Source organism: Mustela putorius, unplaced genomic scaffold, assembly GCF_011764305.1.
Source record: "Mustela putorius furo isolate JIRA1106 unplaced genomic scaffold, ASM1176430v1.1 tig00000508_pilon_pilon_pilon, whole genome shotgun sequence".
NCBI classification, from domain to species: Eukaryota; Metazoa; Chordata; class Mammalia; order Carnivora; family Mustelidae; genus Mustela; species Mustela putorius.
Window position 1 is genome coordinate 3,724,737 of NW_025421402.1, and position 141,685 is coordinate 3,866,421.

General features: G+C 50.7%; 3 protein-coding genes and 1 long non-coding RNA gene across 6 annotated transcripts in view; 2 read left to right on the forward strand and 2 right to left on the reverse strand.

Annotated features, from left to right (window-relative positions):
• Window positions 1-19,973: 19,973 nt before the first annotated feature.
• FMOD (fibromodulin) lies at window positions 19,974-30,217 on the reverse strand. The gene is made up of 3 exons (XM_004756352.3): window positions 30,056-30,217; window positions 26,336-27,323; window positions 19,974-21,779 (listed from the first exon to the last, which is right to left on the reverse strand). Exons 2-3 carry the CDS (start codon window positions 27,312-27,314, stop codon window positions 21,628-21,630), a joined length of 1,131 nt encoding a protein of 376 aa, XP_004756409.1. The 5' UTR covers window positions 27,315-27,323; window positions 30,056-30,217; the 3' UTR covers window positions 19,974-21,627.
• A 16,455-nt stretch (window positions 30,218-46,672) lies between these two features.
• LOC101686753 lies at window positions 46,673-96,404 on the reverse strand. Its single transcript, XR_006607050.1, has 4 exons — window positions 96,134-96,404; window positions 55,003-55,176; window positions 50,973-52,567; window positions 46,673-48,902 (listed from the first exon to the last, which is right to left on the reverse strand). It is a non-coding gene; the product is annotated as an uncharacterized LOC101686753 (long non-coding RNA).
• A 27,696-nt stretch (window positions 96,405-124,100) lies between these two features.
• LOC101686945 (proline and arginine rich end leucine rich repeat protein) lies at window positions 124,101-137,478 on the forward strand. 2 transcript variants are annotated; one of them, XM_004756353.2, is made up of 3 exons: window positions 124,101-124,279; window positions 131,639-132,618; window positions 134,853-137,478. In XM_004756353.2, the coding sequence occupies exons 2-3, from the start codon at window positions 131,655-131,657 to the stop codon at window positions 135,026-135,028; spliced, it is 1,140 nt and encodes a 379-aa protein (XP_004756410.1). In that variant the 5' UTR covers window positions 124,101-124,279; window positions 131,639-131,654; the 3' UTR covers window positions 135,029-137,478. The 2 variants fall into 2 exon arrangements, with proteins under 2 accessions (XP_004756410.1, XP_004756411.1); XM_004756354.2 differs by having other exon boundaries at window positions 124,101-124,269.
• A 3,029-nt stretch (window positions 137,479-140,507) lies between these two features.
• OPTC (opticin) overlaps window positions 140,508-141,685 on the forward strand; it is an 8,775-nt gene continuing 7,597 nt past the window's right edge. For both annotated transcript variants that reach the window (XM_004756355.3, XM_045081030.1), the window contains exon 1: window positions 140,508-141,685. This exon is cut by the window's right edge and continues 370 nt beyond it. The gene's annotated coding sequence lies outside the window, so the exon portion shown is untranslated.

A 141,685-nucleotide genomic window follows, 5' to 3' on the forward strand; every position in this document is an offset into this window, starting at 1 on the left:
TGCACCGGGAGGGAGAATAGATGGGTTGTCGCTCAGGTTCTTCCTAATCAGCTGTGTGAACTTGGACAAGCCCCTCAATTTTCCTCTCAGAAATTAGGGAGTTGGATTAGATGACCTCTGTTTCTCTCTTTGGCTTTTGATTCTAAGTCATCTCCATTATCCTAGCAATCATGGAGGGCAAATGAGCCCAATTATGATCATTATTTTCAATTAGATGAACTGGAAGGTCACTTGGGTTGGGATGTGGAGAAATATACCTCCCCTTGCTTGACTCTGACTCTGGCCCATGATAAGCTTTTGATGTCACGCACAGTGAGACAGTGCTGCGGAGGTCAGCAGCTCAGGCAGTGGGGTAAGGTTGTCGGGGGTCTGATCTTACCTCTACTGCCCAGCTCCTGGCTCTGTCACCTGGAGCAAGTTACTTCACCCGGCCTCCATTTCCCCATTTGTAAAATGGGAGTAAGGATAGAACCATCTCAAAATGTTGAGAAGGATTAAATGAGGTCTAAACCACTTAGAATAGCTCTTGGCATGTTTAAGTACTCTACAGGAGAACTGTAGTTTTAAGTAGAAATTAATCTGAATTGGGAGATGACTAAGGACACTCTGACATTCTGGTAACCAGGAGGAAACCATGTATTTAAGGAGTATTTCTATTAGAGTCTCCCTGGAGGGCGGCAGTTAACAACATCGGAGCAACCTTTGGCCTCCCCCACTGAAAGATGATTTTCAGTCCTTTGCTGAAAAGTCTTCACAGCCCAGGGGCATCTGTCTGGCTCAGTCAGTAGAGCATGTGGCTTTTCATCTCCAAGTTGTGAGTTCAAGTTCCACCCTGGGTGTGGAGCCTACTTAAAAAACAAAAAAAACAAAAAACAAAAAACAAAAAAAACAGCAAGTCTTCAGAGTCCAAGAGCCCTTCCTGATGTCATGGAACCCAGAGGACGTACTCCCAAAGTCTATGCAGAACGAATGAATGCACTCATGCCTGATCTCTGCCATTTTTGCCCAAATGTACCATGTCCTCCCCGCCAGACATTTGCCCTTCTTAGGAGGAGGGGAGTTCTGACCTCTTGGCTCCGTGAGCTGCTTGTGGATTAATACCAAACTGGACTCTGTGCTCATTCACACACACAGTGGGTGGGGAGATAGATTTTCCAATAACAACTTTGCTTATCTCCATCCTGCCCACGGGTGGAATCACACCCACGCGTTCCTTCCGGGAAGAGAGAGAAATGGGGAAGCTGAGAAGGGCAAGCCTGGTGAGTTCTGGAGAGTTCTGTACCCTCTGTACCACTTTTTTGCAGAGCTGGCATGAAAAACATCTGAACTCAGTCTAAGCGGCTCTCAGGGCCCCGGATAATGATCTTACACAAACAAGCATGCTGAGATGGGTGGTCTATCCTTTTTTGCAGCTTTGACAGGGGTCTGCTGTTCTGGGCCCCCACAGCTCCAAGTCATTTTGCTCCCAGTTGAAGTGGCTCTCCCACTCTCCACCCCTGTTCCCATAAACGAGGGCAGGCCTTTATTCAATCCTTGTCCAGCAAACCTGTTGGGCTGCCAGAGCACATCAGATAAGGTGATGTTATAGCTGGGCAGGTCAGAGCGAGGGCTACTTTCTATACCCACACCGGCAGGAAGGGGCTGTTTAAACTTCGGTGGGCACCAGAGGAGCGAAGGTACGGCCAGGTCAGCAGTGAAGAAGGGCAGCCGGACAGAGACTGCCATGAACACAGAGAGTGAGCTCAGGCTTTGTCTGAAAAGGACCCTGCCCTTTAGCTGTAGTCTGCTGTGCTCCTGGGAGACCAATGATACCGGACGCTGTGATTTTTCAAGAGAAATCTGAAATAGAGACTTCTATTTCACATCTACCTAAGTTCTAACGATGACAACTGATTTTTTTTTTTTAAGTGGTAAACTGCTTTTAAGTACTTATTTGCCTAGGTTTCTCGTTGGTGACTTGTGATGTGTTAGACCACCGGGGTGGGGGGCGGGGGGAGGTAGGGCTTTCTGACCCCAGCCCCCATACTAGGATGAGGCTGTGCATCGAGGACATCAATGGCACGCCATCACCATGCCTGTGATCTCTTGAAGGAACTTCCTAGAATGTTCCGGATAGGACCGAGGGCATACATGGGGCCTCTGCTTCCCCTCCAAGGATTACATTAGAAGCAGTTCAGCCCACTCTCAACTGGTGCCCATTAACTCAGGCCTCTCAGTCTTTGCTCAAGGAATATTCTGACTCCTCCTATCTACCTACTTTGGTTAACTCTCATCTCTCAAGCTTTAGATCTTCTCTTCCAGCTTTTCAAAGACATTGTTCCTTCCCATGCTACCCAGTTTTTTCCTCTGTCCTAGTCCTTCTAACCCTGAATTTACTGCTAGAATGCAGGCCAGAGACCTTCCCTGAGCATTGTCTGGTGCTTAGTAAGTATTAGTGAATTTTGGTTGAACAGGTGAATGTTAAAGTTGCCAAGAGTGGAGGCTAATTGATGAAAGGAATTTGGGGAAGGAGTGGAAGAAAAAAAATCAAGTCTGTTTAAGGTGTGCCAGCCAAGGGTCCCAGCTCAGAATGGCTAACCTGTGATCTCACCTTCTTAAGAAAACAATCCTTTGAATCTTGCAGGCTCTTAGGTCTCTAAGCACCTGCTATTGAAATGTAAATGTTACTTAGAGAGGGGTGGACACACTTTAAATCATAATGTAGGGGAACCTCAGTTATCAATTAACTCCCTAAAGTGGGTTTACCCAGAAGGTAAGGTCATCTGGACAGAAGGCTGGGCTATGACGTGTGGGGAAGGAATTCTGACCACGGTAGCAGGATAGGGAGAACTCACTTCAGAGAACTCACTTTGGAGGCCAGCTGCTGGGTGGTAGAAACACCCCCAGTCTTAAGAGTTGGGAAATAGGGGCCCTAGCTTTAGGTCTGACAAAAACTAGTACTGGATTAGTCTTTGACATTTTAGACTAATCTCTTCCCTCTTCTGAGCCTCCGTTTTCTCATCTGTAAAATGAGTCACTGGTGCTGAATCACCTCTCACCATCCCATTTCCATTTTCAAACAGAGCAGGAAAATCTCGGACTCCTCTGTGCTGTGTACTCCCAGGTCCTACCATGTCACACTTAAGGTAACACAACAGCCTTCCACACACCTCCCTATGGGGCCCAGCCAGCAGCCCAGGGCCACCGAAAACTTCATTTTCCTCAAGCCATTCCCTTTCTGCTGCCTTCCTTTGCCGTTTTGAGTTCCAAAATGGGGATACAAGGCTCTCCCAATCTTTCCAACCCCAGACACCCTGGGAAGTGGCCTCACAATGCCAGGACCCCCTACCTTCTCAATTCTCTGCTTCTCACCTTTCCTCAAGCCATGGCCACATCTCCAAGTCTCTCTACCCTGCCAGTTACAGCGGCCGCAAACCACTTGTGTAAGTACTCTGACATACTTTCCTCTAGGACAGGAGCCGGTGCTGGGCACTGAACACTGGCTGTTCCCACACACTCTGCCGGGGGCCGTATACACAAAGCCTCTCCCTTGTGGCCCCCACAAGGACCCTGGGAGATGCTTCAGGCTCAGGCTCACAGACAAAGGAGGCAAAGCACCAGTAAGGACAGGGGGCAGTGGTGGAAACAGATTTATCTGGATGTGTCTGTCTCCAGAGTCCATGCTTTTTCCCCCTTCACCTGCCACCTCTCTGAGATATTTTCCCTGAATAACTCCACTGAGCTCTTGAAAAACAGTCTCACCTGGAGGCTTTTCAACACTGATACCTATGGTTTTAAAGTGCTTACACTTTCACAATAAATTCCTTATTCCAGGACCTCTTAATGATGTACACACATCGCTTATTACTGTTTACATCCGGATAACAAACACGGTCAGCACATCTCCACAAACAGCTTGGGGTTGATGTCTGGAGGCTTTGCAAGCTCACGTCCCCTCTCCGACTGTCAGCACACACGCCCCCCCTGGGAAGGACACTTGCCTTCTATTTCTCTTCACACCCCTGTGTGGGGCCCAGGCCTCAGTGTGCGCAGTCTGAGGGCGCTGGCCCTTGAGTGAAAGGCTGTGGTTGAGTAAACTGTGTCTGACCCTCAGGTGGCTGTGGGTCCCGCGCCTTCTCACCGCCCCCTTCCACTCTTCCCACTGCGGAGGCAGGAAGGAAGGTGCCCACTCTGGGAGTTTCCTAAGAGGGGGTGAGGGAGCCCCCCGTGGGCTGGGGCCCCTGCGGACCCACGTGGCTCCCAGCTCATGGTCTGCCAGCGTGTTCTTGGGCCCATGCTGGTGGTAGGGCTTGCCTGGCTCTCCGGAATCCAGTCTGTTCCACCCAGAGCCACAACCACTTGAAGTCGAGAGCAGTGAGCTGGCAGAGACCGAGGCAGATCTAGATAAGACTGGAAATACATGGAGACTTTTCTTTGGAATAGGCTTTCACAGGACGTGGGCGGCTATCTTCCCACCGGGATGGACTCCGTTTGAAAGGGAGGAGACCGCGGGAGATGGGGGTGGGGTGGGGTGGAGAGGGGCGGAGGCAAAGCCTTCTGAGCCTTCTCTTCTTTATGGGTGTTCTTGCCCTGGTTCTAGGAAAGCTGGCTCTGGAGGGGACGATCCCTTTACAGGGATTGGTGGGGGAGGGGAGGGCGGACGGCGCGGCAGTGACCTTGCATTTGAGCAACTCAGCGGCTCTTTCTCAGCAGCCAGTGGGGGCCAGAAGTGCAACTAAGCACCTGAGCACCCCCCCACCCCCAGCTCCTCACAGGCCCAACTCCTCTGGCAAACTCTTTCTTCTTTCGGGTGGAGGTCCCCCTGCCAGCTGCCCTCTCCTCCAGGTGTTTCCTGTGGGCCCTTTGTTTGCCGGCGGGGTGGCTGAGGGCGGGGGCGGGGGGGGGGAGGGGGCCTCTCTTTGGGCCTCCTGTTAGCCAATGGCCGCCTGCGGAGGGGAAGCCGGGGCTCCTGTATCTGGGGAGAACCGACCACAGGCAGCAGCTGCCTCCCAACACCTGCCCTACTGCGAGTCTGTAAACAGTGCGGGGCCCAGGAGGCTTCCTCCGCAGAGGAGGGCGGAGGGGGCGGGGCGGGGCGCGGCGGGGTGTGTGTGTATGTGTGTGTGTGTGTGTGTGTGTGTGCAGACCAAAGGGGGTCATTTCCCAAATGGATTGTACAGAAGCTTCCCACCCCAGTTCTCCTTTCCCCAGAGGAGGAGTCAAGGCCTAAAGTGTGGGTCATCCCAGGAACCTTAGGGCAAAGGACTCTAATCCCTACTGGATAAGCCCAGGCAGTACTGGGTCACCCTCCGTTGTCCACCTGCCACGAAGTGGATGGCATTGCTTCTCGAGGGGAAAGCCAAGAGCAGCCAGGTAAAGCTGAAATGACTGCACACCCCATCTTCACCAAGCCCTCCCCCCAGCACCCCCCCCCCCGCACCCCCCAAGCACCCACACCCCCAGCCGGTTGGTGCAAAGCCACATGCTGTCTTGGGTTTCTCGGGGGCCTTATTTGTGGTTCAGGTTTCTCAATTTCGGCTTAAATAATCCAGTCATCTGGATGATTATTTTATTTATGTCTCCCTGTCAGATTATTGGTCCCTGGGGAGCTAGGCTGTTTGGCTGCTACATTTTATCTCCAGCACTTGCACGGGGGCCCTGGCACATGGTGGGCTCACTACAATACTGCAAATGAATGAAGGGATGTTCCCTTTCTCATCCCTTTCTGTCTTTGTTTGTGGTGGGCCAACAGAATAACAATAATAGCACCTGCGAACATTCACCGTGTTCATAATCTTGTTAAATCCTCAGAAACCCAGGCACTGATACTATTACTGTTTAACTAGAGAAGAGGAGACCCAGGCTCTGGAAGGTGAAGCCCAGGATCTACAGGTGTACCGCTACTGAGTGGTGGAGCCAAGTTCAAATCCAAAATGAGAAATGAGAAACTAGAAGAAAAATGAAGCCACAACTGGACCCATGGCTTCTTCTAATTCTTCCTGCCCTTCCTCAGTGCTCTGAGGGCCAGGAACTTCTACACAAGGCCACAGTTCACATTACAGAAAGTCAAAAAAGATCAGAAAAATCTGAGATCTCAATCTTCCACATCTTTAAGTGCAAGCTCGGGTTGTCTCTCCTCTATGAAATCCTTGCCATTTGTCCTGAAGGAACTTTACAAAAACCTTCTGAACTCTCAAAGGAAGGATTTGCTGCTCCCTCCCTCCCCAACTCCCAGATGGGGTTTTGTGTCCATATGTCTTCCATGAATTTTCTTTTTTGTTTATGTATCATATTTCCAATCGACTACAAGCCCCTAGAGATCACCTCTGAATAACATCTGAGTCTAATACAGTACCTGGGTCTGAATCTGACAGCAAGAGGGCTGGGGGACAAGGTCTTCTGTTCTAGGTCCTCGCGTGACCAGCCCCTCCTCTGCCCTTTGTGCCTTTCCAGTTGGAGACATCTCAATCCTGTAGGAACGAACCAACCAGATGGATTGCTTCATCCCTCGCCACTGATTTCCCAGCCCTGGTGCAAAACACAGGAACTCCCTGTGTTCATTGTGACCCACTTCCTTTCTTCCCTGGACCTGCCAGGGTGGAGGCTTAGGTCCCAGTGGCTTCTCTTGTTTTTCCAAAAGGCAAACAACCTCCCTGTCATCGTTGCTGCTTGACCAAGAGACTTTCCCCGTGTCACCTCCCAGGCGGGGAAAACAAAAAATGGAACGCTGAGGGTGTCGTGGCATGAGATTCAAAGACAAGGTGGAACAGGACATACATGCACTTGTTAAAATTATAGTATTATTGGAAGGTGAGGGATTGGAGTGGATCGACGCTGAGTTTGGAGTCCAGGGTCTGTATCTGGAGTTTCGTACGGGGCCAGCTGTGTGCGATGACTTGGAAGACCTTTTCTCTTGGTTGAGTGGCAGCTTTTGGTCTGCCCTTTGGTGTCCTAAGATGGGTCCTTGGGAAATGCCCAGGGTTCGGGGAGGGCAGAGATGAGGAAATAAAGTTTTTGTCCTTAGGGTATCGCCAGTGCAAAGGAGGTAATGGGATAATTACATACGAGATTAAATAGAAATGACACAGAACGATGCATGACACAGAAGTACGTGCCCAGATGGTTGTTAGACACATGGAAATGGTCAGGGATGGGTGAGGTTAGCTTGAGTGAGGATTGGGAAAGAGAGATGTTTTGAGAAATGCCTTTACTATCTTCTGCTGGAGAGAAGAAGCCCAAACCAGCTGAGCACAGTCACCTTTGCCAACACAAACAACAGGAGGTCAGGTGGGTGGATGGATGGGCAGGGGCATGAAGGCAGGTAGGGGGAGAGTGGAGAGCTCTGTCCTCTGTGTCCCTGGGCAGCAACTCTGCTCCATCCCCTCTCCTCATCCCCCAACCCAGGACCCCCCTCCCCCAGCACCACCAGACCACACCTTCTGCAGAAAATACAATGGTGGGTACAGTTTAGCCCAGAGGCAGCCCTGTGGCCTCAGAATCATAATTTTGCGTTTGCTACACTTTTATTGTTTTAAGAGCCAAGGAATGGTTGCCCTTTGCTTTGATTTTTTTGAGATCTCTTAGCCCCTTAACCTAAAGTTCCCCCTAAGCCTCCCTAATGGGGCTGGGCTGATGCTGGAAGACAGAGAGAGAAGGGAGACAAAAATTGGAGACTCAAGAGCCTGGCGCGTGGGTGGGGTAAGCGGGGAGAGCCTCCATCATTGCTGGATAAAAAAAGGATCTTTGTATCGCCCTAGACCTTTCTGCTTTCAACTGCCTCACAAAAGAACAGGTATGAAGTACTTTAAAAATGTTGAAAGTGCCATGCCCAGTCTACCTCCTGGGAGGTATGGGAGCGGGGAAATTGCACAGCTTCCCCTGTGTAGAGAACATCGGATTGCACATCAGCTTACTATCCAGGGCGCTGGGAGGCAGAGGCCGCAGGTGATTTTCACCCCCCGCCGACAGAGAGAAAACTGGGACTCCAACCACGGGGATGACCTGTCCAAGTTAAACAACAACCAGATGGTGAGCTGAGAGCAGAGTCGGGTCCTCTGATTCCTGGTCCACTCTTCTCCGTGAGCTTCTGACGTTGGAGAGCGTGTGCGGATTATTTTGACGGGATCCCATTCTAGAACAACTCGAACTTGATTATTTAATGGCAGAAGACCCTGATCCCACTGTGTTCCACCTGTCCCAAGGCCCTGGATTGTCCATTTAACTCTATTTCTGAAGAGGCAAAACAATGCCTAGTCAAGGGATTTTGTGACACGAAAGCCTCAAAGCACAAAGCCCTGAACTCCCGTGGCCCAGCCCGGCTGCCCCACATTGAGGTGTCCCTTCCCCGGCGGGGCCGGGGCCTGGCTCTGCAGGGAGTTGGCCAGAAGCCACGGTGGCAGAGCCTCCCCAGAAGAGGACAGATGGGCAGGCTGGCCCCAGCGCCAGTGCTTTGAACAACCTTTTTGTTTTCCAGCCAAACATCCAGTCTCAGTTCCCTGCCATCCCCCCAACTCCCTGGCAGCCCCCCCCCCCCCCCCCCCCCCGCAAGCCCCGCCAACGTGTGCGTGTCTTTGGGCTGGCTCTGGAGGGATGGCGGCTGTTCTTTATGACCCGGAGCCGATGAAAGAAGGCTGGCAACTGTTGCCATCTGTGGGATGTCCTCAGGGACATTCTGGCCCATTCACTCCTTCACGCACCGCTGGGCTCCGGCCTTTGTTTGGTTGGCTGGCCCTGGGGCAGGGGTGGGGTGGGGGGGGCCTTCTGTTAGGGCAGTTGAGGGAGGCAGCGAGCTTCTTTGTGTCTGGACCAAACTTTCAGTGACTCACTAAGATAATTTGCATGAGGACGCTGCCCAAGGCCCGAACCCCTCAAGTGATTGACAGCCACCTCCCCTCTTCTGCCTGTAGCTCCCTGGGGTTGGAGAACATGACCCCCGAGCTCCTCTGCAGGGCTAGGGAGTTGGAAAAGCCACTCTGGTTCTCTCTCTCTGTCCCCATCCCTTTCCCAGCTCCATATGGGGCTGGTGTCTTCCTCTCTCCCCACCCCCATCCATCTCTTAGAGTTCCTCGCTTTTTGTTTGGTTTCTGTGGCCTGGCAGAGGGGCCTGAGCAGGAGAAAAGGCCCATTAGCTGCCCGACAGCTGAGTAGGAAAAGAAAGGAGCTGAATAGAGCCAGTGGGGTTGGCAGCCGTCCAAGCCAGCTCCTGGTCTTTGAATAACACCCCAGGCCAGAGGCTGGGATCAGAGTGGGGGAGGCTTTGGGGCATTTAATTATTTAAAGGTCTCAATAAAAGGAGTTAAGTCCCTGGGGAAGGGGGAGGCTAGGCAGATGGTGTAGCCAAGGATCTGGGAATCTGGGTGCTGGTGAGCCAAGATAGGGGTGGAGGAGGTAGGGAGTGCTGAGCCAGAGGTCGGAGCTCAGGCTGTAAGAGGGCTGGAGGAAGTGAGTCGGGGATTGCTCTTCAGACCACAGCAGTGGCCCACAAGTAGCTTTTCCCTACACCGGGTGGGAGTAGGGGCTTAGCCTTTCTTTCCTGAACTCCTGCCCGCCCCCACCCCAGCCAACCTCAAAGTTCACATCTGCCCTAAGTGAGGTCCAAAGCTGGAAAGTGTGGGGCTCACCCCTTTACCTCTCTACTGGCACTTAGGGATGGTTCAGATGGATTCAACAGCAGTGATCGGGGCTGGGCAGATGGATGGCAGGATTTTCCCTTCAGCCAGCCCTCCCTTCCTCCCTCTTTCCCTCCCTTTCTCCTTTCCTTCTCTTTCTTCCCTTCCCTTCCCTTCTTTCTTCTTCATAGTAAAATTCATATATCATAAAATTCGCCATTTTATCTGGTTTCATTCTATATGGTGAGACCATACAGTGAGTCCGTGAAAGTACTGATGAGGCAAATACTTGGAGTTCCTGCTCTTGTGGGCAAACCCATCGCAGACATTTTCTCTGACAACATCGCAGTAAGGGCTCCATCATGAAGATCAAGGTCAGATGGGCCCCCTAGGTGGAAACATACTACCTAGGCTCCAGTCTGGCGTTGCCATTTACTAGCTCTGTGACCACAGGCAAGGTACTTCTCAATGCCTCAGTTTTCTCATCTTTAAAATGAACATAAAATATAGTGTCCATTCTGTGTTGTAGAGGGAATTAATACGTGAGAAGAGCTTAGAAGAGTGTTTGGATCTTAGTAAGCACAAAGTTTTATTAAATTTTAATATTACCCTTTCCAGCCCAGGAGAACTTTATGTAGGTTACACAATGGAAACTGAGAGAAACAGGGCATTTGGGAATTGGAACAGGGCATCTGGGAATTGGGAATGAGGCCAAAGGAGAATTTGGCGAGGACAACATTTTACTTCCCCTTTCTCCCATTTGTAAGGAGCTGTGGTTAGAAATACCGTCACAGTGCGGCTCCGCAACCCCCTTCCCACCTGCACCCCTCTTCCACCTTCCCCAGACTGAGCCAACAGCTGTAGGTCCTCAGGCTCCGAGACCTTCCGGTCCAGACCCTTGCTGTGTGGCATTTGGGGCAATACCGTTAGCCCCATTTTACCGGTGGAATAACCAATCCAAAAGGTCAGGGCGCTTGAGATTTGATTCTTTTGCTTCCTGGGGCTCTTGTCACTCTCCTTAGCCCCTCGCAGACTGCAAGATTACCCGGCATGAGGCGGTCACTGTGGGACACACACCGAAAGACAGCCTCTTTGTTAGCACGGCTTCATGTCTTCCCTTGCCCTGCCTGGTGGGGTGTGTTTTCCGCACCTGCCAGCGGAGGCAGTTCTCTCGTCCTCAACCTGTCTGGGGGGCAGTGGCGATGTCTTTAAGCCCGGGACAGCGGAGGATCCCACCCGGGGCCGTCTGGAATCAGAGCTGCCTGGCAAGGGTGGAGAGAGGGCAGGCTGCGGGGGCGAGGGCAAGCAGGTGTCTGGCTCCCTCCTTCCCGGATATGGGCCGAGGGAGGAGCCCTGGGCCGGCCACCCAAGTCCCTCAATCCTGCATCGAGCAGCTGGCTGGACCTTGAAACTTGACCAAACGCGCTCGCTTCTGTTCTCAGAGCTTGGCTACAGCGCCGGCGCCCGGGCGTCCTCTCGCTCTGGGAAGCCCCACCTTGGTAACAGGCTGCTGATTGGCTGGCGGGGCAGCAGAGCGGGCCAATCAAAGTCTTCCCCGACGCGAGAGGTCGGGCCAAGAAGTTTTTAAAGAGGGGACTAGGGGCGGGGGCACTAGGTGGTTGCGGAGCTCAGTTGCTCAGCCATTGACTGCGGAGGTTGAGGCCTTTCAGAAGGAAGCGGAAAGGCGGAATGCGGCCTTTCGGCGTGGTGGTCGTGGTGCCAGGAGTCCCTCCCGTCCGCCACCGGCTGCCTGAGTGCCTTGGGTCCCTAAAACGACCGTCGTGTCCCCGCTTCTTTTACACCCTCGCAGCCATTCTTGAGCAAGCAGCAAGAGATTCTGGATTTCTGTCCTCTTTCCTAAGTCCCTGTAGATAGGGGCGTTTATCTCCCCAAGTTCCTTCCCTGGGCCCTCTTCGCTCACCCACCTCTAAAACCAAATTGACCATTGCTTCATTATACTGTACGCATTGCCACCAGCCTCATGCGCTCTGATACAGTATATATTTGTGAGGACACCTTGTGAGTGTTGTAAGAGAAAGTATCTTGAATAGCTTTGTTCCCCCAGCCCAACCTACACAAACATACACACACAGACACGGACTCCAAAGACTGAGCATGGGAGCAACAAGATGAGGGCTAGAGACAGGTGACCAGGGGTTGACTTCAGCCTCTTCCACTTAATTACTGTGTGATCTTGATCTGAACCTATTTCTTTTCATGAAAAATGTTAAAGATAATAGTGCCTGCTTTCTAGCATTACTATGACAAAATACCTAAAACGTGAATGCTTACATGATGCTGTCATTTCAGTTATTCAGGCAGTATTCCCTGCCACATTTAATTTTAGTCCTCCATTCTTGATTTGGCTGGGATGGAGAACTCTCGATTTTAGGGACATTTAAGATTTCTTTCTATAAGGTTACTATCCAAAATCTATAGTTTATCCAACTCAACACCAAAAAACAAATAGCCAATTAAGAAATGGGCAGAAGACATGAATAGACACTTTTCCCAAGAGGACTTCCAGATGGTTGACAGACACACAAAACTATGCTCAGCATCACTCATCATCAGGGAAATACAAATCAAGGCCATAAGGAGAACCCATCTTACACCTGTCATAATGGCTAAAACTAACAACACAGGAAACAATAGGTATTGATAAGGATGTGGAGAAAGGGCAACCCTCATGCACTGTTGGTGGGAATGCAAAATGGTGCAGCCACTCTGGAGAACAGTTTGGAGGCTCCTCAAACAGTTAAAAATAGAATTACCCTTTGATCTTATTATTTACCCAAATAATTTTACCTTATTATTTACCCCAATATTTACCCTTATTATTTACCCAAACATTATTACATTTGGTCTTATTATTTATCCAAACAATAAAAAAAATACAGATTTGAAGGGACACATGAACCTCAGTGTTTATAGCAGCATTCTCAACAGTAGCCAAACTATGGAGAGAGCCCAAACGTCCCTCAACTGATGAATGACTAAAGAAGATGTGGTAGATATATACAATGGAAAATTACTCAGCTGTCAAAAAACAAAATCTTGCCATTTGCAACGACATGCTTGGAGCTAGAGTGTATTCTGCTAAGCAAAATAAATCAGTAAGAGAAAGACAAATACCATATGACCTCACTCATATGCGGAATTTAAGAAAGAAAAGAGATGAATGTTAGGGAAAGGGGGAGGGACAATGAGAGAGGGGGAAACAACCCATAAGAGACTCTTAATGATAGAGAACAAATTGCAGGTTGCTAGAGGGAGGTGGGGTGGGGATTAGCTAGATGAGGGATGGACATTAAAGAGATCACTTATGTTGAGCACTGGGTATTGTATGTAAGTAATGAATCACTGAATACTACTCCTGAAACCAATATTACACTATATGTTAACGACATAAAATATTTTTAAAAGATTTTATTTATTTATTTGACAGAGAGAGAGAGAGAGAGATCACAAGGAGGCAGAGCAACAGGCTGAGAGAAAGGGGGGAAGCAGGCTCCCTGCTGAGCAGAGAGCCCAATGCAATGTGGGGCTCCATCCCAGGACCCTGAGATCATGACCTGAGCTGAAGGCAGAGACTTAACCCTCTGAGCCACCCAGGTGCTCCCAATGACCTAAAATTGAAGAAAAAAAAGAAAAAAAGGACAGAAAAGATTCCTACCCATAAGGCAATATAAGACATAGACTAAAACTTAGTATAGGGTCCGGCTTTTAGCTCTTGGATTTTTACTAACGGAGAGATGTCTTGGCAGGACAGAATTCCTTTTTTGCTCCAGGACTTTTCTTCAAATTCCTCTCTCAAAAGTTTTACAAAAAGCAGCATCTGAGGATTTATAATCCATGCCATTTGAATAGGATTTGACATTGTCCTTTTTTTATGGACTTGTGGGGTGCCCTATCTCATCTCCCACATATGCCTACATTAACACCAAGATGATTGTTTTTCTCCAACCCCTTCTGCAGGCTTCACCTCCCCACAAATACTACACCCTGGTACACCGATTTTTATCAGGGAACAGAGACTGGAAATTCAGTGCTCAGGGATCCCTCTTGGCCATCCAGTTCTAAGCCCTGCTGGGCCCTGTTGCTGTCTGAAGGGCCTTCATGGATGTTGTGCATTGTTCAAAACAAAGGCAATGATGGAGGGGGGGCTACCTTGGTGGTGCAGGGTGATGGGTGTGGGGAGGGGGGCAAGGAGTGCACAGTACTGAGGTATAGTTCAATGGGAAGTAGTAGACCCGGGTTTCAGTGTCAAGTCTATGCCATTAGAGTTAAATCAATCAAAAGTGGCAGGTCTCAATTACTCTATCTGTAAAATGGAGAGAATCATACTTGCCTCCTACTGGGTAGATATTTTAGGAAAAGAAATGAAGCCATATAGTTGAAAGCACTTTATAGGAAAAAAAAAAAAAGCTGTGTGGGGTGGGTGGGTGGGTAATAGGCTGATAGATCCATTTTATATCACTGTTTTCATTGGGCCCCAGAGAATATGATCCAACAGGCGTTACTAAAAAACTTGGAAACCAGCTCTGTGCTAACTCTTGTGGGTATGTGAAGGAATCATATGACATAACCTCTACTTTTAAAGAACTTACCATCTAACCAGTTCACTCCACTACCCCATGAAACGTTGATATGTGGTGCTGACTGTGGGCTTGCAAGGAAGTTTCCAGACCCAATCCTATGTGACACTACATGGATTGTCTGATGATGTGACAATGAAGCCGGAAGGTAGGGGTGCCCCCCACTGGGGCCAGCACAGCTGCTGACCTCTTACTCTTGCCTTTCTGTCCTTGGCAGGGCACAGGAGCCTTACAGACCATCCTTACCGCTGCCTTACCAGTGTCCATGAGTCATGACCTCATGCCTCGTGACGGGCTTGCGGGGACAACTGTGCATTCACCGGGGTCTCCTCACCTGGGCTGATGCTGCCCTTCACCTGCAGTCATGGAGGTTCCTGTTCCTGACACTTCCTCACCTGTACCCTTCTGCCACCGCTAGTTACAAATTCCATCACAACTACTGTAATGGCAGCAGCTGCTCCAGGGGGGACCTGGGGTGGGACACTGGGGTGCTCTTGTCCCCATCCCTTCTGTGCTGGCCAAGACAGGCCACTTCCCTTCCCCCTTCACTGGAGGAAGAAGGGTGCTAGGGTACACCTTCTGATTTCTACATTTGCCCCAGATAGACTAGAAAAGATGCAAAGTGCTCACCTTTCCCCCCAGCACAGACGGCTGTGCCCCTTCGGGGACTGCCCCCAACCTTCTTGGTTGGGGAAGGCTGGTCTGTAACAGGGTGAAGGACCCGTTCTGTTCCTCACGCTTGGCAGGAAGGTTCCAGCTTCAGCAGATTTTGGGATTGCCCCCCAAAAGTCTCATCCTAACTTCCAAGGAAGAATAGGTCCGTGTAATTGCTATCATCTTTGAAAATAAAAGCTGGGCTATCCTAATTAAAATAAAAATCAGTACCAAGTCTCCCCCAGCAGACTGTCCAAATAACTCAGGTCTGAAGCAGTATTTGGCCTTGGGGGATGTGGGGAAGTGGGTGCTGTCATGGACCATGGGTGAGAATGTACATTTTTGTACGTGCGCTTTGGAGAGCAGGCTGACGGCATCTGGTGGAGGTAATGGGCTCAGACTTCATAGTCGGCCGTTCCCTCCTGGGCGTGCACACCAGTGGTTCTTAACAGCGTGGTGCTTTTGGCCCCCAGGGAATATTTGGCAACCCTGGAGACATTTTAGATTGCTTTGTTTTCTATTTATACCAACCCAGAAATATGTCCCCTTTCTTTTGCTCTGTTCTTTGGTTTGGTGCGTATGTGATGCCTACCTTGGACTGCTTTTGCGGTCATCAGGATTTCATCCCCAGCACCTGGTCTGTGCTGCCTGGGTCTTAGTGTTTGCCTGGTCGTCCATCCCCAAGCCCCTGGAAACATCTGTCTGACATCCTGTAGGAAGCTCTTCTAGTCTGCCTTTGGGGAGTCCCCTTTAGATGAAATAATGGATTGAATAAAGTACCCCCAGATTATTCATGTCTGTCTAGAATCTTAGAAAATGGTCTTATTTGGAAACAAATAGGGATCAGGATGAGATCATTATGAATTAAATCCAATGACTAAGAGACAGAGACAGATACGGAGAAGGACACGTGAGGATGGAGGTAAGCAGAGGTCGGAGTGGTGCTCCGAGGAAAAGGGGAGCCAGAAGCCGGAAGCATGAAAGAAGGATTCTTTCCCCAAAGCCGTCAGAGGAAGCCTGGCCCTCGTGGCACCTTGATCCTGGCCTTCTGGACTCCCGAAATCCAAAAGAATGAACACATTTAAAAAAATTGTTTCATGCTGGGGCACCTGGGTGGCTCCACTGATTAATCATCTGCCTTTGGCTCAAGTCATGATCTCAGGGTCCTGCTCCCTGCTCAGCAGGGAGCCTGCTTTTCCCTCTCCCTCTGCCCCCCTCCCCTGCATTCATGTTCTCACTCACTGTGCTCTCAAATACATACATACATACATACATACATACATAAAAGAAAACATGATCATTGAGGCTAATGAGAAATGCCCAATGAGAAATACTTTTCATATTTCCAAGGTGCTGAAGGGCTGTGAGCCTCCACGTGTGAGGACAGGCCGGGAGACCCCACCGGACACTTGCCCTGGGCTGGTCACCAGGGCTTGCCCATTTGCCATAGACCCCTCCCCGTCTTCCTGGGTCACCTTTATTCCTAGTCTTCAAGCTCCTTATGTCCCTGCCACACTGACCACATAGAACCATATCTAGTTCTATTTTGGGACTCGGGTTTTGTGGCTCCTTCCGTGGAATAGCTTTCCCCACCCTTTCCTATACTAACTGCCCTTTCTGGCCCTAGTATCTGACTCAGATCAGCTTCCGGAGCTGCCCACTAAGCTGGGCACACATCTGTTACCGTCCCGGCCTATCTTCACAGTCTTATGTCGCCAAGGGCCACGGCTCCATATGACAAGGGGTGGAGACGTGGGGCACTACTGGAGTACAATGTTTACTGCTGCTGGGTGGCAAGAGGGTTCAACACTAACCCCACCTGCTTTCGGATGCTTTTGCTTAGGTAGATAGGTCTTCTTACCTCCTCTTGGGACTCTGACCCATTTCCTGTTATGATCTCTAAAACTGGGTCAAGTGTAATTCTGTTCTTTCTCCTCTAATCATAGCTGGCCACCCAGCCACCCAGGTGGAGCTGCTCATTTCACTTCAGCGTTGCAGTTCGTGCTGGAGCCCAGCACGACCAGGCAGCAGGCACTTGGTCCTTTTGTCCATTTCAGCCTTTCCAGGTCCCAGGTGGCAGCCAGTCTTTCGTGGCAGTCCTTCTCAAACCACCTGTGGGCTCTGTCCTCAGCGCGTTGTCTAGTTTCCGGGAAGGATCGCTCTCTGGAAACTCACGCTGCCATGGGATTGATCATTGTTTGCTCTCATTGGACACAACATGGTGGCCTGGGGCACCCCAAGGACTCAGTCAGTGGTGGGAACCGTGTCTGCCAGCTTCCATTCGTCTGTTTGAGGCAGAGAACTTTCTGGGAGAGTCTGAGGTCTCCCCAGGATGCTGACTCCCCTGATGACAGCTTTCAAGAGTAGACCCTCCTCCGGACTGCTGGGAGACTGCTTGTGGAATGGGTGGCTGACTACTGAAGAAAGGAGATCTTCCGTCCCACCCCCCACCCACTTTTCCCGCCCCAGGGGGAGAGGGTGCCTGGGGCTTCTCCTACAGCTTTCCTGGCCACTCAACCCTAACCATTTCTTCCTCTTAAAACAAAACAAAGAGACATTTTGTTCATATACTTCATTTGGCACTTAAAGTCTCAAATAAATAAATAAAATCTTAAAAAAAAAAAGTACTTCAAATGTTCTCAAATTAATCGTCTTTTAAATGGCTAAGCAAAATACATCTAGTTACTACCAGCTTCACCAAATTCCACAGCAAGGACCAGGAGACTTTGTATACTAAATGCACTAACTATTGACCTTTGCTGGCTTGGGGTTTTGCACACGATAAACATTTCTTGAGTGATTGAGCTATGCTCATGGAGAGAAAAGACCATATGTACGTTCTTTTCTTCTATGATTCATCTTTTGCCTCTCTTACCAGGGCTTAACTTAGAGGGGGTCTGGGAATTTGGGTGAGAAAATACTATATTTTGATTTTTCACACAGCTAACTGAAATGTAACATTCCTGCCCATTACAAAGGTAACAAACTACTGTGATATTAGTGGTCCCTGAGGGCTTTTTTTTTTTTAAAAGATTATTTATTTATTTATTTGATAGACACAGATCACAAATAGGCAGAAAGGCAGGCAGAGAGAGGAAGGGAAGCAGGCTCCCCAGGACCTAGGATTATGACCTGAGCTGAAGGCAGAGGCTTTAACCCACTGAGCCACCCAGGCGCCCTGGTCCCTGAGGTTTTATCACCAGCTGAAATCACAGGTATTTTTATGTCATATTACAATTATTGGAAATAGTTCAAAATGTCATTTATGTTCATCAGTACTTCCAAATGAATTAGACCCATTGCTAGATCTTGCCATTTGTTGCATTAATAAACAAGCATATATACCATATAAAAAAACCTGTATATTTTCTATTTTGATAACTGTATTCAATGCAACTGGGTTCCTTCAAAATCTTATGTATTCAATGCCTTTAAAAACATTTTGAGAAGAGCTCCGCAGTTTCACTAGCCTGCCGAAGGGTCCACAGCACACAAAGGTCAAGATTCTTTGGTTACACAGTGCCTTCTGGTGCCTGGATTTTTTGTCGGTGTCCAGTGGGGCCCAAGACCAGCTGATCCGAGCAGTTGGGAGAAAGTGGAGTGGATTGAAGCCTTAAAAAGTTTCAGAAAAGGCTCTGATGGTACAAAGTGAGATGCTGCCCACTAGTGGCTGGACGTCAGAACTGCGAGATTGTAAGGCACACCTTTACCGGGTTTGGGTACTAATTCTAGGTACTTGGATCGGAAATAAGAGAAACAGAGGCAGTGGGTGGTTTTACCCCTGCCCACATATCCCTGCCGCTTGAAACCCTCTCCTTCCACCTCTGCTCCAGCCATCTTCGCCATCATTCAGTGACTCAGAAGCTTTCCCCGTTTAAGGAGTTTATACCTGTCGTTACCTCTCCTGCACCGCCCCTCCCACCTCTCCATCTAGATAACGGTGCTCTCCCTCCTTATCTGCTATCTGCCCCTGGACTGCCAGTCTAGGTCAGCCTCCCTGATCATCCGCACGCAGACCTGTAGCTCATGTCCTTCACAGCCCTCTCTCAGTTTGTAACCACATGGTCTCCCCACAATTCTTTTGTGCCGTGGTTTTTGTGTCTGCCCGAGGATACTCGTGCACTGGTGGAGAGTCCACTTCGGTCGGAAAATTCGTGAAGGGACTGTGAATGCTAGCAGAATGGATTTCGGTACACCAGCAGTTAAGTTAGATGGCCTTGGTCCACCAAGGTCCCTCTGTGTTCCCAGTAGACCTGCTTACACCAGTGAGGTGGATACGTCAGGCCCAGCACAGGGGACACAGGATGACGAAACTGACAGGCCAGAGGTCAGATCCTGGCCTCGATGCTTCCTTCCCTGAACAGCACCTGCAGTTGTGATTTCCTTCCCATCTTTGTACCCCCTCCCGTTCCTGCCTAACTCTTACTCCGAAGGACCAAGGTTGTTCACTCTGGCTGAAGATGGGGTTGTAGCATGAGAAGCCGTCTCAGTACGGAATTTCACAGAATGTATTAGTACATATCCGGTAAGGAATATATTCAGCTCAATAAGAATCAGTTGTGGTGATCTCCCTTTTCGAAAATGGCAGACTGTCTCTAGCACCAGGCTAGTGTGCCCCCCTAACTTCTGTAATATCTGCTAAGCACCTGGCACTTTGGGGCTTTTCCTCTTCCAAGCCTAACTAGGCGGCATCGCCTTGGACAACCCTCAGTTCTGCACAGTGACCAGTAGAGGGCAGGAGCAGTTAAGACAACAATATTCAGGACCCGCCAGCCCCAGAATTCGTGGCTGGAGGAGGGAGCAGGAAAGACAGCCCAGGCAGAAAAATGTTAACAATGAATGAAAAAACAAAACAAAACACAAAAGCCCAGTTGTTCCTTACCTCCTGGGGGACCAAATGGAAGGAAATGTGCAGCTAGCGGGATGGAAGTTAGACTACAGGAAGAACTTTAGGAACACAAAGTTTGCTACTTTAAACGTTTAGACAGGTGACTTTTTTTTTAACCCCCTAGCTACCACTGCACAAGCAGAAAAGTTGAGAAAAGGGGCTCTTCCGTCCGAGACCTATGTGACCCACTAGGTTCCCTTAAAATAACCCTTCTGTGTGTGCCTTAAATGACTCCGCTCTTGCAGATGCAATCATAAAATAACTTTATTGGTCAGGTTAGCCACCACTCATGCTTTTCCTGTAATAAGGATCCTTTATAGAGGCATGATGGCGTTCACATGCAGACGCTTTCTGAAGAGCCTGGGGCGGGGACAGCCTTGCCCCCCACATCAGAGCTCCTTTGTTGAAATGAGCTGGTTTGGCTTTTGTGGATTTTTGAGTCTGGAGCCAAGAACATAGTCCAGGGATCCTCCCCTGCACTTCTCAGGGAAGCTGCTTCGAAGCATACACAGTATCAGGAATCTGATGGCATCTGGGCAAGGGTCCAGCTATGGCTAGCTGTCCTCAGGGAGTCCCTGTCCCTGACTGCCCAGTTGGCTCCATCCCAGTGGTGCCGGAAGAAGCAGGATGCTTACACCCCCGGCAACATTACCTTTCAGACATGGGAAGAAGAAATTGCTTTCCAACCAAGCTATAAAGCAAAAGGCATCTTCAGTAATGAGGGTGTAGCTCAGAAATGTGAAAGCAGAGGGTGTCGTATTCCGCATGGGCTAGATCTGGCTGCCTGGCCCAGGCTTCCCAGACCCATCATCTCCAGCCAGAGCTCTCACTATGAACTGTGGCCTCACGACAAATCAATGAACACAACTGGACCACAGCGCCCTCCTTTGGGCTAGCCGGGCACGTGCAGGGCTGGCTGGAGTGTTTTTCTCCCATCAGGATGTAGACCTTTCAGCCTGGATAAGAGAAGAGGACACACTACCTTTCTCATGCTTCCGGAACCACGTGCCTTGGAGGATAGGGACCCGAGTAAGGAGTGGCTGGGAACAAGCAGAGGGTGTGGGGCAAGGTGGACCTCGGGGGGCTGCTTTCTCAATTCAGCCGAATAGGGATGTTTGGCCCTGTTAGGGATGCTGATGTAAGTAAGGTCTGGCCTTTCCTTTCCCAGCTGCTAAAATATAGCCTCTCCGTGTATCAAAGCCTCAAGCTGGGTGTCTCCTCCCATACCAGTCCCTGAATATTGTGATCAAGCCGGTGCCCTCCGGGCTGGTGGCTTTCAAGGAGTTAGCTTTGGGAGGTGTAGAGGTGACTCCTGATTTCCCTCCCTCCAGACACTAGTGTGACTTCTCTGCAAGGCCACAGGGCTGAGGGCCACGCGCTTTGGGCTCTCGTGCTTCTGCCTAAGGCACAGAAGGGGTGTGTGGGGGGCAAGGCTGAGTGGATGAGGAGGGTGAAAGAGGAGGCAGCTGGGCAAGAGGTATTCCGAGGAGCACTGAGAAGCAGCCCAGAGGAATCGCACCTCCGGCCCCCCCCCCCACCCCCCGGCCTGGCCAGGGATGGAGCGGAAAGCATGCTCCGTGCGGTTGCCCAAGCGACTTGCACAGTTCATGACGCCAGATTGTTGGGAAGAACTGTCTGGGGTTGGGACTTCCAGGGATGACTTCCTCTGCTACCGTGTCTGTCCTGGAAAGAGAGCTGCAGCCATGTCCCTCAGGAAAAGGCTGCCTGTCCCCTGACCCTGCCTGACCCCTGCTACAGGGAAGAAGACTACAGAGGGAGCCCATGGAGTTCTGTCACTTGGTCTGTCCCAGACCTTCCAGCAAAAGCCAAACCAAACCATCAAGCCAAATGCAGTGGGGCGTGGGGGGCCCCCTGGCCCCGTGCCCAGTGCAAGGGCCCCTCAGATCTCGATGAGGCTGGCAAGGCGCAGGCAGAGGGGCGCGTCCACCGGCATCGCGCTGCGCTTGATCTCGTTCCCGTCCAGGCGAAGCACCTGCAGCTTGGAGAAGTTCATGACGTCCACCACGGTGCAGAAGCTGCTGATGGAGAACTCTGTGGGGACAGGAGGAGCGGGGTGGGTGGGAGAAGCGCGGATCAGGGCCCCGGATCCACAGGGAGGCAGCTCAGCCACTGCGAAGCGGCTTGAGCTCTTCTGAGGGCAGGAGTGAGACTTGGCTGGCTGGGGCGGCGGCCTCGGGATCGGAGTCATACCGACTGGCACCGCTAGGGGCAGCACCAGGGCGGGAGTGTGGTCTCTCCATGTGCGCGGCAGCAGGGGGAAGCAGAAGGTAGTCGAAGACCAGCCTTAGCAGCTTCGAAGGACTTTGCTGAATGGCTCTGGGAAGGAAGACTGGGGAAATGGATGGACCTAAATCCGGAATATTTCCTGACACTTCGCAGATAGAAGGGGCAGGAAATTAAAGAGAGAAAGCCTGAGCAGGGAGACAAGTGTCCTTGCGTGCAGGAGATTTGAGGGGACGCATGTCTCCATTGCCAGTACTGCCAAAGGAATGAGCAAGGCCCTGAGGTTCAAGGAGGTGGAAATTCATAGACAAATGAAGCTGTCCTGGACCTCAAAAGTCAAGTAAACAATTCCCTTGCCTCCTGTGTTTAATATGATATGGCTTACCCTCTTTTTTTTTTTTTTTTTTTTAATCTCAAAAGAAATCCCCTTTTTAAAAGATACCCCCCCCCAACCCACACAATCTTAATAGATGTAATAGTTCTGTTTGGGCTTAACATAAACCCTTCCCTTTTCCCTCTAGTTGGCCTCTTGGGCATATTGGCCAAATCTGTCTCAAGTCTCCTTGGTTAGGAACTTGAAGGGAAAGCACCAAGAGCTCAGCTACAGCACCAGCAGGAACGGCACACATCACCAGGAAAAGCTAGCTTCCACGCCATGACTGAGGGCTTCTGGAAGCCCGCTCCTGCCAGAGGGGCTCCTGGTGAAGCCTAGTGTCTGAGTGGGTGAGCTACATCTCAAGTGCAGTTTCTAACATGGGGCAGCCCCAGAGCTTGCTTTTGCTTCTACCAGAGGCATTCCTCTGCATCTTGCCAGGGTGGCCAGGGGGCATGGGAGGAGCGGGAGGGGGATGGTCTCCTGGGGGGTGCGGTCATGGGCCATGGGCGTGAAAGGGAAGGTTGCGAAGAAGACAGTGTGGGGAGCTTAAATAGCTTGTTAGCAAGGAAAGTGCTTTTCAAGGAGCACTAACAATTGTTTTCAGTCTCTCTAAAGAACTGACCAAGAGGGGGCACCTGGGTGGCTCAGTGGATTAAAGTCTCATGCCTTCAGCTCAGGTTATGAACCCAGGGTCCTGGGATCAAGTCCTGCGTCAGGCTCTCTGCTTAGTGGGGAGCCTGCTTTCTCCTCTCTCTCTGCCTGCCTCTCTGCCTACTTGTGATCTGTCTGTCAAATAAATAAATCTTAAAAAAATAATAATAATAAAGAAGACCTGACCAAGAAGAGATGGGGGGAGACTGCAGCCCATGCATTTGCATTGCAAACGTAAGACAGAAAATCCAGCCCCAAAGAATAATGCGACACTGGACTGGGAAGAGGGGAGGAGATGGGAAATGCCTGTCTGTGGGCAGCATTCAGTGGTGGGGCCGTGAGGAGGCGGCGGGGTGGCGGGGGCGACAAGGAGGGGAATGGGTAGTGATGGGAGGGGTGTGGGGAAGATGGAGATTTTTTGGATACTTTCTGATCTCAGGAAGGAGATTAAATTGCCTCTGAGTGGGGAGGTTGGGCGCATAGCTTAAGCCAGAGGCTGCGCCTGTGGTAGCCACCGAGGAGCGTAGAGCGGGGAGGGCTGAGCAGAAGTCAGCTGGGTCGGCTTATAGCTCATTTCCTACTCCGGGCTGCTCTAGATGGATTCCCTACCCCCGCCTTGGGCCCTCAGGCTGTCTGCTAAATTCTGGATCCTTGTGCATATATACAAATATGGAAGGTACTTAGGGGCTGCTAGACACACCCCGTGTATCGATTCCATCCACACAGCGACGCACTGTGCCCCTGTTTGCCTTCCCCACGCTCATGAAGAGGACAGGGCTTCTGCTTGGAGACTCTGGAGGACATTTTCCAGCCCAGATTAAATACTGACATAAATCTTTCCAAATTCCTCCTGGGGTACCCACCCTGCTCCCTTGGATCCCACAGCTACTGAATAACATTCCGAGCTCTGTTCCCTTGCTATTGCCAAGCTGGAAAATCTGAGGGAGATGCTAATGGAAGAGGCAAGGGGGAGGCAGGGGACTGGCTTGATTCCCCTGCAAACCCTTTAGTTCCTGCCCTCCGTTTAGCTCCTCCCCCAGAGGACTGCTTAAGTCCCCCCCCACTCCGCCGCCCCCACTGGCTGTGGGAGGACATCCCAGGAGAGGGGGCTAGCTTGGGGCACTGTCCTTCCTGCTGGTGGTCTGAATCAGAGAGAGAGTCCTCACTGTCTCAGACAGAGAAGCCTGGTGCCAGGTCCTTGGATATTGAAGGCCAGCCTTCAGGGTTTTCCCTACATAGCCTGGGTGGCCTGGAGAGATGGCCGCTCCTTCTCAGTGTCCCCATCTTCACAATGCAAGAAGTCAAAAAAACAGGACTATGCCTGTCAACTCCCAAGCAGCAAGGAGAGGAGAAGCTAGTCCTGGTTATTGTATCTGGCTCCTCAGTTATGTACCAGGCCCTGGACCAAGCACCTTCTGTGTTTTGATTTGCTAATTTAAGACAAATTAAGTGCAGAAAGTGGTGTTATTTTGCCTCAAAATCAGACTGGCAGAGAGACTAAATGATAACTAGATCAGGGGATCTGGCTTCAATGACACAAGAAGGGATTTGGGGGAGACACTGAACGTTTTTAGGTTGTTTGACTTCATGGAGAACTTTCTTGCAAGACCTTGGGACACTTAACTGAAGTGGTTTTATGTTCCACAGAGCTTTGTGAAGCCCCCCCCCCACCCTGCATCTGAGTGGCAGATGAGCTCTTTGTGGAGGCAGGCGCTGACAGGGTGCCCCGACTGAGCCCTGCCTGCCCCGCCTTTCTCTGACTATGTATCATCGGGCAATAACTAATGGGTTCTCTCCCATGACAGCTGCTCTTTGTTGGCACATTTTGGGGTCAAACACAGCACATAATGTGACCTTTCTGATGTGACAGTCCTCCCGGATTCGGAGTAGGGTGACAGGTGACTGCTGGGTGGGATGATGGACAGCCACGAGTAAATGTCAAGCCCTTTCCAGCATGCGACATCTCAGAGACATCCCAAAGCACTGGCCCACTTGGGAATAAGACCTGCCCCTCCCCACCAAAAAAGAGAGACTTTACATATAAAACTGTCTGGGTGCCCATGAAGGTGTCTCGCACTTCCAACAGAGGACCAGACACCTCCGTACCTCGCCTGCCCCGCTGTCAACCTCTGGGACAGCTGAATGGGCTGTTCAGCCTGTTTCTGTCTTGCTGAATGATTGATCTGTTCCCTGAGCACCAGGAGAGAGAGAGGGGGCGGGAGGGGATGAAGGCTCAGTCCTCATCAGTGTTTTGACAGCGCCCTTTGCTCACAGCAGGCTCCGCTTCAAAGCCCTTTGCCCAGGGGTCCGTAGTGAGTCCTTTCCCAGGGAAAGGGGGACTTGGCTGGCCGAGGAAGGCTCAGTACATTCCAGCTGGGACTCCAACATCAGAGACCCTGGGGTAATGTAAGCACATTCTGAACACAAGATCCTGACACAGAGCTGAAAAGCAACTAGATCATTCTACCCAAAATGAGTATTTCAGTCCTAAGAGGCAGAGGCAGCACTTTTGATTCCTTCAAGCATTCTGGAAGACAGGAGGCCTGTGTCTTTGCCAACTGCCCCAGGGCTTTGTGGTGATAGAACCCCTGGCACCCTAGGGGGACCTCTGCCCCCTACCAGGGGCGCCTTGTACTCCAGGGAGAATGGACCAGAACAAGTGCCTCATTCGGCTCAGAGAGGCTGCACATTCTTATCCAGCAGCTGCTCTGTTTAAAAAACAAATAAATAGCCAAACACACGGCTGGCTGTAGAGGCAGGGATAGAGCGTGTGGAAACAGAGCTCCTCCTCTTCCGGGTCAGTGAATGAAAAGGAAAGCCACAGTTTCTTAACAGCCCACCTTCCTCCCAAGATGGACCTGGAAGTTCAGTTTAAATCCCCCTCTCTAGGAACTGTTTTCATCTCTCCTTGCTACTCAACACCCAAGCCCCTCCTCTCAGACACACGGAGTTCCTGGCTGTTCCCTGCAGGTGACCCATTAAATGATCAGTTCCCCTGTGACATTCCCATTTCCCAGAATGGCCTTGTCCCTTGCCTCCAGCCCGCACTCACTTAGCTCTCAAAACTTAAAACAAAGCTTACCTCTTCTGGGAAATCTTCTTCCAAGCCAACCCCCCCCCCCCCAACTCCCAGAATTTTCCCAGCATTGCTATTTGGTCTAGGGGCGTGCCATGTTGGACCTCTTGGACAGGGGTGGGGCATGGATTGCTGGTGGCTTCCTTTGTGTTCTCTGGCTCCCCTACTTCTGTGTCTTTCGCATTGTTGCTAGCACTCACAATGGGGTTTTTTCCAATGAAACAGATAGACACTCCCCACTCCCCTCTGTGAGGGTCTCACCATTGATTCTATTGCCTTGGAGGTAGAGATTCTCCAGGTTGGTGTTGACCGGGGGGATCTTCTGCAGCTGGTTGTAGGAGAGGTCAAGCTCAAGGAGGCTGCTGGAGTTGAAGGTGTTGGAGGCCAGGCCGTTGTTGGTGAGACTGTTGTGGGACAGCCGCACATACAGCAGCTTGGGGGACCCCCGGAAGTAGCTGTCGGGGACAGAGTAGACGTTGTTGTGCTCCAGGTAGAGCTGCTCGAGGGCTATGGGCAGCCCGTCAGGCACCTTCCGTAGGTGATTGTAACTCAGGTCCAGCAAGATCAGGGACCGGAGGCCCCTCATCGCGCTGCCCACTTCCTGGATCTCGTTGTGCTGGAGATACAAGGCCGTGAGGTTCTCCAGACCCTCCAGAGCATTGTTGGGGACCCTCGAGATCTGGTTGTGGTCGAGGTGGAGCTCCCGCAGCGATCGAGGCAGGGGGCCGGGCATCCGGGTGAGGTTGTTGTGGTCCAGGTAGAGCCTCTCCAGGTGCCTCAGCTTGGAGAAGACCCTCCTGCCCACCTTATCACTGGTGATCTGGTTGCCATGGAGGGCAATCCAGAGCAGCCCAGTGGCGTTGTCGAAGACGCCCTCCTGCATGGACGAGATCTGGTTGTTCTGGAAGTAGACGTACTTCATGCGGGAAGGGACGAAGGGCAGATACTTGAGGTTGCGGTTGTCACAGTACATGGCCGTGGGGAAGTTGGGGGGGCAGTCGCACTCCTGGGGGCAGTCACGGGGCTCTGGAGGGGGCGGAGAGCCGTAGGCATAGGCTGGGCCTTCCTCCACCCCGTAGGGGTAGGGCTCATAGGGCTCGTACGGGTAGGGCTCATAGGGGTCGTAGTAGGTGGATTGCTGGCTGCGGAGGTAGTGGAACCACCAGTGGGGGTCTTCGTCGTACTGGGCCTGGGAGAGGGAACAGAGCCCGGCCAGCAGCAGGAGGGAGGCCCACTGCATTTTGTCTCTCTGCAAGAAGGGGGAGAGAGCAGAGCAGGCAAGCATGAGTGAGACAGCGGGGAGGCAGGGCAGCGGGGAGGAGAGCCTTGGGCTGTGAGCAATCCCATCTAACTTCTGCAGCAGGCTCCTGGGACGGGGAGTCCTGCCCTCACTTCCTGCACGCCTCGCCCTCCCAGTGCCAGCTCTGAACACATGGTCCAGGTGGCCTGTGGCTCCCTGGGGGAGCTGGGTACATCTTGCCCTGCTCACAGAGTCACAGAAGCAGAGCCTTCGAGATGAGAAGGAGCTTGAACGGGGTGCACTGCATTTTTTTTTTTTTTCAAGGGGCAGGTCCTTAGGAGCCTCTAGCAACATGAAGGTTCTGTTGGGGGAGTTGGGAAGCCCCAGCACTCATCTTCAGCGGGGGGCAGTGGTGGTGGTGCGTGCTCTTCAGACTTGAATTCCCATTCAGTTTGGACTCCCTGGGAATCTTAAGATTTTCCAAGAGTCCAAAGAAAAAGCCCTCTAGTCCTTTCCCTATCTCTGGGAAACCTCCAGAAGCATCTTGAGATCTCAGATGGGAAGATCTGAACTACTCCTGGAAGATCTTTTGGTCTCTTGGGCAGGCTGGGGGTTTCTGGTTTCTAGGCTTTGGGGAGGGGTGTGGTCCGCCGGGAGTCACCGCAAGTCTTGGGCTACCTTCCAGAGAGTCAGTGTGGGTAGCCATCTGCTGGGGGAGAGCACTCTCTGGTGGGCAGTCTGCGGCTATACGTGCCACTTGGAGGGCCCATGGTCTTCATGTAACAGCGACAGTACCCCCCACTGGAATGGGGACATTGGTACCAGGTGTGGCATTGTCTTCTAGGGTGAGTACTGAGTTTGGGGAGCCTGAGTCAGTGCACTTGGCTTCCGTGGTATCTAGTAAATTGTTAGCCTCCCTCCTGCTCCCCCATGGACATTACGCTAGAGCCACACAGAACCAAAGAAATGAATGAAGAACACTGAAAAATGGAATAGGAATTGACGACACTTGAGTATACCCAAGAGAACGTGCTTTGGAATGGGAGCCTGGCATCCCCTCTCCCATCCTGGGCTACCTATGATGACATATGGATCACCAGCCTCCATGACCAGCCCTCTTGCCCCCCAGCACCTGGCAATCTGTCACCTCGAGCTGCTGTGCTAGTGAGATAAGAACAGGGCAGGCATGGAGAGAAATGTGGGTTTGGTGCCCACATTTGGGAGGAAAGCCGAAGGTATGGAAGATGAGGAACCCTACTGGTCAACCTACTCTGAATACCTATAGCCAAGGCACTGGATAGCCCTTGGGGGCAATGGGAACCTTCCAGAGGTGTGAGTGTCACCCTTGGACAGAGGAACCTTAGAGCCTTTCCTGGTCGTGGAAGGGTCATATATATCCCTCACCTTGCTGTTGGGCCTCCTGGGGTTGGCCACTGGAGACAGAGGAAAGAAAGGAATCTGAAAGTCAACATCAAGTTCAATGATGGGAAAGACCCTGACTGTGACACTCAAACTAGTCACCTCTACCACCCTGCCTCCCAGGCCGCAGACCTCTCTGTTTCCTGAAAGTAAGTCCCGTCGGCCTCCTTCATTCCATTAGCCTCTGGGCTGCAGGGGAGAGGCACCTGGCTCGTCCTCAAGCAGCCTCAGGCCTCAGACAAAGAGCCCACAGTGTTTCTGAGAAGCCAACCCAACTGCCCACTGCCTGGGCATGCTGGCTGGGCCCTGGCTCCGGCCAGGAGAGAAGACGGATGGAGCGGCCCACTGCCAACAGTGCATTTTTCCATGCACAGCCCTGGACTGCTGCAGGACCAAGGTGGCTGACTGGAGGCTGGCACAGTGAGCCTCTGTCTCCATTTCTCCTTCCAGACCTGGCATCTTGGCAGACGAGAGCCACCTTCCTCTTCAAGACCCAGCTTTCCAGGGGCCGTGCCTCCTGCCCACTTTGGCCTCTCCTCAGGAGCCATGATGGCCGAGAGGGCTGCATGGGAGGCTTGCTTCTCTTTCTGCTCCATCAGCAGTGTTGGCCCACAGTCATCTGCTCTGAAGCCCCCCTGCCCACCCTAATGGCAGAGACCTTTCTGTGCTCAGAGTTTCGTGAGGTGGAAAGTTTCCAGGATTGGTGCTCCCTGAGCTGTGGGGAGCTGCCTCAGGAGCTAATGCTGTCCTCTCCCTTCTCCACTCTGGAGAACGATCCTTCCCTCCTATCAGGGTTGAAGAGGTCAGACCGGAAGTCATCCCCTGTGCTGGATTAGACCCTCCTTCATGCTCCCTGAACATGGTTGAGTCTCAGCATTTCTCTTTATTCTTTTCCTTTATCCCAGCAACACACACACACACACACACACATACACACACACACACTCTCACTCTCACCCCCCACATCCTTCCCTTGTAAGAGCACCCAGGTACCATCATCTGCCCACAGGCCAGATGGTGGGATTATGAGTCCCAGTGGGACAGAGCTGGCTTCTCGAGATACCTGGTCCTCCCCTTTTTCATGCCTGAGAAGGGGAGCCCCTTTCCCCAACAACCAGAAAGGAACCATAGGACAGAGGTAGCACATTCCTTCTACTCCCCTTTGTGCCTCTCCAGCATCCTGGGGTCATGGTCCGGATGGGAGGAAGAAGAATCCAATCCGCTCCTCCCTCTGAGCCTTTCTCCCTAAGCCCCGGCCCTTCCCTTTCCTCCCATTATGGAACTACAAGGGACAAAAACTGAAGTAAAATGACTAAACTTACCGCCAGTTGAACCTTTCAGAGAGTGACCACGTCCCTCTGTCTGGCCTCCTTGGGTTGGAGAACGTGTGAGAGAGAGAGAGACAGAGTGTCTACTGAGAGTGTGCGGGTCTGTGCCAGGCCAGGGTCCCGCCCCCAAATTCCTAATCAAATATTGTGAAGAGAGGGACTGAGGAGGCCGGATCCTGGCTTTTTCGGCTCTGCTGCGGGGGCGGAGCTCACACTCAACCAAGCAAAATCCTTCCGTCTGCCTGACGTTAGAAAAACCACCTTCTTTCCACTCACTTATCTTCCCTAAAGCATTGGCAGCTCCGGGTCTCTTTCTGCTGAGTGAGTTAGTGGCGCCCTGGAAGGTATTTGTACAGTCTCTTACCAAGTGTCTGGCTTTCTCATTAAACCCACAAGGGCAGATGCAGGGCTCGGGAGGGCCAGGATTGGGGAAGAGGACGTCTTAACTGTTTCAGCAACCCATGTGTCACCCCAGAGGGCCAGGACCACTCGGCCTCCTCGCCTCCCCTCTGTGCAGGTGGTTAGACCAGTGCACGAGCAGGCACAGTGCACGACACAGGATAGCTGGCTCGGGCTCCAGTTCTATCCCTTACCCATGTAGATTTGCCTGGGCTGCAGGGTTTCTCTCCTCCTTTGGAATTAATGGAAAAGAAGGGGAGCTCACCTTCATGGGTCACTTACCGTGTGCCTGCATCACACACTTTCATTTAATCCCCTGGCAACCATTCAACTTTCGGTCTCCATGAACTTGGCTGCTCTGGAAAACTCCCATAAACAGAATGGTACAGCGCTCATCTTTCTGTGACTGGCTGATTTCACTTGGCATCATGTTCTTAAAATTCATCCATCACAGTATGCGGCAGAATCCCCTTCCTACAACATTCTCTTGTATGTGTAGACCACGTTTTGTTGATCTGTTCATCCACTGATGGACATGTGGGTTGCCTTAGCCTCTTGGCTTTCGTAAATAACACCCCTATGAACGTGAGTGTACAAAAATACCTTTTGAAGCCCCTGCTTTTAATTAATTTGGATATACGCTTAGAAATGGAATTGTTGGAACATATGGGAATTCTATTTTTAATTTTTTAAGAAAGATTTTATTTATTTATTTATTTGTCAGTGTGTGAGAGAGAGAGAGCGAGAGAGCGAGAGCGCGCAAGGGGGCAGAGTGGTAGGCAGAGGCAGAGAGAGAAACAGGATCCCTGCCGAGCAAGGAGCCCAATGTGGAACTCGATCCCAGGACACTGGGATCATGACATGAGCTGAAGGCAGTGGCTTAACCAATTGAGCTACCCAGGCATCCTTATTTTTAATTTTTTAAACCACCATCCTATTTCCCATAGTAGATGGGAACGCCAGTGGGGCACAAAGGTTCAAGTTTTAAACACTCCTTGTTTTTTAAGAAATACTGATTGAGAAAGCCTCACATTCAAATCAGAAGACATTAGAGGTGTCGAGGAAGGTGCAACTTTTGGTTGCTCCAATGGGTCTAAACTGAGTAGGCTGTCAGAAAGGCCCTTGTCAGGAACCCACTCTCTTCAGGGCTTATGAAGAGTTTTTTAATTTTTTAAAAATTTTTAAAAATTTTATTTTCTTTAAATATTTTTATTTATTTACTTGACAGAGAGAGAGAGAGAGAGACAGTGAGAGGGAACACAAGCAGGGGGAGTGGGAGAAGGAAAAGCAGGCTCCCTACCTACCAAGCTGGGAGCCTGATGCTGGGCTCGATCCCAGGACTCTGGGATCATGACCTGAGCCAGAGACAGATGCTTAAGGACTGAGCCGCCCAGGCACCCCATGAAGAGTTTTTTAAAAAGATTAAATATAATGAATCGGTATCTGCTGACGACCTACTATAAACTAAGCGGTCTACTGATGTTATTTCACTTAATGAACATAGGAGGTATTTTGTGTTGGAGACAGAGGTACAGAGAACTAGTGTGACTAGCTAAAAAGTAGGAAAACAAGGATTTGAACCTTGATCTGCATGATTCCAAAGCCTATAGACTTTCCTACAACCAAAGGCCAGAGGACTGATGGAGTGGGAGGGGCGATGAGCACCTTGCTGCCACAGTTGGACTCAGTTCATATGGAGCCCGACTAAGTAGAGGGGTACAATCTGCTGGAATCTGAGGACAGAGAGGGTAGAGTGAGAGAGGGCTGGAGTACAGGGCTTCTCTTTCCAAGTCCAGACATATTTCATTTCAGTTTAATAAATATGAACCTCTACTATGTGCCTGGTGTGGTCTTAAGTGTTGGGGATGTATAGAAGGTTCTAATATAATGCTTGCTCAAAATAAAGCAGGAGACTTTGCAGTAAACTCTGATTCCATGAATGAGACAGAGTGACATTAATGTGAAGATGGTTATCAATAATGCACAGACAACCTTCTTATCATTCTGAGTCCAGAAAGCAGTCACTTTTCAACAGAAGACACTGGTTTTGGTAACAGGGCCCAAGATATACTTCTTGGATGGGCCTAGATAGCCACGCACATCCGCCCATTGGGTACAGATGTTTATTTATTTTTTAACTGCAGCATGCTGAACAATGCTGCATTTATTAGCAGCGAAAGTCAGGGGAGCCTGGGGACCAACCGTTGCCTGGGATTCTTCCCAACCAGGCTCCGCCAAAAAGGCAGTATCCTCATGTGTTTTGTTGACCATTTCTAAAGTGGTGAGATCTCTACCAGATCTTTTGTTATCGATCCTGGTCCGAGGCAGGCTTGGGAGGAAGAAAGAAGAGAGGGTGACTGGGACCAGGTCAGGAGGCATGTTCCAGGGGGGCCACCCACGGTTCAAAAGTTCCACTGTTGATGGGCTCTGATCTCCATTTTCACCACTCTGTTCGCCTGGATCCTGGATCTAGGCCCTCAGAGCTTGGCTTCAGCATGAGATCCTTCAGGGATCCTGATGTCCTCCAGATTGCCGAGGGAGTCCACATGTGACAGGGGTTCATTCGGGACACTGTGCTTTCTGGGAGGTGTCGAGCCAGCACTCCCCAGTCACCAGGCTGCAAGCAAACTAAAAAGAGAGGCTATGTTATTCATTTATGTAGCCTCAGCCCCAGCTGGGCATACGATGCCTGGTGCTTAGTAGGTGATCAGTAAAGAGTTGTGGAATGAATTGTATTTTTGGCTCCCTACAGAGTCTGCCTGTCTTCAGTACCCAAGGCCGGGTAGAATAACCACCACCACTGAGGCCAGGAAAACCGTTTGGCCTTCAGGCCTATTTGACTTTCCGGGGGTTCAAGCCACTGCTATTTCCTCCCCACCCAGAAAAGTACAGGTTAAGCTGCAACCACTAGGCACAGCTGATTGTCTCTGATGTTGGACCCACCCTGTCTGGAAGGGATGAAATGTGTTCCGATTCAAATTCTTACTGGAATTCAAGACACAGTGACCTTCGGTGGCCACCAGCCCCTTCCTCTTTCTCCCCCATAGGACCCAATATCACTTGTTTTTATAACAGAGCCTCTGATCCCAAACAACTGGGACAGGGGAGCAGTGGGGAGGATAAGAGTGGAAATCCACCCAAATAGAATTGGTGAGTTGACTATAAAGAGGTCAGTAGAAAGACGATCATGGTGATACAATCCAGGCTGCACTCCTGGCTCATCCTAAAGACTCTTGATGCCAGAGAGAGATTGTTTATTAGTTTGATGTTTCGATGGAAAGTCTGGGCTACCCTGGCACCCAACAGTAATGTCCCAAAGTTTCCAAGGGAGTTTTTTTCTCCTTATTCCCTCGTCATGGAGGGGTCATTTGAAGTCCTTACTATGGATAGTCTCCTCTTTCCAGAAGGATGAGACAAAAAGATGTTGGAGCTGGGGAAGAGACTTGTTTTCTTTCAAATGCAGTAGAAGGAAGACTTTGAGTTCTAAGTTCTGGGAAATTCATTGAGGGCTTCAGAATTTTCTTCTAATGAGCTCCTTAAAAATAAGACAGAGAACAACTTTTCTCTTTTAATGGATAGAATCTCTTATTTTGACTGTGTATTTGCATCATGCTTGGTGCTATTAACCTGATGATAACAGGTTCTTTCAAGAAGTTCACCTTCTTGAAAATATGAATGTGCTTGAATAGGGAAATCAGGGTTGTCTCGGGGAGAGATACCTAGATGAGGAAGGAGTCAAAGGAGATAACCTGAGGTCTGAAGTCTGGAGGCCACACAAGGTAGGGCATGCTTCTTTGTTTTGCAAATGAGCTGAGAGCTACTGATATTCCTGAGATGGTGCTGGGGGAGAGAACCTATCCCAGGATTCTGACCCTTCCCAGGATTCTGGCACCAGCTATGGTTACCTGGCTGTAGGTAAGACCAGGACTAGATAATAACTCTCAAACACCAGCTACCATTTTCTGATATTCTTACCACAACCCTGTCGAATAAGTATTATCATACCTTATTTTTACACATGAAGAAATGGAAATTTAGGAAGGCTCATAAATTTGTTTAAGATTGCATAGCAATTAAGTGGCAGAGCTGGGATTTTAAACTTGTCTGTCTGCTTCCAGAGTCTGAGTTCCTGACCACTATGCATATGGACTCTCCTGGGTAAAGGAAAAACTGATGTTCTATGGGTTTGGAACATATATTTGTTCAGATTACAGCTCAACTACTTACTGTCTCTGTGATTTGGGGCTAATTGCTTACACGTCCATGAAACTTCATTTGTAAAATGGGGGCAATGACCCTAACTTCTTGAGATCTTGGGAAGAGTAAATGAGACAAAAAAAAAAAAAAAAAAGAGGCTCCTGGTAGAGAGCCTGTCACATGTTGGCCCGTCAATAAATGGCAGCCGCCTTTGGTTATTTTAGTAGATTACAAGTTCCCTGGGAGTGGGGGTGGGGGGGCAATCTCATTGGTTGACCTAATGCTTGGCCAAGTGCCTGGCATTTATGAGGTCCTTTCTAAATGTTGGTTGAATAAATGGAAGGTGTAGAAGCTGGATTTTACTGAAGGATATCTAATCTACTTCGGTATCTTAAACCAATCAGAGAGAGGCTAGTTAAGGATAGAGGTGGGACTTTCAGGGCCTAGAATTTTCAACACCCCTCCCCTCCCCTGCCAAGGAAGGACGCAAGAGGTGACGGCAAGGTCCATGTGGAACACTCTATGGACATGGAGAAATATCTTGGGGAGGGGGTCATGGAAAAGGTCAGGATCTAAGAGCCAAGTACTGAGCAGCCCAGAAGAAGAGATGCCTGGTTCCTTCTCAGACAGGGGCTTAAGAGACAGGTTTAAGGTGGAGAGAGGGTAGAAGAAGAATGCTACCTAACGAGTAGCACCACTCCGAATCCCTTTGGGCTGAGGAAAGAAATTGGCTCCAAGCCGAGGGTGGACAGGGCTGGTTTTTCAAAACAAGAACTAGTGACCTGGGTCCATGGAAAGGTCTAAGGACTTGGGTCTAGTTCTACTGGAGTTCAGAGAAGAATAGAGAATAATGATCCCTAGTAATGTGTGTGATTCCTGAATTCTGGTTCATTTATTCATCCGCTTACCTGTACATGGTCCCCCTAGTAAAGTAATAGTTCAACAATGAAATTTAAAAAAAAAAAAAGAAAGAAAAACCCTTTAAAAGCAAAAAGGGGGTTTAGGAAAAGCAATGTATTATCATTGTCTTGGAAAGGGCATGGATTTTGAGTCAGACAGAATGGCGTTGGATCCCAGAAATTTAGAGTATGTTCCTTACTGCCCTTGGTCTTCAGGTTCCTTATCTGCAGAATGGAAATGATTAACACCTAGATCATTAGGTGGTTTTATTTTATTTTATTTTGTTTTTTTTTTCATTAGGTGGTTTTAAAGCAATCGGAAGTATCTAGCACAGCACCTGGCACATGGAAAACACTTAGAAAAATGTCACTTCTTTTCCTCACCTTGGGTATTTGTCCAGGAGTGGGCCAGGGCCAGGGTGTGGAAAGGAAGCCCTAATCTACAGAAAGGTCAGAGAGAAGACGTTTTGGTAGGGTTGTGGGTGGCGGCAGCTTGGAAAGGAAATAGACGATGTACTTGACACTTGTAAGGGAAAAACAGAACCAGAGGTTAGTGGGCCCAAAGGGCCTAGGATTCCTGTAGCACAGCCCTCCATGTGGGGGGCCTGTTTCTCAGCCCTGGCTGCACGGGGAGCAGGTGGGGTGACTTTCAAGAACACCCAGGCCCAGGGGCGCCTGGGTGGCTCAGTGGGCTAAGCCTCTGCCTTCGGCTCAGGTCATGATCCCAGGGTGCTGGGATCGAGCCCCTCATGGGGCTCTCTGCTCAGCGGGGAGCCTGCTTCCTCCTCTCTCTCTGCCTGCCTCTCTGCCTACTTGTAATCTCTGTCAAATAAATAAATAAAATCTTTAAAAAAAAAAAAAAAAAAAGAACACCCAGGCCCAGGCGTCACCCCAGATGAATGAAATAGGATCTGTGCAGATGGGACCCGGCATCTCATCATTGATTGGCGGGTGGTTTTCGTGTGTAGCCAGGTTTGAGAATGCTCTCTGGAGGCAGGGAGATCCACGTGATGACCTCAAAACTAGAGGCCATCGCTGAAACCTCTGTCTCTAAAATGAGGGGCTTCTCAAACTTTTCTTCATGAAGTGTCCAGAAGAGGAGAGAAGAATACCAGAAGAATCCAGTAATCAAAGCGCACCATCCAAAGCAGCCCTCTCAAGCCAAAATCTCACATTTGATGTTAAAAAGTCATGTGATGTTTGCATTTTGGTCCATAAAACATTCATGTTTATTTCCATAGCAATCTACCTTCATCCCCATGAAAACTCCTGGGGTAAAAATGGGGGTCTAGATACACCATGCTTCTCCAGAGGCTCTGTGGACCTGGGCAATCACAGACAGAGCAGTCATTCACTTCGGCTGGTGAGCTCCCTGGTCACTGGAGGGACAGCTTGGGGAGTTGTCCCTGTGGATCTCGTATCTCGGGGACGCACCATGGCTGTGGAGTTCACAGACTGTCTCCCCCCCGTCTGTTGCTGGAGCAGGAAGAGGGGGCACTGTTGCTTCCTCACCACCTTTCCTGTTGGAGAAACAGCCAAATGGCTCCCAGCCAGGCCACTTGGTAAGCTTTGCTAAGAGCTGAATTCCTTTTCCAATCCCCAGGCGGCTATATTTCTAAGGGAATTTGCAAGAATAGAAATTGTTTTGATCTTCAATCAAGATACAGAAAGATTCACTCCCCCTACCTTCCACTTCTTCGATCCCCAGCCACGTTAAGTAACACACCCTGTGGGAGAGCTGGCTCCCCACCCACCCCCTCCCTGCCAGGAGGAGCAGCCCCCCCAGGGCAGCCTGTTCTCCAGCTTCTGCGCCTGAGGCCCGTAATGTTTCCTTCTAACCTGCCCCTCTCTGCCTCCAGCTCCCCTTTCCATCCACTTTAACAAAAAAACACAACATCTTCCAGGAGCCAATGTGTTGGACCTTCAGGAGCGAACTGGGGTGCACGGTACAGGGTTAGAAGAGAGTGCCTTCTTTCTGGAGAACCAGAAAAAGGAAGACGAAAGGAATTGCTATTTTTGAAAGCTCTGGGCTGGATCCTCCACCTACAACATTTACTCTTTGTAAAACCCTGAAACGTAGTTCCAATTATTTCCATTTAACATGGACGGTAAACCGAGGGTCGAAGAGGTGAACTGAGATTTTAACACAAGCCCAGCATCGGGAGTGAAGGAAAGGTTGCCTAGGGGAGAGGATGAATGAGTAGATAAGTCACCTGGGAAGCAAAGCCTGCCCCAGGGCCAACAGCAATCACGGTTGTCAGCAGAAACCCTCTCCCCCGCCCCCCCCCCCCATTCCCTGCCACCTCCTCAGAGAAATAGACTGACTGAGATTCTCTGGGCTTCTCCCGGCAAAGACAACTCTCCACCATTCTCCTTTCTCTTGCTGCTCCCATCAGTGGCAGACGAGGGCATCAGTAGAGATGCTTGAAGCCTGTACGACAACCCCCGCTGTCTAAAGCAGCCTTCTGTGCCCGCTGGGGAGCTCTCTCGGAAGACCCCCCGCTCGGGAAGGTCTGCTCCTGGAGTCTGGAGTGGGACATCACCAACTTTCTGCAACAGGCCCTCCTCACCCTGTTTGTTCTTTTCCAGAACCAGCTTCCGTATGAACCAAGCCCGCGAGGTATAGAGGTGAGTGAGACCTTCCTTTATTTTCTTTCTTTCTCTGTGTTCTTGCCTAGTTTGCTCTGACTTGGGCCCTGGTGCGTATGATGTTGCTGGAGGCCCAGCGCCCCCACAACCCCGCACCCATGCCTGACACATTGTGGATATTTGGTCAGATTAGCTACCCTGCCTGGAGTTGCCAGCTGCCGGACATGGCCTCTCGCCTCCTCAGGAGGGAGAATGGGGGGGCAGCGGTGGGGGCAGGAGGGAAGCAGGAGGAGGCCCTTAGCTGGCAGGCCTGGTCTCTCGTCGGTGGGCTGCAGGAGAGGTGTCAGCATCGCCTGCGACTGAGATTTGACGCGAACCAGTGCCGCTCTTCGGCGGAAGAAGATCTGAAAGGTGAGGTGCTGGAAGATGTTCTTGTCTAGTCTTGATGTTGTTCTTAGAGACCCAGGTCAGCGCCCCCAGCCGGGGAGCCCCTCGGAGTCTCGGAGCGGTGTGGGGGTGTCACTGGGAGGCATTTTAAGGGAGTGGGAAAGGCGACTGGGGTTCAAACCCGAAGCTGATCTTTCAATGAGCGCCCTCTCCTCTGCCAAGGGGTGGGGGGGCTCTCCGCTTAGAGACCGGAGCAGGAGGGCAGGGCGGAGAGCACCAGCTGCTTGTGGGTAAAGGGGGTTCAGCTTCTGTCGCTCCGCCTGGTACAGAGGGCCTCCTCTGGAAAGCCCTGTCCCCTTCTGCGTTATTCTCCCACTTTTGGGGAGCACGGGGGTTCACCTCCCCTGGTGCCAGTGTGTGTGTGTGTATCCGGGAGGGCGGTGGGTGCAGACTGCGTGATTGGTGCTGCCGGACCCCTCTCCTTCCCCCCAAAACCTTCTTCAGACTGCCGTCTGCACCCCAGTGGAGGGTCAGACACAGTCTTTTCGACTCCAGAAGCCCCAGTCCCTCCCAGGCCGAGTGGGGCGTGGGTGAGGAATGCAAGGGGACACTGCAGAGCTATTAAGAGACCTCTAGCATCTGGGACTTGAGTGGGCTTGGCTGCCAGGTTTGGGGAATCTTGAGCGCTGCTGAGAGGGCCCTGGGCATTCAAAGGGTAACAGCAGCACCAACCCGGGCCAAGGAGCCCAGCGGCTTGAACTCACTTCCATGTTGTGTTTTGCGGCTCAGAGAGGTCCCTTGGCCCTGGTCCCCTAGGGTCATGGCCTCAAGGGCAGCAGGCAGCTCATCGGAGGTTGGTGACAAGGGGCCTGCTGGACCTCGGCATCCTCTGGGGGTCAGAGCAGGGCGTGGACGGAGGGCGGGCGCTGTCCCTCCTGCTTGGCCGTCTGAGAATGTAGCCTTTTCCTGGTGAGCTCGTAGCACCTGAGACTGTTCTCTTCCCGCCACACACAGACTGCTCCGTCCACCCAGGCCTTCGAGGATCTTCATGCAAAGTAAGAATCCTAGAGCTATCAGCAGAGGAGGCCTGGGTACCCATCCAGAGTGCTGCCCCCTCCTTCCCTACAATCCACATCCAGCCCCATCTCCCCTCCTGGCCTCTGCCTCTCTGGAGACTCTCCCTAAGGAAAGCAGTGCCCCTTAGGGGCTTGGAGATCAGCAGAGGAGGAGGCACAAGGGGTGAGCGGGGCTTTGTTCATTAGCTAAAAGCAAATCCTGCCGGTGAGAAGTGCATTACAGCGGGCTGGGCAGCGACCTCCACAGCACCCACCGGCCTGCCCCTTGCTATTGTCTCTGAAGTGGGAGCTCGTCTCACCTTTCTGTGAGCGACGATGGACACTGCTGTGTGGGCAGAGGCTCGGTGCTAATAGAAGCCTGTTGCTTTTGCTGGTAACTGCCGGCCACCTGAGATGGGTATGTGGGGAGCTCTGGGCACATTTGCTGCTTGCCAAGGGGGATGCTGCTGTGGGACCGTGTGTTCCAAGAAGCAGCAAGCCCGTGAGTGCGTCAGGAACCGCATGGATCACATATGCCTGTGCCCTCTGGCCCGACCACTGGCCCGGGAGGCTGACTTCAACCACGTGCAGAGAAGCATGTCTGCATTGTGCTTCAGAGGACAGCGGAGGCAAGCTGCCTTGATCCCTGTCATTTTAGAGGAGTCAGCTAGCCGGACGTATGTACACCAGTGACTTGACACATGAAGGCTGCTTCCGTATCCATGCATGCATGTGTTTCATCAGGTGACGGTCACGTGGTACACAGCGGCCATCCTCACATGTACATTTCAGGCTCTTTGGTGCATCCCAGGTATTGTGCAGTCACCACACTCTGGTCTCAAAGATTTTTTTTCACCCATTAAGTAATCACTCCCCACTCTCCGCTCCTCCCATTCCCTGGCATCCTCGACTCTGCTTTCTATCTCTGTGGATTTGTCTATTCTGAATATTTCATATAGAAGAAATGATACAATGTGTGATTCTCTGTCTGGTTTTCATGTAGCATCACATCCTGGCGGCTCATCTGTGTTGTAGGGCCGGTTGGGAGTTCGTTTCTTTTTATGGCTGAATAATGTTGCGCTGTATGGCTATACCACATTTTGTCTATCTGTCCATCTGCTGGGAGACCCTGGGGTTGTTTCCACCTTTTAGCCATTGTGAATAGCTGTGAACATTTGTGAATGAGTATTTGTTTGAGTGCCTGTGTTCAATTCTTTGGAGAAAATCCCTAGGGGTGGAATTCCTGGGTCATACGGTAACTGTGTTTCACTTTTTAAGGAAATACATTTTTATCTGACCCTTACAGCCTCCCTGTGTGCTAGACAGGGTTGATATTAGAGAGAATGCTTACCAAGCATCCAACTCATTACCCTGCACATAATATGGACTCAGTACATTTTAAAAAAAAATATTTTATTAATTTACTTGACGCAGAGGAAGAGAACACAAGCAGGAGGAACAGCAGGCAGAGAGAGAGGGAGAAGCAGGCTCCCCATAGAGCAGGGAGCCTGACGTGGGACTCGATCCCAGCACCCCAGGTCCATGACCTGAGCCAAAGGCAGATGCCCTACTGACTGAGCCACCCAGGCGCCCCTGTGCTTGGTAAATTTAAAAATGTTATTATCAGATGTTGATACCGAGGCTCAGAGAGTGGAAGTGATTTGCTCAAGCATACTAAAAGTCGTAGAATCAGAGCAAAACCGAGGGCTTCCGGTTTTAAGTCTAGAGAGCGCATGTCCTGCAGTAGATTTCAGGAATTCATGCTATAGTTTTTGCCCTGAAAACAACCCCAGGAGTCTGAATTTCCCCATGGGCTTAGGGGACCTGCCGCATCCTGACCCAAGAAGAGATAGGACAACTGAGGAGAGAGCACTTCTAGTCGGCTGTCCCAACCCACAGCCCACCGCACTGCTCTGCCCTCTCCCTGGGCCAGAGCCATGCGGTGGCAGCCGTGACAGCAGGTGGAGAGTGGCGCTGATTGTACCCGACAGGCGGCTGAGCTGTCACTTCCCCTGAGCTCCCACTGTCCCTGCCGAGCCCCTCATTGTCCTGCCCTGCGGCCCATCTGCCAAAGCAGCTGCATTGAGCCTCCACCTCGGGCAGCCCCGGGGGAGCTTGCGACCCAGACTTGTCCACAACAGAAAGATCCATCTGCTTGTCTCTTCCCATCTGGGAGTTCAAGTGAACATCTCATGTCCGCATCTGTGTTAACTCACTACCGTCCCGCAGGGACTTGACCGGCCCCCTTGCTTCAGAGGACTTCATTGACTTTCCAGAAGTCAGGCAAGGGAGTAACAGCTCAAGTTCCTGCCCTGCTCTGGGATACCAAGAATAGGAACCCAGGAGAAGAGAGAGGTTACAGACTCAGGCAGGAAGGATCCAAGGAGCCATGTGGTTTACCCCTGCCTCGGGGCAAGATTAGGCCCAAATTCCAGGGATCAGACTGACTCCCACCATGAGAGCAGACACGTCTCTGACAGGAGGTGGGAGGGAGAAGCGCAGACGCCTGTCCTGGGGGACTTGGTAATTGTTTTGTTTCTTTAACCCATCTACAGTCCCAGCCCTGAGATCCTGCCCTTTTGCCCTCCCTCCCCCACTTCTTGCTAAAAAGTCTGTGGTTTGACTGCTTCAAAAACGTGGACACCACTCCCAGATTTTGTGGTTCTGAAAATGTCAAGACCAGTTGGGAGCTTTTTTTTTTTTTTTCCCTCCTCTGGAATGAAGGATGGAGAAGAGCCCCAGAGAGGCATAGTTTTAGGGAAATTGTGAGCCTTAGGGGAAAAGTCTAGAGGACTTCCCTAAGAACAGAGAGGCTTCTGAGTTTTTATGATAGCTCCATTGATTCTGAAGGACCCAAATGTCAGAAGAGAATGAGTGGTCTCGTGTAAGGAACACTGGCTTGGGTGACCCGGGGGAGGAGGGAAGGAAAAGAGGTTGGTAGGGGGCTCCTGGGAGGGGGAGATGTTCTCATCCTTGACCTAGATGGTGGTTATATGGGAGTTGCTTTCCTCAAGGTTTCCATTTGTATTTTGTGCATTTTTATAGATGTGCATTATAACACTTTAAAATAAAGAAGTTTAAAGAGAAAGAATCCGGCCTCAGGGTCAGAATATCTGGCTTCTGTCTTGGCTCTTCTGCTTATTTGTTATGACGTCACAGGGTGATCAATTTCATCTCTCTGGTCCTCAGTCTCCGCATCTATAAAATGGGGTCAACAGATCAAAACGCTCAGGAAGGCTGTGAGGACAGACTTGAGATGTTGGATGTTTTTGGTGCCTTATAAACTGTAATAAACTGTAAAGCATGATTTTGTGTAAAATATTGTTTTGGTTTAGGAAGAGCCAGATCAAGGCAGATATCCCCAGGAAAGCAGGGGCTGCTAATGGAAACGGGGCCAAGGAAAGGTCAGTGACCGTGCTCTGGATTTGGGTGAAGGTTGGGGTGCTAGTTTCCTAAGGCTGCTGGTACATATTACCAAAAGTGCGGTGGCTTAAAACGACAGAGATTTATTCTTCCACAGTTTCTAGAGGCCTGAAATCCAAAATCAAAGTATCAGAGGGACCACGCTTCCTTTGAAGACTCCAGAGAAGGATCCTTCCCCGCCTCTCCCTACTTTCTGGTGGCCCCCAGCATTCCTTGGCACTCCTTGGCTTAGAATTTATCACTCCTATCTCTGCCTCCAACTTTCCGTGGTCTCCTTCTTTGTGTGTCTCTGTCATAGGCTTTAGGACTCACTCGAGTCCAATGACTTCATTCTAACTTAGTTATATGTGCAAAGATCCTATTTCCAAATAAGTTCATGTTCACGGGCCATAGGGGTTAGGACCTCAACATATGTTTTTGAGGAACACAGTTCAACTCACTGCAGAGGTATTCTGGGTGGAGAGAGAGAGAATCTGGACCCAGGCCCCATATCCACCATTTTGTGGCTTTGAGTGTTGGCTTCTCCAGTCTAAAGGAGAAAGGAAGTAGGAAATGAGAATTGATTGAATGCCTTGTAATGTGCTATAAGGGCATGGTGAGGTTGATGGTGTTATCCCTACTTTGCAGAGGAGGTGGAGGCTGGAGAAAGACATGAAGGTTACTTAACCCCACTGTAATAAGAAAGGTTTCCAGGAATATGAGAGGGGATGGAGTGTGTGTTGACCCCTTTGGGGTTCAAATGCAATACAGTCAAAGTCTTATGATTTCATAAAATACCAGAGAGTTGATTCCTGTCCCCTAGTGAATTAAAGGATAGGAGATTAAAAAAATAAACTGCCGTTGAAACCAGAAACCAGGACTCACACTGCCTTGTGGAAAAGATGAAGTGTGCTAGATCCAAGACAGGATGCACAGCGATGTACCTCCCTCTGGGCAGGGGCCCATGGCAGCGGCCAGGGCTCAGAGCCCTGCTTTGGTTATGTCACACGGACACCAGGAACAGGACAGAGTCAAATCTCTACAGAGGTCCCTCGCTCCAGCCCTGAAGTGTTCTGACCCTTGAGAGCTATGACATCGGTTCCCATCTTGGTGTTTAGTGTTGCTATTGGATTATCTGTGGGTGGTCAGCCTGTCCATGTGTCCCCCTCCGACTGAGAGATCCACAGAGACCATCTGGGAAGCCTTCAGCCCAGCCCACTATTTAGGCACCTTCTAAATGCAAGCACTGTGCTCAGGGTGTAGAAGAGAGATGGGTTTTCCCCACTGGAAGGAATCGGCCCTATTTCCGGGAGACATTTCCTCTCTCCAACCCACTGGCCAGCTCCGTCCCTGGGGCCCAGCTCCCCAGCAGGTGAGAATTGATCTCTTGCTCTGACCCTTTCCTGGGGCCACTGTTGGAGCTGCCAACCATTCTGGTCAGAGCCCCAGGTGCAGGGGAAAGGAAAAAAGCAGTGATGTTTACTCATCTAACAACTCTGAATAGAACCTTTCAGAAGGCCTTTGGGCCAGGCAGCCTGCAGAAATTGCCGCTCGGTACACCAACAGCCTCGGAGAAGCTGTCCATGGCAGCAGCTCCCTTCCAACAGATCGTTCTCCAGGGAAGGCTAGCGATGTCCCGGTCTTTGCTCCCCACTGCTCTGGTTGCATTGGACGGGCCCAAAGGAGCCACAGCTGGATTTGGAATTCCAGAGGGCCTCTTGGATCAGTGGCTCCCGAAGTTAGATCTGTCTCAGAATCACCTAGGACAGGGCTTTTCCGACTTCTCTGTGCGTCAGTATCAGCTGGAGGGTTGTTAACACCAGATTGCGGGGGTGGTGGTGGGGGCGCCTGAGTGGCTCAGTCAGTCAGGCATCGGGTTCTTGATTTCGGTTCAGGTCATGATCTCAGGGTTGTGAGACAGAGCCCCATGGTGGGCTCTAAGCTCAGCAGAGAGTCTGCTTGTCTCCCTCTCCCTCTGCCTCTCCCCCTACTGTCTCTCTCTCTCTTTCTCTGAAATAAATAAATCTTTGGGGATGAAAAAAAACAGGATTATGTGGTCCCATCTCCCGCATCTCTAATTTAATGAGTCTGGGGCAGAGGGAGAATTTGCATTAATAAGAAGTTTCCAGGTGTTGATGGCAGCGGTCTGCAGAGTAAGGACACCTGTCTAGAGCCAGGGTCTCAGGCCCTGGAAGGCAGGGGATTCTTAGAATAGAGCAGGGCCCAGGAATCTGCCTGTTTAAGAGGCTTGCAGGTAAGGTGAGGCACAAGGATTAGGAAACCCATGCTTTAGATCTGCATTGTTATATTGGACCCCCAATGACACAATCAGGGATGCTGAGGAGATGGGTTTTGAACCCAGTTACAGCAAGGACAGTGACATAGAGAGAGACATCGCTGTCCTTGGCAGCAAGAGGATAAAAGGCCTGTGAAATGAGAGTTCATTGCTGAGAGCCAGCTGGGGCCCTCCGAGGTAAGTGACCATCAGGTGCTTTGCTTTTTTAATGGGGTCAACCTCGGATAAAGCTGGTGGTCCTGCTTATATGCTGGGACTTTGCTCAGCCTGATTAAGGGGTGCTACCCCCTTCCCTTGCCTTTGAGTTCAGAACCAGATAAGACTCCTATATCTTCTTTCTCCCCATGGTTCCCCTCTTCCTGCAATGGCTGATGTCAATTTCCCTCTGAGATTAGGAGGGAAAGGAGCTGGACTCCTTATTAGCTGCTTGGAGCATCTTACCCTATCTGGGGCTTGGCCCGGCAAACTCCCACAGGACAGGGAGACAGAAAAGAGCCACGCTCTGCTAGGGCACTTGCTAGGGGAGCCCACCATGGGGACCTGCAGGGGTCTATACTGGCAGGCAGAACATAGAGGGGATACAGCAGGTGATGGGCCAGGGACCCTTAGACCTGGGGGTACCAAGGCAAAAGGACCAGGTTGTCCCTGCAGGTGGGGCACAGGAGACATGGGCTACACAGATAGATGAGGAAGTCATGGCAGCCCATTCGGTTGAGGGGCTTTAGCTGCTTTTAGGACTCTAGGTCTTGAGGAAGAAATGGAAAAAGCAGAGAGGATAAATTGGTGTCTGCTCCCGTGCTAGGTCTAGTGGACGGTGGTCACTAACTGGAGTGCTGGGCCAAGGGAGATTTGAGCTCTGGGTTCAGCAGAAAAAGTAGGCAAGAGTGGTGTGCTTGACCAACAACGGCTACCATGGAGGCCTCGGGGCAACATGGCATCTCTGGGCAGGAACACACAGCTCTGTGTAGACTGGTGGAGAGGGGGGTGCCTGGGTGGCTCAGGAGGTGAAGTGTCTGCCTTCAGCTCAGGTCATGATCCCAGGGTCCAGGTATTTAGCCCCATATCTGGCTCCCTGCTCAGCAAGGGGCCTGCTTCTCCCTCTCCCTCCACCTCTCCTCCAGTTGTGTGTGTGCTCTCTCTCTCTCTCAAATAAATAAAATCTTTTTTAAAAAATGCACTGATGGTGGGGCACCTGGGTGGCTCAGTGGGTTAAAGCCTCTGCCTTCAGCTCAGGTCATGATCTCAGGGTCTTGGGATCGAGCCCCACATCAGGCTCTCTGCTCAGCAGGGAATCTGCTTCCTCCTCTCTCTCTGCCTGCCTTTCTGCCTACTTGTCATCTCTGTCTGTCAAATAAATAAATAAAATCTTAAAAAAAAAATGCACTGATGGAGACGCTTAGGTCTTCAGGATAGAAGAAAAGGGGTCTCAAGGGCAAGGCAGAAAGCTTCTTGTCACAAGTCCGGCCGAGGTCAGGCAAATGAACAGCCAGGGCCTTGATGCACAGACGCAGGGTTCTGGGCTCCAGTGGCTTTAATCCCTCCTGCCCCGGGGCCCAGACCCGGGACCCAAGACTGTGCGTGGCCCCTGCTGAAGTGGAGACCAGGTGAGGCCACCTGTTGAGCCAACCTGGTTGATATATGACACATTCCAGAAAGCAGAAAAATGGGTTCCTTGGGGCTCCCAAGTCCTGTTGGCAGTTTTGGCCTCTCAGCCCTAACCTTATCTGCCTACGCTCTGCTGAGGGACTGGCTGGGCCTGGACAAGTCATTTGGGAAGCGTCTGAGATCAGAAGAAAAATAACAGAGCCAGGATCTGGGAGACACATTAATTTTTCCATCCTGTGTCCTGACACCAGTTTTTCCATAGGGGAAATTGAGGCCATGCTTCTGCCTCCTTCTTGACCTCTGTGGCCCTGGCTGGGCCTCCTGACCTTGGTGCCTCATCTCAACCTTCAGAAGACAGTGTGCATCTGCTCAGGCCAGGCTTAACCCCGAGATCTCCCACCCGTGCTGCCCTTGGGTGTCTGGTTCCTCTGCAACCCTGGGCTGCTGCTTCAGGCCCGTGCACATTCCTATCTGAGGACAGAAGGGGTCGTGATGGGCTCACAGTTCAGTCCTGGAGCTGCAGCCTGGAGCTCGGCAACATGGAGGGCCCAAACGGATGTCGTGCGGCAGCCTGGGGGACATGTCTGGTCTCAGGGTTCCTGGGGTCTGAGCAGGAGGAAGACAGCTCCTTCCATTCACAGCCCCCTCAACCCCAGCAAATAGCAAAGCTGTGGAGAGCAGCCTTGGACCTGCACCCAGACTAAAAGTCGCCCATTGGGAGCACTGTCTCTTCCCAGGCTGGTTCCCTGAGAAGCCCCGCATTTCTTCATCAGGGGCACAGGGCCCTGGTCAGATTTTCTCTCCTCCTCCATGGGCCACCGCCTACCCTACCCCAGAGAAGCTTGGGAAGTGGCCTTTCCAGCTCCTCCTCCCTGGCTCCCCCCCCCCATCTCCAAACTTGGAGGACCTAGGTCTTTCTATTTAAAGATGTCTGCATGCAGAACACACTGGTGGTCCCCAGAGTGGGGGTGGGTGGGCGGACAGGTGAGATGGGTTAAAGGGATCGAGAGCACATGTACCGAGATGGGCACTGAGCACCTGATCCGAACAGAACACTATATGTTAACTCTACTGGAATGAAAATTTTAAAAAACGGGTGCCAATCAGCCAAAGCAGCCATAAGGACCTTATTTGCTATAAAACTGTACAACTGAGATTGTGATCACCCACCTCAAAAATATGGGTAGAAAAAAAGAAAATATCTCTGTGGAAATGGACAGGAGGAAACAGGATCACATATCACATATCACATATCCCCAGCGGCTTTTAAGCCCTTTCTACCAGGATAAAAATAAAAGCCGGGCAGTGGCCGACTCACAGGACAGAGCAGACAAGTGATGCCTCTAGTTCCAACTCGTCTGGTGGGAGCAGTGGGGGGCGGTGGCATCTGTGCCTCTTAACCGGACCGGGCATTTCTTGTGATCAGGAACAATGTCCTCACAGCCTGATAGATCCACAGGGTCTAGGGGTGTCAGTCTCATGGTAGAGGTCAATAAGCATTTCACTCCCTCATTCATCTGTTTCAGCAACATTTGCTGAGTGTCCTGATGGGCCACGTATGGGGACTACAATGACAGGACAGTGGAGTCCCTGCTTTCTAGGAGCACATGACGAGAGAAAGATATGAACATATAAAGTTACAAAAGAGCGTCAAAAATTCCCTGTCAGCTCTGCTGGAGTGGACAGCTAGCCAAGGCTTCCCAGGGAGCCTCGAAGGTTCCAGAGGTCAGGTGTTGATGCAGAGAAGGATGGGGCAGGCAGAGAAGGCCGACTGTGCCGTTCCTCGGAAGCAGAAAGGTATTCCCTGGGTGGCTGGACTGAAATAGAGGTGGAGGAGCCATCTCCTTCTTGTCACCCCTCTCTGATCCCTTCACTGTCACCTCTGGGTAGTGTGGCAGGGGCTGGTGGCATCTGTCTCTGGTCCTTCCCTGGGAGAGACGGAGCTCAACGGTCCTTCCGCCTTCGTCTTGTTGGCTTTTGTCCAGCCTCCTCCTCTTTCAACCCCATGCTTACTGGAGAAACAGAAAGGTCCAGTTAGGACAGGGTGAATATTTGGTATCATGGCTGAGCACAGAGACTTTGGGGCAAGACTTTCTGAGGTCGCTTAGCAGCTCTGTGATCAGAGGAAACTCCTCTCTGTGCCTCAGTCTCCTAATCTGTAAAATGGGGAAAACCGTAGTGCCTACTTCATAGGGTTCCTGTGAAAAGGAAATCAGATGTGAAACCCTCAGCAATAGCAGGCGGCACGTGGGGAAGAGCCAGCAGGTGCTCAGGCCATTGCCACGCCCACTGCTGCTCCTCTGGTTGTGGAAGTCTGTGGAAGTCTGAGGGTGCTCTCTGCGAGGCGCTCGCAGCATCTCTCCTCACAGACTGTAGAACAGACTGCCCTCAGGCAGTTGTTCTCAGACTTCTGTGCACACCTCGATTCTCTGGGGGAGCTGTCCAGGCAGCCAAGGGGTTGCTATGACAGGAGATTTGAATCCAGGGGCTCTGGCTTGGGGTCCAGGACTTTGTAATTATAACCACCTCTCCAGGGGTTTCTCATGGACATCAAGGACTGAGAGCTTTGCGGAGGCCAAGCGTGTCCCCTTTCAGGTTCCAGGATGTGCCCTTCTGGGTCTATCACTCCTGCCACTCGGGGCTGGATTAACTGGGGCTCTGTTCCCTAACAGAAGCAGACCTGCGGGAGGGACTTACACGTTTTTTTTGCATCTTTTTGGCCATTGGGGAGGGACGGATCCAATTTGTGGTGATGGGGAGGGTCAAGGCAAATGATCTCCATCAATGTGAACTGGATGCCATGACCTCAGCTTTCTGTGCTCCAGTCTCGGTGGAGGGGGTGGCCGAGGGAGAAGCGGAGGCCCCTGACCAGATTTCTTTATCACTTTGATAAGACCCCTACCGCCTTCTGGCTGCGCTCCTTGCCCTCAGCAGCCATGACAGCCCCGGCCCCCCGTAGCAGGCTGCTTCCTAAAACATAGCTGTCACCCACGTCCCCTTCAAGCCTCAGTGTTGCCTAGGTCACAAGGCTGCCTTGTGGAGCCTTTTACGGTCTGCTCCTTCTCCCTGATCTTACAGAGGACAGCTCTGCTCTACAAATCAACCAGTATCAGCTAGGTGAGTAAAAGCAGAGCACAGAGGGGTAAAGTGGACAGGGAAGGGGGACCAACATCCCAAGGGCGACAGCGCTGGCCTTTGAGACACAGAGTCACTAGGGAAATAAACATAAAATGATGCCGTGGGGCAGGGACGGTCAATAAACGAACTAATGCCACCTGCTCGCACCTGTGAGCTGGTCCCGGCACTCAAGAGCCCTCGAGGCCTCAGCATACTTCTCAAGAGAGCCACGCCCATATCCTTAGAAGTGACCTGGAGGGGACATCTCATGTCTCTCCTGTCTAGAGAAGTGAGTGAAGCAGCTGAGGTTCTCTGAACAGCAGACTCTGCCTTAACTGGGAGCCAGTAATGATGTGGCAAGCAAAATATTAAAGTGAGGGGTGCAGGGATGGGAGACAGCTCCCTACCCATGCCAGCCTCCCTGGGGAGGCCCCATGGCCACGTGACTGGGTTCCAGCCAATGCAGTGAGGAGAAGCACTACTTGGGGGTCTGGCCCGTAAAGGTCTCTGGTGCCTAGACCTGTGTGACTTTCCTCTGGTCCCTAGGGAGGCGGGGGCCGGAGGTGGTGGGATTGTAGGATGGAAGGGACCTGGATGCCAGCCACGGCTCAGAGGAGGCCTTCCTGCTAGTCCAGAAGGCCCTTTTTGGACTTTACATGAACAAGAAATATATTTCCACCAATTGGAGCCATATGTATTTTTAGGTTTATTTGTGATAGCACTTAGTGTTATCTTATGCAATGCAGGGAGTGAGGGTAGGACTTCCAGGGGCCCCAGCCTGAGAGACTTAAAGGTAAAAAGAGGATGCAGCAAGGTCTAGGTTGTGGGGGGATGTCCCTCCTCATCCAGGAGTCTTGGAAGAAGGGGAGGAGCGGGACTGTTAGGGTGGGAACCGAGTAGCGGTATAGGCTGGCCCAGAGCAGGACAGGGGAGGGGAAGAAGTGAGAGAGAGAGAGATAACACACCTGGGGAGGCTGAGATACGGGTCCTGGGAGGGACAGGGCGGCCCTTCCACTGGCTTGTCGGAACTCCCTTTTTCTCTGCAACCTCTCCATTTGTCCCCTTGTTTGGCTCCTGCATTTCCTCCCCCCTTCTGAGAGGACAAGCTTGCTGCCTCTTCTGTGGAGGACCAGAAAAGTCCTTCAAGAAATGCCAACCCCTAAAAAGCAATAACATCAATGGATTCAAATGTTAGTTAATTCAAATATTTGCACCAACAAATGTTAAAAAGCCAGTCAGTCACCCTCAAAGTTACTCCTAGGGGTGGAGGGGCGAGGCGGGGGGCCTGTGATCTAAGGCCAGGAGGTTTAGCTGAGAGTTTGGAGCATTTCTGGGAGGAGAAAACGTTTCGTTAAAAGCCTAGTGCTGATCTGAAAGGAAACAGCCTAGGAAACTACAAAGTCACTTCTGACCTTGGGAAAATAGAAGGCAAATCGCAGCCAGCCCCCCTCTCCCCGCCGGCCCAGAGGGAGCACTGAGCTCATCGCCTGCAAGGTTCTGTTCACTCCAGTAAGATGGTATTTAAAGGTTCAGTGTTTACCAAGTGGTGGGCTCTTAGGAGCCTGGAAGTTTTCTAGAAGGGACTTTGGGGGCCTTTGTGGTATGTTCCGTGACTGCCTCCCTCTGCTTGGCTTGAGCTCCTTCTCAGTCCCAGACTGTTGGGAGGAGGGTTCCCCAGCGAAGCCTTGGCTTCCTTGGAGCCTTTCCTGACAGAAAATTCCCCCAGGCTTTAGGCCAGGCCCTCCCTCAAAAACAAGCACACGCGTGTTCTCTTCACGAACGTGCTCGGACCTCAGGAGAAATAGCTAAGGCAGGAGGACATAGAAGAATCAAGAACAATGGCCGGGAAGGGAATTCTTGAAGTACGATGGTAGATCTGGAAGTAGCTGAGAACTACCAGTAATAATCCAGAGGAAGAAGCATGAACCCTGGAGTCTGACTTCTGAAAATGTCTTTATTTCACCCTCGACTGGGAATAATATTTCTGTGTGTGCGATTGCAGGTTGAGAGGGTTTTTCCCCTCAAGATGACTCCACTGCCTATGGCTTCCATCATTGTTGTTGGGAAGTCTGAGGTAGTCTACGTGTCATGCCTTCGCTGGTGATTTCGCTTCTCTCTGTTCTTGGTGGCAAGATCCTCTCCTGGCCTTTCTTATTCTTTGAAATGGGTCTAGTGTGAGTTTCTGTGTGTTCATTCTGCCTGGTACATGTTGTAATCCTCTCTGGATTCATGTCGTTCCTCGGTTCTGGAAAATTCTCTTCAAATGTTCTCTTTCCTCCATTCACTCTCCTTTCTCCTGGGATTCTTGTTAATGTTTATTCAGTTTTTTCATTCTATCCTCCATTCTTGCTTAATGCTTTTCATATGTTCTCTCTCTTTGTTCTGTATTTACACTTCACTTGTTCTCTCCACAGCGATTTCTCATTTCCTGTTTAAACTCTTTAGGGTGTTTTACCAAGGGGTGCCTGGAGGGTTCCATCAGTAGAGACGGAGTTGATCTCAGAGTTGTGAGTTCAAGCCCCATGTTGGGTGTAGAGATTACTTCAAAAGAAAATATTTCCTAAAAAAAAAAATAAATTATATATATATACATATATATGGTGTATATGTATGTATATAATATATATATATATATATGGTGTATATATGGTGTATGTGTGTGTGTGTTTTTATATATATATATATAAATGTTTTTATATATATATAAATGTTTTATATATGTATTTATATATATATAAATGTTTTTATATATATAAATGTTTTATATATGTTTATATATATATAGTGTTATATATTATATATTATATATATATATTATATATTATATATATAGTGTTTCACCTACAAAATATTTTTTTGGTTCTTTTCTCAAACATGCCTGGTCACTTCTGGTGGTATGTAATTCCCTCCTTTGTCACTCCTTTTTCAATTTCTTTTAATGTTTTTTATACCATGACTTTCTATTCTGTATCTGATTGTTTCAATACCTGAAGCCCTTGTGGGGAGGCAGGGGTCTATGCTTGCTGTGGTGGTTTATTGCTTATGTGTTTGGTGATCTTTGATTGTGATCTCCTAGTTGGCTGATTTAATTTCTGGAAAACCTGCAGAACTAACATGAAGATGCTTTACTCAGTGAGAATTTGCATTTGTTTCTGCTGGAAGCAAGGGCACTCCTGACCAGGGTTTCTGTTATCCCCGGGGTCCTTCACTTAACCTCAGCATCTTGGGTTCAGCTCCCTAATTTGTTGATGGCCCAAGGCTTGGTCTTCTACAGTTCTATTGTTCATCTGGACAATCTTCACCTTTAACTTATGCTCAACATTCCCAGTACTGGTTTTAGCTCATGGCTTTTTTTTTTTTTTTTTAAGATTTATTTATTTATTTATTTATTTGACAGAGAGAGAGATCACAAGTTAGGCAGAGAGAGAGGAGGAAGCAGGCTCCCTGCTGAGCAGAGAGCCCGATGTGGGACTCGATCCCAGGACTCTGAGATCATGACCTGAGCCGAAGGCAGCGGCTTAACCCACTGAGCCACCCAGGCGTCCCAAGCTCATGGCTTTTAAGGCCTTTTTCAGTCCTTATAGAATCATTTACTATGAACCTGGCATTGAAATAATAATTATATTTTGTGCAAGATTGGTTGTGTAGTTGCAGAAGCCTTCAGAATTTCTAGCCCATCAAACTCCTGGAAGGTAAAGTCAAGATCTAAATTTTTATCCTGTTTCTGACATGTTCCAATTGCGTATCTTCGGCAGGGGTGGGTCTTAGCATTTTGTGTCTCTGTCAGACTCCCTGTGAAACCGCCTATAAGAATATCCACTGTGATTCTCATCTGTTTCCCACTGCCACGTGCTGCACTTCGCAATAGAGGGCATTCACATGAATGACATGCCAGATTTTTATCATACCCAAGTCAATGTGGCAGGTAAGTAAAACACTACTGTAAGGGCCTACTTAATAAGAGGGAGCCATTTTGTTGTTTATGCAGTAAACTTAGATTGACCTTATATAGTAAACTTAGATTGACCCTGCCCCTCCCAAAGGAACTTACTTGCAAAGCCCAGATACAAGGGCGGGTCAGGCCAGATAGAGACATCCAATCAGTGGGGCACGCATATATCTACTAGGGTGAACTGTAATTCAATTGGCCGCCTATGTGTGACCTTACATGACTGTGCAGTTTTCTTTGTGTATTGCAATCTCATTGGCCACCGGTGTATAGCCCGGCTAAACTACCTCTATAAAAGTTAGTCTGTGAGGCTGGGAGGGGTTGCGTCTTTGCAAGAGATGGCCCTTGACCGGTCAGTTTGATTCTCGATGCTTGGTACAAAATAAAGCTTTGCTTGACCTTCACTTTGTATCAGTCTCGCTCCTTTGATTATGGACCCTAACACTACAGTAATCTGTGTTTGTCACAACTCTTAATGCATGTGAGATGTGGTTGTTGCAGACATAGGTAAGATACAGCTCGTGTTCTGTGACATTTTCCTACCTTTCCTAATATTCTCCCCCACTCAAAATGGCATTTTAAAACACAAATCAACCAAAGACTTATCATGGGATAACATCAATTCTGAATTCTAACGATATAAAAAATACGGACAATTTGAAAACTTCGGAATTCTAAGCAGGCCTTTAGGTTGCAAAGAGATCACTCAAGCTGCTTGAGGACATATAGGGGCTCATGGTGGTTCTGAAACCAGAAAGCCATTGGGATTAAGCCACATTCTGTTTCTACTCTGTTTCTGTGTCTCTCCATCGTCGCCATCATCATCATCATCATCATCTCTCTCTCTTTCTCTCCCCCTTATAGCCGTTGTTCACTCCCAGTTTCTGCTCCCTTGTAATCTCAGTTTGCACATGACCTTCATGGCCATTCCCTTCTTGGTATATCCTAATCTTTCCACCTTAACTTGTATGGTTAACCCCTTCATTTTTCCAATAGTCACTAGCTTGGATTCCTAAAAGCGACCTTAAATGAGTATCTCAGTTCACCTTGTTAGCCTGGGCTGGCCCGTCTGTGAATTGGCTGCCACTGGGTCACCTTTGCCTCAAGGCAGCTGTATCCAGGGAGACTGAACCACAAGCTTACAGGGGCTGGAGGCAGGGCAGTTTTCCTTAGAAGAAGTCCGTGTCTTGGCAGGCTTTCATGTAAGACAGACTTTACAGCTGTGGGGGAAACAACAAACAAAGGGTTTGTTACTAAGGGTTTATGGCAAGACCTGGTGACTGAGAGATGCTGGTCATTGAGAAAGACAAGGAGCTGAACAGCTGTTAGATACTAGGGGTTCCGTACATGTTAGTTTCCTGCCTGCAGAAACTTCCCAACCTCAACCCATGAGGACAGGTGACTTGCCGAGGTTCCCTTCCAACTTAGGGTTTTCATGGCATGAACACACACATCTGAAAGCTCTCCTGGTTAGTTGGGAACCTTTGATGTCTGCCTGGTTTAGCCTTACACTTCTGGATGTGAGCACTAAGAAGAGATGGGGACTTCTCTGAAGTGACACAGAGCCGTGGAGCTGAGTTGGCAGGACTAAGGTGGCCTAATGGCTACCAGCATAGACTCCAGAGCCAGACCACCCAGGTGTGAACCTTGGATCCATCGTGTAATCCATTGTTAACTCCATGACCTTGGCCACATGTCTACCTCTTTGCGTCTCATTTCCTCCTGTGTGAACTAGAGGTAATAATTACCCTTATACAGTTGTGGTGATTGAATGACTTGATACACACAAAACCTTCACTCCATGCTGCCATAACAAAGGCCCAATAGACAGAACTTATCGTACTGTTCAAACTTCCAGAGGCCATCCTCCTGATCGCATGCCTCTCCGTGACCCTCCTTGTAATTCACATCATAGAGCAATGAGTCTCCTCTTAGAATCTTCTGGAGGAGATGCCACAAACACTGCAGAAAATCTCATGGCCCTTAAGAAGTAGACATTCTTCCCTGGTTCTAACCTCATTCTGCTGCAACATGATTTCAGGTCGTCTTTGTGTTTCCTTGTCCTCAAAAGGAAGAAGGGTATGGACCCCTGATCCCTTGCCCATGTGCCAAATGGATCTACAGCTGGAGACCAGTTCCTTATCTTTACAGTGGGAGGAGGCCCAAAATACTTCAGAAACAGCTGGTAACAGCTGGAAAGAAGCAAGGGAAGCCTGCTACATTGAAACCTGCCCCTTCAGGGGCTGTGGTCTCTCCTCCTTCCCCTTAGGACTTTCCCTCTAAAGAACTTCCAGCTTAAAATGATGAAATCTGTCCCTGGATAAGATCAAATACCAAATATTTGGTATTTTCTAATAATACATGCGGAGTCTTTAAAAAGAAATATGTTTGGGTGGGTTTTGTTTGTTTGTTTGTTTTTAAGATCTTATTTATTTATTTGACAGAGAGAGAAACAGTGAGAGAAGGAAACAAGCAGGGGGAGTGGGAGAGGGAGAAGCAGGCTTCCCGCCGAGCAGGGAGCCTGGTGTACGGCTCCATCCTAGGACCCTTGGGACCATGACTTGAGCAGAAGGCAGAAGCTTAACGACTGAGACACCCAGACCTCCCTGGGTGTGTTTTTATTAAAAGAAATCCTTTCTTCAAAATGTTACAGTTCCTCTATTTTTAGAAGATGGTGGCATTCTCCAAGCATTTGAACGAGGTTTGTGGATGTCACTGGGCTTCCTGCCACACACACACGTGATCATGTCTGCATACACAGAGGTGCGGGCAGAGGAACTCACAGCTGCACACGTTGTTCTGGACACGTTTAAACACCAACACCTACCACATGGTCCTCACATATGCTCATCTACACACATACCCCTGTCTACCTGTAGATATTTGGGTTCATGATGATGACTGCCCTACACACTAACACGTACATACGAACGAGTAGAAGCTAGTAAATCAAGCTTTTTCTGCAGGTCGTTGGCATGTCCTAGCATGGAGCACATGTCCACAGGGTATCTTTAGTGTGGCTAATTCACCAACAGGTTTTGGGGTAGAAAAGACAGCTGTGTATTTATTTTCCGGGACGATCAGAAATCAGAATTCCCAACTTGCTAGGTTGCCCCATCTCTTCCCTGTCCTATACTTGGCCCTTGAGTGAAATGACTGAGCTTTGCATGGAACTGGGGCTGGAGGGTTGTTCTAATTCAGAGCAATGGGTTCTGGAACGTGGGCCCTTGAAAGAGTCCCATGGTGCCTAAGCCATGTCCACGACGGAAGGAGAAGTAAAGAGCTCACTACTGGAAACACGTGTCCAGAAGAGAGCAAGTTTCTCCTGTCCTAGAGCCAAGGAACAACCAGGTGCCGGTGGCGTCCCTGGGGAAGAGGGAGGGCAGTGCAGGCACAGACCGTGTCCTGTGAGAGGAAAGAGCCGGGAGGGCAGGATGGGAGGAAAATCTGAATTTATAAGTTTGTTTTTTACACAAACCAGACTCATAAGTTTGCTTTATTTCGGCTGGAACTCACATCACAGCCACCCTATTTACTGACCTACCGGCTGCATTCCTTAGAACTGATTTTGTTCCCATTCAAAAGGAAACCAGGCAGAGCCGGGAAAATATTTCCTCAGCCAGCTCCTCAGAGCACTGCTGTCTGAGGGAGACCATCTGGCTGAGATGCCCTCCAAGTAAATGCAGCTTTGTCCCCTCCCTGCAGAGAGGAGGGAGTGGGGAAAGGGCAGAAAAAAATGGCAGGGCGGTGTGGCAGTCATTCTAAGGGCGCTTCCTCGGGTCCCTGGGGCCCCTGGAGGCCAGCAGTGCGACTCCAGCTCTCTGGGCACCAGGGGTGTGAGCGCTGTTCCCCACTGCCCCTTTGGAGCTGCCAAAACTGAAATCACTGAACACGGAGTTAGGGGGAGATGCTCAGTGGGGCTCCAACTTCCAGTATTTCTGCCATAGACATACAACCCATGTATATAAACTCAAGAGCACAGATAACAATAAAACACAGTAAAATAATCAGTGCATGATGAATTTTCATTATTTCTTATCTTTGTTACTATCTCTCAGGATTTATTATCTTTGTTTTTTAATGTGATATTGTCACATTAAACTCCTATAACTTAATTCCAAATGATGTATGCCTTTAACAAGCAGCTCACAAGGTCCTGAAAATTGGACAGTTCAATCTTGTGAGCCAGTGTGGGCTGGCTTCAGAGTACGGGGCCAGAGCTCCTTTTGCACTTAGAGTCTGGGGATAAATGCATTGGTGTTAGTACTGCTCCCATTAAAAGCCATGGCCACACCACCAAGGGAGGCTTAGAATGGGCTCCATTTCCTTAAGGAGATTGTTTTCGGACGGTAGAATAGACACCCACTTGAGAGAGAAAAGAGGTTGAAAAACACTTTTGGAGGGTGCCTGGGTGGCCTAGTTGGTTAAGCAACTGTCTTCCTTTCAGGTCATGGTCCTGGAGTCCCGGGATCGAGTCAAGCATTGGGCTCCCAGCTCCATGGGGAGTCTGCTTCTCCCTCTGATCTTCTCCCTTATGCTCTCTCTCACTGTCACTCTCTCAAATAAATAAATAAAATCTTTTAAAAAAAGAAAAAAGAAAAACACTCTTGGGGTGGGGGGGAGGTGGGGGGGAGGGTAGTCTACTTACCACGTGTAGTTGACCAGCATAGCTCAACACACAGATCAGGAGTCTCCACCTTCCCCAGCCAGCTCTAAATCCTATGTGCTTCAGCTGACGCCATCAAGATTACATGACAACTACTGGTTTTGTTCCCTTGAAACCCTTGTACTCTAAGGATGGTTCTCCACTGATCTCGGAAGCTAAGTAGGGTCGGGCCTGGTTAGTACTTGGATGGGAGGATGGTTCTCTGGTGGGAGCTCCCTGATGTCTCAACACTTTGCTCCCTGGGTCTCAACACTTTGCTTCCTTAGCTGGAGGGTCCTGGAGGGTCTGTGACTATTGTGTCTCCCTCTTATTTCCTGGACCCCACCTAAAGGAGCCGGGATACTATTTGTCTCCCAAAGCTCTGCTGTGGGAAGCATTTGCTCATGAGAGGGAGAACATGTTCCCCAGCTGGGGTTGAGGGGGTCTACGCCTCTACACCCAGCTCCGACTTTCTGAAAAATGACTGAGCTTTATCGAAGGCACACGGATCCAGAAAGGGCAGTGTGCAGAAAAAGAGAGTATAGGGACTGAAACCTGAGGGAAAAATCCATTGAGTGGCATTGCAGAACCAACAACAGAGCTATAGTCACAGCTCTTGCAATTTGTTGAAGGACATATAGAGTGTGCCAGAAATAGGAACATCAGACAATAGACAGTGGGAAGCCTCTGAAGGGTTTAAAGGGTAGAGAGGTAGGCGTGAGCAGTGCTAACGGATTTGTGTCTTCCATTTGAGGGTCATCTGTGATGGCTGCTTATAGACACAATCAGCCCCATGGTTCTTCATACTCATCAGGACATTTGTGATGTTGGCCCTGTGATTTGGTGTCCCTCAGCCCCCTCTTGTCTTCATCTCCCTCCTGCCCCAGGTGGTTACTATGGGTCTTCAGTGTACTCACCCCTTGTGCATGTCCCTGTCTTCCTCCATCATATCTACCCAGCAAAATCCAAACCTTGGTAGACCCAGCACTCTGTTCTGTACCATTCCCAAGCAAGCAGACATGAACAGAAGAAAACTACCCCTGCATAGCCTGGTCCTTTCCTTAATGCAAGACAACTCATCTCTAAATGAGGCTCAGTACTGCTGGGGTATCAGCTACATTTCCCCAGTCAATTCACCCCCAAGCCCCAGCTATGGGTTGAACAGCCTGTTCTATTGGGACAGGTCCCTTCCCTGAGACATTGGGTTGATCCCTTCTCCTCCTGTCTACTCAAGACCTTCACTACTATGGTCTGCCCCTCTTTCTCCTGACACATCAATTCTTCCCTGTCTAGGGGAACAAAACTCTAAATTTCATACAATATTAAGACTTCTCTCTCTCAGTCCTGTCTGCTTCAGGCAGGAAGCTGCAGGGGCAGGAGGGATGGTGGTCCACTTGTCCTGTTTCCTTGCCTTGTTCATCTCCTCATCTTCCCTTACCTCACTAGGCTGCCCCTTGGTCCCCCAGATCATTGCTCGGAGAGGAGAAAGATGGAAGAGATAGAAAGGTCTTACTTGACTGTTGTAGCATAGAGCTAGTGATTTCTGGCCTTGGTGGGTACTTAGAGCCGCCATTCTTCTCTGGGATCTGATGAGTGTTTCTTGGTGATGCTCCTGTTGGGTTTCTCTGATGGCAGCTTCCTTGATGCAGATCATGCCTTTCCTCCAGCTGCCCATTTACTATTCCATTTACTTAGCTCATGGGCATCCTGGGGTCCACACCACACAGATTCTTTCTGGGGCCCTGAAGTTCCTCTGAGCAGTCTTCTTGGGAAGGGTCTCTTTATGGAGACGCCCAAGCCACCATCCCTATTCCAAGCTCCTATCAGGATATTGGTCCTACCATCATGAGGGAACGGAGGCTTCCCAACACAGCTCCCTCTGCTCCACTATGCCAAGGTACTAGCCAGTCACAGTATCTTGCCTTTTATACCTTCATAGGCATGGGTCCTGCCTGTTATATATTCTCCATATGGTCTCCATATTCTCCTCCTCACTTGGTTTGGGGCAAGGTCTCTTCCCCTCCTAGGCAACACTCCTATAGCTTTCTACAAAAACTTAAATCCTCTTTTTTCTCTACCTCTACCTCTCTCTGTCTCTGACTCCTCCTCCCCCAACTTCAGTCTCAACCCTTCAATACCCTCTAGGGGATTGAGGTACTTAGGGTTGCAAAACGGGTTTTCATTTATCTCCTTTGCAAGTCCTGCCTGGCGGCTTGGCTCCTCACTCTGCCACATGGGGTTGCTTTGCACCTATTGTTTGTGCTAAACTTTTGGGCTCCCATCAAAACTGTGGGAGTCGTGTTTTAGCATCTTGCTACTCATATCCACATCCATCTCTGAATCTCCATGGTGTAGCCTGGAAAGCTGTGGCTGAACAAGAAAAGAGGACCTGGGTTGAGAAGCATAACTGTAGAGTAACTGTCTGGGCTGCTGAAACAGAATCCCATAGACAGGGTGCCTCAGTAACAAACATTGATTTCTCATGGTTTTGTAGGGTGGGAAGTCTGAGATTATGGCGCTGGCAGATCTGGTGTCCCATGAAAGCCCACTTCCTGGCTCATAGATGGCCAACTTCCTGCTGTGGACGGAAGTGGGAGGGAGCTCTCTGGAGTCTCTTTTGTAAGGGCACTAACACTGTCTGTGAGGGCTCTCCTCTCATGACCTAATCACTTCCCAGAGGGCCCCCTCCTAATACCATCCTATCAGAAGTTAGGATTTCAACCTAGGAATGGGCAGGGGGCACACAAACATTCAATCTACAGTAGTCATTTTCGTGGTGGAGCACCAGCGCAAAGGCCTATGAACATCCTCCAATTTTTGTTTCTAGCAAGACCTGGCCATTCATCTCTTCCTGGGTTCTTGTGCATATGTGACCCTGCTGAGGCAATGGAATGGCCCTCTTTCCCCTGTTTCCAGAAATACCCAAGAGCGGGATAAGAGCCTTCTGGGGGATCGTGAGGCCAAGGTAGTGTGGTCTCCCCAGGCTCTCCTCCCAGGAGGCATGCCTCAGATGCATGTTCACTTCCTGAGTTGAAGGAGATATTAAACTCTTTAGTTTTTCCTTTGGGCTCTAGTTTCTCCCTGCAGGCCAGAAAAATATGGTTTAGCCCTTGGATCTTTTTCTACTTTTGCTATTTTCTTCTTTTTCTCCTTCTTCTGGTGACATTGCCCCCGACTCAATTCCATGTTCTTTAGCCGTTTTTGTCATTTTGATTCTTCTTCTTGATGGGGAAGTATACTGATGTAAATAAACTGCTTGCTCATGTCTAGCTGTTTTGTTCTTGTTTGTTCATTAAGACTCTTTATTTTTGTATACCTTTACCCTCTGGTGGTTTTTTTTTTTTTCCTTTGAAACTCTTAACTTTCATTTTACATTAATTATTCATATCTATTACATTTTATACATAACTTTACTTTGTTTCCTTGTAAATTATGTAATTATTTTTACTTTAAAAGATGCTTACATACCTGGTTTTAAAAATAATTATTCTGAAGGGTTTTTGTTTTTCTATTTTGTTTGGCCATTTGTCCGAGAATCTCCTTTACAGCAAAAGTATCCAGTTTGGAATCATGTGTTGCATTTTGCTGCTGTGTCTCTTTAATCTCCTCCATCTGGATTGGTTCCTCAGTTTTTCCTTGACTTTCATGACCTTGACACGTTTGAGGATCATAAACCAGTTATTTTGTGATGTCTTTCACTGTGGATTTATTTTGATCCCTTTTGATTTGACTCGGGTTACGAGTCTTTGGCAGAAATATTATAGGAGTCATCTGTGTCTCATTGAAACCTACCAAGAGAAGCTCAATTTACATTGAGCTTACATCACCCCTTGCTGAAGGGTCTTCTCCAGTCACAACAGTTGAGACCAGATAGGCTTCTCCACAACTGTGATTTTCCTTATTCCTTTGTAACTAGCAAGTATTTTATGTAACTAAGAAATACTTTGAAACTATTTAGATATACCATTCCTCTTCAGACATGCAATTTATTTCTTTATATTAGTTTAGACCAGAAGTCAACAAACTCTGTGTTTAAAGGGCCAGATAATAAATATTTTAGGTTTTGCAAGAGGCAAAGTTGAGGATATTATGTAGGTACTTTAAAAAAATAATAAATCAATTAACTATTTCTGGGAGAGAGTGAGCACTGGCAGGAAGAGGGGCAGAGGGAGAGACAGAATCTCAAGCAGGGTCCACGCTAGGTTAGAGCTCGATGTGGGGTTTGATCTCAGGACCCAGAGATCATGACCTGAGATGAAATCAAGATTCAGATGCTTAACTGAGCCACCCAATTGCCCCTTATGTAGGTACTATTATAACAAGAGGGGCAAAATTTTTTCTGCAGATTTTCATTGATGAAATTAAAAATGTGATTATTAAGTACTCTTTTTTTAAGGCAGGTCTCCTAATGAGAATGGAATTCTACCCTTGGTTGGGGAGAGATTAGATTTAATTGTTAAATCAAAGTTAGCGTTCCCTATTATCATACTAATTACAGGTGTTCCCCTATAAAAACCACTCTTGTGGCCCATACAAAAACAGACAGCAGTCTGGATTTGATCCATGGCCATAGCTTGCTGACTCATGGATTTGCCTTTTACTCGATGGGTTATAATCTCTTACTAACATGTATCTGGATGTTCAGATTATCCAAGGCTCTTCAAGCTGGCTTCTGTGCCCTTTTGCCTCCATCATTCTTTGGGCCCTTCATTGCCAGTCTCGTTTTGTACTTTCTCTTCTCCTGCCTTGAAAACAGGCATTTCTTCCAAGAACCGTAGTGTCTTTCAGTGGAGAGTAACACTCAGAAGCTGGGATCTGGGAGCCACATGTGCTCAGAGCTACTGGGCTGTTGCTCTTCCCAGGCCCTCTCAGTGGGCAGAGCTAGAACATGAGCATGTGTTTACAATGCTCTTGAATCAAATCTAATACTATGGGATAGTTTCCACTTTTCTCCCTTCCCATATTTGCAACAGAGAGAACCCTGGCTTTCACTATACTTGAAAGACTATCTCATTTGGTCACTCACCCCTATAGTCAATTTTCCATTACTGTTGCCAACCCTGCCCCTTACTGACACCCTCTTCATCCTGCTTGGCCTCTGATGTCCTTCTCTAGGCCACCCTGCGTGCGGACATCTGGTCACCATGCACGGGCTCTGAGTCTCCATGCAAGCTGCTTTTTTACGTGGCGCCTCCAGGTGCCCTGTTTGGACTGACCCCTCATGACAGACCCTCCCACTCATGAATGCGTTCTTCATGCCCCCTCCCCTGGATCCCAACACCTCTTTTGGGCTGTCCCCACATGCATACCCCGCCTTCCTTCTACCCATGTGAACACCTTCCTGCTCTGCTTGGACTCCAACACCTCATGCGGGTCCTCCCCTGCTCCGTGGATGCCCTCCTTACCCTGTCTGGGCTCAGACACCCAGTACTTGGCCTTCACCAGGCACAGATGAAAGCATTCCTCACTTAGTTCTGGCTCCAACACCCCATGCTAGGTCACCCCTGCCCCCATGGATGCTTACCTTTCTCTACTTTACCTAACAGCTTCAGGACTGAATTGTGCAGGAAGGGAAAGGAGTAATACTGCTTTCAAAACTCTTTACCAAGTTACTCAGATTTTTCTTAAGATACAGTAATAGTTAATGCTCGTGGTGCTTACTAAATGCTAGGCTGTGCTAAACAGTGTGCATGGAACCCAGATAGTCCTCAGAGTTTCTACAGGAGGTCATTTAATTATAATCTCTAGTTCACAGATGAGGAAGTTGAGGCACAGAAAGGTTTAGTAACTTGCTGAGGTCACACAGCTGATAAGTGATTGAACCAGGACTTGGGTAACTCAGTTTCTAGAGTCCACGCTGTTAACCACTGTGCTGTACTGTATGCAGACTGCAAACCAAACTCAACGGCTAGAGCTAAGCTTCACAGGGAGGAAAATCATTGCTAAAATAAATATTTTGTTAATCCAATCAAGAAATGGGCAGAAGACATGAACAGACATTTCTGCAAAGAAGACATCCAGATGGCGAACAGACACATGAAAAAGTGCTCCATATCACTCGGCATCAGGGAAATACAAATCAAAACCACAATGAGATATCACCTCACACCAGTCAGAATGGCTAAAATCAACAAGTCAGGAAATGACAGATGCTGGCGAGGATGCGGAGAAAGGGGAACCCTCCTACACTGTTGGTGGGAATGCAAGCTGGTGCAGCCACTCTGGAAAACAGCATGGAGGTTCCTCAAAATGTTGAAAATAGAACTGCCCTATGACCCAGCAATTGCACTATTGGGTATTTACCCTAAAGATACAAATGTAGTGATCCAAAGGGACACATGCACCCGAATGTTTATAGCAGCAATGTCCACAATAGCCAAACTATGGAAAGAACCTAGATGTCCATCAACAGATGAATGGATCAAGAAGATGTGGTATATATACACAATGGAATACTATGCAGCCATCAAAAGAAATGAAATCTTGCCATTTGCAACGACGTGGATGGAACTAGAGCGTATCATGCTTAGCGAAATAAGTCAAGCAGAGAAAGACAACTATCATATGATCTCCCTGATATGAGGAAGTGGTGATGCAACATGGAGGCTTAAGTGGGTAGAAGAAGAATCAATGAAACAAGATGGGATTGGGAGGGAGACAAACCATAAGTGACTCTTAATCTCACAAAACAAACTGAGGGTTGCTGGGGGGAGGGGGTTTGGGAGAAGGGGGTGGGATTATGGACATTGGGGAGGGTATGTGATCTGGTGAGTGCTGTGAAGTGTGTAAACCTGGTGATTCACAGACCTGTACCCCTGGGGATAAAAATATATGTTTATAAAAAATAAAAAATTAAAAAAAAAAAAAAAAAGCAGAAAAAAAAAATAAATAAATATTTTGTCTTTTTATGCAACGGTGCGAGTTTCTTTAGAATACGTACATAGCAACGGAATAAGCTATGTGAACCTTCAACTCTGCCAAAGTATTTTTCCAAAATGGTTTTACTAGTTTGCATTCCAACTAGGAGAATACAAGTTCATATTTTTTTCATTTCCTTGGCCATGTCCAGTGTTGTCAGACTTTTGAATTTTTCCAGTCTGATGGGTGTGAATAGCCTTATTAATTTTCAAATTGGCATTCTCTGATTACTAGTGAGGTTGAGAACATTTCCACAAACATACAGAATTTGGGGTTTTCTCTTTGGTGAATTATATGTTCATATTATTTGTCTATGGGTTTATAATTTTCTTACTGATCTCAGGACGTTTTTAAAAATATATAATATGGGTACAAATCCTTTGTTCAGTTATATATATTGCAAATAATTTCTCCTATTGTGTGGCTTGTTTTTCCTTTAATAGATGGTTTTCTTGTTACACACAAGATTATAATTTTCAGGCAATCAAATTGATTACTCTTTTATGGTTTATATTTTCCACTGTTTCCATTGTTTCCAAAGTCTTCTCTACACAGAAGGCATAAAGATACATATTTATACAAAAGGCATACAGTTATACATTTTTATTTTCTTTTCAAAGTTTTAAAGTTTTGCTCTTGCAACATCTAGGTATCTTCTCCACCTGAAATTTATTTTTGTGACCATTTATGAAGTGAATATCTAATTTTATTTTTTTCCATATGGATACCCAGTTGTCTCTGCATCATTTCTTTAGAAGTCCATCTTGTCCCTCTCGATTTAGAGCTATCTCTGTTGTTTGTCAACTCCCACATGTGTGGGTCTGTTTCTGGGTTTTCTAATCTGTTCCACTGGACTGTCTGTCTCTCCCAATAGGAACACCACACTGTCTTAATTGTGGTAGTTGGTTTTTGTTTTTGTTTTTTGGTTTGTTTGTTTGTTTTTAAGATTTTATTTATTTATTTGAGAGAGAGAGGCAATAAGAGAGAGCATGAGAGGGGAGAAGGTCAGAAGGAGAAGCAGACTCCCTGTGGAGCTGGGAGCCCCATGCGGAACTCAATCCTGTGACTCCTGGATCATGACCTGAGCCGAAGGCAGTTGCTTAACCAACTGAGTCACCCAGGCGCCCTTGTTTTGTTTTTAAAAGCAAATCCTCCTATCTAATTAGGGCAAAACTCTCCTGTTACGGCTGAACTTGGCTCTCTGCCTTTCCATATTAATTTTATAATTGGCTCGTCAAGTTTTTTTGTTTGTTAGCTTTTTGCAACTTCACTGCGGTGTACTTAATGCACAAAAACTACACTTTTCACATGTAAATTGCGTGAGTTTCAAAATAGGTATATACCCATAAGTCCTCAGCACAACCCAGCCATTTTCTTGCAACAGACAGACTCTGAGATGGCTCTCGATTTTCCCTGTCCCCTGCTAGCCATGCTCCCAGGTACCCCTGCTCTGGTCTGAATGTTGGTGCCCCTCCCCCCAAATTCACAGGTTGAAATCCTGATGCCCAAAGAGGCGGTGTTAGGAGGTGGAGCCTTGGCTGTGTGACTAGCTGAGGGTGGAGCCCTCAGGACTGAGATTGGTGCCATGAATGAAGAGGCTCCAGAGGGCTCCCTCGCACGAAGACTTGAACATGACCTCTAAGAGCAGCCTTATTTGCAGTAGCCTGTGGTAGCCTGGTTCTCGTCCACTTAATTCTATCATCTCTGTCAGTTCTGCGTCTGTTTCAAATATTTTTCTTTTCATTAAGGGTCATATTTTCCTGCCTCTTTGCATGCCTGGGAAGATTTATTTGGATGCCAGACATTGTCAATTTAACACTGTTAGTTGCTGGATAGTTATTCTAGGATATGGTTAAGTTGCATAGGACTAGCTTGATTCTTTGACTTGCTTTCAAGCTATAAGCCAATCCAGAATAACCTTTTATTCTAAGGCTAATTTGGCCCCATTCCTGAGGTGATGCTCCTCTGAGGTGACGCCTCTCTGTGCCCTGTGAGTTAGGAGACCTTTCACTTCCGGCTGGAGGGACCCGGAACTACTTCCTTGAGCTGTGTGAGCAACAAGGATCATTCCGCCCGCTCTTCTGCAAGGTCGTTTCCTCACACGCATGCGCTGATCAGTCTTAGGGGGAGACTTGAGGTGAAGGCTCAGGAACTGTCTGTGGGTGCAGCTCTCTCCTCTCCGGCACTCTTCCCTGCAGAGCCTGGCCAACTTGGACTTCCAAAACTCCGAACTCTGGCCCTTAGTTCGGAGATCACTTTGTTTCCCTTCTCTTAGAAGTCATTATTCTATGCTGCTGTTGTCCATAGTGCGAAAACCATTATTTCATATATTCTGTCTGTTTTTGTTTGTTTGTTTTAGTTATTTAAGGGAGGAGGATAAATCTAGCCCTTGTTACTTAGTATGGGCAGAAATGGAAGTCTTTATTCTCTTTTCTTGCCTGCATGTCTACCACCGCAAGTACTTAGAAAATATTTTAAAATCACACAATATATATTTTCTGTAGATGTGATAAAATTCTAATACATTAATACATAAAGCAACATTACTACGTCTGGGACCCACTCTGTTAATTATGTTCCTAGGGATGGCCCCTCCTCCCGGGAGAACTGGGTGAGGTATGCAGCACAAGAGTTAGGCTACAGTGAGGGACAAACTTGTGCCTTTCCATTCAGCAGATCCTGCCTGACTATCTAAGTACATGAGTGTAATGTTATTGTTGAGGTAGAGTTGAAATGGCCCCAAACCCTACAATACCTCCCATTTAAAAAACAAAACCTAAAATCTCTCCCTGATTTCACATTTCTACTTGTAACTATTGCCCCATTTCTCTGTCCTGTACAATGAGCTTCTTCAAAGAGTTACCTAAATTTGCTCTCTCATCTTCTCCTTCGATTCCTGTCTGGTTGGGCTTGGACTTCACCATTCCACTGAAGCAGTCGTCAGGGGCCCCAGTGTCCTCCACACTGTTGGACCCCACAGCCGTTCCTTATCTTACGTAGCTCCTCAGATGCACTAACCCACCATGCCTTCCTTCTGGAAACCTCCTTTTCCCTTGGTCTCTGGGAAGTCACTCTCATCATCTCTCTTCCTACCTCTCTGGAAGCTCCAGAGATGGATCTCTTTTCCTAGTTCCTCCTCCTCTTTCTGACCTCTTTCCTATCTATAGTTACTCCCTTACATGATATACCAAGTCCATGGCTCTAAATATCATTTCTATGTTGATGACTTCCAAATCTACCTCCCCATCTCCAACCCCTGCCCTGCATCAGACTCCTCTTTTCAATGACCTACTTATCATAAATGGATATTATAAACTTAAGTCTCATACTAAACTTGGTTTTCCCTCTCAAATCTGGGTTCTCTGTAGCCTTCCCCATAAATGACGTGTTCACCCTGCCTGCCAATCATTCAGGTCAAAAATTTTGGAGTTAATATTTCCTTCTGTTACATTTCACATGCAGCCCAACAGCAAAGCCTGTCAGCTGTACATTTGAGTCTAACCATTTATCACAGTCTCTAGCAGGACACTCCTGTCTGAGCCACCACCAGATTCTCCAACAGCTTCTTAGCTCACATGGCATGGACGCAAAAGGCTCACGAGGCCATGCACAATCAGTCACTCCTGCTGATTCTTTGGCCTCATCTCCTGCTCCCCCCTTTTTTCTTTCTTTCTTTTTTTAAAAAAGATTTTATTTATTTATTTGACAGACAGAGATCACATGTAGGCAGAGAGGCAGGTAGAGAGAGGGAGGGGGAAGCAGGTTCCCTGCTAAGCAGAGAGCCTGATGTGAGGCTCGATCCCAGGACCCTGGGATCATGACCTGAGTTGAAGGCAAAGGCTTTAACCCCCTGAGCCACCCCAGTGCCCTATCTCCTACCCTCTTTCTGATTCAACCACCTGGGTGCCTTTGCACACTCCCTCTTCATTCATTTGTACCTGCTGTTTTTTTTCTTTCAGGAGCACACTTCGCCCAGCTAGCCCCATGATATCTTCCCCCTCTTCACTTGAGTCACCTTATAAATGTCAACTTACAAAAGAGATTCAATCACCCTTCTTGTTCCAGTCATTGTTCTATTTAAACATTTATAACCACTTACCATGTTATTAGCTCATTACTTCATCCACACCTCTCACCCCCACTAGAATGTGCCATGGAAGCATGACTGAGAACTACTGCCATCGGTTATATAATAACATTATTTTTTTAAAGAAAAAAAAAAAAGCAGAAGAGAGTGACCCATAGAATACAATGCATTAGAGATGTCCAAACTAGTAAGTACTGAAAAATGTCTATCTGGGTAGGCAGTTGAGAAGACCAGCCACCTGGAGAGCAGCTTTTTGGGCTGCTGGGTGGAGATGACAGATTGCAGCGGGTTGAGTATCTCCTCTCCCCCACAGTCTCCCGATTCTTCCCTAAAAAACTCTTTGTCACTCTTCTCCCCCTTTCAGTCCTCATAATCACACAGTCATACCTATATGCTAGCCATTCCCCATGGGGCATTAGCAGCCCTTGCTGTCCAGCAGGGCACAGTCTGATGAAGGAGGACTCAGCTCAAGGAGCTCCTAGTCAGATGGAGAAGGGAGGAGGTGTAGAAATAATGATTATTTAAAAACAACAAAATACAAAAGCAAAACAAGAATGCACCTACTGTCAAGGAAGTGCATGCTAAAGCCATGCCAGGGACAAGGGGCCGATCAGGGAAGGAGAGGAGGCAGGGACACCCTCTCTGGCTTGGGAGCCCTGGGACCGAGTGGGATGTGACATCCATAATTCACAGCCGATCAGTCCCGCAGGACCTGGCGCTCTGACCCCTTCAGAAACCCCTGTCTTCTCTGGCAGCTGAGCCCGTCTCCTTGGAGGCCTAGGGCAGGAAGGCTGCTCTGGGAGATGGACTCAGAAGCCCCACAGCCAGGATGACGGATGAGCAGGCAAGGGCTGTTCAGGGCGGTCTGAGCAGAGAGAGAAATGCTGTAGCAAGCAGGGCTCTGTGTGTAGAGATCGCTGAAGGCCGAAGGACAGGACCCGGCAGAACAGCAAACTCGTAAGAGCGGAAGTAACAAGGAGGGTGCACCAAGAAAGCTGAGAAGGGCTGTCAGTGAAAGATGAAGGAAACAAGAAGCCAAGAGAGAAGACAGCTTTGCCGTAAGTGGGGGGTCACTGAGAGCGATGGGCGAATGTTCCAGAAAACTCCCTGCTGTAACGCCTGGGGACACCTCCTTTGGGTTTGGTCCTTAGCAGGTCCCTGGGGGAAGCTGGGGAGAGCAGTATCCCTGGAGAGGAGGAGGCAGAAACCAGGTTTCAGTGGGCGGGGCTGCCCATGGAAAAGCAAGGAAGGGGATCCCGGTCGGTGGGATTGCCAGATTTAGCAGAAGAAAATTCGGAATACCCTGTTAAACCGGAATTCATTAGAAATTTTAGATAAGCAATTATTTATTTATTTATTTATATATTTTGAGAGAGACAGTGCACGAGCAGGAGGGGGAGGGGCAGAGGGAGCCAGAATCTGAGGCCGCTTTCATGCTCAGCACAAAGCTTGACCTGGGGCTCCATCCCACAACCCTGAGACCATGAGCTGAGCCGAAATCAAGAACCAGATACTAAACTGGCTGAGCCACCCAGGTGCCCCCTGATAAACAATTTTTAAATAAGTCCGTCCCGTGTATTCATTGTCTGCAATTCAAATTTGACTCGGTGTCCTGTGTTTTGTGCAGACAGCCTACCGGAACGGCATGCGGACTTCCCTGTCAGGCCGCACGGCTGGGAAGAAAAGATGAGCACTGAGGGCCAGTGCTGGAAGGGAAAGCTGTGGGGAAAGTTGTGTCTAGGCGGGATCATCCGAGCGTGTAGAGCAGACAGCAAAGCTTTCTGTCCCCTGCGTGGAGGCTGAAGGGAAACACTATAGTGGCAGAGGCTATGGCACTGAGGGGGAGTAATTGATTATTCGAACTCTGGGCTTGTATCCAGACCAGAAATCATTTCCTTGGACCCACCCATAAGAAGCAGACAGTCCCTCCCTGACCCTCCTTCCTGCAAAAAGCTCAGAAAATATAAATCACCAGTTTTAATTTGCAAGTCGATTGCTGCTGCTTTGACATTGTGGGGTTGTGGGTTAATAAGAGCTCTCGCCAGTAAATTTTTTTTCTCTTGTTCTTTTTCTTGGTGTTCTAATGGACCACCATAGTGGCAAACATTTTTCTAAATGGAGCAATCCACTTTGCCAACGTCAACATTTCTTAAAACCCCATCGCCAGAGAGAACCGCGTTTGATAGCTGGATGCCTTGACCAGTTCAGGCCCTCGGCGTGGGTCTTTCCAAGCAAACGAATCAGAGATGTCCTATGATCAAGCCCCTCTTTCCTCTTTCTGTATTTTAACCTCCCTGGGAGTGGCGAAGCTGACAAAGCTCATTTGATGATGAAAGAATGTTTTCATTGGGGTCCCCACATGACATAGTCAACAATTGTTTCTCTCCCTTCTTACACCCCATTCCAACTCACATCTGGTTTGAAAACTGGAACGCTGGTGTCCTATGCCTCTAATTCCTGAGATTTCTGCCAGACTGGTAGCCTTCATCAGTTTTCTGTTGCTGTGTTTGTGAGACAGACAGAAAGAAAGAGATTCCTTTCACTTTCCACAAATACCCTAAATCTGTTTTGTTTTACTTTGTTTGTGGGGAGTCCACCCTACTGCGTGTAGTGCTTTGCTGGGTTAGAGGCGTGTAGACCCCACAGCAGGAGAAGCTCTGTGGCTTCTGCCGCCCCTCCTAAGAATGTCCCTGGCAGCGGGGGGGAGGGGGGGCAGCGGTGGGGGGGGGCGCACCTGGGTGGCTCAGTGGTTAAGCATCTGCCTTCGGCTCAGGTCATGATCGCAGGGTCCTGGGATCAAGTCCTGCATCAGGCTCCCCACTCATTGGAGAGTCAACTTCTCCCTCTGAGTCTCTCCCTTCTCACACTCTCTCTCAAATAAATAAATAAAATCTTTTTTAAAAAATAAAAAAAGAGGGCTCCTGGGTGGCTCAGTTGGTTAAGTGACTGCATTCAGCTTAGGTCATGATCCTGGAGAACTTGGATTGAGTCCCACATCAGGCTCCCTGCTTCTCCCTCTGACACCCCCCTTCTCATGCTCTCTTTCTCTCATTCTCTCTCAAATAAATAAATAAAATCTTTAAAAAAAATAAAAAGAAAAAAGAAAAGAAGGAGAATATCTCTGGTCACTATGTGCACATTAGCAAACATCTTCCTCCTTCATAGGGTACTATGAAACTTCCAGTAAGGAAAAAAAAATGACAATATAGGGCTGACAAACTCTTTTTCTTCTGAATTGCTTATTCTATATTAGCTTCAAAACAAGTGTTTGGGGGTGCCTGGGTGGCTCGGTGGGTTAAGCCTCTGCCTTCAGCTCAGGTCATGGTCTCAGGGTCCTGGGATCGAGCCCCGTATCAGGCTTTCTGCTCAGCGGGGAGCCTGCTTCCCTTCCTCTCTCTCTCTCTCTGCCTGCCTCTCTGCCTACTTGTGATCTCTGTCTGTCAAATAAATAAATAAAATCTTTAAAAAAAAAAACAACAACCCAATAAGTGTTTGCTCAGTCGATTAAGTGTCTGCTTTTGGTTCAGGTCATGATCTCAGGGTCCTGGGATCCAGCCCTCGGTCTGGCTCCCTGCTCAGCGGGGGAGTCTGCCCCTGCCCTTCCCCCACCCCCATCCCAGCTCATGCTCTCTCTCTCTCTCTCTCAAATAAATAAAATCTTTAAAAAACAAATAAAAATTTAAAAACCTGCAAGTGTTTGCCAACTGTTTTTTTTTTTTTTTAAATTTTGGAAGGCTTTACTTATTTATTTGACTGAGAGATAGAGCCAGAGAACACAAGCAGGGGGAAGGAGCAGAGGGAGAGGCAGACTCCCCACTGAGTAGACAGCCCCATGTGGGGCTCCATCCCAGAACCCGAGATTATGACCTGAGCCAAAGGCAGACGCTTAACCCACTGAGCCACCCTGGTGCCCCATTTGCCAGCTTCCTTTCCAAGAAAGCACCACGGAGTGCCCCCAGTACTGCTGGTTCTGTTCCCAGCTTTGACAGAATCCATACAAGTAGAGAACAGTTAGTTTGAACAGATAGTCTCAAGATAATCCAGAATTTTGCCTTTTGCTTCCTCTTGGGTGCAGCGCTCAGGCTAGAGCGAGGTCTTCTGTGGTGCGTGTTCAGGATCTGGTGCAGAGAGGAGGCTATGCTTGGGGCCTGACCTCAAATAAAATAGTTCCACCCAGTTAAAGAGTAATTTAACACTCTTTCTGTGGCATCTATCCCAAGAGGTGGACAAGTACAGAAGAGCTAGAGCTAAAGTTGAGGCCAGGACAGGAAAGGAAACTTTCTTCATAGATCAAAATATTTGCTGAGCCTCAAGCAGGCACGTCCTGACAGGCCCGTCTGGGTGACTGCCCTCTTGCGAGGCTAACCAGGGCGCCGGGGTGGCGTGGCCCAATATCGGGGCGGGAGTGGGAGGAGCATGTGGCCTGAATCACCTCATCTGGAGGCTGAAGACCTTAGACTATTTAACCCAGAAAGGACTTTGAGTTCTTATAGTCCAGAAACTCCTCGATTTATATAATTTCACAGTCTCTCACAACCTGCAGCAGGAGCGGGAAACATAATATAAAAAAATAACGGGCTATTAGTTATTATTTTGCTAGTTAAACAAATAAAACACTCCTCTGTCATTTCAGGAAAGGACACTTTAACATAGACAATATGAAAAACTTATTCTCTCACTCTTAACATGAAAGAACTATCCCAGTCCTTTCTGAGAAAGTCAGCGTTAAACTTACGCAGCATCACAAAGATATTTTAAAATATGTGTGTGCACACATCTGTATTCCTATGTGCACACATTTATCCTCCTCCCGCTCCTTACCTTCTTCTTATCGCCCAGGCAGCCCTGGTGGAGTGATGTGGCTCCTGGACTCTGGACCACAAGCCCGAGTTCAAATCCAGGCTCTGCCACTTGGGATCTGAAGAACCTCAGATAAGCTACTTAACTTCTCCGAACTTGTTGGTTTTATTATCTATAAGTTAAGGTCATAATAGTAGGACATACTTGGGGCGCCTGGGTGGCTCAGTTGATTAAAGCCTCTGCCTTCAGCTCAGGTCATGTTCTCAGGGTCCTGGGATTGAGCTCTCGGGCTCTCTGCTCAGCAGGGAAACTGCTTCCCTCTCTCTCTGCGGGCCTCTCTGCCTACTTGTGATCTCTGTCTGTCAAATAAATAAATAAAATCTTAAAAAAAAAAAAGAATAGTAGGACATACTTGCCCTAAGTAATCGTGAGGATTCAATGAGTTGATATGTGAAAAACGCTTAGCGCACAGAAGTAGCCGGTAAATGACAGCCATTGTTATAACAGTGCGGGGACTGGTGACGCCTTCCTAAGCTGGTCCCTGGGAGCCATTGATGGAGCAACCCTTTTCTCTTTGGGGGGGTGGGGTTGGGGGAGGTGGGGAGACTGAAGTCTGAAGCAGGCATGATGTCTCCCGCTAAGGTCTGTGAGTGAGCAGGACAGGAGAACCCAAGTCTTCTGATAGACCTCTGAGGATGTGCTGGAACCATGAACGTGGCCAGTGGCTGGGGTGGGGCCGGGAAGCCATGGGCAAGTGTGCAGGTGTGGTGGGGGCAGGAGTCCGTGCTGTAACAGAGCACGATGACCTGGTTGGGAGCCACCAGCGACCAGGGGATCTGCCCACCATACTCTCCTTTCTCTGTCCTTTAATCAGAAGAAGATGAAAATGAGTAGGTTACAGCCTGGGGAGGGGGGATGGACACGGTGGTCCCCATGTGGGAAAGGAGTGGGGGAGTAGCATCATCCCTTGCACCCCTTCCTCCCCCCTTCAGTCCAGCCACAGGACCCCCCCCCCGCTGAATCCCCATCCTGCCTCCTCCCTGTCTGGGGGCTGGACCACCTCTGGGGACAGAATCTGTTGGGTGGAGGGCCTGCCCTCCCTGTCACCAGTGGACAGAGGGGCCAGGGCTGGAATAACAAATGCCCCAGCCCTCTGACGTGTTTCTTTTGCTGGGAGCTGCTCCCTACTTCCTAAGCAGACACTGCCTGGGTGCAGGCTGCTGGCTCAGGTGGGATGGCTTCCTGCGGCCGCTGCTGGACCCACATTGCTGGGGCTGCAGGCTGATTTCACGGGAACCAGCTGCCCGAGGCAGGGTCCTCCACCCCGGCTGCCTCACCACCCTTCACACCTCACTTCCAGCCTCCCCCCTGCTTGCCGATCACATGCTCCAGGAAGGAAGAAGAAAAAGAAAATGACCCCCAAACGGAGGGGGGTCTCTATGAGGAAAACTAGACTTTCCCACAAACCCTCCAGCAGCTTCTGCAGAGTCCTCATAGGTTGGAGCTGGGCCACGTGGCTGATCCTACCTACAAGAGAGACTGGGAGATGTCATCTTGTCTCTGGGCGACAGACTGTGGTTTCATTAATAAGGAAGGAGAGAACGGATATTGGGCAGAAACTGTCGTCTGCCAGAAAAGTGTAACCAGAATAGACTCGAGTCTTTTCACTTCCCTTCTGCTCCAAAGCCTCGCTTGGCGGGCTCCCATGTGACAGGACCACCAGCCCTGCTCCAGCAGCCCGAAGGGCAGTTCGGGTCTATACTGAAAGCCTTTTGCACATGGGTAGTGGATCACGGCACACACCGGCCCCGCCAACCTCTTTTACGAGTCTCTTTATACTTCCCTCTGCCTCCTCTCAACAGTGGCCCCGATCTCCTGTTCTCTTCTTGCACAACCAAACATACCAAGCCCAGCCTGGCCCCAGGCCTCCGACCTCCTCTTGTGTGTTTCCACATTTTCCCTCATTCGTCCACAGGCCCTTTCTGTGGAAGTCCATTTGGGCCCTGGGCTCTTCCACGTCTGGGCCTCCCTCTGTCTCCCCTCAAAGCACAACCAAGGCTGAAAGCAAAGAATCCGGAAGATGATGTTAAGGTTTGGAAAACACCTTCTGCTCTGTCTCCTGCTACCCAGGTGACCATGGAGCCAGCATAAACCAGCCTCGCTCACACACGGCCAACCCTGCACACAGCTGTCAGACACCTGTCCCGGCCAGCGAGCGCCGGTCCTGCCTGGTCCCCTCAGCTCCCTGCTCTCCTGCTCCCAGTTTTCCATAGGAGGGTCCCTTTCCACTTGGATACCTGCTCGTTTCAGCCAAGTAATTTCCAGCGGCTCCTTGAAGGCCACGTAAGACAGACTCTGAGAAGGCTCCCGGTTAACCTTGTCCACTTCCAAGCTAGGCAGTCCAGGCCCTGAAAATAAGCGCCTGGCTTACATTCTTCGTATCTGATGTGGTATTCAACCTTTCGATCCCATATTTTCTTTATATCTGTTCTTTCTCTGCCATTAGACTGGGAGCAAGTAGAGGGTATGGGCCTCGTCTCCTCTCAACCTCTGGACAAAGATGACTCCTCCCCGCCCCACCAGTTGGAGCGTTTTTGGGCAACTTCCACATGTCAGGCACTGAGGTCAGTGCTGAGGAGAGAAGACAGACCCAGGCCTGGCTTCCCTCAGGATCGGCCTCCCCTCCTTTTCCTGCCCCCAGCACAGTGCTCGGCCCAAGCCACCGGATGACGGACCACTGTCTTAATGAGGCAGGGGGTTGAGATTCAGCCTCGAGATGACCCCCTCACGGTCTTCCTGGGCTCCAAGTTCATAGGGCCCTGGCGGTCCCTCAGCGGGGTCCCCAGGCCTCCTCCTCCCAGCATCCCGGCATCCGGTGTTACTGTTGGCTCAGCTTCCTGCCACGCGGCCAGAGGCTGAAGGAGCTTTTATTCCAAATGAGGGCAGTCAGCTGAATTTCCAAATCAAAGATTTTTCCACTTCAATTTTTCTCCTTTTCTCTTTTGCCCAAATAACATTCATTCTGTGGAAAGGGGATGGGGCAGTCTTCCATCCAGGGGTTAAAGACTTTATGAGGAGTCCCTGGAGGGGATGGCCAGGGCTCAGGCCAAAGCCCTCCTCGAGTCTCAGGCGGGGGTCGGGGAGAGGAAGCAACAGGAGAGGACTCTCCAGGCCCCGGGAGGACAGGGGGATGAGATCAAACCTAGGAGGCCAAGCCTCTTCTCCTCCTGACCCCAGCCTTAACCCCACTCCTTCCCTCTCTTTCCTGCCTGTTTCCTCCTCTCCTACTCCTTCCTCCTCACTCCTGCACCCATGCATTTTCTCAGCTGCTGCTGTGTGTCAGACTGTGCTGGAAGCTCAGAAAACAGAGACAGTCCAGGCTCGAGGCTCTTAGAATTTGGGCTCATGGGAGGGGTGGGGCGCACAGGTGACAGGCCGGGCTGAGGAGTGACAATCGGCAAAGACAGTTAACTGGTAAGTCTCCAAGTACCTTCAGAGGCTCAAACGGCACGTCTAGAACGTGGGAAACTCTGAGACCGAGGACATTAGCCTTAGAGGACCTCCAGGGCAGCCTGACTCATTAAGGTCTCCTGTCGCATCTGACGGGGAGCACCTCGGCGGGTAAGAACAGACCGAGTGAGCAGGCAGCCTCTATTCAGAACCCAGCCCACCCCTGTCTGTGTGATCGTAACAAGGCACTTCATCGTTTTATTTTTCCCGGTTGTTTATAAAGTAGACCTTTTCTGGAGCAGTTTTAGGTTCACAGCAAAATTGAGCAACTCATACAAAGAGCTCCCCATCACTCCTGTCCCCCCGCCCCATGCACAGCCTCCTTCACTCTCCAGGTCCGCAGACCCGCACCGGCATATCGCAGCTGCCTAAAGTCCACAGTTTACCTTCAGGTTCACTCCTGGGGTCTGTCGGACACTCTCCAGGGTTTTGGCAAATATTTAATGGCCTGCATCTATCACCACAGTATCATTCAGGATAGCTCCACTGCCCTAAAAATCCTCTGGGGTTGCCTGGGTGGTGCGGTCTGTGAAGCATCCAACTCTTGGTTTCCATTCAGGTAGTGATCTCAGGGTCGTGATCTCAGTATTGTGGTCTCAGGGTTGTGAGATCAAGCCCTGCATTGGGCTCTGCGCTCAGCATGGAGTCTGCTTCTCCCTCTGCCCCTCCCCGCCCTGTTCTCTCTCAAATAAATAAATCTTTAAAAATAATAATAAAAATCCTCTGTGCTGTGCCTTCTGCCTTCACTTCAACTTCTTATCCTCAATTCTTTCTCCTTTGAAATGGGAGAAATCACTGTCTCACAGGGAGATTATGAGGCTAAAACGAGATGGGCTGCGTGAGAGTTTTGCTCTAGGTGTCTGTTATTGTTATTTATGTAATAATCCAGTGAAAAGCCAAGCGCCCTCCCACAGTGGTCCCTGACTGTCTTGCATGCTGTTGGAGGAAAGAGAGAACCTCCTGGGGGGCTCAGGAGATCTTACTCCAGAGTAAGGAGATCTTAGTCCCCTGCCTCAGTGGGTCTGGGTGGTGGGCCACCTGAGGAACCGCAGTGGGAGGAAGAAATGGGGGCCCACGGGATTCCAAAGGCCCTCTGGACCATTCCCTGCTCCTGAAGTAACCCAACCAACTTTATCAGAGCAGTCCGCTGGCTGCTCTTGGCAGAGGCTCCGAGAGCCTGCATGAGTCATGTCCACGTGGCTGATGTGGGGAGGGAGGGAAGGAGGGAGCGATGGGGTGGGCTCATGCCCAGGCTGGGCCACGCTGGCTTGGAGACATTGTTCCTGAAAGTCCCTGGCAGGAAGTGGGCTGCTGTGGGCTGTTAACCTGCCATGCAAATAGACAAGTAAACACTCTTTAATGAGAATCCCAGATGCCTGCTTCATTCCAGAGACCCAGACACTCCTTCTGGCCTCCAGGTGGGGACCAGCTCTAGGGAGCCCTGTGCGCAAGCTTGCCGGGGCTGTCCCTCTCTCATTCCTCCAGTATCCAGACAGGGATCTTGCCTGGGAGACCTCGGTCTCCTTCCAAACCCAGACAGGCAAGGTCTACACAGGAAGAGGGAGACCCGGCATGACAGTTGGCACAAACGTTATCGCCCTTCGGTCAGACCGGAAAAATCATTCTTGGGTCGGCCTCGGCTGTCTAGACAAAGCAGATGAGCTACACTTTGGTGCTAGAGACATGGGTGGGCTGTGTGGTAGGCTCGTGTGGTCTCCCCAGGCTCCGCCTCAGTTGGGTCGGTCCCCAGGCAGGCACCACTGGGCTTGGAAGATGCCAGGTGCTTGCTGTATACATAGTCAGAATTTATTGCCCTGTGGTAAGAAGGGATGGGGAGGGAGAGGATGGAATGGAACACATCTGGTGACCTGATTTTTGTTTTCCTGTTCTCGGTTAAGGACCTTGGCTGTGTTAGGGTTGGAGAAAGAAGTCAGGGACAAGGCGCAGGGGCAGGGGGTGCACATTACTTGGCTGGGCTCAGGGAGAGACGGCTGGACCCATCTTGGGAAGGCCTCTGCTCCTTTTGGGGTAGGAGAGGACTCAGTTCCCCTATGCGAAGATCCAATGAGGAAGAAAAGTATGATCTCATGAGATGGTAGCTACCCTTGTGGTGAGCATAGCGTAGCCTATAAACTTGTCAAATCACTGTGTCCTACACCTGAAATTAATGTAACTTAGTGGGTCAAGGGTACTCAGAACTTTTTAACAAGTATGATTCCATGAAATTTAGCAGCATCTCCAACAAGGACACAACATGCAATCACACCCATACATAAATCCAAAACAAGTGCATGAACAGGCACAGCTTTGGTACAGTTGCAACCACAGCCCTGAACTCTACAATGAATGCTCGCACTTCTTACACACACTGCAAACAAAACACACACAAACTTGTTCATCAAGACCAGAGAGTCACGGTGACCATGAACATCAAGGCAAGCATCACGTGAACCATTACAGTCCCTGGGATTTTGCAAAGCCTAATGACCATCTCAAGCTTTCTGCAAATTTCCATAGGGTGCTCCTGAAGTAACCCAACCAACTTTATCAGAGCAGTCCTCTGGTTGCTCTTGGCAGAGGTCTGGTTTTGGTGAATCATTCAGTCTGGAGTCTTCTGGTCATTCCTCATGACTGTCCCTGCTCGCCACCACCCCCCTATAGATGGAGACCATGGCAGAAAGACTCACAAGGCTTCTGTGAGGGGGTCAGCTTGGGAAGATTTCAAGAAAGGAAGAAATGATTGACATGGTCTTTGAGGACACATAAGAATCCAGGGACTCCCTGTAAGAGCCACCGGCTAGGAGATCACTGAGGTCCAATCCTATGTTCCACAGTGCCCCTTAGCAGCCAGTGGAGCTGTATTTTCCATCCCGCTCCCCGGCTGGGTTCTAATTTCCAGTGCCAGGAACTACTTCATTTCCTTTATGAAACACAAGTCTGTCCAGATGGCGTGCTCCTGCTGGCCTGAGGGCGTATTTGCCCCGGTGCTGCCAGTCCTCCACCAAGGCAACCTTCTTCCACCCAATCACCCCTCCCTCCTCATTCCAGGATGGAGATGTCTCACCTTAACCTTCATCTCAGCTACCCTGCTGTGCCACCTTCTGACCTGGCAAAGCTGGGTACCCTGAACCAGGCCTTGATCCTCATCCACAGGTAGCTCCATCCACTGCTGGGGAGAGAAGAGTGGAGACTCCCAATCCGGTCAGTTAAATGCCGTCGGGGAGGAACCAACATGCTGTTGGGGCACGGGATGGATGGGGGGAGCTCATGGAGGGGAGGTATTACTCGAGCCAGGGCCTGAAGAATGAAGGACCAAAATCAGGGCAACATTCAAAGATAAGGGCCACAGAAGGAGGTTGGGCTGAGATGAGGGAGGGCCAGGCTATGTGCTGGTCGGCAACTCAATTGCCCAACAACTTCATCTAAGGGATCCTTCCTTCCCTCCCTTCCTCACTCACTCCTCCCCTCCCTTCATCCCTCCCTTCCTCCCACCAGTATTTATTGATCACCTTTTTCTGTGTCAAATACCTTGTTAGGTGGAAGAAACAAGTATGACTAAGACATGTCCTATCTTGAAGAGCTCACAGATCAGCGGCAAGACAAACATGTAGAACTTGTTCGAGCTCCGGGTCCTGCAGGAGGGGAAGACCCTTCAAGGAGACATCCTCTGGACCCCAGACCAGAACCTCACTTGACCCCTCATGACATGGGCAGCATGCCGCCAAGCCTCAGAGCCACCTCAACCACTCTTCACCCCAGGCCCCTCTTATAGGCAGGTGTATGCCTGTTGGTTGAAGAGATACCTTGCATCTTCTCAGCTCTGGTAGACCTAGAATTTTCTGACCTGAAGGCCAGAGACTGGACCAGATGACCTCTTGTGTTCCTTGAGTCTATGGTCTATAGGGGATGTAAAGAAACCTCTGAACACACCCTTTCCTCACACAGCAGTCTTGCAGAGGATAACGAGGGGGGAGACTCTCAGGAAACCATCTGCTCTCCTAATTTCGCTCCTTAGAAGAGAAGTGTGTGTGTGTGTGTGTGTGTGTGAGAGAGAGAGAGAGAGACCCTCCCTCTCCCTGTGCCTCATTGCCTTGGAGGATTCCTGGCCTGGAGATAGACTGAGGGACACATCCAGGGGGCATGGGCAGTTTGTGGAGAGGCCCATGATGGGATCATCATGGAATAGCCCTCAGTGGTGCTACAGGTCTGGTAGATCTGGAAGAATCCAATGCCTAACTGATGCTGCTCAGCAATCTTTACCAGGGATCTCCTAAGTCAGTGCTACCACTGGGGGGGGGGGGTCCTGGGGAGAGGAAGACTCACTCCTTGCCCCTCAAAGTGCTCCCACTGAAGTTGCTGAGACAAATACGCAATGAGCATGTTCAGTAGAGTAAGCTGGCTTCCCTGGGAGTAGTACAAAGAGCCAAGTGATGCCATCAAGGAAATACAAATCAGAACCACAATGAGATACACCTTATGCCAGTGAGAATGGCTAAAATTAACAAGACAGGGAATGACAAATGTTAGCGAGGATGTGGAGAAAGGGAAACCCTCTCGTGCTGTTGGTGGGAATGCAAGCTGGTGCAGGCACCCTGGAAAACAGCATGGAGGTTCCTCAAAAAGTTGAAAACAGAGCTACCCTATGACCCAGTAATTGCACTACTGGGTATTTACCCCAAAGATACAGATGTAGTGAAAAGAAGGGGCACCTGCACCACAATGTTTATAGCAGCAATGGCCACAATAGCCAAACTGTGGAAGGAGATGAGATGCCCTTCAGCAGATGAATGGATAAAGAAGATGTGGCCCATATACACAGTGGAGTATTACGCAGCCATCAGAAAGGATGAACACCCACCATTTACATCAATGTGGATGGAACTGGTGGGACTATGTTAAGTAAGAGAAGTCAATCAGAGAAAGACAATTATCATACAGTTCTACTCATATGTGGCATATAAGTAGCAGTGCAGAGGACAAGAGGAGAAGGGAGGGAAAACGGAATGGAAAGAAATCAGAAAGGGAGACAAATCAAGAGAGACTCTTGACTCTGGTAAACAAACTGAGAGTTGCAGAAAGGGAGGTGGGTGGGGGATGGGGGTAATCGGGTGATGGGCATTAAGGAGAGCACGAGATGTGATGAGCACTGGGTGTTAAACACAACTCACGAATCATTGAACATGATATAAAAACTAATGATAAACTACATGTTGGCTAATTGAGTTTAAATTTTAAAAAAGAAAAAATGAGCAAAAAAAGAGGCAAAGGAGCTCAGAGGTACGAAAGAGCCTACCCAGTGTGTGTGCGGGGGGGGGGGGTTAAAAATGCAGGGAACGGCTTTTTTTATTAAAATTTTTTATTAAAATATAATGTATTATTAGCCCCAGGGGTAAAGGTCTGTGAATCGCCAGGTTTACACACTTCAGAGCACTCAGCATAGCACACACCCTCCCCAATGTCCATAACCCCACCCCCCTCCCTAAAACCCCCCATCCCCCCACCCCAGCAACCCTCAGTTTATTTGTTTTGTGAGATTAAGAGTCTCTTATGGTTTGTCAGGGAACAGCTTTCAAAATGAGCCTTTGCATCACTAAGGACTGCCTTTGGCTAGATGTGACAGAAACCTGACTACTGAGGTTTAACAAAAGGGGTTTATTTTTCTCTTGTAACAAAAAATGTGGAGGGAAGCCAGTGCCGGCTTCAGGGGCATCTTCAAGAACCCAAGCCCTTCTTTTCTTTTTTTTTTTTTTAAAGATTTTTTTTCTTATTTATTTGAGAGAGAGACAGAGTGAGAAAGAGATAGTGGCAGAGAGCATGAGCCTGGGCGGTGGGAGGGGGGAGGTTGGTGGGGGTCATAGGGAAGGAAAGAAGCATGCTCCCCACTGAGCAGGGAGCCTGACACAGGGGCCCATCCCAGGACCCTGGGATCATGACCTGAGCCAAAGGCAGATGCTTAACCCACTAAGCCACCCAGAAACGAAGCCCTTCCGTCTCACAAGCCCATATGTTTCACACGTGGCCTTTATGGGATGCAAGCTGGGTACTCCACACTCCGGCATCACGTCGTAGACTTTCCAGGGAGCAAGACAGAGAAAAGCAAAAGACACAAGCCAGACATGCTCCAGCTCTGCCTTCACCTTTTCAGGCAAAAAGAATTCATGTTACTTACATCTTGTTGGCCTGAACTGTCACATCATCACTCCTAGAAACAAGGGAACCTTGAAAAATCAATATTTTTAGGAAGGCACATTGATCTCCCTTATCCTAGCAAAATCAACACATTGCTAATGAGGCGGGAGAGTGGGTAGAGATCTGGTAATCAGCTGTGCTCCCCAGAGTCCGGGAGCATGAGCAGAATCAGTGTGGCTGGGGTGTGAAGGGTATTGGGGCAGGGAAGCAGCAGGAGCAAAGGGTTGGGCCGGGAGGGTGTCGGAGCGTTCGGGAATCACAAACAGTCCGGTTCAGCTGGAGCTTAGGGAGGGCAGAGCGGTGAGAGAGGATGGGGGCAGTGTGCATCGCCCAGGTTTGTGGGATCGCCCTCCCACCCAGACACACACTCTGCGGTGCCATGGGCCAGGCAGGGGGGCAGGTGGCAGCAGACATCAAGCAGCATCAGGGAAAATCAAGTTCAGTTGCACCAGGAGACAGTGATTGCAGTTCACAGGTAGGCAAAGGATGACCAGTCTCGGGGCAGCCTGGCAGTGACAGCCAGGGGCAAAGGGATGCCCTCAAGCCAAAGCAGACCCTTCAGCGAACCCTAGTGTCCCTCACCATGCCCTGAATAAACTGTAAAGTTAAATACATGCGTCGGCCTCCCGCCCGAGTTCTGTGGATTACTGCCACTCAGCCTCGCCTCCATCTCTCCTCCTGGTCTGGCCCCTCCAGACTGCGTGGACGGATCAGCATGGAGGATGCTGACTCCAACCTGAGGAAGTGGTTCAGCCATTTGCTGGATTCTCCCCAGAGGTTCCAGACAGCGTCTCTGCACACAGTGTGGGGGCAGGGACGCCGCCCTCCTTTGCTGAGTTTGGGTCATAGATCCTGGCTTTTTTGACAGGGAGGCACTTCAGTCCTACCTTCCTCTTGTTGCCGTTGAAGCTCTTTCCTCCTTCTGGCCTCTGGGGAGGCAGAGAACAGCGGCTAATGTCCTTGAAGATGCCTCAACTGTCACAGGGCTCCCCGGGCGCCCCTCGGCCTCCCCCTTCCCAAGCAGAGCACTTCCCCATCTGCCTGGATCATCTTCCGATCCTTGTGTCCTTTGTGTCCCTTGTTGGGAAGCCTGTTTAGTTTCCCACCTTCTTTTAAAGGCCAAAACCCGGGGGTGGGAGAGGGTGGGAGAGGGCGCTGTTGAAGACATGGGGACTGAGGCTCTGGTAGGACTTTGACCAGACTCATTCATCAGTTCTTTGGTTTCCTGAATAGGACATGGCTAGATTCACAGCGGTGTTGGACTACAGAGCAGATGTCAGGATTCCCCCCCGGCGAAAAATGCCAGAATGGAAGAACCAAGCCACCGTCACATCATGTAGCGCCCATTCCCCACCTATTTGAGAAAACCCTCTACAACGTCCCGGCCGGAGGTTGGGCATTTCCAGGGACAGAAAATTCCTTACAACTCAAGCCTCCCCGGTGCTCTTACGCAGTCATGGGCAGGCCTTACTGGTTAGAGGAAGCATCTCTCTCATGTTATAATACCAGGCACCCCAAGGCACAGTGGACCCCTCCTCAACAGCAGGCCCCGTATGGAAAGACCCCCCGTGAATGGCACTTTGACCAGCAAATTCGGCTCTGTTATCCCATTTCACGGATGAGAGTACTGCCAACAGGACTGCTTGAGTCCCTTGCCCAAGGTCTCAAGTCCGGCACTGGAGACTAAAACCCAAGCCTGTGTTCTTTCCACAACATTGATCTGGGCATTTTGGCATTAGGAGCTGGAGAATTCTTTGTTGAGGGACGTCTCTGAACACTGGAGGCTATAGTGTGGCACCCCTCACCACTGCCCACCAGATGCTAATGAACGCCCTCCCCACCAGCTGTGACAAGCGAAATCAGCTCCAGACTTTGTCAAACCTCCTCTGGGTGGGAAGCGATGTCACCGCTGGTTGATCTGCCCACTCATCACCTGCTGTCTCTCCACGGAGCTCAACCTTCTCCCTTCTATCCACTAGCCTGCTTCTCTCCACGGGAGTCACACGGAGCTCCCGATTCGTCTTTACATTGCCCATCAGTCCAAGTAACAATGAGGTGCTTCCTTATCTCCAAGACTTCCCCAGGTCAGACCCCAGGGCTCCTTCTTTTCCTGATACGCTGTGCTTTCTAGGTCTTTTGCCACACTGGTAGCAAGGTACAGCTGAGCACCGCTGTAAGAACACAAGGAAGACAAAAGGTTAGACAAAAGGAAGAACTTCCTTCCTTCCTTCTCCTCCTGGACTGCATTATCAGGAGCAGCTGGGATGAGTCATCACTTCCTTTGCAAAGCGATCATACCCGTCATCCGCACGGGACGCCCACACTGGAAGCTGTATGGGGGACGGTGTGTAACGACAGCACGGAGACAACATTGGGCGTATGGAGGTGATAATGCTTGGAAAAGACGGGAAGTGTTGTACAATATAAGGGAGGGTGTATATTTCTTCTCTGTCTTCCATCTCAGCCCCTCTCCCAGAGTCCTCTCCAAGACAGACCAGACTGGCAGAGAAAATTAACCACGGTTTGTTTGAGGAATGGGAAACTTGAAAAAGAGAATACTTTCTAGAACTGTTATTGTTTTTTTTTAAATCTTTTTTTTTTTTTATTTTGTTTTATTTATTTGACAGGCAGAGATCACAAGTAGGCAGAGGAGCGGGCAGGGAGAGAGAGAGAGGAAGAAGCAGGCTCCCTGCTATGCAGAGAGCCCAATGTGGGGCTCGATCCCAGGACCCTGGGATCATGACCTAAGCCGAAGGCAGAGGCTTTAACCCACTGAGCCACCCAGGCGCCCTTAGAACTTTTTTTTTTTAAGATTTTATTTATTTATTGGACAGAGAGACACAGCAAGAGAGGGAACACAAGCAGGGGGAGTGGAGAGGGAGAAGCAGGCTTCCCTCTGAGCAGCGAGCCCAATGCAGAGACTGCCTGGGATCATGACCCGAGCCGAAGGCAGACGCTTAAGGACTGAGCCACCCAGTCACCACCCCCTTCCAGAACATTCTTTCCTAATCTTTAGTGAGGGCTGATTGCTCCAGCAAGGGTTAATATGTGGTTACCAATGTTAGACTCTAATAGGAGTCGCCTCCCCCACTCACTCCTACTTATTTGCAAGACTGCTTGTTAGGGAAATTCAATTCTCCCTAGAACATACCACCTGGAAAAATACCTCACCACACGGAGAACAAGGAGTGCATTAACCGGGGAAGGAGACCGGTGGTGGGCCCTGGACCAAGGTGTCCCCCAGTTCTAGAATCTGGTTAAGTCTTTCAGTTGTACCAAAGGCATGTTGTGTCTGGCCCAGACGGCAGCCACACAGGCCTGGTGTCCGACGGTGTCCCTCTCTCCCTGCTCCCCTGGAGTCTGAGAGGACCACGGAATCAATGGGCCATTGCCTCCCTGGCCTTCTAGGGTTGGCTCTCTTTGCATGCCTTTGCTAGGTGACAGGGTCACCTTCAAGTTCAGCTCCCTTGGTGAGCAGAGCCCAGTAGGTGTTGGGAGAGAAGGAAGAGAACTCCTGAGATAGACAGCCCTGCTCTGGGAGCTCTCAGCCTGATGGCAGAACCTCCCGCCCCCAGGAAGTTAGGAAGAGAGATGCCCCCAGAAGAAGGCTCCTTCCTGCATGCAGCTGAGTGGGAACCTCAAAGCTATGCACCTCTGATACGATGAGATTTGCTCCAAGGTGGCGACCAGGGCTTTGGAAAAGTTCAGAGGAGAGAGATGAATCGGGCGGAGCACAATTCCCCAACCAACATGGAAGAGGTTGTTCTGATCAGTAAAGAAACAGTACATGTGTGTGTTGGGGGGCAAGTGTGCAATTAAACTCAAGGGCACCTGAGCACACCCCCGCACTATGCAAATAAGACAGCAAAGAAGGCTTTATTGGGCTGGACATCTCTTTCCCTCTGGCCCACACCCTTCTCCGATCTAGGGTCAGAGAATGTGGCAGAGAGGTTTGGAAAGAGATGGGACCCTAAGGGAGTGAGTGGGCTTTTTGGAGAGAGAGGGGAGCTGTGGCCCAAGCCCCAGGTCCATGATACCGCCCCTCTGCCACTGAAAGGTTTTGTCCCTCTGGCCCGATACCTAGAAACCCAAAGCCAGCACTTGACTTGGGAGAAGGGACCAGGACAGTTGTGCCAGAACATCCTCAAGCCGAGGCAGTGTCAGGCTATCACCCCAGCTCCATCTCAGCCCCAGGCTGCGCCTGCCTCCACCTCCCCAGGCCAGGGACCACTCCCCAGGAGGCAAGAGAATAGCAAAAGCAGCCTCCGTAGATGCCTCTGTGGCCACAAAGATGAATTTAATGTGCACCACGGGGCCTCTCTCCATCAAAATTAAAAGGAAGCTGACAGGCCAGTGCCACGGGCTGCGTCTAACAAAATAAAATTTAACAGGGATAAATGTCAGGCCCTGAACTTGCGTTTCAAAATCCAAGTGCAGGAGCGCAGAATGGTGGAAGCGGGGCTGAGGAGCGGCCTGTGTAGGAAAGCTTTCAGGCCTTAGGGGCTGATGAGCTTGTTGCGACTCAGACTGCTGGGGAAAGCAAGTGTTTGTCCCTTGGATGTAGGGCGGATGTTTCCAGAGTGCTCAGTGCAATTTCTTGCCAGCCTCAGATTACCCGATGGGAGGAGCACTACTCTATTATGACCATTTTGCAGAGGAGGAAGTGGAGGCACAGAGAGATTTCAGTAGTTTACCCAAGAGCCCACGGCCGCCAGGTGGTGGAGCCAGGAGCCCTCCCGATGCAGACCGTGTATGCTGGGGGATGGAAGCCTGGAATTTAGGGCAGGGAGGCGGAGTCATTTTCTGCTCTGTGCTGAGAAGAACCCATTTTCCAGACTCTTCTGTTTTGTTCTAAGGTGAACACTCCAAGTCTTTCTTAGAGGCAAAGGCATGTCCAGAAGAGAGTGTTCAGGAACGTTCATCTACCCAGGACTCCTGCCGCAGTGCAGGGAGTCAGCCTCAATACCACCCTCAAAGCCATCCCCCTGCAGCCTCAGGCAAGCTTAGCGGTCCCTGATGCTCTGCAGGCTTTCGGCACAGGCCCCGCCTTCTAGCTCCATCCATCCACAGCCCCTTCTCTGCCAAAGGCACCAGCATCTCCCATCTCCGACCATGGCTGTAGAACCCCGCCAACTGCTCCGTCTTTGCTCCTGCATCACCAAGCCTCTCCACACCTCCCGCTGTACCGGGAGTTTGGCCCAGCCCTACGTTGGGTCCTACTAATTCTCCAGCCCTGTCCTTACAGGGCCCTCACACGTGCTGTTCCCTCTGCCCAGAACGCTCTTCCCTGCCGTCCAGCTCTGGCAGCCGCTCCTACGGATCCCTCAGGTCCGGGCTTGATGCTGAGCCAGGGAGAGTGGCTCATGCTCGCCCGCCCACAGCAGGGCTCGCCCCTTGTCCTTGGGTGCAGCACCCACCCCTGCGCTTCCTGCGCTGCCCACGCTGATTTACTCCTCTGTGCATTTGCTGTCAAGTCCATGAGCGCGGGGCCGTTTTGTCTTGTTCACACAGCGCACAGAAGGCCAAACCCAGAGGCACGTGGTGAGCGGACAGTAAATATTTGTTAAGCAAACCACGGGCCGGGGAGGAAGAGTTTCAGGCCTGGAGAGCTCCGTGCATAGAGGGGACTGTGGTCCGTGCGAGCCTGTGTTTCAGAATCGCGATCCACTTGAGCAAGTGCTGACTACTGGGGCGCCTGCCACTTCTGGTATCTTCTACACAGTGATCACTTTGCCCTTCTTACAGCCCTGTGGGGCGGGGGCTGACCCTAGCACTGTTTCACACACAGGGAAACTGAGACCCGAGAGGCCCACTAACTTGCCAAAGGCTCTATGGTCACCAGGGGGCCAGTCATCTGGGCCCTTGGCCAGACAGATTCTGAACCTGGGCCCATGCTCTCAAACACCTCAATAGGAGGCCAGTGTGTGGAAGTTTCTGGAAGTCCTGCATCTATCAACAGAAGGCACGCTCTCCAAGGAGGTGGTCCCAGAGGCAAGGGGCAGATGCCAGAGGCCTCCTGAGCCAGCGTGCTGGGAGGGCATCAAGCCTGGACACAGCCGACCTCTGCGACCTCTGACGCCAGTCTCTCTCCTAACTCCCTACCCAGGGCCGCAAGGGGGACATTGTGGATTCGTAGAGATGAAGGTGCTTTGGCAAAGGTAGAATGTGCTCCCAGAATCCAGGGTCGGGCCGTTGCCCACAGTGGCCAGGACTGAAATAGCAACACGGCCTTCCAGTCAGACTGCAAGTCGAGGGGCACAGCCAGGTAGGGACCTGCCTCCTGCCAAAGCAGCCCATGACTTCGCTCCAGGCCCTTCTGCCTGCCCTCTGTTCCTGACCTCCCCACCCCCAGGATGGGGAGGAGGGAGGCAGTCAGCCCAAGAAAAGACAGGAGACTCTAAAACAACAACCAGAAACTGCCCCCTGAGTGAGGAGGTTGGGTCCGTGCTCGGAGCTTTTGGCTTAACCCAAAACCCTTTGGCCCTTCCTGTGGTGGCTTGGCATCTGGCTGGTTTGCCTGAGCCTGCCCTGGAATCTTCTGGCAAAGGGGCCAGGGCAGCTCAGGGAGAAGGGTCTGGGGCAGGGAGAGGTAGTAGCTCCCATCTCGTGGAACGCTCGGGGGGCCCTGGGTAAGTCTTGTGGCATTTTGTCACAGAAGCGGAGGGAGAGGGGAGGCCTCATTCCCCTTCTCCCGGAGCAGGCGGCTAGGTGAGAGAGCTCCCGGGGACCCTGTCTGCAGACTCCTGAGAGTTGTTCAGCATCCCTCTGCCCTCACTGCCTGTCACAGGAGCTGTGTGTGGGGACAGAGAGAAGGTGTCTGCCGGCAGCAGGCGCTGAGCGGGGCCGAGACACCTGGGTCCGGTGGGATGCTGTGGGAGGGGGCTGTGCACTGGAAAGGTTGTGTGGGGCCGTCGAGAGACACAGGGTGGGGCGAGGGAGGCCAGCGAGGGCGACGGGTTAGCTCCTGAAGGCCTGGGAAAGGGGCAAGGGAGGGTAAATTAGGACATCGGAGAGAGAATCAACACGCAGAATACGAAGAGGAAGGAGGAAGGGAAAAAGAGGGCTTTGCTTCCTTTTGGAGGCAACATAAGGAGGAGGGCTTCATCCCTAAACTGCAGGAGGACGTGTGGGGTTGGATCCCCAGCAAGCTGGGCCCTACCTGCCTGCCCCTGCTGGCACGTGTTTATGTGGCAAGGAGCTAGAGGGGGACGGACTGTACGGGAGAGTAGGCCACAGACTCGCAAAAGCCCTTCTAAGTGGTTATGGTTTTCTGGGAGCCAGGGAAAGACAGAGAAGCAAGCACAATTCCCAAGAAAAGGGAGAAGAATACAGAGCTGACGCTTACTGGGGACCCTGGGTCTGCCAGCATGAACTCACCGAGAACTCACACGCCGGCCTCAGTCGGTGCCAGATCTCGCTTTCAGAAGAGCACGATTGGGGAACTGCTCAAGGCCAAAGAGCGATGACGGAGCAGAATCACACCGATGCCCACGATTTTTCCACCAGGCCACTTCTTGGGAAAGGCAACAGAAGGAGGCTTAGTAGCGGCTGAGGTAGACAGCCTGCTGTAGTAAGGAGACCACCGGTCCTCAAGCACCAAGGTCAGGCATGCGGATCGACGTGCAAAAGACGTAAGATGTCTTGTGACCTTGGACAGATAATTTCCATATGTGAATCTCAGTTTCCACTCTTACAAGGTGAAGGCTTCGGCTAGGTGGTCTCTGAGGCCTTTTCCGAAGCTGAACGTATTCCACTGGGGACTTGCTTCCCATCGAATGCCATAGCCTTTCTTTTATTATTTATTTATTTTAGATCTATTCGTTTATTTGTAGAGACACAGAGAGTGGGGAGAGGGGAAGAGGGAGAAGGAGAGAGACAATCTCAAGCAGACTCTGAGCTAAGCACAGAGCCTCATGTACGGCTTGATCCTGTGACCCTGAGATCATGACCTGAGTGGAAACCAAGAGTCAGACACTTCACTGACTGAGCTTTTTTTTTTTTTTTTTAAGATTTTTAAAATTCATTTTATTTGACAGACAGAGATCACGGGTAGGCAGAGAGGCAGGCAGAGAGAGAGGAGGGAAGCAGGCTCCCTGCTGAGCAGAGAGCCCAATGTATGGGCTCGATCCAAGGACCCTGAGATCATGACCTGAGCTGAAGGCAGAGGCTTTAACCCACTGAGCCACCCAGGCACCCCTGACTGAGCTTTCTTATTCCTCCTTCCAGTATTATGCTCTGTTCTGAGCACATGCTCTAGGTACCGGGCCCCTGCCTGCAGCCCATTCAAGACTGAGAGCTGAGCTTGGAAATTATGACAACACCTTCTTTAAGAGGGTATAATCGGTTAATGAGCCAAATAAGTAATCAGTTATTTCTGAAGCCTACTGTGTGACTGGCATGGCACTTAAAGGGGGAGTGAGCCTGGACCTCCAGCAGGAGCTTGCAAGCTAATGGGAAATCCATCTCCACAAAGACAGTTTGCCAAGTGCGATCAGAAATCGTTACCGCTTTATGGAAAACCTCTGGAAGCCAAGGCCACTTGAGACCAGGCTCTGGCACTTGGAGACGAGAAGGAAAGATCCACGTGAGCCAAGGTCGGGAGTATCTGGGACGCACAGTCTCTGAGAGGGCGGCTGCACATGGGGTCCCTGGGTGCCAGCTGCCTGGGACATTGAGGTCTGTGTTGCTGGAGTCCTGGTCGGCTATCTCTGACCTTGGTGGGCAGTCTCTGGGGGAATATGGCAACTCGCTCATGGCCGTGAGACCCTGACAAGTGTGAGCTTGGGGCTAGCGTGGGGCGAGCACGGAGCTGTGTAGCCACACGAGGAGGACCGGCTGACCTGACTGGGAAGGGAGTTCCCTAGGAGCAAGGGACCACTGACACAGGGGCAGAGGGTGACAGCCTTCTGGCCAGGGGACATGAGAATGATGGCAGGCCTGGAGGAGAGAGAGCAGGAAGCATGTTTCATGGGCTACAAATAAACACTTGAGTCAGCTCGAAGGGAGATACAGAGACACTAGTCAGAGACAGAGATCAGAGACAGTACCAAAGGGGCTGGAAAAGCTAGCAAAGGGGCTTGGGAGGGACACCGCACTGTATCCTGAGAGAACAGAGGAGTCCAGAAAGTCCCTTCTGTGGACCGTCCCCTTCCCTGCCTTTCTGTACAAGGCTGCCTAAGATCAATTTCCTTCTGCTTGGCCTGGTCCAATCCTGCCCACCCTCCTAGGCACTATTCAGATTCCCTTTCCTCCAGGAAGCCTTCTTGGACCACCCCATTTCATTCACTCATTCGTTGGTTCATTCATTCCATGCTGAGATGTGTGTTAAGCTCCTCCAGTGGGGAAGGCACTGTGTGGGGCACTGGCCGAGAACAAGCAGCTATGGTCTCCAGCCTCGCGCCGCATATGCAATGCAGTGTTCTGGAAGCCTCGGTGACATCTCCTTGAGGTGCCCAGCCAGTGAGATTTTCAAGGACCCTTCCAGAAGCACAGTTTCCCCCCTCCTAGCCAGAGAGCTCCTTGGGGCAGAGACCAGGCCTCTTCGTGCCTTTATTCCGGGGCTGGTGGGCATAGGGTTGGGCCCTCAGGGTGTTCAGTCTGTATTTTAGAGACGTCTGGCTTTCCAGCCACGCTAAATAAGGCAGAAAAGTCCAGCTGACACCCACCTCTTCCCCTAGTCTCCCCAGTTCCAGTGCAGCAGCTCCACAAGGAAGAAAGACAGAAGCGCCATTGAACCTTTGGCCCCAGGATGCAGAAAACAAGCAGAGAGGAGGGCCCGGGAGGGAGTTTCGCGCCTGGGCGGGATGCCAGCTCCGGAAGCTTCAGGCCAAGTGGGGATTCGTGGTCCTCTGCGTTTTGGAATGTGACAAGGGCTTGCCAGGGCGCCTTGGAGCGGCTCCTCCCCGAGCCACTCACTCCTCACCCTGGACAGAGCCACGCTGGCAGCTTGTCCTGGGCCCTCCTCACGGTGCACTGGTGCCCCGCGGTGGACAGAAAGCAGGCCCTGATCTCACTCCCTCCTGAGGCTTCATGTCCCAACGAGAGAGGGCTCGGGCTCATGCTGTTCCTCCCTTGCAAGGGGTCTGCCTAGGGTACGGCCCCTGCACACTCTCACCCCTTACCTGGTCTCAGGGTTTTGCCTGATCCCAGCCCAGGAGTCGACCTTCAAAATCAGGCACCGACGCACTCCCTGCGGTGGGCATATTTTAGTGCAATCTCAGAGACAGAGCCGGGCTATTGGTCTAAATGACAGCATGGGGCCTGGGGCACCTTATGCCATCCTCCCACCTTAGGCCTGGGGGTGAGGAGACTGGAACCAAGGCTCTGCCAGCCTGCAGCTGACTGTCCCTCTAGGCAAAAGTTGGAGAGCAGAGTCAGAGGGGATGGCAGAAAAGCCCCTGAGCCTGGGGGTACAGGGGTGCAGGGGAAGGCTGGTAGAGGATGGAGTTGACCTGGGGCTGAGACAGAGCACTGGAATGTTCTGGAATATAGGAGCATCTGGTTGCTGGTTTTTTTTTTTTTTAAATTTTTAATTTTATTCCTTCCCTCCATAATAAGCTGTGTTCAGTTGCTAGAAGAAGATGGGTGTTAACCCTCCAGAAGGCACTGTGTAAACAGTCCTATCCTTAGGGCTCATCTCTGGGTGCTGTGTGGCCCCTCATATTCCAGGCCATGAGCCTCTGGGAGGGTCATTGCCATAGTTCTATCAAGCGGACTAAGCAGAGCTAGCAAGAGAAACTCTACAAAAAAAGGGGCCAGGGAGCAATAACCGAGCCTGGACAATGTCAAGAGGAAACAGAGTGAGAGCTATGGAGGAAAGAGCGTGAGGGCAGCTTGAAGAGGTCAAAGCGTAAGGAATGGTCAGATTAGCTGCGAGACGGGGGCAGGGACTGAGCTCACCCAGAAGAGGAAAGGGAGATCTCAGCACTCCTGAGACCCATGTACAAAAGGTAAGGCCAGGGGCTTGCACACCCTTATTTCCATGGCCCCACGTTGCTGCGAAACCCCGCCTTCTCTTACAGGAGCCTGAAACCTACATAAGTCATCCATGTCCCTTACTTGTGGTCCCAGGGTAAAGGGGTCGAGACTTGCATTTGAATCCGGGTCTATCAGATCCCAAATGGGTTCCTAACATCTGAGTTGTTCAGCTGAGAGAGGAGGCACCGTGGGACCAGAGAGAACCAAGGCCTTAAACTCCAGGATTCAAGAACCTTAGCAACTAAAATCCGGATCACGGAACCATGCGATCTCTGCTCTTCCCTCCCTTCCCTCTCCGTCCTGTTTGCCCCCTTTCCTCCCTCCCTCCTTCTCTCCCTATAACGTGGTTTACTGGGCAGTTACAACCTGGCAGGCATCAGGCTAGTGCTAAGAAACAAACAGGAATAAGAAGCTACCCTTACCCCCTGGAAAACTCACAAGCCCTTGGGAAATTCCAGAAAACGGAGCAAGCTCTTTACATCCCCCCGCCTCCCCAAGAGGGTTTTTTCCCTCCCTGTCTTTACTTCTGAGTTCCTCACGGGGGCCCAGCAAACCTCCCACATCTCCCTCCTGCCCTTTTGCTCCGCCAAGTCCCTCCTCCCAGAGCTGCTCCAGGGGCTACTGCCAGAGCGGCCAGTGACGCCACGAACAGGCCTGTAAAAACCCTGGGCCTTTGAGCTCCGCGCACACATCTGGACACAGCTGGGCCTGGGGCAGCCCACATTCTCCAGGTCATAAGTCACGCTGGAACAAACGAACATTTCCCTGGCTTCCAGCCTCCTCCCCTCGCGGCCGCCGACCCAACGGTCTCCTCCTCACCACACCCCATTCCCTTCTGCTCCGAAATCACGGCGCCGCACTTCGCCATCACCCACATGGTCCATTCTCGTGGCGGCTGCCATCAAATAAATGCAGTCTGGAAACCAACACATGTTTCAAAATAACTCAAGCTGTTTGTGCAAATTCTCAAATACTAGGAAGCGGACGCAGTAAATCGGAACTATCCTTCTCGAAATCCTGTTTTTCCTCCCCCACGTATTTCTCTACATACCACATCAGATCCTGGACCTCTTCTCTTCCACATTCCTGCTTCCCAAACTCCTCTTCCGGCTGTAGCCACACACCCCTTCTCCTTCTCTCCGCGCTCCTCCTGATTCTGCAACACCAGAGCCCACACGACACACTCTGGAGAAAGGGTCGGGAAGCAGGTGACGTGGTAAAGCCCCTCTTTCCCAGGCAGGAGAGAATGGAAACATTCATGCAGCAGTTGTTTATTCCCTGTCACCTGTGAGCTGTCCCCATAAATAGCCCTTCCAGATCATGCCAAGTCCCAGCAGGGCCGGGCCGTTTCCAGACAAAATGACCATACCGACCTGACTCTTCCAGTCAGCCCTGATCTAAATATTTTGTTCTCACCCCAAGCTACAGTGAGCCACCGTTAGTCAACTGTCCCAGTTTTGAGCTGAAAAAATATGGTCACCAGATTTCTGACCCACCCTTCTTCTTAGAAGCATCTTAGAATCATATACTCTGATTACATTAAATACTTCCCGTATTGCTATGGACTGAATGTGTGTGTCCCCGTAAAATTCAGATGTTGAAATCGTCACCCCCCCCCCATGTGATGGTGTTTGGATGTGGGGCCTCTGGCAGGTGAACTAACACCCTGTTCTGTCCTCATGAATGGATTAGGGGTGCTATGAAAGGGGCCCCAGAGAGCTCCCCTGCTCCTCCTGCCATGTGAGGACTCAGCCCAAAGACTCAGGAAGTGGACACCAGGAAGTGGTGTCAGGACACCCTGACACCAAAGCTGCTGGTAACTTGATGACAGACTTCCCAGCCTCCAGAACCTGAGAAACAAATTTGTGTTGTTCCCAAGCCACCTCATCTGCTGTATTCGGTTACAGGAGCCCAAACAGATTCACACATGTATTGCAGTTGATTCCATCAACGTCTGCTTGGTCACCTGGGGACTGTGAGTTCCTTAAGGTCCCAGACTATATTTATTCTCTTTCTGGGTTAAGCCTCAGGAACCGGTGTGTACTTGTTAGCTAATGATGCATGACAAAGCATCTCAACTATGAATGACTAAAACAGTCATCATTTCTTAGTTCTCATTGTTTCTGTGGCTCCAGAGTCTGGGAGTGGCTTGGCTGGGGGCTTCTGGCTCAGCTCTCGTGCTATTGTGTGGTCAAAGAGCTGCAGTCTCTGAAGGTCTGCTTGGGACTGAAGGATCCACCGCCAAAGGTTACCTCTTCCCACAGCTGCCAAGTCGGTGCTGACGGTTGGCAGGAGGTCTTGGTTCCTCTCCCACTGGACCCTCCCTGTGGCCTGACTTCTCTACAGTGTGCCTGTTGGGCTCCAAAGGAAAATCATCTTGAAACAGAGAGAGGTGGGGTACCTGGGTGGCTCAGTGGGTTAAAGCCTCTGCCTTCCGCTCAGGTCATGATCCCAGGGTCCTCTGATAGAGCCCCACATCAGGCTTTCTGATCAGTGGGGAGTCTGCTTCCTCTTCTTTCTCTCTCTGCCTGCCTCTCTGCCTACTTGTGATCCCTATCTGTCAAATAAATAAATAAAATCTTAAAAAAAAAGAAAAGAAAGAAAGAAACAGAAAGAGGTAGACAGAAACTGAATCCTGTTTTATAACACAACCTTTGGAAGTCATGTCTTGTCACTTCTGCTGTCCCCTACTGGTCAGGGGACTGTTAAACCCTGCCTCTCAGTGGGAGGAGCTCCAGCGACGTATAAGAAGAGCTCGAGGAATGGCATAAATACACAGGCATGACCCCGTTTGGAGAAGACAGAGCACCAGAACATCTCCAGCCCTTGCGAGCCCATAACAAATGCTCCCTGGTGAACTTAGCACCCACTGGCACCTGAAACTGAAACAGCTCTCCCTGAGATAAAGAGGGAAATACATCCAGAGTCTTAAGTCTTTACCCCTTCCTGGATCCACAACCCTGCCATGAAATCTTAGCGTGTCTTCCCTACCCTGACTCTGGCCCCAACCATATGACTTGTCTTGATGGTTGGGCTGTTAGCAGATGTGGGTCAGACTTTAAATGCGCTCGTGTGTTTCTCCTGGGGTTTCTGCACTTCAGCCTTTGATGGGAAAATAAGCTGGGCTGGCCCATTGGAGGATATGAGACATGTGGAAAGGAGCCGATTTGCCTCAGTTGTGCCAGCTGAAGAACACCAACACACAAATATGGGAGCAAGACCAGGGAAGATGAGAAGAGCCACCCATCACCCCGCGGGCTTGTGAGCTAAATGAATATGTATAGTTTTAAGGCCTCAAGTTTGGGAATTGATCATTTATGTGCATTTTTAAGCAATATGTAAACCCTGTAGCCTCTCCTCTTACTCTTGCAGAAAACACCTTGTGAGCTGGGAGCCTGTGTTCTAGGTCAGGCTTGGTATCTCTAGAAGGTGAGATAATAGCTCCTCAATGGCCATATCCTAATTCCCAGAGCCTGTGGATATGTTACCTTATGCAGCAAAGGGGACCTTACAGATGGGATTAAGAGTCTTGAGATGGACCAACAAGCACCCGATCAAAGAGCCTGTGAAGAAGCTCTATGACATTGACACGGGCAAGGTCAACACCCTGATCAGGCCCAATGAAGAGAAGAAGGCATAGTTTGGCTGGTTCTTGACTCTGCTGCTTTGGATGTTGCCAACAAAATTGGGATCATCTTGGGGTATCTGGGAGGCTCAGTTGGTTAAGCCTCTGACTCTTGATTCAGCTCAGGTCATGATCTCAGGGTTGTGAAACCGAGCCCCACCTAGGGCTCAGTGCTGGGCATGGAGTCTGCTTACGATTCTCTCTCTCTCGGAGCACCTAGGTGGCTCAGGGATTAAAGCCTCTGGCTTTGGCTCAGGTCATGATCTCAGGGTCCTGGGATCCAGCCCTGCATCGGACTCCCTGCTTGGCAAAGAGCCTGCTTCCCCCCTCTGCCTCTCTGCCTGCCTCTCTGCCTACTTGTGATCTTTGTCTGTCAAATAAATAAGTAAAATCTTTAAAAAGGGGTGGGGGGATCATCTAAACCAGGGCACCTGGGTCACTCAGTTGGTTAAGCATTTGCCTTTGGCTCAGATCATGATTCCAGGGTCCTGGGATCAAGCCCTGCATTGGGCTCCCTGCTCAGGGAGGGGCCTGCTTCTCCCTCTCTTGCTCCCCCTGCTTGATCTCTTTCACTCCCTCTCTCTCTCTCTCAAATAAATAAATAAATAAAACTTTTTAAAAAAATAAGTAAACTCAGTCCAGGTGGCTAAACCTAAATGTAACTTTTTTTAACTATAGAGAAAATAAATTAAAAGATCTTGAGATGGGGTAACCATCCAGCATTATCCAGGTGGATCCAGTCTAATCACAAGGTCAAAGTCAGAGGGGAGGTGTGAAGGCAGAGCAGAGGCTGGAGGAAGGATGGGCCAAGGAATGCAGGCAGACCCTAGAAGCTGCCAAAGGCAAGAAAACAAATTCTCCTCTAGAGCCTTCAGAAGAAACACCATCTGTTGAAACTTTGATTTTCACCTGTAAGACACTGCAGACTCCCAGAACTATAAGAGAATAAATGTGATGCTATAAAACACCAAGTTTATGATAATCTGTTACAGCAGCAATACAAAACTAATATAGTAACTACCAACAGTATGACCTAGAAGCAGTCAGGTACCACTTATGGACGTCACTTATTCCTTCTGGCAAATGAGAATGTGTGATATGTTAAAGATGGATACTCCCCCTTTTGAGAGCTGGGTTGGCCTTCGTGCCTTGCTTGACCAATAGAATGTGGCAGAAGTGATGTTCTGGAATTTTCAAAGCTTGTAATAAGAAAGCTTGCAGCTTCCAGCTAGATCTCTCAACACTCTTTGGAAGCCTAGCAGCTAGTCCCCATCTTAAGCCAGGCTTGTCTCCTAAGCCGCTGGTTACCCTTGCTCAGTCTTTTACCCGGAATCTCTACCCTTCAGAATGCTACCAACCACCTTCCCGACATACACACATACACACACCCCACCCCAGTCCCTTCAGAATCTTCAGAGAGGTCGCAGGAACCAAACTTCAGATAGGTGTCCACAGATGGTCTGGACAGAGAATCCAGCTTCCCACCCAGTAATAGCTTGGCTCTCCTCCTCTCTGTATCATGCCTTCCATTGGCTTCTGGAGGCAGAGCAGGCTTGGCAGCTTCCCTTAGAGCTGTCATCTCCGGCCGTCCCACCCTGCCATTTTCTTGGAAGCTAGTGAGTTAGGCCTGAAGTTTGGTGGGGTTGGACAGGGTGGGGAGTATGGTTCAGCAGAAGGCCTGGGAGTTAGAGAGCTGGGGCTTGGAGTTGAGCTAGGACAGGGAGAACGAGCAATGCCTTTATATGTTTCCTGCTTTTCAAAAGTACACGACTTCACTCTGGGGGATTGTGCTTTCATGAACAAAGGTGACAACTGAAAGTGTGGTGCAGTGTAGGGATCCCTGAGAGAGGCAGTATGCACCCCAGAGCAGCAGCGAGAGTGGGGGACCCTCACCCAGCTCCTTCCCCAGAGGGGAACTGTGCTCAGCACCTCAGCGTCCAGGCGCCGGAGCTCGAACTGTGTCTGTGAGCATTGCTGCCTTATCTCCACTTGCTCTGTACACGTGTTAGCAAGATGTGGCCTGAGGTATCAGAAACCCTGGGAGAGGTCATTTTGGGGTCTGGGAACACTCAAGATGTTTTCCATGTAAATTAATGGCAAGTGCTTCTTTGTTTTCTGTCATTTCCTCTTGCAAACGTTTTCAGAGGAAGGATCTATTTCCTGATAGTGGGGGAAACCTGTATTTGGAAGATGTTGGTACATTCCAAACCTTCTAACTCATTGACTCCGACTTCTATTGTCTTACAAGCTTTGTGCACCCATGGCCTCCATGTCTATTTGCCAAGCACAGGAACAGGGTTACGATTTTCAACAACAGAAATTTCAGCATTGCCCCAAAGACATCGTCTATAGTTTTTGTTTGTTTGTTTGTTTGTTTGTTTTATTTAAATATTTTATTTACTTATTTGACAGAGATCACAAGTAGGCAGAGAGGCAGGCATAGAGAGAGAGGTGGAAGCGGGCTCCCTGCTGAGCAGAGAGCCCGATGCAGGGCTAGATCCCAGGACTCTGGGATCATGACCTGAGCTGAAGGCAGAGGCTTGGAGTTGAGCCACCCAGGTGCCCCGACATTATCTATAGTTTTAAAATAGATTCGCCCCTCCTGTTATTTCATGCACTAGTCTACTTATCTCCGGGCTTTCCATATGTCATGCATCCCTCCATATCCTTTCTAGGAAATGGTAGATCCCAGGAGTCAAGATCCTGCTCTAGAGTCAGAGAGACCTGGGTCCAAACCCCAGTCTGCCTCTTAATGGCCATGCAGCCTTTGGTCAGTTACTTACCCTCTGCACGCCTTGTTTGCTTCCTTCCTTCCTTTCTCCTTCTTTCTTCCTTTCTTTCTCTCTTCTCTCTCTCTTTCTTTCAAGATTTATTTATTTATTTTAGAAAGAGAGGGAGCACATGAGCAGAGGAAGGGGCAGAAGGAGAGGGAGGAAGAATCGCAAGCGGATTCCAAGCTAAGCACAGAGCCTGACGTGGGGTTCAATGCCATGATCCTGGATCATGACCTCAGCAAACCAAGAGTCAGACGCTCCACTGACTGAGCCACCCAGGTGCCCCTCGGCTTTCTGAAAAATGAAGTTGATAAATATCTCTACTTCCCAGGGCTTTTGGAGGAATTCAATAAAGCAGACCACATCAAGGGCCTGGCAGAGAGTAAGTGCTGAAAAAATGTTTAGACTCTCATTGCTTGGTTAGCTCTGAATAACACATTGCACAACTGACTTCATCCCCGGGTCTTTATCTAGGAGACAAGATGCTGGGAGATGGGGAGACAGGGTGACCGCCTTGACGTAAGGCATTTCTGTTCTCCATTCCCATAATGGGCGAGATTGGAGGGGTGGGCTAATGAATTCAGAGATATGCCTGAATTCGACAAGAGTCTCTGGGACTGGGGGGTGGACTGTTATCCTCTCTGTCCTGTCCATTTCTCTGCTCTAGTGACAGCCTTTAAGCCTTGGTGTCTTAGTCCACAGGGTAGGAGAAAATTCTTCAAGGCAAGGCTGAGGGAGAAAAGCCCGGTTGAAGGACTGACGCACCATTGAGAGAACTTGGAAGTAAATCTGTTGCTTGTGTGTGTCTGTGGGAATATTTAAAAGTGGAAGTTTCTAGGGGCTCCTGGGTGGCTCAGTCAGTTAAACATCCAAGTCTTGGTTTTGGCTCAGGTCATGAGTCGGGGTCGTGAGATTAAGCCCCGTGTCAGGCTCTGTACTGATCGTGGAGCCTGCTTAAGATTCTCTCTCTCCCTTGCTTCCTGCCCCTCCCCCACACCACCTCTCCCCGTCCTGCTCGCTTGCTCGCTCTCAAATAAAAATAAAAATTAAAAGTGCAAGGCCCTGTAAAAAACACAAAACTGCAGGATGGCATTAAGTGACAGAGTCACCCCTGCTTCTAGGCAATCTGAACAGATTCCCACCATCCCAATTTCCCTGGGGGGACATGAACCCACGCTTTTTGGTACAGATGATCTGGAAAGTACTCCCTGACATCTAACATAGGTCCCTCTGCCTCTGCTGCCTGCCAAAGCCCTTCTCTCCCTTCTCAGGGGTCCCCCTCTGCTTCAGCAAGAATCTTTTCCAAGTGCACGTTTGCAGCCCAGCCTAGTGGGAAGCCCCTGAAGGCAGAAGGTTCCATGACTCCACCTCACAAATTGGTGGGGATGGGCGGGGAGTGCAGGACTTGCCAGGGCGTCTTCCACAGGAGCGGGTGAGGCAGCTGTTCCAGACATCAGGGCCGCCGGGACATTAAAGACGTGAAGGTCAAAGGAGCCAGTGTCTGGACTCTCCTCTGGGCCGCCCTTACCAGCAGGGACCCAAACACACGGTGTTCATGACCTGTTACGCCACCCGAGGTGGCAACGGCTATGAAATTGCAAAGCCTTTTCCATCTCCAGCCCCTGTTCTGGTAACTTCACTGTTCATTGCTAATTCTTCCAGTTTTTCCGTATTTGCCTGAGATGAATGAATGACTAGATTCAAGAGGGGTTTTTTTTTTTTCAGTCAAATGTTTGGAAAGTGGCTGCTAGCACTACAATGACCCTCTTTCTCCTTTTCTTTTTTTTGAGAGGAGTTGGAATAATTTCTCCTTCTTCATTTAAAAAGCACCTACGTAGCTGCACTTGTGGTGAGCATATATAACGTATAAAGAAGTCAAATCACTATGTTGTATACCTGAAATCAATGTAACATTGTGTGCCAACCATACTCAAAAAAAAAAAAAATGTTTTTAAAGGCACCTTAAGATTCAGTTTTATATTATACAGTGATCCCTGCCTGACATCTTCCCAGAAAGCCTCAGTTTTTAAAAAGGCAATTTGTTAAATCTGTATGTTGATATGATTGAAGTTTTATGAATTGTTCACAAAGTCATGTATATGAGAAGTGTGACTGCCTTGTTTTCTTTAATTTCTATTTTGACTTTTCATTCAGTTGGATTGGCAGAATCTTCAAGAACCAAACCCTTTCCCCAAAGGGGTATCTAATGGATGGGACAGAGGAGGCCCATGTCCCCTGTTTGCAGAAGCTTCCTCTGGGACCTCCATCACCCCACCTGGTCTTGGTGGGTAGATGCTCTTTGTTCCTCCCCTGTGATCCCTTCAGAGTGATGGTGATGGCTCTCTCTGTTACCTCTCTGCCACCCAGAGATGACTCTGGAGCCCCACCATGTGTGGAACATAGAGAAAATTCCGTAAGGCCTTTACCCGCCTAGACGTCCCATGTAGCCTGTCTCCTCCCTGAGCTCCTAGCCACCTGGAGCTGTCCCCATATAATATGGTCCAGACCTCCTGTTGGGAGATCCCTCTTATCTCCCTCTCTGGGGCTCAGCGTGGTCACTGGGTGAAGAAATGAGTGCAGAGTCAGCTTCTCCAAAACTCACTCGAGAGCAGGCATCGTGTCTGGGTCACTTCGAATCCCCAGGGCATGCAGAGCAGTGCCAGGACTGAATAGCACCAGCGAACCCGGACGTGTTCCCGGCACAATTCCCAGGTTCTAGGGGCTTTACGCGTCCTGAGCCATTCAGCACCTCACAATTCCCCCGTGAGATACTCCACTCATCCCACTGATAGATGAGGAAATATTTAATGAATGAATGAATGAATGAATCATACTTTCTAGAGAGCTGATTGGTTTCGAGAAATCTGGATGTGAGTCATTTCATAAACATGGCTTTGTCAGGGGCGAGAAGTGTCTCACTCTGTTCTGATCATATCTAGGGAGGGGAGAAGGAGAGACTCCAGGAACAGATGTGATTGTTTTCTGGAAAAGAGAGCTTCCTGTCACATTGTGGCAGAACCAGAGCAGGTCTTCCAGAAACCCACTCATGAAGCCCCAGGCCAGTCCAGCCTCAGCCAGCCTCCTCCCAAAGATGAGAGGGTGTGACACAGGACAGACGCAGGGAGTGACTCCACGGCAGGGAAGATGACATTCTTACTTCCCATCTCCTTCTTCTTAGGCCACCAGCCCCAGGACCCAGCCTCTGGCAGCCGTTGGCTCTCTTGCTCAGAAAGTGACAAGAAGAATAGTTTATATCATAAAGTAATGACAAGGCCCCTGCCTGCAAAGAGGGCAGGCCACCGGGCCCATTCACTGCTACCCTTAAGCTGAACAAAGCCTTTGAGACCCCAGAATCCTGCCCTTTGCCACAGAAGGAATCAGGGGATGATCCCAGCCCTGGGTTTGTTTGGAAGAGCCAGTAGGATTCAGAAAAAAATAAATAATAAAATAAAATGCAGAGGAGTCAGCGAGCAGGTCTCCAAATCACACCACAACCACAGCACCTGGGGCGGCTCCTATCCTCAATCTCCTCCCATGTTTCAAGACTTTATCCTTCGGGCACTACCCGTTCCAGAAGACTTTCTGGAAATCGCTTACAGGTCTCCTCTCTTGGGCCTCCGCACACAGCTCAACACCGGGGCTCTTCCTCGTGCTGATGCTTCTCTCTCGCCAGCCTGCGAATCCTAGTCTCCGCAGGGAGCTGTGGGCCTCCTGCATCCAAACCTCCTGGCGGAACTGGCACCCCACAGGGCTCGAGGGGTTCATTAGACAGCCTGTCTGTTCCACTCACAAATACCCCCTCCCCGTGAGGGAAGCCCCAGCTGTCAGCCTGAACGATCTGCCCTTCCATTTTGAAGTACATTTTCGGGTGCTCCTTAGCACCATTTTCCAGAAAAGGGGTATATAGCAAGAGCTTACAAGGGTCCTGAACTCTAGACCCAGACTTCTTGGGCTCAAATCCCACTCTGCCACCTACTAAATGTAAATTCACAGCGAATTCCTTAACCAGGCTGTGCCCGGTTTCCCTGTCTCTGAAGTGGACATAGAGCCTACGTCACAGAGCTCCTGTGAGGGGTGCGTGAGTCAGCGCGCCCAGAGGGTGAGGAGCAGGGTCGGCCACACAGCAGGAGATTCAGTAGATGTTGTTCTCACATGGTTTCATGTGATTGTTGCAACCGAAAAGTAGGTAAAGAAACTTCCTCTTTGCAGAGGAGGGAAACCAGGCTCTAAGAAGTTAAATGGACTTGCCTCAGGCAGCACCACAGGGTTACTCAAAGCTAGGATTCTGAGCCCCACAGACGTGGCATAGAGACACCCTGAGCTCTGGCATCCCTACCACCCCGCCATCTCCCCTCCTTTGGCATTCCTGTGGCTTCCCTACACGTTCTTGAAGTTTTCCAGTTAACAGAAGGCGCTCCCACCCCAAAGCCACCATGGGCCCAGGGAATGGTGTCCCCTTCACCACACTCCTGCCTTTCTGGTCTCGGGCAGGGAGCCCGGCAGGAGCTACACTGGGCTCCCGTGGCAGTGCTGGTGGGCTCTGTGGGCAGGCAGAGAGCCACGGCTCTCCCAGGGCCCAAGGTGCACAGGGTCCTATAGATTATCTCCAGGCATCAACCTGTCAGACTTCACGGACCGAGAAGCCCAGGGCCCAGGCCAGGGGAGCCCTGTTCAGTGGGGACGCCACAGACCCTCAGACTTGGCCAGTGGGTCAGCCTAGTAGACCAGATGTGCCGGAAAGGGGGCTGAGTAAGGGTCCCTGGACAGGCTGAGAACCGCTCTGCATAGGAACCAGATGTCACCTGAGAGACAGAGGCTGTTACACAGAATATCTGGGTGGGATCCTCAGGACCAGCCTGGACAGAGACAGGCCAGCGACCCCTTACGAAGTGCTTATATGAATTGCCGTGACTGTCCCTTCGGAGTGTTCTAGGCTCTGCAACCCACACCGTCCAGTCACAGATGTTGTTCCACAAACGCCTTCTGAGTTGGTATTGATAATATCTCCTTTTACAGATAAGGACTGAACCTCAGAGCTTCTGCTTCCAATTCAGAGGTCTTGCTGTTAACCTTGCTGTCGGAGGGCTGCAAACCTAAGCTGGGAGGCAGGCATTCCGGGCTCGCGAGTGACTGAAGCGGGCCGGGATGGGGTGGGGACAGGACTGCGGGTCGTGCTCTGTGCCTGATGATTGTTGCCAGGTGGGAATGCAGCCTCAGGATTGCGAGATCTTTGGATTTTTCCAGAGAAGCTGAAAATCTGGATTTTTTAAAATGCGAAATTTCCCAGTTTTAAGTGCTGGAAACTGATTTAATTTTACTTAAAATATCTAGTGGCTAAACAAGACACATTCTTGGGCTGGACTTGAGTGCAGGCTGCCAGTTTGCAGACTCGGGCCCACGCGTAGTTCTCCAAGATGCCAGTGAAGCTGGGATTAGCCCCCACCTTCCTTGACAGAATTCAGACATTCAAGTGCCCCTGGGGTGGGTCACACAGGAATGTCAGGTCTCATTTTGGGGGGGGGGGGCGTGTGGGATACAACTTGACAAAAGCACTCTCATGAAGCTTATGCTATTCTAAGTGGAGTGACATACCGTGAAGATAAACGTGTAAAATTTTTAGTGTCTTAACAATAACTGCTAAGGAGAAAAAGCAGGGAAGGCACTTAGGTTTTGTGCCAGTAATTCAGTTACAGACAGGGTGACCAGAGATAGCCTCACCGAGGAGAGGAAATGTAAAGACCTGAACGAGAGGAGAGGAGGGAGTCATGTGCCTATCTGCAGGAGGAACGTCCAGAAGAGGGGAATAGCAAGTACCAAGGTCCTGAGGCCCAAGGAGACTTCTGGGGTGGTTGAGAGGCAGAAAGCAAGCAAGAGTGGCTGGAAGAGGAGTAGTAGTATTAGAGGTCAGAGAGGTAAGAAGAGGGGGGAAGGGGAAGCCAAAGTGCCTGGGGCCTTGGGTTTTACTCTGAATGGGACTGGAAGCTGTTGGAGGGACAGGATCATTCTTGCTGCTGTGTTGAGACTAGAATGAAGCGAAGCAAACAATGAAGGGAAAAAGAGCCTTTCTGAGGCTCCGGCAATAAGCCCATATCTGGGGCCAGGGTGGTGCTGTGAAGACAGTGAGAAGTGATCCAACTCTGGGCATACTTGGTAGGTAAACCCAGTGATGTGCTGGTAAAGGCCTAACAACCGGCTTGTGGGGTGTGTGTGCGGGGGGCGGGGGTGCTTGGTTTCCGTTGTGTAAATATCCTTGACGTGGCTGATTTCAAGCCACCTAAGGGATGTCAACCGGCTCACAGGATGGATTCCTAACAATTTTACAACGGACTCTTACAAGCCCATACAGACCAGTGTCCACACACTGCTGGGTAGAACTGTGAGCACTTGCTGATGGATTGAATATGAGAAGCAAAAGAAAGAGACACAGTGAATTCTGAGATTTGGGCAACAGATAAAATGGAGTCGCCATTTGTTCAGATGGGGAGGAGTACCATGGGACCGGGCTGGCGGGAAATAGCAGAGATCTCAGTTTAGACATCATAAATTTGAGAAACCCATTATGCCTTTTATTTTTAAATATCACAAGACATTGTTACTGTTTCATAGAGTCAATGTTCATTTAGATTTACCACCTGTTTCCCACTCTCTTTGCTCTTTGTTCATTCTTGCCTCTCAGACTTTCCATGTGGGCTCATTTTCCTTCTGCCTAAAGGTCAGGACTTCCCTTCGTGAAAATCAGCTGGTAGCAAACACCCTGTTTATATTTTGTTTGTTTGTTGTTGTTTTAAAGATTTTATTTATTTATTTATTTGTCAGACAAGGAGAGATCACAAGCAGGCAGAGAGGCAGGCAGAGAGAGAGGAGGAAGCAGGCTCCCCGCTGAGCAAGGAGCCCGATGCGGGACTCGATCCCATGACCCCAGGATCATGATCTGAGAGGAAGGCAGTGGCCTAACCAACAGGTATCCTTTGTTTTGTTTTTCAAACAAGATTTTATTTATTTCTTTATTTATTTATTTGAGAGGGAGAGAGGGAAAGAGAAAGAGAGGGCATGAATGGGGTGAGGGGCAGAGGGAAAAGCAGAATCCCCACTCTGGGCAGGGAACCCATGTAGGACTGAATCCCAGGACTCCAGAATCATGACCTAAGCTGTAGGCAGACAAATGACTGAGCCACCCAGGCACCTTTTTTTTTTTTTTTTAACTTTATCTTCTGCAATGTCTGCATTTCACCTTTGTTCTGGAAATGTATTTTCACTGAAAAAAAGAATTTTAGTTGGGCAGCTATTGTTTTTCAGCATACTGGAAAAAATTTTTTTTAAGATTTATTTATTTATTTATTTATTTGTCAGAGTGAGAGAGAGAGAGAGAGAGCACAAGCCGGGCCAGCAGCAGGCAGAGGGGGAAGCAGGCTCCCACTGAGCAGGGAGCCCCATGCGGGACTCTATCCCAGGACTTTGGGTTCATGACCTGAGCTGAAGGCAGTTACTTAACTGCACCACCCAGGAGCCCCTGAAAATAATTTTGAAGAGTGTGTGTCTTTCATATTTTCTTTGTGTGTTGATATACTAAAGTTTCACCATAACCTGTCTGGCTTTAGATATCTGTTTATCGTGTTTGACTTGCCATTTGTCTTCTTTTCTTTTCTTTTTTTTTTTTTAAAGATTTTATTTATTTATTTGACAGAAAGAGATCACAAGTAGGCAGAAAGGCAGGTAGAAAGAGAGGAAGGGAAGCAGGCTCCCCGCTGAGCAGAAAGCCCAATGCGGGGCTTGATCCCAGGACCCTGAGATCATGACCTGAGCTGAAGGCAGAGGCTTTAACCCACTGAGCCACCCAGGCACCCCTGCATTTGTCTTCTTGAATTTGTGATTTGTTGCTATTGTTCTTCAGTTCTGGAGTGTTATCAGTTGTGATTTGGTCACCATGCTGCCCCGAGTCCGTTTAGCTCTCTTGTGTTCCTGGGACTCCAATTAAACACGTGTTGGTTCCTCTCCCTCTGTCCCTCTACAGCTCTTAACTTGTCTTTAGTAGTATCTGCCTTTTTTGTTTCTCTGGCTAAATTTTGGGTAATTTTTTCTATCTTGTAGTTTATTAGTTCTCTCCAAGTGTATCTTTTCAGCTTTTATTTTCATTAATTGAATTAATTATTTCTGGAAGTTTGAGTTGGTCTTTTTCCAGATATAAATTGTCATAGTTTCTTATTAACTGCAAATATTTTCAAGCATGTCTTATCTAAACACAGTAATCATACTTGTTTTCTAATCTGGGTCTGATAAATAAAAAATCTAACCTTTTTGCAGTTTGGTTTCTTTTGTCAGTTGTATCTGCACTTTCTTACTCATGGTGCTTGTTCTCTGGTATATTTGATTATTTTGTGTTTGCTGCTCACTATGCTAGAAAAATAATTTGGTGAAATAGGTTGACATGGAGGAGATAAGACTGCCTTCCTGCAGAGAAATGTTCTTGTTTGTTTCATTTTGGTTTTTTGCTTTTGGCATGCACCTGGGGGCACTGATCTGGAACCACCTTAAATCAAGTTCAGGTTACTGAGTTTCCCTGAACCAGACTGTGATGAGGACTCTGTGAAATTGTTACCAATATGGTTTAACTTTGGTTTACTTTTACTCTCAGGGTGTAGTCCTTTGTCACCCTTGCTTATAGAGGAGAATATCTTCCTATCTTCTTCAAGACCCAAGCTTTGATTTGCATCTGAGATAAGGTTCAAATGTACTGGGATCAGCATTGCCCTCAGGGCAAACCTTCAGTGTCTGTCTCTGGAGTTTCTGTATTTCCTCTTCAGTTTGGCCTCATTGTTTATTCTCTATTACCAACTCTATTCTCAGCTCTTGTTTTTTAGAGAAAATAATTTAATATTTTATCAGTTTTACTTTATTACAAAATATTTCTTTATTTTTCAGAGACAGAGAGCACAAGCAAGGGGAGCAGCAGGATCCCCGCTGAGCAAGAAGCCTGATGCAGGACTCCATCTCAGGACCCCAGGATTATGACCTGAGCCAAAGGCAGACACCTAACATACTGAGCCACCCAGGCATCCCTCAGTTTTACTTTTTTCCCAGTGAAAAAATTAGTTCAAATAACTTAATCCACCATTACTGCAGATTGGTAATCTCACCGAATGGTTTGAGCGGTAGTGGTGACATGACATGGAATTTTCCTGGCTGTTGGAAACATTTTACATCTGATTGGGTGACGGTAGCCACAATGAGTATGTACATTGCCAAAGTTCATCAAACTATATGCTGAAAATGGGTACATTTTACTCTAAGCATAATACAGCTTAAAAAGTAATAAAAAATATCTTTTGTTTCCCATGAAGAATGGATTATAGAGTAGCAAGCAGCCCTGCACAAGATCCTTATGAGACAGTAAAGACTGGGCACTGCTCACCATCCCAGTCATCTGTGAGCCTGAAGTCTGGCTATGGGGAAGGTGGGGTGAGGGGGGAGTGAAATGCTCCCGGTTATAAATACAGCACTAATGAGTTTGTAAGGTGAAGACAGGTCAGTAGGTAGCACATGGGGTTGAGTGGCTCATGAGGCTAAATCCGGAGCTACGTGGGAATGGATCTGGAGCACCGGAGGGGCCAGAGATGGGTGGGATCAACCCAGAGATGCCTCTTGAAGAAGGCAGCCTTGTCTTATAAGAAGAGAAAGGCCTAGAATGCCTTATCCCTCTTCTTTTATGGGCAGAGCTTGAAAGAAGGGAGGGTAGGTGAAGAGACATAAAAGTGAAGACAGTGGGGCATTCTGGGACATGGTTGGCAAGACCTAGAGAGCAGGGTGGGTCTTCTCATGTTTCCTCACGTGCCAAGAGGGGCATGAAGGCCCCTGAGGCAGAGCCTTCCGAGTAGTAGGAAGCCTGTCAACCCACTCTTCCTGGGTTTAGCAGGAACCTGGGGCAGAGTTGTCCTTCCCGACCTGTCCGTCCCCATCAGCTTGGTTCCCCAGCAACTTTTGTGGAATCCTGGGACCCCCTCCCATGAGATGATAATGAAATAGAGGACACAGATCTACTACAGCTGCCTGGTGGCTTCTCACAAGTTATTTAATCTGAGTCTCATTTTCTTTTCTTTTCAAAGATTTTATTTATTTATTTATTTATTATATATTATTTATATTTATTATATATTATATTATATATTATTTATTTATTATATATTTATTAGTGTGAATGAGAGAAAGAGAAGAAGAGAGAGGGGGAGCACAACCAGTGGGAGTCACAGGCAGAGGGAGAAGCAGACGCCCCCTTGAGCAGGGAACCCAACACGGGACTCGATCCCAGGACCACAGGACCACAACATGAGCCAAAGGCCTATGCTTAACCGACTGAGCCACCTAAGCGCCCCTGAGTCTCAGTTTTCTTTTATTGAAAATGGGGATAAAAATTAAACTGAGGTGATATAATAAGGTTCTTAACATAGCACCTGGCACCTAGCAGCCATTTAATGCATGGAAATTATGATTATTATGATGAATGAGACAAGACTAATACAAGGCAAACAAATGAGAGACTAATTTAGGACAGGATATAATTAAAGATATTTTTAGGTGGTAGAGACCAGACAGCCTTCAGCTTGGAAGCAAGTGGGGGCAAGAAATAGTAGCTAATTGTAAAAATTGTAAAAAATTGCAGTTAATTCCTCATACACTACATAAATGTGGTAGGCACCTCCTGTGTACTCTTCCCTGGCCCTTTGAAGCACTACCTATGACCTGGCCACTTATGATGTTATGCTATTGTGTCTATTTTCTTTTTCGTCAGCTCTGTGGATAGATGACTGACAAAAATTGTATGGACGTTGCTTTTACACTGTGATCTTTTTATTTTTTTATTTTATTTTATTAAAGACTTTATTTATTTATTTGACAGAGATCACAAGTGGACAGAGAAGCAGGCAGAGAGACAGGGGGAAGCAGGCTCCCTGCTGAGCGGAGAGCCCGATGCGGGGCTTGATCCCGGGACCCTGAGATCACGACCTGCACGGAAGCCAGAGACTTAATCCACTGAGCCACCCAGGCGTCCCAACACTGTGATCTTTTTAAAGGTGTTTTATTTTCTGTTTCTCGCATTAGACGAGCTCTCCAGGAGGGCAGAGACCATGTCTCTTTGACCTCTTCAGAGCATCACACAGCACCAGCCTCAAAGTAGGCACCCAAGAAACATCCGTGAACAAGAACAAGAAATATCCGTGAACAGCGCCAAGCCTGTGCAGGGTGCTGGGGACACCGTGAGCCTCACAGAGCTGTGATCTGAAGGGGACCCCAAGTGACTTCAGTTCAGTAATTGTTCTGAAGACAGTCTCAAGAGGTGAGCAGAAGGTATGAGGTAAGGAGCCTCGAGTGAAGAGAGAAGGACAGGCCCAAGGAGGCAGGTGGCAGCAGGGGCGGGCCCAGGAGCCCTGACGGGGAGGCAGAGGGGCACCGGAAGATGCGTTTAGGACAGCCGGATGGCAGGGTGGGGGGCCTAAGAAAGGGCCCAGCACTGGGCTTAGAAAGCAGAATCGGGGGGCGCCTGGGTGGCTCAGTGGGTTAAAGCCTCTGCCTTCGGCTCAGGTCATGATCTCAGGGTCCTGGGATCCAGCCCTGCTTCGGGCTCTCTGCTCAGCAAGGAGCCTGCCTCCCCACCTCTCTCTCTGCCTGCTTCTCTGCCTACTTGTGATCTCTGTCTGTCAAATAAATAAATAAAATCTTTAAAAAAAAAAAAAAAAGAAGAAGAAGAAGAAAGCGAAATGGGGTCAGGAGGAAGGCTGAAAAGTGGCCCCTGTGCCCCCCTGCGGTGGTGGATGGGGAGGAGGGTGCTTGGATGGGGAGGGGATCCGGAGCAGGGTCCCAGGCCGGGGGCGGGGGTGCGGGGGAGCAGGCAGTGGGCGCCCCCTGCACCCCCCACCCACTGAGCTGAAGCCGGCAGTCCTGGCAGACCTGCACGGTGCGGAGGCTGTTGGGCCCGATGGGAGGGGAAGAGAGCGAGGCTGGAGAGCAGCGGCCCATGACTTAATCCTGTGGCAATGTGGCTGCTAATGAATTTCATATCCCCTCCCGAGCCTGGGGCTGCAGGAGGAAGCAGAAGGCAGGAAAGAGGGGGAAGCTAGGATCGAGCAGCCACCCCCGCCCCTGCCCTGGCCCAGGAGGAGGGGAGGCAGCAGAAGGACAGGTGAAGGGGGCCAAGTGGGGCCGAGAAGGCAGGGGAAGGTAGAGGAGGAAGGCCACCAAGGAGGAACCGAGTGTGACAGCCTCACACCCCCGGGGTCACCCACATCACACCCGCCCTGGCCCCCAGAAGCCAGGCTCCCATCAGTGGCCTTCCTCCTTGTCCCCAGGCCCCCGCACACCCCCACCTCCAGGAACAGACAGGAGTGTGGCTGCCTGCCGAGAGCTACTGGCTTCTGGAGGGTCACAGATGAGTAATGCTAAAGATACAACAGTCCAGTGACAACACCAGTTACCTAGCACCCATCTCCAAGGAGCCCAGAGCTCCCTCAAGTCCAAGTTCTGCTGAAGGCGGCAGGGGGCTTCCCTTTTCTCCAGTAGGGTCCTACATACAAGAGAGGAGCCTGAATTCCAGCATGAGAGGCGAGGTGGAAGGAAGGAAGAACTTCCAAACAAGATCATTTCAGTCTGCGGAACACCGGGGGAAGGAAGCATGGTGGGGTGACAGCCTTCATGTCGGGGGGTCTCTGGGGAAAGCAGAGCCACCAGGATCCCAGCTGTTTTCCCCCACTCCCCCCACCCCACTTTGCCAACCCCAAAGCCTCTCACTGAGCCCTGGCTGATGGAGCAGACGGACGGGGCTGCCAACCACCTTCCAAAACATGTTTTGCCTTTTTGCCTTCATTCTGTGGCTTGGCTCGACGGGGCTTGAAAATTCCCCACACCTGAAGTGGGCCAAGATGGGCCGCTCCATTGCTAGCATCACTGTTTCCAGCCTGAAAGCACTACACTGTCCTCAGAACCGCCTTCTGGGATGTGACAACAGGCCTGGGGCCCTTAGATTAACGGGGTGGGGGGAGCTTCCAGGGCCACAGAGGGGGAAGGGGTGTCAGGAGGCCATAACTTGGAGCCTCAGGGTCTTGCTGCACAGTCCACAGTCCCTTCCCCAGAGTGCCGCCCAAGATGGGGCGTCCGGGATGGCTGAGGGCAGGCTGGGATGGCCACATTAGCTCACTGCAGGGGCTGCCTCTGTGCCCAGCAAATTACTTCCCTGCTCGCAGCCTTTAGGCCGGAGCTCCCTTGGCTAAATCCTCTGTCCCTGGATGCCAAGGCCAGCATAAACACCAAGAAGGAAACACAGTGTCTCTTGGCAAAGACGCTTCATAACAATGCTCTGGATCTTTCCTTAATACTGTTTCATGAGCTGCAGCCATAAAAAATTATTCATCTTTTACCCTGTATCCTTGGGGTCAGACAGTCATTGTGGGTCTGTGTCCCGATTGTCCTGTCTGTGTAGGTACTGCCCATTGTAGTCTGTGAGTCCGCTCTTACAGAAGAAGGAAGCACGTTTCCTGGCTCATTCCACGGAGTTCAGTGAATGGGCCCCGAGCCCCCAGCCATGCTCACAGGGCACTGAGTAGGGAGAGTGGGGATGAAGCCGAGCATGACTGCTCTTTCCCACACCATCAACTGGGAGAAACCCTTGTCATGCTGCTTTTGGGAAATGCCAGTCTGATGGGGGAGACACGGCGTCTGACTGGGGACATGTTCAACCTGATAGTCGAAGGGCAGAGCAACAGCTTATGAAGAGGGGAAGTAGGAGACCCAAGTACCAAGCACAGGCGAGTGAGTATGAGCAGGAGGTGGGCTGAGTGTAGGAGCAGGGGGGCTCCAGGGAGCTGCTGGAGAAGGGGTGTTTGCACACAATCCGGATGGGGGCGCCGCTCTCTGCAGAGCCAAGCCTGGGGAGAGGGCAGGCCAGGCAGCTACCTGAGGACATGCTCTGCCTCCTTCTTCCTGCTTCAGTCTGCTACTGCCCTGTGTCACCAGCCCCAGGAGGTGACGAAGCCCCAGGCAGTGGGCAGGATTAAATCCACACATTGCTTGAGACATCCCACAGGAGCACTTCTGACACAGCGGCCCGGGGCCTCCGAAGCAGGAAACTGGGGACTAAGAACATTCTGGCTTCCATCTTTGTCTCTGGCTGGGTTCTTTCCCTTTGCAAGGGTTGGAGTCAAGAGGCCCATACACTCAGAAGGGAGCCGGAGGTGGGCAGCCCGAGCCCCGTCGTCTGGCTCTGAGCAAGACCAGGGCTCTGCGCCACAGGTGGAGGGAGGGGGCCCACTCGGCCAAGAGGGAGATGAGCACTAGTCCTCGAGCTGCAGGCCAACCATTCAGACCTTGCAAAACAGAAGAAAGAAGGCCGAGGCCTGTGAGGTAATAGGAGGGCTGGACAAGCATCTGTGTCACCTGCTAGAAGAGATGATGGCTGTTATTTTACTAAAAGCCACGGACCAGGCCTCCAGAGACCAGGGCTCCAACCTAGCTTGACACCAGGAATGGCCTGGGTAGACACTAAGTCATATCATGTTTTGGGACTCCTGGGTGTCCGTCTCAGTGGGTTCAGCCTCTGCAGTCGGCTCAGGTCATGATCTCAGGGTCCTGGGATCGAGCCCCTCATCAGGCTCTCTGCTCAGCAAGAGGGCCAGCTTCCCCCCATCGCTGCCTACCTACTTGTGATCTCTTTCTCTGTCAAATAAATAAATAAATAATCTTTAAAAAAAAAGTCATATGTTTTATTGACTAATATCCCTCCTCCGCATGCACGTGCACGTGCACACACACACACACACTGTGGATCACCATTCATTCTCTGAACACTAGCAGTCTGGTATAGACAGCATGGACCTTGGAGCCAGACTGCCTGGGTTCAAATCCTGGCTTCAACGTTTAGGGACTGGATAACACTTGGTAAAATGGTATAGACAGTGATGATAGTAATATCTGCCCCGGGGGCTCTTATGACACCAACTGACTCCAAGTGCCCACACGGCGCAGAGTAAGCTCTGGGCACATGTTAGCTATTCTGATCATCACTGATGCGCCGGCTCCTTGCCAGCATCTGGTCTTCTGCCTTGGAGACCCTCAGTCACACAGGGTGGGGAGAAGGGAAATGAGCAGTCACTGACAGCGAGTGCGGGGACACAGTGGTGGCCCAGGAAAGCACAAGCAGGAGCACTCTGCCCAGGGGAATCAGGGAGAATGTCATACAGAAGGTAATAGAAGGTAATAGAAGATTTGGGCCTTGCGCGGTAGATAGGAGCTCCCCAAATGGAGACTAAGGGAAGAAGGTCACGTGAACCCAGGCTGGACAAAGGCCTAGAGACCTGAAAACCAGGGAAACCTAATCCCACAAGTCTGGTTCCCGGGTTCTGGAAGAGCCATGGAAGGACATGAGAATGGCGGGGAAGCGGGGTCCGACTGTGGGAACCGCAGACGTCACGCTAAAACGTTTGATTCCGTTCCTCAAATAGCTGAGAAACACTGCCGAATCCAACGCAAGGGAATTTCATGGTCAGGTGTGTGTCTTGGGAAAGAAACACACTCCGTGGGTCCTGGAAAAGAGATCAGAAAGTGAGTGGGCTGCAGAAACATGCCTGTGGGAGCGTTCTGGGACAACTTGAGAACACAAAGGATGACAGACTCTTCTGGTCCTTCCAGGCTCGCTGGGACTGCGGTGCCTACCCAACTGTGTATCAGAACCCTTCCAGGTCCAGGGCTCTGAGGAGGAATCCGGTTGGGCACAGGCCCCCGGGGAGCTGGGGACCAGGCAAAGAGGAAAAGAGGGGAGGGCAGGGACGTGGTGCAGGTCCTGAGATGACCACACACCAGAGGACAGCCGCAGCATGTGGACATAGTGGCCATCCCTCCCTTCGGTTGAAGAGGAGAGCCCTGGCAGCAGACCATTCTAGAAGACAGAACACCTCGGGGAAGGGGTTGCTGTCTGGACAGAAGGAGCTGTGAGCAAACATGTGTAGATACAAAATATCTTGGGGTATTCTGGGTGCTGTGAGACTGCCTCCGAGGTTGAGCAATGGGGCTGGGGAAGTACACAGCAGTCGCAGCCGGGAGCTTGGGCTGCATTCTGTGCGCTGTAGTCGTCAGCCAAGGGTGTGGGCCCGAATCACTCGTGGTGACAGCTGTGAAGGATCCAGATCAGACTGAATCTGTATCTCAGAGGCTGAGGCCTCTCGCCACTTCTCAGAACTCTCAGATGACTCTGACATGCACTATAGGGTAAGAACCATCATGGGGACAGGTAGCCATCGAGGGGAAACCTGGGCAGATCAGTGCCTTAGCAAGAGCCTGGGAGAGTGAAGAGCAGCAGGAGGGGCATGGCAGGGAAGCCCGGAAGGCATCTCCAACAATGGTTCAGGCCGTGGCAGGAAAGGGGCAGTGGGCACAAAAGCCATTAAGGCAATAGACCTGACGGGCTTCGGGGAGCCCGTACGGAGGGTAAGGAAGACAGACATGGAGACTAACTCTCTTGTAGAAATGAGAAACTGAGTCCCGGGTCAGTGTTCTCAACAGTTTCTCGCGTGAGGATTTCTTTAAACCCGCATGAATTGAAAATAGCTGATACCCAGCTGCGTGGACCTAGAGATGATCTGAAACTATTTGCATTTTATGCATCATGAGGACACAGAGGTACACAAACAAGAGCGTGGGAGGCAGAGCAACCTGGGTTCACATCCTGCCTCCACCACTACTAGACGTAAGACCTTGAGCTCAGTAGTCGTCTGTGCCTTGGGGTCCTGCCCGTGACGTGGGCATTACAGGAGCACCTGCTGCGGGGAGTTGAACAGGGAACGGAGTTGTACTCGCAGAAAAATGCTTGGCATCTGTGAGCCTCAATGAGTTTTAGCTCTCGCTGTCTCCACTGCGAGAGCTAAACTCCAGTTTAAAGGTGATGCCAGGTGCCCTTGCGGGAGTTAAGGACACCCAAGGCCATAGGTGGTGGCTGCCCTGCTCCTGCCCTCCTAGACCTTGCGACATGGGGCGTGACTGACTGCACACGTCCACAGACTGGTTTTTGTCACCTGGCTGCAGCATGTGTGCCCTCTGTGAGACGGCCTCACTGCCTGGCCCTCTTTTGCGCAGAGCAGGGTGGCACTGCTGGCTTTTCAGATGATACCGGGGACCCGGAAGTTAGAACCAGGTGTTGTGACTTGTGAAAAGTGATTTTCACGACATAGAATTAAGTTCGACCGGAGTGCCTGGAAGGGATGATGGCGGAGCAGCCGAGGCCTCCCAGAACCTGGGAGAGGACCCCTTGGAAGGCAAAAGGCCATCACCACTCCTTTGAGCCTGGCTTCTCCGGCCCCTGAGGAGTGTCGGAAGCAGTGCGGACCGTGCACCCCAGGCCAGGGGGGTCGGCTTATACCTGATGACAGTACGGTAGGACGGCTCGGCCGGCCCACGAGTTGACAAGCCATAGGCAGGATCATGTACGGTGAGGAGAAAGGGATTTCAGATCCTTCTGTCCCAGCACATTTACCGCGTGGCCAACAGATACTCCATTCCTTCCTCGCCTGTCTTTGCCGCTCCTTCCCTTGGGTTGGAACCTGCGGGCCAGCTCTGTGCGCCCTGCCTCAGGGGACACAGACATGGAGACAGCCTCCAAGTCCCATTGGCTTCATGTTCCACAAGACTCAGCCCTTGGGGGTGCCTGAGGATACATAAGTGTCTTGGCTAGAAGTAAGGGGGACAAGGAAGCTTCTGCCACTCAGAGAAGAAATGGCCCCTGCTTGGGGCCAGGTTGAGGGAGAATGTGGGGCTCTGTGGAAACTGAGGCCCGGGTAGAGAGTCAGGCAGTCAGCGTATCTCCAGGAGGAAATGACAGCTCTGCAGGTTTCTGTCCTCTGCACACAGTCTTAGAAAGGGCCAGAAGCCCCACCCCCACCCCCACCCCGGGGCCTCCTGGGATGAAGGGCAGCGTGGCCAGCAGCATCCTGGGGGGATATTAACTAGGAACCTTGTGGCCACCCCCACCCCGACATCCTCCTATCCAGGCCCTGGAGCCCCATTAACTCCCCCGAGCTGCTGTCCAATCCCAGGGGAAGGATACCAAGGAGGACTGAGAGGAAGTTTTCCAGCACGCATGAGCGCTGAGATTCGGAAATTAAGTGAAATGGTAGGAGAAAGTAGGAGAAAGCTCGATTATCGAATAACTGAACTACTGAGCTGGTGGCCTGCAGGAGATCCCGGTCACCTACAGCTGAGGAAACGGAGGCTCAGAGAGGACAAGCCAGAAGCTCAAGGTCTCCCAGTTCACACGGAGAGGAGGCAGAATCAGAACCAGACCCAGACTCGGCACCGCCTACCTTAAAAATGGGACAGGAGGGGGTACCTGGGTGGCTCAGTGGGTTAAAGCCTCTGCCTTCAGCTCAGATCATGATCTTAGGGTCCTGGGATCGAGCCCCGCATCCGGCTCTCTGCTCAGCAGGGAACCTGCTTCCCCCCCTCACTGTCTGACTCTGCCTCCTTGTGGTCTCTGTCTGTCAAATAAATAAATAAAATCTTAAAAAAGAAAAAGGGACAGGAGGACCAGATGCCCATCAAGAAGGACTGGCCAAATAAATATGGAGCAGAGAGAGAGAGAGACTTATATACCAGGATGGAGTGATTGTCGACATAAGCCACTAAGTAAAAATAAAAGAGCGCAGTTGCTCGTACGAATCACTGGTGTGTGCAGTAAATAAATCTAGCAAGACACAAGGAACTGCTATGCTGATTGTCTTCTGGAGGAAGCTGGGGGAGGGGGAGACAGTCAGGGGAAGTAGACTGTACAACCTTCTGTATCTTCTGGATTTTGAATTAAGACACTGTATTACCTGTTCATATTCAAAAACCACATTTTTTATAAAGCGAGTGACAGAGAATCTCCTTGTTCAACCCTCTTAAATGTGATGAAACAGACTCCCACTGAGCGTCCAGGCCGTGCCAAGCCCCTGGTGGGGGCTGTGGGTTATGCCACGATGAGCAGGACGCTACCTCCAACCACCAGGGCTCACTCACCCCAGGTGATCCCGGCCCCCCAGGCTTGGGGTGGGGGGATAAGCGACCAATGGACTCCCACAGCTTCTCACTGTTCTGCACTTGCCAGGATCCCCGGCCACCTTATGCTGTGAGCCTTAGTGGGTGAGGGGCGAGGGTCCCTCCCAGGGCCCCCCTCTGTGTGCCTGATGACCGAGGGGCAGTCTGAGTCAAAACAACTCCAGGCCACACTGCTCCTTCCTGGTAGAGGCTGGGGTGGGGCGGTGGGGAGGTGAGGAGTCTGAGCTGCCTCCCTTCTGTATTTTGATGGAAAGGATGGGACACAGTCATACCCTTTCTTCTTGGGCTGCGAGTTTCACTGCTTGTAACAAAACGGCCATTGCCGTCGTCGGGGTCAAATAAGCAGAGAGCTGTGAGCTCTCAGATAGTTTCAACCTGGGAGGGAGGGTGAGTGGGTCCAGAGTCTCTGTAAACATAGGTCCAGTCCGCCACACTGGAGCGTGGCCTCCCTCCCCTGCCTCTCTCCCCGAATTGGCCCCACATCTCCCACCGTGGGCCCCCCAACCCCATCAAGCTGCCCCAGCCCCCTCCTAGGAGCCACCAGCAGCAGCAGCCAACATATCCTGACTTTTCACCACCGTTGTTGTCCTCATGGGAAGAGATCAATGCCTCCCTTGGGGTAAAGCTTTGCCAGGTGGGGTCTCCAAGACTTAAAGAGAGGAAGCTCTTTCTGGAAGAGTCTCAGGTCAGCGTCTGGCTCTATGAAACCAGTGAACCACAAAATGTTTTCCCATCTGATGTTTCCAATGACCCTTGAGTTATCCTGTATGTGCCCTGGACAGGACATGGGTAATTATCTTAGATCCGCTCACCAACCAGCTAGAGTAGCAGAACTGAGATGTGAGCCCAGGGTCCGGACCCCGCATCTCAGGCTCTCTTCACACTCGGGCTGGAGGAGAAATCCGGGGTCACCTAGCACAAACTCACATTTTCAGATGAGGAACCGAGGCCAGAGAGGGAGAGAGGCATCTGCAAGGTCACACAGAGTGTGGAAGGCAAGGACGCAGCCCCCTGTCTCCCACTCTAGAGGCGGTTTTGTCCTCTACCGAGCAGATGAGAAAGGCAGCTTGACTGGGAGAACCTGCCACCTTTGCCCTTACAGCATCTCCAATTTGCCCCAACTCACTTCGTTTCTCAGTTGCTGACCCTGGACCAGGGCTTATGACCTCAAACATCTCCCGGAACAGGCAGGGAAGTAATTAAGGGAGATAATCTAGCCTGTTGACTCTACGATAAGACAGCACCAAAGGATGGTGATTGTCTTCAACTGGGAAGTGCTTTCTCTGCCTAAAAGCTTCAAATCCCACTTCTGAAAATATCAATGCTTTGGGGTGACCGGTGGCTCAGTCTGTTGACTGTCAGACGCTTGGTCATGATCTCAGGGTCATGGGATCTCCGGGTCATGGGATCAAGCCCTGCTTGGGATTCCTTCCCCCTCCTTCTCCCTCCCCTCTGCACCTCCCCCAGCTCACGTTCTCTCTCTAGAATAAATACATAAAATCTTTGAAAAAAATCAATGCTTAAAAATACTCTAGTGGGTTTTGTGGAGTAGGAGGTATGGATGGACCAAGATGGGCCATAAGTTGGTGATTGTGGAAGCGTGCTGTTGGATATATTGGGTTATTAATACTATTCTGTAATATGTACTGTGTATTGAAACTATTGTGTAATATGTAAATGCATATGTGTTTTCAATTTGCCATAATTAAAAGGGTTTTTTTGTTGTTGTTAATGAGCTATCAAAATACATGTTGGGTTCTCAAGCCATTCTAGATCCACAGGCCACCAATTAGCAAACTCTACTCTGGAGATTCCAGAATATTCCCTTGGTCATCTGTATGCTTCATTTAGATTCTCTCTGCAGAGCCTGGGACAAGGCAGGGGAGGGAGGAAGGAAGGGAGAAACACTGACTTGACAGGGCTTGGAGATGGTCATCATCAAGGAGCACAGACTCTGGGATGGAACCCCATGGAAATGGAAGCAAGTCACACACACACACACACACACACACACCCACCCCTGCTCTATCTCCACCCTTCTCTCCCCCACTCACCCTCTCTGCGCCTCATGTATCTTGCTTATCTTTAACTCCCTTACCACCTGGCATCCTAAGGAAACCAAGCAAGTCTAGGGGTCTACAGGAGGAGACATATCCCATCTGGATGAAAACTGAAATTCAGAGGTGGCCTGACACGTCCAGGGCTAATGTGGGTCTAGAATTGTGCTGACTTCCAGCAAGACCTTCCCAGCAGAGTGTGGAAGGCATGAGCTTTAGGGGGAAGGAGATAAGGAGAGAAGTGGGTTTTTTTTTTTTTTTTTCTTTCTCCATTACTTAGGCTGATTCCCAGGCACATCCCGAACATCTTCCTGGTTTCTAAAGCTCCCCCCCCCACCACCATTTATGATATCATCGAACCCTCCCAACCCTGGGAGGCAGGTGTCTTCCCCACCATGGAGATGAGGACACAGAGCCTCCACATGATCCGGGGACCTGCCCAACACAGCACAGCTTGTAAGTGGCAGAGCCTGGGGCCATGGACCTTAATATCAGGGTTCCTTCCTCTACCCCAGATTGGAGGCGGGTGGAGGCAGCTCCCTGTCACTGGACTCCATGGCTCTATCTGGGATGACAAAAAAAGTAAACACTGAGTTTTCTAAGTAGTTGCCTGGGGCAGCAGGAAGTCTTGCTGGGCACTACTTATCTGCAAATGTGTTGTGGCTTTTTAATTAAGGGAGATTGTGGGAGAGTGATGGTCTTGCTTGAAATGGTCTTCTGGGATGATGTGGAGAGGGGGTGTTTGGATTTCCTCATGTACTGTGTGAGGACCATACAGCCCTGGATCTCCCCTGAGCGTGAGATTATGGAGAAATTGAAAGATGACACTGATATTGTTCACGTGAGCTAGGGATAGAGACTTCAGGTCTTACATCATATCTTCATTCTGTCTGCCTGTGCTGTGTGACCCCCAGGCCAGACTCGTCCCTCTCTGGTCCTCAGAGCATCCCTCCGGAAGCCAAATCAATGCCATCTGCCTGGCAGTTCACTGTCCAGCAAGACCCCACCCCCTTGGAACCCTCCCAGAGGAGGTAAGAAGGGCTGGGTGGTCACTGTTCAGAGGAAATAACTCACACGCCTCCCTGGTTTGGGAATGTAGCACCAGGGAGGTGATAGGCATCAGAAGCCCGGCAATGGTGAGGAGGAGGAATGGCACAGGCTGGGGCCGGACCGTTACGCAGCTCTGGCCTGTACAGAGCTTGCTTTTCATGCCTTCTTCCTCTGTTAATTTGGCTTGTTTTCCAAACATGGGTCCAACCATCTCCCCCCAGAAGCAACAGCGGCAGAAGGAAATGTTATTAAAAACGAGTCCGTTAGTGGGCATGGTGTGTGGATGGAGTCTCTGGGAGTTTTGGCTGCCAAATAAAGACTTTATTGTTGTCATTCCTCCTTTCCCAAGCTCCCTGCCTCCCTCCCTCCCCCACTCCTCCCTTCCCTCCTCCTTCTCCTCCCTCCCTACAATCTGCCTGTCCCTCCCCCTAACCTAACCTCCCCACCCCACTAGGATCTGGTAGAAGAAAAGTCAGGCAAACACAAGCACGCAGGCACCACTGGGAGATCAGAACTTCTGGCTGGCTCTCTGCTGCCACAGCTCCACCGAAAGGGTTGGGGAGGAAGAGGGGGAGCCCTGCCGGGGGACTAAGCCCACAACTGAGAGGAGAGGCAGGTGCGTGCAGGTAAGCCCAGTGGGGAGATGGGGGGAAGACCCCTTCCTCCAGCAGGTTTCCTCCTATCGATCTCTGTCCCACTGACCTTGCTGATCTGGTCTCTGCTGATCTCTCTACCTCCCTTCCTTCCTTCCTTCCCTCCTCCCACCACCTCGTCTCCTCTTGATGTAGGAAAGACGCCTTTCAGATGAGCTCCAATAAGGCTTCCACATTTCTTCTGAGCCCTCCTCCTCTGCCTTCTCTCCCTCACTCTGCCCATGTATTTGCTCCATGCACAAGTTCAACGTTCTTGGTTCAGAGGTTTGCCGCAGCACAGGGAGTTAAGCGGAGCACAGTATTCCTACACAGCAGGTGTTTCTATGGAAACCTGACTCTAGAACCCATTTCTTTGCACCTTTCGTGTATCGTCACACACTGCCAACCAGGGCGCACACATGTCACATGGAGGCTGCGTTTTCACTGCACACACACACATACGTACACACACACACGCAGTAGAAAGATGTCCTGTCTGTTCACCTCCACACTAGGCATCCCACATGCTGAGCCGGAGCACGGAGACCAGCTGCCTGTACACACACACACACACACAAACACACACACACACACACACACACTCCATCTTGTCTTTCACACTCTCACATGCTTCCCCAGCTGGAAGAGCAAAGAGAAAGTGCGCTTTCCCACTGAGATGGCAGAGCCAAAAGAAAATCCTGTGTCCTAAGCTGAGGCCGAGAGGGAGGAGGTGAACCAGAGCAGGAACTGGAAGGGGGTTTTTCAATCTTTAGAACTTAATTGGGTAGGAGGGAGAAAAAGTACCTTTCCAACCCGCACAGTCTTCCCAGTAGCTCTGCCTTCCCCTCTCTGGTCCAAACCACTTGGCTTTTGGAAAGAAAGGGAAGAAAGCAACCCAGCTTCCAAGACTTGGAGGTCCGAATTCCCAGCTCTGGGGGTAGCTCGTTTGGTTTTTTTTTCTGCAGGCAGCCAGAAAAGGCTTCGCTTTAAAGCTATTTCAAAATCATCAGGCAAGGAGCCTGTGGCAGAGGGCAAGAAGACAGTAATTCCTTAGTCAGGGAGGGGAAAGCTAAAGTGGGTCATTGAATGGGGCTCCTTTCCAGGTAGCCCCTCCCTCCCCGCAACTTATTCAAGTCTGCCATAGCAGCGAGAGTGTGTCCCGGGGCAGGTCGATGGGCAGATCAGGGTTGCCAAATATGTTCTATCTTCAAAATCACTTGGGGCAAGGTGGGGGGCCCGAGAGCTTACTAAAAATATAGATGTCTGGACCCGTCACTCCAGACCTTCCAGATGGAGCCCAGGAATCTCCTGTTTAATGCTTGAAGGGTTCCTGACGGTCAGTCAGGGTTTGAGAACCTGAGTCAGGGGCCCAGGACTCAGGGCAGTGTTAGCTGGGCAGAAGAGCTTTGTGGTGTCCTGGACAAGAGCCGTCTGGTAGAGGACCTCCAGAGTGTTCCACATGGGCCACCGTCTTCTGGGGCATGGGAACAAGCTCCTGGAGGAATAGGGGCGATCTGCTGTGGGCTCTCCGCTCCTTCTCTGAAAGCACCGGCAACCACATCCTACAGAACATCCCAGAAAGTTCCCCCAAGATAGCTCCAAAGAGCTTGTTTCCTCTCACTTGCTAATGCACCTGCCCTGGGCACTGGACTGGGCCTTTTCCCCATCCCTCCTAGATCTCCTCTCCCCCTGCCCCACAGCTGTCTCTCCTGATGTGCTCAGAGCCAGGACAGGCTCTGCACTCCTCCTCCCCCTCCCCGGTGGGCATCCCCATTTCCTGGGCAGGTGAGGGAAGACTATCAAGGCTGGAAGGGGCAAAAAAGCCAGGTGCAGAAGGTTGTGAGGGGAAGTCAGAGATCACAGGGGGCCCCAGAGCCAGCTAAGGAGGTGGGACTGAGCCTTCCCTGGCCAGCATCCCCACACTGCCACAGAAAGGCTTCAGGTGGGGTTAGTGAATTGAAAAGACAAAGTAAGCCTCCCTCCACCCCAGGCGACTGGGGGCCTCTGTGGCCTCTCCAGATAGTTGGTTCTAAGACCCATGTGTGGCATCACAGGCCCCAAAGGGAGGACACTGCTCTGTGTGGAAGAGCTGGGGGAGATCCAGGAGCCAGCACCCACCCGTCTCTGCCTTTGGGTGGAGGGCAGGGCTGCCCTCTCGCTAAGCCAGAGGGAAAGAGACACAGTTACTTTGAAAATACGCCCACAGCAGCTTAATGTTCACTGAGCACTCACTTTAAACACATTTGCTCATTTAATCCTCAGAACAATCTGACAGGAAGCTGTTAATACGCCCACTTTACAGACGGGACAATGGAGCTCAGCAGAGGGAGGTTTGCGCCAGCGGATCCAGCAACAGGAGACTTGCGGGGTTGGGACCCAGCTCTATGAGTGCTCAAGGCATCAGACAGATTCTTCAAGGCTTTCTTCAGGGATGGGGGATGCTGGGGATAGAGGCAGGACGAAGGGTACAGTGAGGCACCAGGCTGTCAGAGGACAGCCCTCTCTCCCCCTGCTCCGTTCCTCGTCCCTCAGAAGGGAAGATGTGCTCTTCTGGACTAGTGGCCTCAGGCCAAAAAAACTTCATTCTGTTTACACTTTGCCTTGTGGTAGACGCTGAGGAGACAGATGGTCTCTGCATAATAGTGTTATATTTATTTTTAGTATTTCTTGATCTGTGGTTCATTTTAAAGTCGCTTATCACACTTGATTCTGACAACAACTGGGTGAGGAATATAGGGACAGGAAAATGTGTTATCCCCATTTTACAGGTAAGGAAACTGAGGCTGAAGACAGGGTCACGTAATTAGGTAGCGGAAGACAGGCCAAGAACCCTTCCCCCAGGTCTGGTATCCCCACTGTCCCAGTCAGCTCACCCTTACACTGACTCACCCCCCAGGAAAGGGAGGACTGCATCAGTAGTGTTGAAGTCATCATCGCCTCCATATCAGACCGCTCGTTCCCTGAGGACCACATGAGCCCTACTTGGAGGGGCTCAGGCAGCCTGGAGGGGAAGGCGGCTTGTCTCAACTCCTCTGCTAGCAAATGACCACCTGATTCTCCTGGCTTCCAGCCTCCTTCTGGGCTTCTGGAAGAGATAAAGGGAGCCGGACAGCTTTCAGAAGTCTGGGTGTAGAACAGAAGGGACAAAGAAAGAGGGTCACCCCAGTGTCCATGCCTGTGGCTCTGGGGCCAGGGACAGCCCCCTTCTCCACAGAGGGGTGACTGGCTGAGACATGGAGGCTTAGGGATGACCAACTAAGCAGGAAATCTGGCAAGAATAAGACTGCCAGTGAGTATAGCTGACCCTTGGAAAAGCACAGGGGTTGGGGTGCCAAACCGCACAACACAGTCGAAAATCTGCATGTAACTGTTGATTCCCCCCCAAACTGATAGCCTACCAGTGACGAGAAGGTTAACAGTGGATTAACACATATTTCGTATGCTAACACTGCATTCTTAAAATGAGGTAAGCTAGAGAAAAGAAATGTGATGTGAAAAGTCATAAGGAAGAGAAAACACGTTTATAGGACTGTACATGCAAGTACTAAAAAATCTGCGTGTGAGTGGACCCACGATGTTCAGACCCGTGTCGTTGAAGGGTCAACTGGAGTGTGGAGTAATCCTCCTTCAACCCACTGGGGAGACACACGCAACCTTCCTCCCAGCCCAGCCCCAATCCCAGACTCTCCAAGTAAAACCAATCACCCTTAAATTTGCCCGTACTGATGTGACAAACCCACGTGAATTTCAGCCCAGCCCTGCCCGGAGCCTCAGTGTTGCGCTAGTCCTGGGCGTCCGAGCCTCAAATGAATGAACTCATGAGCCAGGCAGGGATGAGGGCCAGTTCACTTTAAAAGTCAGTCTCGCTCAAGAACCGGCTCTTTTATAAATAAATAGGTGAAGAGAGGAACCCCCTGCCCCTGGTGGAGATTTTCTGCTTTACAGCATATGCGAGTGATCTCATTTTGTCCTCGCACAAATGATGAGACAGGGGAGGAGGGTCAGAGCCAGGATGCAAGCCCAGATCTCCAGTACTTGGAACTGAAATTCCAGCTGAGAACTCTCGCAGGGAATGTTCCCAAGCGAGAGAGTGGGTGTTAGCTTGGGCTTTGCCCCCGTGAAGCAGCAGCTCTCTTGAGCCAGTGCTGGGGCACGGAACTGCGGGCGCTGGGGCATGGGAGCCCGACCACGGAGCGGGGAGCACCACCTGGCGAGAAAGTTGGGGCTGGGGAGGTGTGCCTACAAGAGAGCACGGAATTTAGAAATCGTGCCCACTCCTCTCCCACCCCAAGGGTGTTTATGATTGGACGGAAGGCTCTGGAAGGCAGAAGAAGAAGTATGACTTCGGGCTTCGGAGTCCAGGGGCCTCCACCCTGTCACACAGATTCTGCTTTCGGGGACTTGGAACCTCGCTGAGGACCGCGGGGAGCAAGGGCTGCGGTCAGGACCTCCGCCTCTGGACACTCGGGCTACAGCAGGAAGAGGCGTTGCCCATTGTAAAAAGCCTTAGAAATGAACTCTGTTTTCTCAAGAAAGAAGCATGGAGACACACACACACACACACACACAGACACACAGACACACACACACACACACACACACACAGTAGAGAGTGGTTGAGCCCTGGGGCTTAGAAGGGGAGCTGAGCAGAGGCAGTGTTTCTCCATGGGACTGGCACAGAGAACTTTTCCTCCGAACCCTCCTCCTGGCTCTGAGAGGAGCTTGGCCAGCCTCAGAGGTTTGGAATGTAGAAAGGTCACACAGCGGGTTGGGGGTTGAGGCCTGGGAGTGAGGGGAAGATAAGAGAAGTTCCAAAAGGGTCTGACGCAGGAGCTCGGGATGGGGAAGACTTATGCTCACTGTGGATGGAAGGAGCACTCTCCCTCCTGACCATGAGCCCCTCGGGGACATCCGTGAGCAGTCCCAGAGCCCCACAGAGGGGCCTTTGCTGGACGCTCTGGACAAGTTTTACTTGCTTAACTCAAGGTCTGATACCTGGTAGATGTTGCTGGTGACAAAGGCAGGGAAAGGAAATGGGGAAGCCCGCAGCCAGGTCTGGGGAGCCTCCCTGAAGCAGCACTTCCCATCCCGAGAAACCTCTGGCTTATCTCCGGCTCCCAGGTAATCAGAAAATAAAAAAAAAAAACCCACTGGAACAAATAGGGCCATAAACATTGGGGCTTTTTAAAAATGTTTGCATTCCGCATACTAATCTTTAACCACCCCTTTAAAGGGCATATGACTGTGCTATCTTCAAGAAAATTATAGGACTTACGACATATTAATTCATAGTTCACCAATCCTAAGTGGTGAGCTTGAGTTTACAATGGTTGTCTGTTCTTTTCAGGCCTGTGGGACTGTTGGATCCTCAGCTGGAGGTAAAGCCAAGGATCTAACCGCATGGTTCTTCTTCGTGACAGGAGGCCAGGGAAATGACCCTCGTGGACCCCCTTGGAGAGGCCCGCTTGGGGAGGGACCCCCTAAATGGGAGATGGAGAAGGAACAGAGGCCACAGGGCAATCTCTTCCCCGTTCCTTCCCTCTCTCCTGTCCCTCCCTCCCATTCTCAGAGTACTGTGTAAGGACTCACACACATACACACAGTGAACATGTGAAAATGAACTTGGTTATGTGTGTGGTGCGGGGAGGTGTGTCTGTCTGTGTGTGTGTGCGCATGACAGAGAGCGAGCAGGGTAGGCACGAAGGGTGTCTGTTAAAAGGGGCAGGGAGACACCCTCTACCCCCTGGGGTTGTGCTCTGCCCTCTCTCACCTTCAGTGCCTCCTGAGCCCCTGGCCCAGGACTATGCCGCTGGTGAGCGGTTTCTAGCATCTTCCTTTGAGCAAAGCCAGCAAGAAGCATCCAAGGGAGGCCTGGAAGCTCATGTGGGCTCAGAGGAAATCCAGTGAGAGGCCTGGCCCAGGGGCAAAATCCCAAGGTCCAGATGCAGCTGGGGACACAAGGTGGAGGCCCACCCTAGGTCAGAGAGCCTATACCCCGGCCCCCCCACCAGGACTCCAGAAGGGGAGGGGCAGACACCACCTCCTGAGACTGGTAGCAAGGTGGGCCAGGGGAAGCAGTGTGGGAACAGAGACGACTGAAGGCCCCAGTGGGGGAGAGCGGACAGGATGGCCAGGGGAGGTAGCTAGGGGACCGGCCAGTCAGTGGGCAGTCCTGGTCCTCTCGCTGTTCTTCAAGCTTGATTCAACACAACCCACGTGATCCCCTCTGAAGGCTCATCAGAGCCCCTGGGGAGCACAGCCCCAAAATAGCCCTTGATGACCTATTCCGCTATGTCACAGGGGCCAGCAGGAAATTCTTCATATCCAGTCTCAACACCAGCAGCTCCAGTGGATGTGGGGGCGGCGAGATCGAGTCAGAAGAAATGAAAGTGATTTCCCCACAGCTTTTGATCCTTGCCCTGTTTATTTTCACAGGAGCCTCCACATCTGGGGAGAAATTCTTGGTGTGCCTCTGGCTGGCAAAGAGTAGCGCTCCCTGAGCCCGGAGTGGGTGGGTGGGGGGAGCAAGCAGGGGCGGACCCAAGACGGGAGCGTGTCTACAGCATTTTCCGTTCTTTCCAGGACCTCCGCAAGCCCTGCTCTGGAAGTCAGGAGACCCCCCTGCCCAGGTTTTTGTCCCGGGTTTGCTGTTCAATAGATTCCTCGCCTGGGCAAGCCACTTCCTCCCTCCAGGACCCCCCATTTCTGTAAATCACAGAATCTGGGCTTGAAGGGTGGATTTCAAATCATTTTTAACAACACGGCACTTCTTTCAAATACATGCTTTGGCCAAACCTCTCTACACAGCAGATTTAAAAATACAGAGTGCTAAGGTTGGCACAGGGGCGAGCTGGGGATGTCCCAGGGCCGCCCACTCGGTCTCCCTCCCTCGGGGGACTCCACAGAACTGGGGGCACAGTCTGAAAACAACTGAATTGTGGGATCTCTAAGGACCCTTCCAGATGGACCGCTTAGGACCCTATGGCTCATGTCTCCTAACATCCCTCTTCTAGGAACAGGATGATTTTCTCACGCTGTAAGTGGGGAGACCAAGCACTTGAGAGGCTAAGGGTCTTCTCCAGCAAGTCCCAGAGCTCCTGAGTCACAGCTGATGTGTGCCTTCTGCCAGGATGGCTCACCCTCACCAGAGCAGGCTAGGTCTTTGGCTGGGGGTCCCGACCCTCAAGTCCATGTTATTTTCTTACTTGCTGGGTACAGGCCGACAAGAGATGCTTTGACAGGTCTCTCCCACGGCCCCCCTGGAGCCCATCCTGGCCAACTCTTGTGCCAAGACAGGGCCTCTAACTCCAGAGGTCCAGCAGGCTAGTAACTTCCTGTGTCTCCTCCCTGCAGGTGTGTCACCTGGACCATGAGGTCATCCCTCTACTGGCTCCTCCCACTTCTCCTCATCTTGGCCTCAGTGGCCCAAGGCCAGCTGACAAGGCGACCAAGACCCAGGCCCAGGCCCAGACCCAAACTCAGGCCCACACCCAGCCTTCCTCCGCCCCATGAGCCATCGGAGCCTACAGACCTGCCCCCTCCTCTCCCACCAGGACCCCCCTCTATCTTCCCTGACTGCCCCCGGGAATGCTACTGCCCCCCGGATTTCCCGTCCGCCCTCTACTGTGACAGCCGCAACCTCCGGAAGGTCCCTGTCATCCCCCCACGCATCCATTACCTCTACCTGCAGAACAACTTCATAACGGAGCTCCCCGTGGAGTCCTTCCAGAATGCCACCGGCCTGAGGTGGATCAACCTGGATAACAACCGGATTCGCAAGATAGACCAGAAGGTTCTGGAGAAACTGCCCAGTCTGATATTCCTCTACATGGAGAAGAACCAGCTCGAAGAGGTGCCCTCGGCCCTGCCCCGGCACCTGGAGCAGTTGAGGCTCAGCCAGAACCAGATCTCCAGAATCCCGCCTGGCGTCTTCAGCAAGCTGGACAGCCTGCTGCTCCTGGATCTCCAGCACAACAAGCTAAGCGATGGTGTCTTCAAGCCCGACACCTTCCAGGGCCTCAAGAACCTCATGCAGCTCAACCTGGCCCACAATATCCTGAGGAAGATGCCCCCCAAGGTGCCCACGGCCATTCACCAGCTCTACCTGGACAGCAACAGGATCGAGACCATCCCGAACGGCTACTTCAAGGGTTTCCCCAACCTTGCCTTCATTCGCCTGAACTACAACAGGCTGTCAGACCGGGGGCTCCCCAAGAACTCCTTCAACATCTCCAACCTGCTTGTGCTCCACCTGTCCCACAATAAGATCAGCAGTGTGCCCGCCATCAACAACAAGCTGGAGCACCTGTACCTCAACAACAACAGCATAGAGAGTGAGTGGGGGCGGGGCGGGGCCACAGCCACAGCCATGGCCACGGCCACGGCCTCAGCCAGGGAAGTGGAGGCTTATTGCCTCAATCCCTTCTAGGAGCTTAGAGTGAGGGGGAGGGGGCGGGTAGAGCAAAAACGCACCCAGTGTGGAACTGGACTTCAAATCTTGACCTTGCTACTTACTGTCTGTGTGACCTTGAGCAGATATTTCCCCTCTCTCGGAAGTTTTCTCACCTGTAAAATGAGAATGGGAAAAATACCTTCGGTCACAAAGTTGATATGAAGATTTAATAGGTTAATATGGACCAAGTACCCAGAATACCATGTTTGGAGGGTAACAGCTCTTCCTCCCCATCCTTTCTCACTAGTCCCAGCTTCTCTGCCCTCCAGATCTACCGGTAAGGTAGACATGGAACATGGTCTGGAACATTCTCGTGAAAGCAAAACAGTGACATGTTCTGAATCTCACTTCTCTGAAATGTCCTGGGCCTGTCCCCTGCACAAGCTGGCAGCTGGGAGAAGAAGCGTGAGGCTAGGTTTTGAAGAATCTTAAAAAGATGTGCACAGCAAGGCAGATATATACTCGGGGTAGGCAGCTGGTAAAGATGTGGCAGCCAGAAGAGCAAGCCAGTGTGCTGGTGCTTTCTGAATTTAGCTGGAAGGCGGGACTACTTAATCACATAAGATAGCACATTTCAGGCAGAATTTGCCCAAGCTAAATCTGTATAGGGTCCTGGGCTAGGAGAAAAAATTGCAGCCCAGAGGCAGAGGCTGGAAGTCCCAGCTTTTCTTCGATCAACAATGTCAGCTCTGAGCAGAGTATCGACAGAACGCTTTAAAAGCAAGAGAGAATATTATCTGGTCCTTGAACTAAACCAGGCTCCATCCACACCAGGAATGTAGCAGCAGTAGGGTTGAAGGGGATAGGGGAAAGGGCAGCACCCCTAAGAGAACATCAGGAATCCTTCATTTCCAAGCCAAAGAATGAGAGGGAGATTGTTGAATTTCTAGAATCTTGAAACAAATTAATAGGTTCATTCACTCATCTGGGGTAATTATGGGAAGTAGGGGAGGGCTTTTTTTTAAAGCTTGCAAAAAACAAATTCAGGAAAAGGGGAAACTGTTTAATTTTATCCTGCAGGTCGTGAACTGATGGAATGCATTACCCCAAAAGCTAGATAGGCCGAAAATCCAGGCAGAATGGCCAGCAGTCTCTCTTGGGGTGTGGAAGGGCAGGCTGCTAGGGGACATCCAGCCCTTGGATGCCAAAGTCAGAAAAATCACACTCCCTCCACCTGTCTCCTCTGTGCCCAACCTATCTCCAGTGTCACCAACGGACAGAGAGGGTGGAGCCCAGCCCTAGGTCAGCGTGATAACCATGTTCTCAGCAATGACTTCATGCTGCCTCTTGCCCTGTCCTTGACAGTCTGCACAATACCTTTGCCAACATCCTCTCATCTGGACGGACGGGCAGGTACCACTCTCACCACTTCACAGATCTGGGAACTGAGTTGGGTGGTAGGTCATAGTCCAAAGTCACAGTGGTCATGCGAAAAAAAATCCACTGATTTTTTGCTACTCCAATGATGAAGAGAAGAAGAAGGAGACCAAGTAGAAGAAGAGCATCACTAACAACAACGCTGACCCTACAGATGATGAAAGAAGCAAGATTTAGGGGGAAGAAGAAACTCATCCAGAAGATGACAAACCTGCCCTCACCTCACCAGAGGTGGAGGAGACAATGGAATCTTGTTTTCCATTTGAAAGCCTACCACACAGCTGACCTGTCCGGCTTATCTCCCTAGGATATCTCTCTGTGCTAGTTACTACTCCCCATTCTGCTGTGACCTTCGCTGCCTCTACAACTTCCTTCAAATCGGGAGGTCACTCTAGTGGAACCCCATCCCCCACATCTCCACCCACTGGGGTCCCAACCATCTCTGAAAGTCCAGCTCCCTGCTGACTTCCTCCATGACTCTACCAAGTGAATTTCCAACAACAATGGTTGATTGGTTCTGACTTAATTGGTTCTAAAGTAAAGTGAGCCTGGGGGTGGGTAGGGTTGGCTCATCCTTGGTCACACATTCTCAAGGCCGGCCAACTTCCAGAGAAGAGCACTCCAGTTCTTATCCTCAGCGGCCCACCCCCTTCTCCCTCCTCATTTTTGTCTCCAGCCTTGTCTGTCCCTATGGCCCCCACCCACATGCCGGCTGACTTCTCCCTTCTTTCTCCACAGAGATCAATGGGACCCAGATTTGCCCCAACAATCTAGTTGCCTTCCATGACTTCTCCTCGGATCTGGAGAACGTGCCACACCTCCGCTACCTGCGGCTGGACGGGAACCATCTGAAGCCACCTATCCCACTGGACCTCATGATGTGCTTCCGTCTGCTGCAGTCCGTGGTCATTTAGGCCTTACTCTGCCCCCTGGATCGCCTCTGACCGCACTTGAAGGCTGGTGGCCCGGGTGCCTGTGCTCACCGTTCGCGTCCTCTACCCACCTTTCTTACTCCCAGCTTTGCCTTTCTTCTCCCACCTCCCCGAGGCAGGGACTAGCCACGTGCTCTGCTGCTCCTGAGGCTTTTAGAGCAAGACTTCTAAGGGCTTGATTGGGTTCACCCAGCTCAAGGACACCCACTGCACATCCTCACTTCTGGCCCCAGCAGCACAGAGCTGTGCCCAAAGACAACCGCTTCTCTCCCTCCTCCTCTACCCTCACACTCCCGGCTAAGTCGGGACCATGGGCTAACATCTGGAACTTGGTCCCGGCCGAAGGAAGCAGAAGGTGGTCAGAACAGCCCAGAGGTGAGGTTTGGAAAGTCCTGCTGGAGACTCCAACATCATGGGCAGCTCTGGCCCCGACAGACCCCTTAGCCATGGATCCCGCCTTCCAGAAATGCTGCTCTGCCGCCCTGTTCGCTGGCACCAGACGTTGTGCTGGCTCTTTACCAGCCCGTGTTCTCCAGCAAGGAAGTGCAAGGGAAGGGCTGAAGGAGGGTGGAGGGTCAGGGTTCCCACAAGGGCCTGCCTCTGGCAGTTTCTTCACAGGACCAGCTCGGGCCCTTCTCAGCACACGCCCTCCTGGCTGGGCCTCTATCTCAAGAGTAAGAGCAGGGAGCCAAGGAGAAGAATAGTTCCAGGAACTTGGAATCAGCTAGTGGGAGAGGGGTGGGAGTCCGAGCCCCGGGGTGGGGGCCCTGTGGGTACAGATGGGTCCCGCAGCCCCCTTGCCCTTGTGATGCCCTGGGCCCCTCGGTGTCCATAGGGTCGGGTGCCACCAGCCCCACCCCACCATCTGTTCTCAATCAGCGCGATGGCCCATTCCGGTCCAAAGCCCGGAAGCAGTTCATGAGAAAGTATTCTGGGAAGGGCGGAACCCCGGGAATCTCCCAGAAGCCTGTTCCACAAGCACAGATGGACTTCCCCACGCTAAGGCAGGCACATCAGTGACACCTGGTGGCTGGTGCAGCTCCCAGCTGGCTCCTGTCTTCCTCACCTCTCTTTGGGCTGGTTTTACAAGGTCAAGGAGCTGGCCTCAGGTTCCAACTTGAAGAGCCATGGGCCGTGCGCACGGTCGCTCCTCTGGGATGTAAAGGATGCAAAGTGACAGAGGCCTTGAGGCCAGGGGCTGATGTCCACCACGAGTGAGCACAAGTGGGAACCTTCAGGAACCCAGGTGAGGATGTGGTTTGTTCCTGTTTGCTGTCTGACCTTGCGGGTCCCTTCTGCCCACAGCCCTCATGTCTGGAAGCTAAGGGGGTAGATAAGATGCCCCGCCCAGGTCTCTCCAACATTCCCGGTCTAGTCCGAGGCTCCACTCTTTAAACCGTGCTCTGATTATCTCTTATCCCTGCCTCTCGCAGTAATTTATTCCCTATATGGACTGTCCCTCCCCCTGGAAAATCCCCTCCCCTCTGCCTGGGCCAGGTGAGCGGCTTGGCTGGCCTCCAAGCAGAGCCTGGGCCCCACAGGGTTCACTCACCTCCCCCCTCTCCTTCGTTCTTCTAGTAGACGCTGCCCTTCTTCAGCTCTCTAGTGTGTATGGCAGCGGGGGGTGGGGGAAGGGGGTGGATGTTCTAGAAACAAGGAGGACACATGCCCAGCCTCATTAGGCTGAGAAAAGTTCCAGAAATTTTTAGCAAATTGGATTAAGCTAGGTCCCTAACTTCAAGAAATTCCCATTATAGTCCATCTTACCTTTCTCTTTAGCTCATTTACAGAATACAGGGCCCACTTCCTCTTAGCCTCCCTCTCGCATTCTCCCATATAACTGCCCCGTCTTTCCTAGCTGCCTCTGGTTTCTCCAAGGCTCCTGCTTAAAGTCAATATATTATCGTGGCTGTAAGCAACCCGGTGCTAAGGCCTGGATAAGCCCCGCTTCTGCACGGTCTTCACCCCTCACAACATCTGCCCCTCGGAGGAGGCCCTCAGGGGAGCTTGGTGCCTGTGGTCCCTCTGGGGACAGGGGACATTTCGGCTCGTGCAAACCTAAACTTTTGTTTCGCAGCAAAACCATCCCCATCATCTCATCAACCCCATGTAGATGAAGTCTCTTTCCTCCATGGCTCCCTGCAGCTGTAAGCTAGAAGGGATTTGAGTGAAATTGCCTTTAAGCGATACCCCCCCTCACCCCAACACACACACACAATGTGCTGACCTCCCGCGGATTTCAGGAAGCCCCTCCTCCATACACAAATTCATTCTTCCAGTGCCACCAACACCTACGTACACAGGTGTGTGAGTAGATGCGTGGGTTACTCTACATATATCTGTTCCTTCTTCAAAACCATGATAACCTTGTGAAACAACTTTTACACTCCAACATGCTTCACAGCAGAGGAAATAAAGGAATATGAAAAATCTCCTCCTTGAACTTGACGGCGTGAACAAGTCAAGACTACCTTGAAGCGCTCTCACCTTCTCCTACCCCCACCCCGCCCACATCCCACCTCTCACCTGGTTCCAAGAGATAGGTGGAGAAAGGATCCCATTCTTAAGAAACCCTCTTAAGAAAACAATTCCAAAGCCTTCTCTTGGCAAATTTCCCCCAAACTCACAACCGACATGAAAAATTGTCCCGAAAGTCAGATCAGAAATCCGATAGCTGCATTTGAAGCCCAGAGGCTCAGATTCCTTCAAACCACAGAAAGCAAATTGTTGAGGGTCTCCCAAATGCTCAGTCTGGGGCCAGGTACTGAAAGACACAGAACAGTCACGGTTCCCCACCAAGGGCCACTGACAGGCTAGTGGTGCAGCTGCAGGTAAGGAAGACAGACCAGGGGCAGAGCTGTACAGGGGCGAAGAACAAAGGTTCTCCAGGCTGCACAGAAGGGCGTGAACTGGGTGCCCGGAAGTCTGTCTTTAGACAGAAGGTGGATTCCAGAAGTGGGCTTGGGGGCTTCCCTGCACACATAACCCTCCCCGCCGCGCCCCCCACCATTTTCTTTAGAACGAAAACTGTCAGATGCTCCCTGCCCCGTCCACTCTGCCTCCTTAACACTTGCTTTAGTTCAACTCAGTAGGTTTCAGTGGACCTCGACTGTGTGCGAGGTTCCCAGCTAAGAATTCAAGGGCAGTTAATACCCAGTCCGTGCCTGTGAGGAATTCTTAGCATGGGAAAGGGGAAAGCCCATGGAATGATCCCACGTCCTACGTGTTTGGGGTGATGCAGGGCCCAAGGAGCACGGCAGAGAGGGCTTCTACACCCGTGGAGGGACGCCAGAATCGCTCCCATCATTTGAGCTGGGTCTTCAGGGATGAATCAGATTTTGCCTGGTGAGGAAGAGGTGGGGGGAGCACGAAACCAGGAGGGGAAACAGCACGATCCAAAAGGTAGGAAGGCATGGAGAAGCGCCTGAGGAAGGGAGAGGAATGTGTTCAGGTCACAGAGTTATGTGGTTACAGGCCCTCAGCAGGGACTATATCTCTGTTGTTCAAAAAGCAGGAGGGTTCCTGAAATTTCCACACCCGCCCATGAAAAGGGCAGCAGCAGGGTCAGCTGGCCAGACTCCTGTCCCCACAGCCTGCCACCTCCTTTCCATCAGCACGCCTTGTGCTTCTCCTAATGAGCCCCGGGATCAGCAGGGCCCCCGACCCTCCGGCCCCCTTGTGCCCGCTGGCAGGAAGCTGAGCTGCACGCCACCACAGCCCGAGGGTTAGTGTGTTCTCACACAGGTCACACACACCTGCCACCGACAGTCCTGAACTCCACGGGAATGAGAGAGTGTGACGGGTGAGCTTGGAAAGGAAAAGCACGAGTAGAATCTGGGAGAGGGTCCCAGATGAGACTACTGCATCGGAAGGGGGTCTTTACCGGGGTGCGGGGGGAGCCTATGCATGCACCCCAGGAGACTGGCTGTGCCTGTGGGGTCCCAAAGAGCTGAAAAAGCACGTGGGGGAGGACCGATTGTAGGTACGTGTCACCGAGAAAGTGGGGAGGGAGAGTGGGAGCAGGCGGCAGGGGGAATGAATGAACAGTCGCATTTGCTTTCCTTGCAGGGAATAAATGGCGTAGGATGAGAGGGAGAGCCAAGCGCAGCCTGCCTTGGGAGACAGGGGTGGGGGAACGGTTAGGCTCTGCCTGCAGAGCCCAGGCTGTGGAGAGAAAGTCGGGGAGGACAGCGCGCCAAATGTACCATCTGCTTCCTGGGCATCCTGCTGGCTCCAGGGCTATCTCTCCCTCCCCACTGCAGAGACCCTGTTGGTGCCTCTCCCCAGATGGTGGGCTGCCAGGGGCATGGGAACCGGCATCCCTTTGGTGAGCAGGTCCTTGGGCTGGGGGATGCCGCCTCCTCGCCAGCTGGTGCCCAGGAACACGGCAGACCATGTGCACTGTACCCTGGGCCAGGCTGGCGATCTCCCCCTTCCCCGGCTTTGCCAGGACAGAGACGAGTCCTGCCAATGCCGTCTGTTTCCAGGGCATTGAGGCACATGATCTCCAAGCTGGGGTGGGCAGGGTGGAGGGGATCAGGTGAAAAGGGGCAGGATCGTATGAACCAAGGACAGTGCTCAGGCCTGAGCCTCAGGAAATCTAGGCCCAGACCCTGGCTCTGTGTGACCTTGGGTAAGTCACTGCACCTAGCTGGATCTCTAGTTTCTTGTCTGTTGGATAAGCTGTTTGGACTAGATGATTTTCAGGGAGCTTCACGGCCACGATTCAGTATCTTGTGAGGGGGGCGGAGTAGAGAGCAGGAGGCAGCATTGAAGAACTCAGGTAAACACACAGCACCCACCCCCTCACCCCACCCAGCTCCTGCCTTCACACCACGGGCACCACACAAGGCATTGAGGAAAAGAGAATGTCTCTGACACAGACGGCTTTGGTGGGGCATGGGGAAGAGGATTCTTCTCAATGTCCTGAGGAACCCACCCAACGGCTTCTGGGGTTCCTGATCAGGGCTCGGTCTCAGCAGATGAGAAAATTTCTTGTATCCTCATTGCCGCCATCATCATCATCATCGTTGGGAAACTTGAAGTTGGTCTTCCAATCCTACCTCATCCCCCATTCACCTTCTCTTGGACCCTGCCCCCGCCTTCAGCACCTCCCTCTGGTTATTTTTGTTCAGTCACAGTCCCATGTGGGGGTCCAGGTGGTGGGTGGCTGTGCGGTCACTGTGCCTTCACTCAGACTCTTTGAATCTTTGGGTACCATCCGAAAAAAAACTAGAGAGGCAAGCCCTGTCCCTCCCGAGTGCTCCATCACCTGCCACCCGCTCCCTTAGAAAGAAGAACCTGCCGGCCCTCTCAACAGTGTTTCTGAAAAGAGAAAAGCAGCAGACAGAGAAAGAGGAGAGGTGAGGGTGGGCGGTGGGGAGGGGTATGGCGGGGCGGGAAGGGGGAATGGAGCCAGTGGGGGGAGAGAGAGGAGAACTCCCTCTCCCCAAACAGAACACGGGAATGGGGGACCCGCTGAGCAAAGAGGAGGAGGAACAGCAGGACACCAGGAAGAAGAGAAGTCTGACTGGTCACATGCCCCCTTGGCCAGCTCCCCGCCCAACCCTGGCCCACTGCAGACGACCTTGCCACCAGAGTCCCCACTTCTCTGGAAGCTGTGAGGTTCTGTTCTGCAACAAGAATAAGCGAGGGGTAAGGTTCACGGTTTGAGGGGTGTTGGGCTTATTGGTATAGAAATGAGGAGCTAGGGTGCAGTCCAGTGGCCGGCTGGGGCTGGGGGAGAACGGAGGGAATTTAGGACTCCAGGCTAGAGAAGCTGGAGGGTGGGAGAGGGGGAAGGCTCTGATGGAGAGCTCATTCTTGCTACTGCAAAGGGCTTACCTCTAGCCCAGCGAAAATGAACAGAGGGGGAAAATCTGCTAGACTCTTCCATAGCCGGCTATGGGGAGGGCTACACTATCGGAGATGCATCAGATTCCTCACACCCACGCCGCACACACTCCTTCCCTGGTCTGTGCACGTGTGCATACACTTACACACGCTCATCATGTGCTCACACGCTCATCACGCACATACAGAATCACCTGGGCACGTGCGCAAACACCTAGGGAATGCTCTAGATGCGGACACACTCCCACAACCACCTACGAAGAACACTTTCATTTCTGCAGTCATTTGTTTCTAAAAAGCTGCATTTAGAAAGTATTTTGTAAACCGACATCCTTTTTTAGATCATATGTCCGTTTTTAAACCCATGTGCTGTGAGGGCACTAGGTGTGCCCTGTTTTTTTCTGCAGTCCCAGAGGTAAGTCCAGTGCCTGGGACATAATAGACACCCCATAAATTGTTGATGAACAAAGGGGTGACAGAATGCATAATCTCTTAAAAAGCACAAGACTCCTTGATGACGAAGTTTCTCTAAATCTGGCTTAGTGACTAATGGCAGTACTTGGTGTGTGTGGTTGTGTGCGATGAGTAAACGAGCCTTCACCGGGTGTCTACACAGGCCTGTGTGAGTGAGTAGAAGTGTGTGTGCAAAGCATGTAGGCACTAAAGTGGGGTGGCGGTGGGAGGGGCAGTCAGGAGACATAGCCCCCCGCCACACACATAGCCCCAGCCTCAGGGGGCTTGCCAAGGCCATGAACGCACTAGTGTATCAGGAATGGCCTGAGTCTC

Coding starts and splice junctions, on each gene's coding strand:
- LOC101686945 (XM_004756353.2), top strand. CDS start 131,655: ATGAGGTCATCCCTCTACTGGCTCCTCCCACTTCTCCTCATCTTGGCC. Junction 132,619..134,852: donor CAACAACAACAGCATAGAGA/GTGAGTGGGGGC, acceptor CTTTCTCCACAG/AGATCAATGGGACCCAGATT.
- FMOD (XM_004756352.3), bottom strand. CDS start 27,314: ATGCAGTGGGCCTCCCTCCTGCTGCTGGCCGGGCTCTGTTCCCTCTCC. Junction 21,780..26,335: donor CCAAGGCAATAGAATCAATG/GTGAGACCCTCA, acceptor CTGTCCCCACAG/AGTTCTCCATCAGCAGCTTC.